General features: G+C 41.8%; 2 protein-coding genes and 1 long non-coding RNA gene across 8 annotated transcripts in view; 2 read left to right on the top strand and 1 right to left on the bottom strand.

Moving 5' to 3' along the window:
• Positions 1-29173: 29173 nt before the first annotated feature.
• Positions 29174-83546, top strand: SH3BP5 (SH3 domain binding protein 5). The gene is made up of 9 exons (XM_074860297.1): positions 29174-29333; positions 31423-31485; positions 41628-41756; positions 63342-63506; positions 71255-71385; positions 75266-75308; positions 77254-77473; positions 81144-81401; positions 82105-83546. The coding sequence occupies exons 1-9, from the start codon at positions 29253-29255 to the stop codon at positions 82284-82286; spliced, it is 1272 nt and encodes a 423-aa protein (XP_074716398.1). The 5' UTR covers positions 29174-29252; the 3' UTR covers positions 82287-83546.
• A 1116-nt stretch (positions 83547-84662) lies between these two features.
• On the bottom strand, positions 84663-120244 carry CAPN7 (calpain 7). 6 transcript variants are annotated; one of them, XM_074860237.1, is made up of 21 exons: positions 120052-120244; positions 115695-115803; positions 113861-114018; positions 111567-111634; positions 110362-110562; positions 108768-108854; positions 107786-107912; positions 107002-107087; positions 106017-106110; positions 104304-104450; positions 102503-102609; positions 100849-100969; positions 100465-100609; positions 98524-98623; positions 96736-96871; positions 96212-96287; positions 93726-93871; positions 92971-93033; positions 90210-90340; positions 88911-89003; positions 84663-88834 (listed from the first exon to the last, which is right to left on the bottom strand). In XM_074860237.1, exons 1-21 carry the CDS (start codon positions 120151-120153, stop codon positions 88690-88692), a joined length of 2442 nt encoding a protein of 813 aa, XP_074716338.1. In that variant the 5' UTR covers positions 120154-120244; the 3' UTR covers positions 84663-88689. The 6 variants fall into 6 exon arrangements, with proteins under 6 accessions (XP_074716338.1, XP_074716357.1, XP_074716347.1 ...); XM_074860256.1 differs by lacking the exon at positions 120052-120244 and adding an exon at positions 119355-119635; XM_074860246.1 differs by lacking the exon at positions 120052-120244 and adding an exon at positions 119205-119336.
• Positions 120245-130473: 10229 nt separating this feature from the next.
• LOC141939813 (uncharacterized) overlaps positions 130474-131084 on the top strand; it is a 5405-nt gene continuing 4794 nt past the window's right edge. The window contains exons 1-2 of the long non-coding RNA XR_012627733.1: positions 130474-130522; positions 130743-130846. This is a non-coding gene — a long non-coding RNA (uncharacterized LOC141939813). The remainder of the gene's footprint in view (positions 130523-130742; positions 130847-131084) is intronic.

Genomic DNA, 131084 nt, shown 5'->3' with positions numbered 1-131084 from the left:
GTTTCCCTTAAGCTGAGCTAGCTGCTCTATCTGGCAAGCGTAAGTATTAAGTTACTTCAGGCCATAACCCTGTTCTGAGCAATATTTAGAATAGAAGCAAGTAATTATTGAGGTAGTGGGACTAAGAAACCCCATATTATTTATTTATTTTAAATTTTTTATATGGTTTGGTGTGCTGTGATTACATTCTCTGATGTTTAATAAAGTAAGAACTCTGGTTAAAACTTTTCCTTGCGTTTAGGGAATCCTAAATGTCACTTTCCAGTATGGGATTCTCTGATATCTCCTACTGGAATTAGACAACATATATTAAGGGATCATGTTAATGGAGCATTGCCTCAGTGAGGACATGAGTAAGGTCTGTCTGTTGGTTACTTTTCATCAGGTTTACAGAAATATAATGTCTTTGAGCCTTCTGACTTTTTCGTGTCCTTTACTGTTCTGTCAGATTTGGTCGATATTGTCCAATGTGTTTGACAACAGGCTAAGACTAGAGAGAAATCCACACATGTATTGTGCATATACTGTATGCATGGGTAAGCTTTCTTTCCTTAGAAATACGGGCTACTGAAAAAAATCCATTTGAACTTTAAAGCAGCAGTATCACAGCAGGGTTTTTGTGGTTCATTTGATAGTTAAAAGGCTATTTCTATGCATCTTTCAGGTATCTGAAGGTTCCTTGGGTTCCAAAGGCAGAATATTTAAGCAGTTAATACAACACTATCCCCATGGTTGATTGTGCATCATTTCTGTGAAAGTGCTATAAAAGTGGGACCTGAAACTCTAGCATCTATAAGCATCAGCAGTCAACTGTAAAACATACAGCCTTGGTCTCATAGGAGAAAACTGGTATATGAAATCTGAAAGGTCATTTATAGACCTAACTGATGTTCTTTCTTTTTTTTCTTGATCTGGTGTACAGTTTATGCATCTGAATATACTGAGATACAAATTACCAGTTAGGAAGTGTTTTACTAGAAGAGTTATTTGAAAGATACGTATATACTTGGAGAGGATATCATTGTTGAGAATCAGTATGTGAAGGAAAAAAGGTAAGTTTATGTTTAATCTTGTGGGGAAAGAAATAGTTTTTGAGTTTCACAGGCCAGGGATGACACATAATTAAATAAGTTGTTCATCTAAAAGGTGGAATTTTGGGAATGAAACCCTGCAGCTTCCAAAACTAGACTAATGTTACAGGCTGGCAGAAGGGCAACATCTAATTGTGTGAGATATTAGTAATACATGCAAAACTATCTGGGAAGCAGAATTTTATATTGGAAAAGTAGTGTTAAGATACAGTTAGCGAAAATAGGGCTTTGTTTATGGATTTTTACCCCCCATAGTGTAACTATGATGAATTTTTCACTGGTTATGCTTGTTGTTATTAGGAGAGATTGTGAGCCATTTCAAACATTTGGGAGCAAACATTTACTAGTTACACATTCTGCAAAAACATCTGGCCCTTGGGTGCAGTAGGTTCAGGATATGAGTATGTTTGCGCTCTGTATTTGTAACGCGAGTTCATTTATTAGAACAAAGGCAGATGGTGAGCCTACACTGTGGGGAGGCACACAGAGGCATTGCTTGCAAAGATAAAAGCTATTAGCCAGGTAAGATGTTCCATTAGAGAACCTTTTTCATTCCCCCTTCCCAGGCTGCTCTGCACCATTCATTGTGTTTGCAGCAGGGAGAAAATACTGCTGCTGTGAAATCAGGGAAGACAAGGGCACAAGAAAAAGACTACGTGATTCTTCCAAATGACTATTGATTTTGTATACCTCTACTTAAATTATTCTGTTTGGGAACATTTACCCCCTTTTCCAGCAAGTCTTAGGTCTCACTCATCCTTGGAAAATTTGGTTTCTTTTGAAGGTCTTTGTCTAAGACACAGGTATAACTGATGCACGCTTGTAGAATATATGAAGTGAAAGATTTGGAAAGGCAGCTGTGTGACTGAAAATACAAATCCAGGTTTGTTTTTCTCCCTTGACTTGTAAAAACCTTTATACTTCACTGTCACTTCAGTGCTTTTTCAGAGTTCTCACTCTGGGGTGTCCGTGCTGTCTTAGCCTTGTTTGAGCTAGATGTACCATATCAACTCCAGCTCAGGTTTCTGATACCGGTAGTATCCAGAGAACTTAGAACGGGAATAACTGAGGATAGTTGTAGGGAAAAGTCAGAGAGTAGACAAGTCACAGCCTACCTACTGTCTAGGCTCCACTCAGTATTTTTTTATAGTCAGCTCTGGACCCTTGGACTTCTGTGGTAGATTTTGAATAGCAGAGAAGCTGCTTTTCAATGGGGTAATGGATTGCATATGCAATCCCGTGCATATGGAATTGTTGTGCATCTGAAATTTAAGGGGTTTGATGTGCTTTTTTTGTTGGCTTTTTTCCTAATTTCAGCTTGAAGCTTTTGTGTGAAAGATGACATTTAATTGGAATTTTTATCATTTAATAGAAGCCTTTATCTTTGAAGTGTAACAGACCTGTTGCTGTTTTGTTAAAACCAGAGTATTCAAAAGCAGGATGGAAGATGATGGGGGGGGGGGGGGGAAGGAAAAGAGAGTTGTTTTCTGCACAAATACAATAAATGTTCTGTTCTACTTAGATCTATTAGCAAAGCAAATTTCACAGGAACATAAAAATACTTTGAAGAAGCCACAAAACTGTTACCACTATTTTTTTCCTGAACTCCCTTCAGAAAGATAGTTCTGAAATCCTGTACAACTTCTTAGACTTAGCTGTGACCAGCTGGCTGAAGTGTCTAAACACATATTTCACATTCAGCAGTTGAGGATGCTCTGCGTGTCCTTTAGGGCCTGGCCCCAGGGAACGTCACATTTGTAACCTCTTGTCTGGATGAATGTGAGTCACTTACTGGAAGCTGGATATGCAGATGTTCTGGCCTCTCCACATGATACAGTAGCATACCCTACAGTAGCATACCCTCTTTGCTCCAGCATCTATGCCACTAAAGATTTTTGCTGGCTTTGGATCAGCTTCCAGTAACAGTTTCAGGCTTCATTTTTGATTTTGAAAGCAGCTAATTAAGGATCAGCAGCCATCTGTATATTCTTGATCCGTACTTGGCTGGGACATGATGGCCAAGAGAAAGCCTGTTAGAAATAAGAATAAAACTCAGAAGAGAGAAGAACCCACTTCGAAGTAAATGGAAACAATCAAGCTGATGCAGAGCCAGAACATATTTTAGAAATACTGAAAAATCTTCCCCTTATGGACTTCCCTCCATACAAAATGTTAGCCTGCCCTTTTACTCAAGGGATCCCTTCCAAGCCATTAAATAAAGGCTTTAAAAAAAGAACATAACTGGACCTTAAAGGAAAAGAAAATAGTACAACCAGACTCTACAACATGAACCACATGTGTCTCAAAGTAGGGCGGTGTCATTCTCAAAAGCCCACTGAAGAGAAGGTAAGCTTGTCAACCGGTACTGGTACTGAGAGCTTTTACCTTGATTCCATAATGCCCAGTTTATACTTCATTTGTACAGACTTCTTATGGGAGCTCTTTGTCTGGTTTGGTCACCAATGGTAGATCAGTGAGATAGAATTATTTTGCAGTTATAACAGATCTTAAGATGTGTTAGTACTTCTGTAAAAGAAAGGCTTCTTCTGAATGACTGGTGAAGGAACAAGACTCTTTTGTCAATGTTAGCAGCAACATGGTTTGTTCATGTGCCAGGCTAGCCTATCATTTGGCAGGAAATGCAATGTCGGGCAGCGTTTTGTAGTACTGCAATAAAAATCCAAAGATGAATGCCCTTTAAATTTTTTTTCTTTTTTTTTAAAAAGGCGCCCTTCAGAAATTTAAAGAGGGGGGCTACAGTGTGCCTGGCATGCTCAAAAAGCATGCAAGTAAATGTGTAGCTGCAACAGTAGCATTATTCATATATAAATACCAAACAAAGCTAAAGATGTGTAGTGCCAGACTTTGCTCCAGGGACACCCAAATGGTTTTGCAGCACAAGTAGCAGTAGTGTAACTGTCTGTTACTGTGATGATACAGTTTTGCTTCATTTAGCCTTGTAGAAAGTTGGGAATATGTTACTGTTGACTACGTTCATAAATATGAGTAAAGTATGAGTCATAAGTATGAGTAAAGTATGAGAAATTTGCTTTTGTGGCTTGATTTGACATTTTCTGGAGCCTTTTACATCATATATCCTCACTTTAGCTAAGTCTTTATTGCTGTTGATTTTTATGGTGCATGTGTTGAATATTACAGGAGGTGGAAAGTAATATAACGTGCTGAAATGGTAGGTTGTACAGGACTACAGGGGAGTCTCTGAAGGGAGTGAGGGTGAATGGAGCCCAAATGTAAAGTTTAACATATGGTGTCTTCTGAAGAGCATTCTTTTGAACAAACCCCTTAAAAAATGTATATATACAGATATCTGGAAACCCATGAATGGGACAGCATTGTTCTGGATGCTGTAGACACAGAGAGTAAGAGACAATCCCCGTCCTAAAAATTGTAACCATTCAGTTATGCAAGATGTTTAAGAAGAGGAAAGAAGGGCAGCCCGTTTGTGATAGGACAGAGAGATGAATATTTTCCCTACTTCAAGTTTAAATTACTCTGAAAATGGGACTGAAGAAATTTATTGCCCAGATCTTGGTTCAGTGTCTAAATAGCAAGCTATCTTGCTGCAGAGCAGATCCTCTGTTAATGAAAGATGCTAGCTTTGATGAAGGAAAACATGGTTCCTGAATGTCTTGTCACTGCAATTTGAAAGGCAAAAGAACCATTCCCAACCCTGCTGTTGTTTTCCTGGGTGATTTCAAGCCTTGCCTCTCACTTTCTGCCCTGTAGGGAAGAGGGAAGGATCTTGGAGTGAAAAATGGTACGTAAGAAACCAGTAACTACGTTTGGTGTAAGTCCTAAGTCATCTTATTTTCCTACTGCTACAGCCATCAAGTTTTTCAAAGTCAAGGAGATGAAGAGGTAACCACAATGCATCCTTGAAAAGGAAGGGATTGGGTAAAAGTGCAACACTGGAAAGTACTTTCCCAGATTGGAAATGGACATTGTAAAAGGCTCCTTCTGTCAAAGTTAATGGAAAAACTTCATCTGACTTCCTTGAGAGCTGTTGCAACTCCAAGATGGCAAAGGGAATTGCACTTCAGGATGAGACATCTAATGCATCCCTCCCCTTGCTGACCCTTGATGTTTGGAAAAGAGGATCCACGGATACAGTTAAAGCTGATCATAAAAACTGATGAAGTAGGCACTCAAAATCCATGAGATGGCAGGGTAGGGAGTGTGTGGGCAGGGGAGAGAAGAAGATAGAAAAGTGCCTTGATGAGGGATACAAAATAAATTTTTTTGTTTTAAGTAGAAGTGTTTCAGTTACAATTGCGTGGTGCCAGGAGCAGACTAACATAATAAAAAAGTTAGTATGTTATGAGGAGTGGCAGTGCTGCTCTTCACCTGAACTCTCCTGTCTTTCCAGTCTGTTCCTGGTCAGAACACAGCAAATCCAACCCTCATGGAGTCCATAGGGAGGTTGGAGAGTTGGTGATCCCTGTGTTTGGCAGCCTGGTGGATTTATAGCATAAAACCTTTTATATTTGACAGTTTTAGTGCAACCTTGTCTTCCACTGCTGTTTGAAGCCCAGGTGCAGAAGAAACATAAGTTTTAAAAAGGAAACTGACCTAAAAAAGGAAGGAAATTTTGTCTGTCAGTGTTGGTTAGCAAAGTCTGTGGCTGACATGATGTGTATTTCTTGAGTAAGGGTAACATTAGGTGTTGTTTGCAATGCAGTGAAAAAGGAATAGCTTCTCTTACCATCAGCTGTTCTTCTCTCTAGACTGTCTCTACTTTGTCAGGCTCTTATCTGGCCTGGATGGAGGCTTAGACACATGTTTTATGCCTAAATATGGAGCTCTTATCATGAAGTTGCTTAGTTGTTCAAAAGTTGGATTTTTTTCCTCTACTTTGCTGCATACGTACAGTTTGACTAAAAAGGGTGAAGGAAGGGTGTTTGGAATTTTGTTCACAAGATGGCACTAGCCACTAACCAGCGCTACCTTCCTTTTAACCCTAGCACTGAATTGCCTAAATCTTTTAACAGGGTAGTAGGGAGAACTGGTAATGATTAACTATAGACAAGACAGCTAGAGTCTTTTCTTATATGCAGTTAAGTCATCTTTTTGTCTACTTATATAGCTCTTGGATTTTGAAGAAAGAAAACAACAAGGTTTTTAATGAGAATATAGTTGCATCTCAGATATACTTGTTATTTAGAGGGAATGCTCTTAGCACAATGTGAGGGAGAGTAAGGTGAAATACTATTACTGTTAATGGCAGCTGGGATCCTAATTGCTTCTACCCATGAGGCAATAATTTGTTGCATTGACAGCTTGCAGTTTGTTTCTGTTTGAGTCCCACTAAACTGTTACCTTAGAAACTGCAGTGAATTAAGATACAGATTTCAAAATGCAGTGCCTTAATACGATATTTTTTTAACTCCTCAAAAATATTAGACAGATTTCTGTTTATATGAACTGTTTCTGTTTTCTCCCCACTTCTTTTGTTTTCTAGATGAGCTGTTTTCCAGTTAAGCAGCTGCATTCAAGCAGAACTGCATAAGATGCACATGACCAGAGAGGTTGTGTCTCTCTCATTAATTACTATGTGAAGCTGGCTGTAGTTTAGCTTGCCATTTTACCATTTCCCCTACTTTACTAATCACCATTTTGTCTCCAGCAAGCCCTTCTCATTTCAAGGGAAAGAGGAAGAATAGAATAAAATTACATTTACATCTTGCTGGCTTTATATCTCACTTTAACCATTGTGTGTTTAGTATAATCTGTTACCAGGCAGTGCTAATAAGCTACATGTAAAATTGCCTTAACTGCATTTTATGCAACAGTAATTCTTTTCAATATTAAATATTTGAATTAGCGTAAATGCTAATTATCTGCCAGTGCAGAAACCGATTTGTAAAAATGCAGCTCCTCTCCTTGCCTTTCTTACACTTTCCCTTCTCTTTATTTGGGATTGGCTTATCCTTGCTTTTTGCGTGAGTGGGACCTGCCAACCCCAAAATAAGGATTTTCATGGAAAGGCCTTTTGGAATGAAACCTATCACCAAGCAAAGCGCAGAAGCTGTATCCTAGATGGTTCCTTCCCAGCAACTGGATGATAGGCAGAAATGGAACAGACTGAGAGCTGCTTTTTCCTACTTCCCAGGACAGTGGTGAGTGGGACTAACAGGTATGTTCAGCCCAGGAGGAGTGTTGCAAAGGACTCTTCCCGCAGGCAGCCTCTTCAGGCAGTTTTTTCCTGGCTGCTTTCTAAGCAGTATGTCTGTCTACTAGGTCGTCTTATGGGCTTTCTTGCTCAGAGCCTTCTTATTTATTACCAACGTTCTGATCCTACAAAATGCTGAGTTGTGTCATCAATTTCTACTGACTTCCACACAGGGACCACAGCATCCCAGAGGTTTGGGCCTTGAGACATTTCAAGAAAAGGTTACTTTGATGTTTTACTTTGATGTTTTACGAGTGACTATTAATAGTGCGGTACTGGAGTCCCAGCACATTGTATTATTCTTCCTTTCCAGTCCACCAAACTTGTCCTGATTTCCAAGGTGTAGAAGTAGTATTTGGCCTACCACTTCCTCTCTAAATAGCCAGTGATCAAAAAGAAAACATGTCATTCTCATGTCAACATTCATGTGTCTGTACAGGCTGAGAGACCAGCAGACCCAGAGACGGCACCAGCTGAGTGTACTGGTGTAGCTGGGCAGGATAAGAAGTCTTCCCTTTCTGGTTAACGCAGGCTGCTGGGGTGTCACAGAGCATGGGACTGTTAAGTTTCCCCATTTTGGTCAGGATCGTGTTCAGCCTTGGCATCTCTTTTTGGTAGACACTGAAACAGCAGTGGAGCAGGGATGTTGAGCGGTACCCTGGGCTGTGGTGTTTCTGTTGACAGGTTAGTCCGTGTCACTGCTTGGGGCTCCGAGGAGCCATGGCCAGCTCCAAGAAGGATGGGACTGGATGTTTCCATTCTGCAGTGCTTGTGCCAAGGCAGGTGCTCAGAGCCAACAGCCATACAGCCTGCAAGAGGGGTACTAAAACTGTCATCTGCCCTTTGTTCAACAGGTTGGATGATCCTGGCACGTACTTACTGAGGCTGCATCCAGTATGTATATACACCATAACCCCAGCCTTCCAGCTCCCCACTCCTCCAGCACTCTCTAGCACCAGGCAGGACAGTAGAATCACTCGAGACAATTTGTATCCAGGATGTGCAGTTCTTTGCTCAGCTCCCAGCTTCATGGCCTCTTCCCTCATGCTACGTTCTCAGCGTGAAACTGGAAACAAAAGGCATCCAGAGGCCTACAGAGTGGTCGCTCCCTCCTCTCTTCAGAGAAGTTGAATGGAAGCATGACTGCTCTGTGTTGGAACTAATCAGTGGTCACAGCTGCCTCTGAGGTGGTGCTGGAGCATGGTACCCCCGAGGAACAAGCAGTTGGAATTGGATGCCATGCTATGCAGTGGCTCACGTTGTGCCAGGCTAACCAATTAGAGCTCGGCCACTGAATAAAGCAGACTGTGGCCAGGCTTCTTGGCAGTGTATGACTATTGTACAGCAGATGGTACAGGGAGTATAATGGACTAAGAAAATATTCTGAGTGGGGAAAATGTCACAGCTAAAAATGCCACCACAGCTGACGTTCTCTGGAAGAGCAGAGGCCAACTGAAAAAGCCTTTTATGCAAACAGTGGGTACCAGCAAAAATGAAGACAGTCATGAGATTTTTTTTTCCTCACATTCTGAATCAGTCGATGTCTCTCAGACTTTTGAGGCGTGCTTCACCCTCTGTGACCTTAACCAAACAAAGATGAGAGAGTGGGATTTTTTGTTTTGTTTTTAACATAGGAATACAAAATGCAAACTGAGGCACCAGATTTTTCCATCAGGAGAGTTAACATAGTCCCTGATGAATTGCCATATGCTGACTGGGATCTGAGACAAAGCAATCGGAGAAGGATTATTACTAGAGAACACAAAACTGACCAGTTATATTGATCAATTGTAATTTACAAAGCAGAGGAAAACACCAGACCAGTTTATGAAATTGATGAAGGCTGAACAACTGGCCAATACTGTGGAAGTACTAGAAAATTAAAACTACAGACTAGAAAAGGAGATTTAATGCAGAAGGGCATTGTGGAGCTTAAAACTGGATTCTCAAGAAACAAAAGGTGATGATGCAGAGGCTGGTGAACATTGTGAGCCAAGACAGTGCAGCATTTGAAAGAAGGATACAAGAACACCTGTGGGTTGTGTTATTTGCTAGTGGCAGCAGTGAGTATAGATTGAACTGGAGGATGGTGAGCTTCAGGAAGGAGAGAAAAGTGGATAATGCTGCAGCTGAAGCAAATACGACGTGTTAATGAGTTAGCCAGTGGGACACAAACTGGTATAACATCAGAAGTGGGAATAGCAACACTGGAAGAGTGCCCAATAAGGCTGAAGAGAAACAGATAAAGCCTAAGTGATGATGGTAAGAGATGTGAATTGACTATCGTGATAATTTGTGAGTGGGCACTATTGCAGTTTGCTGGGGGGCAGGAAATGAGAAGGACAGTAATTGTTATGGGAAACTGGGACTTACCTAGTTGTTGACCTCCTCATGTGGATATACCCATTAGAGAGGCAGGAGATGGAAAAAAAATAATGTGAAAGAATTTGAGAGTGTGTTCACAGATCAGCAATATTTGTAACACAGCACCAAACAGAGATGGTCCAACTTACCCATAATTCACACCCTTAGTACAGTTCTCCTTGCCCTGAGGCTGAAGTCTGGGGAGAGACAGGCAAATTGATTACACTAGGAATCACAAAATCAATAGGGGAGCTAACTGAATGGATGCCCATTTGTTCATTACTGTGAGAGGGCAAAAACCCAGAATCATCCCCATCATGTATGAATCCAAAGAAATTTAATAAACGTTTAGAAAGGGAGCATTTTCCGTGACCTAGAAGAAAAATGCTTGAAGATGTCAAATGTTTTTCTTAAGCTTAGTGCACCAGCTAAGTTCGGAAAGATGCTCCTAGCCTAAAAAAACCCCACATTCATGTATTCAGACCTCCTGCATTCCTGTGACATTGCTTCCTCAGGTTGTAGCTAAACTGTGGGACTTGGACCTGTACACTGGCCCTCAAATGACTGGATGTTGGGATACGCTTATTTGTGCACCTTTTCCCCTCCTCTCTCCTGAAGTCCTAGTTTTCATTAAAAAGGATCATAGTTGTGCCGGCAGGGGGAGAGCCAGATAGGTCTCCCTGGGTACTCCTGTGTGGCTGTATTGTGGAGTATACTCATCCTGATAGCCTTAAGTTGCCATTTGGGGTTTCTTGGCACTTGTGGCGATTGCACTGGAAAATGCAAAGGACAGTAAATGGTTAGAGGAGCAAAGGTTTATACAGAGAGCTCCTTTGGCAGCTTGGATCACTGCATGGATCTCCTCCTCTCACAGACATTTCTGAGATATTTTATTAACTGACAGAAGCTCTGAGTGATCAGGCCCATGTAGTGTGTGGATGCTGGTGAGCACTGGCCGTGCAGGGTTGGGAAGGGAAGCAGTGCTGCACCTTTTGAGAGGGTCCTCTGCACAGTCCCATGTTGCACAGGGTGCGTGGTTGCAGCCCGCAGACTGCATGAGGCAGATCTCTGTGCCTACTTGGCTCAGGGTGATTTCTGAACCACGAAATCAAGCCCATAAGCAAGTCACCTTCTATCCAGCCCTTTCCCCCATTTTCTATAACATCCTTCTTTCTAATTCTCCGTCTCTTCAGTAACTTGACTAGCCTGGCTTCTTTCTCCCTTCAGTGGTACAAGCTACCACACCACTAGCATTTGCCATTTGTATGTGATAAACATTTCCTTCCTCCTCTAGTTTTAGATTGCAAATGTTTGGGGGCAGGTTTGACTTCTTGTATATTTATGTGGTACTTAAAACAGTGGAACCTAAATTTGGGCTGAAACTACCAGGATTTAGTTACCCCTGCTCTTATTTGTCATTTATAAAGGAGAACTTCTACTGGTAAATGCTCTGGCAAAAGCACTGCTGCCTCTGTTGGTCCCAGTTCCTGCTGTGCCTCATTTGCAAAGAGGATGTGCTTGAGGAAATTGCTCTACACCCAACATGGGGTTAATTGCTCCTTATTATACCCTTATTCAACATCTCTTTGTTTTTTCTTTTAATTTCTCCTTTTTCTATTAAGTACTAACAAAAATGTTGACAATTCAGATTACTTTTCTGAGCAGTAACAGTCTTCTCTGGCTCCTTGTTAAACTGACTAGTGAGTTCAGTTTTGTGTCACTCTTCACATACAGCTATGCAGAGTATGTCATCCAACCTCTTCCCTTCAGCTGTTTATTCCCATCTCAGCAAGCTCTTAGGCTACTAAAGGTCCTAAATTGCATTAATTGGCCTGTGACCCTACATGTAATGCAGAGAAAAAAAGACAGAAAGAGAAGAAACCTCATTCATTGTAAGCTTATGCTCTAATTTCTTTCAGCCAAGTGGTGCTTGCAGACATTTGTGCAAAGAAAGCACCTGTTCTCTGTAGAGCCAGGACCAGTGCCTATTTCCCAATTTTGGGTTATGTTCCCTGCAGAAAGTAGGGGTGAGAGGAAGAGCAGCCCAGCTGAAGAGAAGTGAGAGACTTGAGGATGAGCTTCAGCTGTTTGGTAAAACAGAGGAGAAGCCTGATTGAATTATTAGCTCCAGCATGTATGAGAAAAAGCACACAAGCTGGTGGGCTTCTGCTTTGGTTCCAAAACCCAAAAGCTGTGGGAGAGCCACAGCCTGGGTGGAGCCAATTATTACCTAGAGAGTTGTTTCAGGTGAGGATCCTTACTATAACATAAACATAGACATAGACAAAAGTCAGCAGTGCTGCATGACAACATAAGTGCTACTGCTAGCTGTGCTCTAAGCAGTTTGTTTTGTTCCCGAAGAGTTACCTGGCCAGTGTAAATCCCACTGGCCAGGTAACTCTTGCCTAACTAATTTAAAGCTAGCTAGCAAATGGCTGGTACTGCCTTACACAAAATCTGTTTGGAGAAACTTAATGGCTGCCAACTGTGTTGCCTTGCAAGGATATGGACAAGGGAGAAAATGCTGGGTTAAGCAGCTCTGAATGTATTTTGGCCCCTCTCGCAGTCTGCTGAGGACTTAAGAAAAGGACCAGAGGGAGGTAGGCTCTGGTTTTCCTCAAGGCTGGATTTTCTTGGCTGTGTTTGCTTGTTTTCAGCTCTGTGGTTCTCTGTGCTCTTGGGCAGAAGTGTAGCCTGAGTGTCAGACTGGGCTGAGATCTGCAGGCAGGCAGAGATGACTCCCCTCTTCTTGTTTGCCCAAGTGTCTCTAGCTGGCTCAAGGCTCTTGGTATAACATACCATACCAGTAGCATGGGTCTCAAACTCTTAGACAGTGTAAATAGAGAGGGCGGCTCATGCAGCAAGACTTGGCTTTAGCTATCAAGAAAGCTTTTGTTATCTTGCCCTGAGTTCCTCAGGTCCTCAAAAAAAAAAAAAAAATGTTGTTCAGCTGGCCTTAAAGTAGAAAATAAATGTAGTACAAGAAAGACAAAAAGCCACTTTGCACACCATTAAAAAAGAAAATAAGCAAGGGGTGTGGAGATGAAATTTCATGTGCAACCTCAGCTCTCTATACTGTCTTCCCAATATGCAGCCCACTTTAATCATTTTCCTTTTTCTTTTTTTCTTGGAGTTCTGGTTCAGGCTGTTGTGTTACAAACTCGGTTCTCGTACCAGAAGTGCGATCTCAACTCCTAGTCTTCTGAGTTACAGGGCTTGTAACAATAGCAGAAATAAGATAGTAAGACCCCCAAAATGAGGCTGTACTTTAAATCTATTTTAAGCCATTTTGTGGGTAGGAGGAGGATATCTGGCTATACTATGCAGAAGCTGCAGAATTCCCTTCCCCTACCCACAGTTCTTGTAGATGAAGAGGTGGAGAATGTACCGTGTTAACTGGAGTTGATGGAGGAAACCTATTTATGATTTCTTGATTTAAAAGTTGCTGGACATTTTGTATTTTAACAGAAATATTTCATGAAACTGCTGTATTTCATGTGTGTCCCTCTTCAGTGCTTGTAGTTTTTAAAGGTGTTCTAAGTATAATGCACATAAAATATATTCTGGATACTGCAGACAAGAATACATACATGCATTTAATGACTGTTAGTATTTGCAGGATAGGAATCTGAGTCAGCAGGCGTGTTAGAAACACCTAGAAGAGAGATCTGCTCATCTGAGAAACCACATAGAACTGCAGACTCGAAAGCAGTCTGTGTGACAGATAAAAGCAACCAGTGTCTTTTGAACGTCTTGCTGACTTTTTATTGCTTGTCAGTCTATGTGTAAAACAGCTATGAGACCCTTTTAATACATCTTTTGGAAGGAAGAGTAGTTTTAAAACTCAAATTTTATTTCTTTCTTTGCATTTATTTTTCCCCTTCAGGGCATACAGGTGTTTCTTTGCTGCCTCTGTGCATGGTCATATTGCAATCTTCCATTTCAGTGCTTGAGGCAGGGGTGGCAGCAGCAGCCTGGCTCTGGATCAGGCTGTGGCAAGCACAGGAGGAGGTGTCTGGCAGAACATACACTTGTTCTCCACCTCTGTTTTGAAACAGGCAGTGGGATGTCTCTAGCCAACAGCCCTCCAGTTAGACCAAGTGGATTTGTGAAAATACCAATTTAAAGTGCCTGACTGAAACACATGATTTAGTAGAAAAGTATTTAAGTGCGCTTACTAAATGTGTGAGCCGAAACAGGCAGGACACAGGAACAACCACAAAACCAGGGATGAAACACAAAAGGTAAAATTATTTACATTACCACATGACCTGGGGGATCTCCGCAGCAACACTTGGACAGAGGCACACAAGCAGGACACAGGCACTGCAGAGCTCAGTCCTCGCTAGCCAGGAAAAGGAGAAGAAAGAAAAGATCTCGGGCCTGCTTCTTTTGCCTGTGTATGTCCAGGATTTTCACAGGCGTGCTTTTCCACTGTGCTTTGATCTCTCCCACAGCAGGGCAGGAATCTCAAGATGTTCGATAGGGTACCTCTGAGTCTATCACAGGCCTGTGTTATCTAAGCGCAGACATTCTACCCGTCAAGCACACAGAGCTAAGCAACAATTAGTGAGATAGATGTGTTTTTCAGCACCCCAGCTGCAAGTCACTTGAGCATGTTTAGAATCCTTCTTGTCAATCTTCCCTTGTATTCCCACACTAAATTATTCCAATGTAAAGAATTCTTGTGATTCTAAGAATAACCTTTCTTTACATAGCTTAATAAAACCTCTACTGTTCCTTTTCTACTTTTTTCAAGCAGTTTCTCATTGTAAACTGTAGAATAAAACTTTCTTACAGAGAGTGTTTCTGTTTTCCTACTGAATGGAAGAATTGATGCTCTTTGTTGTGAAATCAGACTGTAAATATGTAACTCCTGAAAGCTTAAAGTTTATCTCTTGTATGAGAAAGCAAATTCAGGTCAGGAGTCCAAATTTCAGAGTTTTCTTTATGTACATTTATCTTAAGTTTTAAAGATTAGGATTGTAGAGAAGTAGGAGGATATGGACTAATAACATTCCAGAAAATACTTCAGAGCTTTGAATTTGGCATTCATCACCAGTGTCCAGGTTCCTAAAGTTTTGCTTATCTTTAAGCCATTTATTTACTTTGCCTGTAGTCAAATTATCATAAAATTAGGAAACACATTAGCCACACATCTGTTATCAGGGTGGTTCCATCAAAGCCTGATTACAGTAATTTTTAAAATCAGATCCTGTAAGTGAAGTCTGTAGTATCTGTTTTCATCAGGATAAAAAGTAGCACTCTTTTTTTGAAGAGGAATTGATCTGACTCTGCACACTTGGATACCAATTAGGAGCAAATTCTCACTGTAAAAGCACAAGGAAGAGTGGGTGGAAGGTTGTACATCTCTAAAAAAGAACAGAAAAGAACCTTTTTACAGTCATGTTAATCTTACCATATGAATCCCAGAATATACAGTATTGTGAACATGGGCTTTTGGGTGTGGGGAAGGTACACCTGAAAGCAAGTCATAATCGATGGAAGGGTGCTGTGCTGCTCTGCTCCAGCAATGAGATACTATTAAATATCAATGCAATGCATTTCTTATAGGTGAAGGCGTGATATGCAGAATTTATGTACCCATTTATGTATTTTTGGTAGAGAACCTGTTTCCTCCCAAAACAGCTGCAGTGACTGTAACCCTGTGTAAACCGTGTCATTAGCTTAAAAGCACCTTCGAGTGATGTTGCTGTTCCCTGTATGGGTGTAAGATCAGATCCATTTTGTATATCGTGCATGAGACTTGCATATTTGAGTCTCAGTCGTGCTCTGCTCTGTTGCCTTCATTTCCAACCTTGTGTGTGACTGGGATGGAGGAGAGGCTGCAGTGTTATGGTGCAGCTGGGGCAGGTTTTGGGGTCAAGGGGTCTCTTGCTAGAAGGTGGTTTTCTATCAGTAGCTTCATACCATGGCCCTTCCTCCATCCTGCAGTTGGGAGCCAACCTTGTGCCCGGCCATGTGATGCAACTGGTGAAGCCTTGCATGTTGGACTGAAGGCAGGTGGGAAAGGTCTTCACCTTTGTGCCCACAGGCTCAGACAGGCAAGCAAGCTATAGCACGTGGGTGGCTCTGCAGCAATTGTCTGTGTACTTACTCCTGCCCTTGGGGAAACATGGGGGAATTTGAGCTAACTTCACCCATCTTCCAGATGTCTTCCTGTACAAAGAGGGTTTTACTATATTATAGCATGGTTTTTGCATGTAGGCAAGTTATGACTAAACCCCTTGCTTCTGTATCATAACATTGTCCCAGCTGCTGACAAGGCTGTGGGCAATTCTTATCTGTAAGTGATTTGAAGGAGGTTACCCTGCACCCTCACCCTTGGGGGCTCTTCTGGCCTCTGTCCCCCCCAGCTCTGGTGTGTTGGACAGGCTCTTCAGCTAGGGAAGGGGCACAGCTCCCTTGAACTTGGTGGAGCTCTGCTAACGTATGTGAGTGGCGGATATGATCCATTAGTGTTAGTGTTCCCAGGGGCGATACGAGCCCAGATGCTGTTACTGTAGGCAGGGGATAAGAAGCCATAGTTTTGTTCTTAATCTGTATCTTTGTAACACTGTGGTGGGGGGAAAAGGTGAAGAAGCATCTTGCCTCCTCTAATTTCTGCTAGTATTTACTCATGGATGTGACAAGCTGTCATCTTCTAGTTTGTGTGAAAAGTGACACTTAATTTCCCTTCCCCCCATTGCAGCCTTGCCAATATATTTGCTGCATGCAGATATAGATTTGTGTTCATTTCCCTAGCAGATGTCACAGTGATTCAGTGCAAAATCTGCTTGGGGACATGATTATAATTGAACTGTTCTCCAGGAAGGGGAGATGAATGCATTGGTATTTTCTGCTTCTGTTACAATACTAGAGTTTTGTATTTCAGATCCTTGATTCAGAGTTTTAACTTTGTTTTGCACAAGAAGGAGGCAATGTGTGCAACTGTTTTAAACACTTCAGAAACTCTGTACGACCGAATGTAAATAACAAAAGTATCTGATCACCAAGAATAACTTAGAGCTATGCTGATTTGTACAACGAGGTTATGAACATCCAGGCAGTGGCATACAGTGCAAGCTGCTATTTCTAAGGTGTTTTAGGCAAGGCTGGGTGAGATGTACTGACACACCAATGCGAATTCCAGATGATATTTCTTGCACGTTACCTAACGCTGTTTAGGAACTGACTTTATTTTCAGTGCCATTGTGAAATGACAGTTGTTTGATATTTAAATGCAAGAAAAGTGTTTATGAGTAGAATGTGAGTACTACTGTTATTTAAAGTAAGGTTTAATTAAATGCAGGCTCCTATTACTCAGAATTTTACTGAGAATGCTTATCTCCTTTCTTTCACTTCTGCATCCAGTTTACATGGAAAAGTCATTCTCTGCTGAGGAAGTGGCTCAAGAAGCTTTGGCATTCTAACAACAACTCAGGGGCACCGCTTCCCCCTTCAGAATATGAGTTAATTGTATAGCTGAAACAAAATAATACAGGAGCCAAATTTAAAAATAATAAAAGGCAATTATTAGCTGCTCACATTGCTGCTGCTATGCTGCTGTTTGATAGCTGTGTAATTAATGTGTATGGCTGTGATATGCAATCTCTAGTTTGTGTGCACGCCTGATGCCTATATATTCTTTCAGGAGTTCCCAACTGCCTGCTATTTTCTGTTGTTACGACTAGATGCTTACATAGCAATGTGTCTCCAGCTGGCTCTTGAGTAAGCCTTCTCAGGGGTTGTGGAAATACCCCTCCTTTAATAGAGCTAATGTCAGTGGAGATTGCTACCTTCAACCATTTTGATATCCTTGGCACAAAAGAAATGCTGTTTCCTCCTTCTGGAGGATTAGACAGCATTAAAGCTGCTCTGTCTGTGAAGATCAGCACACTGCTGGGTGGTTCTTTTTTCTCCCCTTCCCTGCCTTGAAGGAATTATTGCTCCAAAGGGGTGACTGCAAGGGGAGAGCTGTACTGCAGACCACCTGACATCTGCTTTGTTCCTTTCACTCACTCTGTAAAATGCCTACATCTGAAAATCAGTTTCATCTGCTGCTGTTTGGAGAGGGTGTTCCTGTGCTTGCATCCCACCGTGCATCCCTGCTGCTGTGCAACGGCAGGTGGAGGACTGATTGCGCTGCTGCAGCTATTGTTGTACTGGGACTCCCTCCCAGTCCTGCTTGCTGGGACTGGGAAGTGGTGTGAATGCCAGACTGAGTTAGAGCAACTTTTGTCCCCGTGTGTCAGGACTGCATTTGCACTGTTGACACTTTTCCCAATTCACTTGGGAAATCTCAAAGTCAAGCCTTCTGGGTCCCCAGGGTGTGAGCACACTGAATCATTTCTTGTGCTGGTGACTAAGGAGGCAGACTTATCTGCTTTCTGGTAGGCTTGCTCTTGAGAGGTCTGTGTGTCAAGCACATTCTCAGAATAATTTGCAATATGTGGATCCTTCTCCAAACAAGGGCTGGATTATCCTCACACACCTGTCAAACACAAACCCCTTCAACTACCTTCCTCCTTATCCACATTTTGGCTGGTGACCATCCTGATTTCCTGAGCCATTCGGTCCATTCGCTGTAATGGTCCTGGCAACAAATCACCTAGGCATCCTTTCCTTTCCTAGACGCAGTGCCTGAACACCTCTTTTCTACAAAAAAAGGCAATGTGAAGAGTTTAGATAAATGAAGGTACCCTTTCAGATCAAATTTTGGACATGTAAAATCCCACTATCCTACCCAGAACCTGCCCCAGGTATTCATCGTGCCTACCATTTCCAGGGAATTCAGATACTTTGCATCACGGGAGGGTTGCTTGTGCCTTGGCAGCTCATCAGACGTGTGGGTGCAGGGGTGTATGTCTGGCTTCTGGTGCTAACAGCTCACTTGCAAGGAGTTACCCTGTGGGAGGGTAGGAAATTAAAAGATGGGAGGAAATTGGAGGAAAGGCCAGAGGAGCTAAAAGGGAGGCTCAGGGGTCATATTTTAGATCAGCGGAACATAGTCCCCAGTGTGGAGTGGTTTGTGTTTATGTTAGTGAAGGACTATCTGTCAGGCCTGTCATGGTCCTCTTGGGCAGGATTTTCCGAAGGGCTGAAGCGTGCTCCCTTATCTCTTCCTGCTGTTGTGGCACTTGCTCCTGGGGTAGGCACTGCCTGTTGTAGCTGGGAAATGGCCTGCCTGCACGTTTGAGCTGGGAAAGTGCTGTTCCGATATAGTCACTGGCTGAGAATAAAGGAATTGTCACCTTGCCTCCTTGTGTCAACAGCATGAGGAAAACAGAACAATGAAGGGTCTTTGGGGGTGAAAAGGAGCAGTTTTTTAATCCAGTTACCTGGCACATAGCAGTCCTATGTACCCCCTACTCTGGAGGTCTAGAGGGCATCTTTTTAAAAAAAAAAAAAAAAAAAAAAGTGAGTTTCCTGACTGGTGGGAGGATTGCAAGGACTCCCAAGGTGAAATGCTTCACTTCTGCCCCTATGACCTCTTATTCAGTGGGAAGTGAGTGCCCTCATATTGGAGAGATTTCAGTGGAGGAGTTTGCAGCACCATATGTTAATCTTTCCTAGGGTTAAGAATGTTTTCTGTGGCAAAAGAGACTTGTCTGCTCTGGGGAGGATCAACATACTCCAGACAGTACTGCAAAAATTCTCCAGTCTCTGCAACAGGCAAGCAGACACGATCCCAAAGTGGGAGTTGAAATGATGTAGCTCTATCATTTGGACAAACACTGGTGTTGAACCATAGCTAATGGCAAGTGCTATGCAATAGTTTATATATGAACAAAAGAAATATGTTTTTGAAAGAATTTATTACCATAGCAAGAATTACTTTTTTTAGTTTTGTGACTTGTACTATGGAAATCTTAGTGAGGTTTTTTTAAAGGACTATGCAGTAGGGCATGGCTCCTAAATAGGTTATTCTAGTTCAAAACGAGAAAAGGCCTTTTGCAGAACTAGAGGAATAGAGCAAAGATGAAGTGCCAAAAAGGGGAGTCCAGAAGAGAGGTTAAATTAAAAAAGCGACTCTTGGGGTCTGCTTTTGAATTTTGCTATAAGATTCTTATGTACCTTTTTGCAGTCATTTGGCCTCTTTATATTTTCATGGCTTTGCCTGTAAAGCAGATATAGCAATAATACAGGTCTTCTCTCAGTCTCTTACCCAAAGCTGCTTCTGTTGGCATTCTTTGGTACAGCACTTGCTTTTACCATCCAGGAATGACCATAGCTAGTCTGGCCTTGGCAATAGATTTTTGCTGGTATATTGAATTAATATTTTTAAGCTTAGGTCTGGAACCTGTCTGCACCTGCAGGTGAAAGAGAAAAATCAGAACCAGTTCAGCTAATAGTGAGACAAGAAGCATGATGTGCAGGTATCTGTAATCTGGTAGCTTTAAAGGTTTGGTCTTGTGCCTTCAGAGCTCTTCAGCTGGTTGGAGGTCTGAACCATTCAGTGTCACGAAACTCTGAGGACCCTTTCCCCCGCCTGCTGCTGCATATCTATGCTGTACTTTCCAGACATAATGTCAATTTGTAGAAGCTCTAAGGATATCCCCTAATCCTCAGAAGTCCCCAAAGCAGTGGGCAGTTTTGCTTTCGTTTTTTGGTTTGGTTTTTTTTTTCAGAACTTACTCTGTGTCTTTGCTGCTGCCCCTGTTCCTCTCTAGGTCCCTCAGGCAGCCCCAGCAGCCTCCGCTTTGTGCCTGCCTTGTCTGCGTTGCTGAGGGACCTGTGGGGAAGAGCTGATGAAGGGTGGGGTGGGTGAAGGTCAGCCTGAGAATTGGTGTCTAGTCTGGGCTGCAATGCTGAGACTGTGTTTTGGTGGTGGAAAGTAGGGGTGTGGGGAAGTGAATGAGAGATGGGGTGAAACAGAGAAATGAGAGAGAAATTTTCAGCTGGGGAGAGTGAACAGCAAATTCTGCTTCTAGGAGAGGGATTTCCAGGACATAAAGTTGGCGAGATTGGAAGAAGGGGAAAAGAGAAATGAAGGACAAAGACAAATTAGGGAAGGAGGGAACCAATGGGTTGAATGATACTTGAGATGGTAGAAAGAAGGGGAAGGTATTAAGACTGTGGGAAAAGAGAGGCTGAGTGTGGATGGTGAGGGAGAAGTAGAGATGACAGAGTTCAGGAGTGGGGAGCAGAGGTGAGAGGGAGAGCCTGTTATCTGCATTGCAAACCAAAATGTTTATTTGACTCTTGGTGGTGTGGTGGTTGGTCAGATACTGCTGGCAGCATGGTGGTGGCAGCGAGGCTTCAAAACCTGCTCTGTGTGACTGACTTTGGATCGGGGCAGGTTTCACAGCCTTGGTGCTGCTCTGGGCTGCTGTTGGGCACCAAGGTGGAAATGCAGGGATGTGGCTCTGCAGCAGCATGCCCCTGCGGGTTGTGGCATGGAGGAAGGCAGGAGAGGGAATGCAGATAATCACTACTTCTTCTCCTGATTTATAAAGTTGGGTGCTAAAACAGACTCTACTTCACTCCTACACACAATGTGCTCAGTCACTCCATTTTTATGTAACAGGAACCGCTGAAGAGTACGATTCTGCCAGGCAGTGGAGGGCAGAAAATCTTGCTATTAATGGTAGGAGAGAGGGGAAAGGGGCTTTGTACAGAGGAAGCATTTCACTTTTACAAAGCTGAGGCAGATTTCTTTTATTTGAATATTTTAAAGGCTTGTGGATTTCCATACATATCTGGAAGGACTCACCTGATGTGTGGACTTGATCTTACAGGCATCAAACTCAGATTTGTTAAACTGACATTTTTTTTCTGTGTCCAGATACTTGATAAGCTCATATTTTCCAGCACAAGGTAAATTAGGCTGTAATGGGCCTGGAAAGGAAACTAAAGGGGAGGGTAGAAAAAACATTTCCTATTTCTCTTGTCACTGCTTATGGGTCAGCCAGATGTGGTTAGGAAGCAAAGAGCCGTGCAAAGACCTTTCTTAATACCTGGCTAATGAGGCTTGGCTGTGGAAGGGCCTGTCCCCATCTCTGGGCTGCCCAGCTGTTTCCCTCCTGGCTGCCAGTCTGCCTTCACAACTCAGAGACAGGAGTTCCCCTTTGGTTGCCAGCCCCCGTCTGTTGTTTCTCTAGAGAACAGGGTTCTGCCTTTTCTGTTTGTACTTCAGCTGGTAATGATGACAATGATGGTAATGGTCCCAAATCTTTCTGTACCTACCTGGTCTACTTAGCCCCCTGTTTGAAAGTTCATTTTGAATAGGTGTCTGTTTCCCTGATCCTCTGGGCCATCCTTGTCTGTGCTGTTTCCCTCTATTTAATCAACCAGCACCTGTAAGAAATGGGATTTGTGCAGGAAACCAAAGGGAAGACTTCCCTGAAGAGCTGATGCTTGAAGAAATGCTCTGAGATCCTCTGATGAAAGGTGTTTTGGAGGTTCAAGGAGTTAATGTTGTGCGCTCAGCAGCTTAAAATATGGGTGAATTTTCTGTCTGATAGCAAGATTACAAAGAAGTGAAGTCTGTAGTCAGAGAACTTTCAGCAGTCACCAGGTTGCTTTTGCACAGCACTGCACTCCAGCCTGCACACACAGACTTTCCTCTGTAGGAGGTGTGTCGCTGGCAGCGGGAAGGTGCCTGCAAACAGTGTCACATAGCACCTCTCGGGAGCATTGCCCGTGAATGAGAGGCATAAGGAGACCTGTTGCATTTAGGGTGAGAATAAATTTGGTAAGAGATAAATCCCCTCGTGTTCTAGCTGGTCCTCAGAGATTAGAAGGGCTAGGGGCGACTGGACTTATCTCTTAATAGGTATGCCAGTTGGGGCTGTAACTATAGGTCTGACCCAGCCCAAACAGCCCATATACTGTAAGTCTGGTTGCATTCAAGAGAAGCAGTCAGATTCACAAATAGTACAGTTTATTTTTATGCAACATCTACAGATTCTTTAAGATTGCCTACGATAAATGCAAAAACTGCAGGTTGGCTCTATCTATAGCACTACACAAAAGAAAAATGATTGCAATCACACACACTAAGTTCCCGGGTAAACACTCGACGTAGCCGAGGAAATCTTACCAAAAGGCGTCCCTTCTGGAGGGGGACGAGAGCACAAACCCACCGATCTGTCCCTCCGATTTGGTGTCAGATTATCGTCCCTCCAAGTGAGGTACAACCTTGGGGTAGTATTTATCCTAGTCTGTATGTGTGAGTGGGTGGGACTGTAGTCAAGCCGTTATCTTTTGAGTAACAACACAGTACATTCTCTGGTGCCAGGGATACAGCTGGTTTTTGTGGGAAAAAAGGGAGAAACAAGGTTGGCTCGATGAGAGGGGTGCAGCTGGGTTTTTGTGAGGGGAAAAAAAAAGGGAGGATGAGGAACAAGGCCGGCAGGCTACTGCAAAGAGCAGGAGATAAATCTGTACTTGAAATGAAAGAATGGGATCGTGCGGCCTACACCCCACTTCGCATTCCTCCTTGGCGCCACGACAAACACAAATCACTGGACCTCCATCCTGTCCTGTGCTTGCTCTGGGCACCCTGTGTCAAGGAAATGTGTGTTTTACAGATTTCTCACTGTTTTGCTTTTCACACGCTTCCAACACCTAACAAGACCCTTTCCTGGTAAGCTGGAAAATGACTCTGTGCTGAGTGCACAGAGTAGCCGTGCTGTGTGAAGGAAGGGCTGTGGCAACTCCCACCTTTGAGCAACCGTTCATGGCTCTCACTGAAGTACACTGGACACATGAATACCCTAAGCCAGACCCACAGGAGCTTCATTACCTGGAGATTCTTGTTTGTTGTTATATTTTCATAGTGCTGTGTTGCAGGGACTCCTGCCTTCATCTGTCAGTGTTGTGTTTGGTGTCATGAGCAGTGTGGGCCGGTGGCAAGAAACCAGTGAGGGGGTTTTATCCTTTAAATCTACCAGTGAGAAACCTACCAATGAATAGCCACAAATAAGGACTCAGTCTGAACATTAAGCAAACAAAGGACTGGAAAAATGAGATGTATTCTGGCACATTGCTGATGTTATTTGGGAATTAGAGGTGGTTCTTTAAATAAATGTTTTAAATGTGGTTTGCATAGATGTCTAAGTATAAAGAATAAAAGACGAGGGTGGGTGTTTTTGTACTGAATAGCAATGATGTATCTGCACCTCTGCAGAAGCATTACTGAATTGTCAGGCTGGGCAGAAGAGAATGGCACTTGCATCTCATTTTGGCTCTTAACACCTCTTGTCTAAGGCCTTATTTTGAGTACAGACTAACACCTTTGCATTTGATCCTACTCCTGTTGAAACTGATGGGAGACTACTTATCAAGGAAAGCAGACAGCAGGACTGGGAACTTCGGTGGATATATTCAATTTAAAAGGGTGCAGTATAGGGTTTTTCCCTGTTCAAGTGTCAGGCACAGTAAAAGGGATCTTCCTTATCGTTCAGCAGCAGATCTGAGGAAGAGTCTCATGTTACTCTATTATTTTCTAAATCTGCAAGAGTAGTGCATGCTGTATTTTGGCCAGATGAGCAGTGGGACTGCTCTGCTCTTCTGCAGATGTAGTGTCGTACTGATGGTTTCCAGTGGGAAATTCCACCCGCCTTGCCAAAAGACAGCTTGGAGGAGGAGAAGATAAGTCCTGTGATGATGGTGGTTCTTTCCCAATGAAACAACAACAAGCAGGGAAATCCATCAAGCTGTTAGTCATGCATTTTTTATGTATATATAAAAATATTTATATAGCATAGTATATGTGAGTGTATATATAAAAAATATATTGCACTCACACTGTCCATATAAAACATCATCAATATCAGGCTTCAGAATAATAAGAGAAGTAGCTCATGGGATATACATGCATATCCAGTAGAAACTGGCCCAGCAGCTAATAATCCTTGTATTTAGTTTTTATGAAAGATACTAAGATTAGTGTGGCTAGAAAACAGATTGTACCTCTTTAAATGAGCCTCCTTTCTTTGTAGCCCTGTGAAGCCTAGAGGGTATTTTTAATAATCCTTAAATGGTGCTTGTTAAAAAGAAGTGAAATTAAAGGGTATTTTGGGATGTAGCTTTTTCTTTAAATACATTCCTTGTAGGTGGGGAAATTTACAATTGTTTGTACCATAGATTCTCAAGCTCCATTAATGTGTCTTTGTGTGCATCGTTTGCATGCAAGTTCATAAGGCGATAGCATCTTACAAAGTGGTGTAAAAAAGATAATTGATTTTTAGCGCTTTCTAAAATGCAGAGCACATGCATGCCACAACCATTGTGAGTATGGAAGAGTGAAAATTTTCTTCAGAAATAAGCCAGTTTTGATTCTGACCACTTCTTAAATGTTTAATACCCTGCATGAGTATCCTGGGAATTTAAAATCTTCCATAAATATAGCACATATCTTCAGAAAATGCATGTGCTTAGCCTCTTATCAAAGATTAAGATATGGAGGACCAGATCTTCAAATGTACTGTGACTGTGGGTGAGATCCTACTTAATGTTTAAAAATGTTTTGAACATGTGCAATATACTTCTGAAAACCGGGAAAGCATATGGGGTTTGAATGTTGGCAGAGCTATGTCTTTGCTGCAGTTTGGAAGAAGGAGATGGTGGTTTTGTTTTTAAATGAGATGTTTCCTGAGCTACACTAATTTCTGGTGTAACATTGCAAAAGCCAGTGTGGTAAAGTGGTCTTCAGGATTAATTCAGTTAAGAAATTACATGGAGGATTTTAATAAGTGTATTTTGGGGACCAGGTTTTATATACTTTTTTTCCTCCATAGAATTGGACTGTTTATACTTCCTCTGTGTTTGTTTGATGGTAAGTTATTTAAAACCAAATTGCAACAGTGCAATATTCAAGGCCAATTGGAAGTTAGCCTCTAGCATCATAATTGACAAAAGTAGAAGAATTTTTCAGAGCAAAACTATTTCTCCAGTCCCCTTGAGGAGAGAAGCAGGATTCTGTAAGCAAGGCTCTGTCTCTCAGGCTGTTTTCTCTACAAAGGTTTCCATGAACTGCAAATGCATCTTCAGTCATCAAATGTGCGTTAATTAGTCCTGCACTCTGCTTAATATGCTGTTGGTGTTCAAAAAGAGGAGATACTTGTTTCTGAGGAAGGAAATCCAACTTTGATTTGTATTTTAGGTCCTTGCCTCTAGTGCTTGGGCAGAAGCAAGCTTTGAGGGCACGTATGAGCTGAAATTTGAATGTAAGATGAGATTTGGAAAAAACCCCAACCCTTTCTTAAAATCCTTTCAGAATCTACAATTATCAAATATATGTAAAATTACGCTATCCATTCACTTTGATTTTTCCCCCATAAATTAACTGCAGTCATTAGTATGTTTCCCCAAGCGGTTCTTCACTGATGCATACTTCTTCCTAGCTGATTTTCTTTAAAATGCAACTTCTAGTCCCCCAACATGTATTTATTCGGAGGTATAATACCTGATCTGCAAACCATCCTCCAGAACAGGGGAGAGAATTCCTCTCTGCACTCCTCCCTCAAAGTGCAGACGTTTTCCCTCTCCCCTGCCAAATGCTGCCTGTATAGCGAGGATTTCTGTGGGACCAAAAAATGAGGTTATCGAGCAACTTCCCCCCAAAGTAAGACTGTAGCAATGCTCTTGGCCAGAGCACCACCCTTGCCCAGGATTTTCCGTGCTCCAGGATCTGGTGATAATGATAAGGCTTGTATCCCAAATGCCTGCTGTAATGTGGCAACACAGAGGTGTGTGGCGCGATTAAATTGGTTGTTGATGTAACTTGGATCACGGCTCTTCCTGCAGCGGTACCTCTCCTTGTGCTTTTTAGGTGAGCTGTACCATCTCCAGCCTGACTTGTGTTGAGCTGCAGCCCAGCCCAGCGGGTCTGGGCTCATTCTCTGCAGCAGCCACTCTGGAATCCCATTAGTGAAAGAGCAAGATGTTTCTTCCCACGTTAACTTCACAGTGCTTTGTTCAAATATTGAATGCTTGGGACCAGGGTTTTGAAATATTGATACAGGAGAAAGCACAGGCTGTCTCAGTCAAGCCTCGTGCAGGCTTTACTCAGCCGCCTTGGTGCGTGTGGGACCTGTGGGGGAAGCGAAAAGGTCAGTATGACTGGCTTTCTGGGAGTGGGGAGGGCTTGGGGAGGTATCTGGCTTTTAACAGATCATGGAGGAGAAATTCGCTGGGATGAGATCACTCATGACTTGGCAAAAGTAATACCAAACTCCATCATCCGCAGCTGACTTCTTGCATAGTATTGACTTAGGCTGAGCATGAAGCCTGCCTACGTGCTGTGCAGGATTGTTCCTCGGATACTCCCGGGGCTCTGCTGCCCTTTGCATGTAACAGTGGTTTCAGCCAAAACTCTTTCATGGGGAAGAGAAAAAACTGAGCATGCAAATAATGTTCTGGAGTCTTTTATTGATCTTCGTGTGTACTGAATAGTCTACCTGTCCCTTTTCTATCAAATCTTTCCCTTAAGGTCACTTTTCTGTTTATGCCTTAGTGATGTCTGCAGTGATGACAGACATATGATCTGTGCATTCTTCAGTGATTTTTTTAATATATAAATCTTTCAATGTATTGGTTTGATAGAAAATGATCTCAGTGGCCTTGGGGCTCTGTGAGATTTTAGAGCTGTGGGGAAAGGGGCCTGTGTGTTCATACTGTCTCTTGCACAGCGCTAAGCTCTGCAGGCAGCTCTCCCAACATGCTAATTCCACGACTGAGGAAAGAAACAGCTTGCTCTGCCTCGATTGGTAGCAGATTGATGAATTTGGCTGGAGGTTTTTTGAGCTGTGGCAATCACAGGGACTATCATAGTGGCAATGGAAGAACAGGGTCCTCGTGCAAACATTACAAATCACTCGGGGAGAGCACGTCTGTGCGGGGGCATTTCTGTACCCCACGCTGCAGGCAGTGCTTTGCGTGACATTGCCATGGGTCAGGCTGCGTAGGTTTTGGAGAAACGTGTCATAGCCACGATAGCTGTTTTATGTAGCCTTGTTTTCTAGAAATGTAAGCGATAACAGCGGGATTGCCAGCACTAACTCTTCTGTATGCTGCTTTGTGTTTTCTGTGCTCTTTTAGGACAATGAGAACTTTGGATGTTTGACCACCATGATCTTGGCATGAGCCACAGCACACCGGGGATAAGGGATGCTGGGGCCTGGGGAACCTCTGGCTGTGTGTACACATTGAATTCCCTTAATGGACAGCAGTAAAACACTTGGCTTTGGCTGCTTGGGTTTATTTTCCCCTTTACATGATTTCTTGTGCTCTGAGAAATGAAGATGTTGCAAACAACCCATCTGCGTTTCTGCAACACCTCCTCTGTTCCTCGATTATTTTAGTTTGTTGGTGTCACTTGGCATGTTTATACTATTTTCAAATGTTTGTGTCACTCTCCTCTTCCTCGCATCTTTTTTTTTTTTTTTTTCCCCAGTTGCTTTACAGGTTTAGAAGAGCTTAACTGCTTTTCTTTCGTCTCCTTTTTTACCTTAGGAACATGATTTTTGTATCTTCTTGTGCTTTGCTGAGATTTTTTTTTTTTCATCTTCAGTCTCACAAAGGAATCTTCTTTACCACATCTAAACTTTTGTTTTATTTTTTTTTAAATCTTTTTAGGAGTTTTCTAACAAAAATGGAGTTAAATCAAAAGTGCTATTTTTAAGGTGGCGATATATCCCACGTCCGTTTGAAATGACTTGTTATCCACCCAGAGGGAGTAAGGAAGCAGTTCAGTGTGGTTGGTGTGATTTGAGGAAGGGCCTTGGCTCAGCCAGTTGCCAATTCTTGTCTTGTTTTTCAAACCTGGGTAGCCCGGCCCACGTGCTTTGGTGGGACTGTCTTCTCTGTGTCCTGAGGAGGGAAAAGACAAAGCATCATATTTTTCCTTTTCAAGGATGAGGGAATGCGCTGTTAGTCTCTCTCTGGGATTGCTGTGAGAAGGGAAGAGAAAATAATTGTTTAAAATTTTATTTCTTCGCTGCAACCCACAGAAGGAGTTTCAGCCGTGCCCGAGGCCAGTGAGATGAAGAGGGGCTGGAGCTCATTCCTGCTGGCACACTGCTCGTCAGAAGGGTCACCCGCTCTTTTCCTATTAGTGTTTGGGTGCCAGTCTGGGTGCTGCCCCCAGGATTAAGGAGGCCCTAATCTGAAGTGCTCTGCTAGCCAGGGGCCATGCACGTATCAGTGCTTCTTGCAAGACGTTCCTTCTCACTGACAAGAGAAGCACATGTCTTTAGTATGTCTTTTTCTGCCGCATCCAGTAGGTACCGTAGTTGCTTGCCCAGCTGCCACACAATAGAAGTGTGGGGTTTATTTGAATTTTCAAGGTTGTTGAAAGTGCCTTTTTTATTTTTCTTTCCTCCCTTTCTCTCCCCTTTTCTTCTCTCTCTCTCTCTCACACACACACACACACGTTTAAAAATAAATAAATAAAAAAGGAAACTCCGCAATTTTGCGCTCATTTCCTCCTTGCAGTGCGAATGCACAAAGAGGGGGGGGGCGCTGTGGGGAAGGAGGGAGGGAGGGGTTCCCCCCGGAGGCGGGGCGGGGGCCGGACCGGGGCGCCAGAGCCGGCAGCGGCGAAGCGGGAGGTACCGGCAGCGTACCGGCAGCGGGAGGCGCCGGCAGCCGCCGCCGCCATGGAGCCGGGGGGCAGGCGCGGCCGCGCCGCCGAAGAGGGCCCGCGCCCCGAGGAGGAGGAGGTGGACCCCCGCATCCAGGTGAGGGCCGCCGCGCCTCGCCTGCCTCTCCCGAGGGGCTTCATTTTTTAATTGATTCTGATATGTGTAAAGTGTACATTATAGCTGCTCTAACGATTGCCTGTTTTTCCCCTTACCGTTGCTGTTTAATGTGTATGTGCATACATGCACACGCAGGCATATGTACACCCGTATATGTGCCGGGCGGCGGTGCGGAGCGGCGGCGGGTGTCTGGGCCCCCGCCGAGTGCGGGGGAAGCGCCCCCGGGGCGCCCCAGCCCTTTGTTACCCCGCGGCCCCGGGCAGCGCTCTGCGCCGGGCTCCGTCGGGCGTCCGTCCGGCTGCTGCTGATGCTGAACTCCCCCTCCCCTTTTATTTTTGCCCGTGACAGCGTGACCTTGCTCGTGAAACAGAGCTGACGCTCAGAAATCCGTAAATGGGCGAAAACATAGGGGTTTTAAAATTATTTTTAGTTGGTTAAAAAAGGAGCTTTAGTGGAAGATGGTGTCTCCTCTCTCCGAATGCCTTCTGAAATGCCTTTTATTCTTACGTGGTTTCTAAACAAAGCTTTTCTCCCCAAAATCACATCCAAAATCATGACCAATTGCCTGATGCAAACTTCAGCACGCTGTGGTCCCTGAAATGAATTGTATTTTTAGATCTCTGCAGATTTATGGCTTTTGCCTCTGGCGTTGCTGGGACCGTTTGTCATGAGTGAATATAAGCATGTGCGTACATTGCTGAGAGGATGGATCTTTGGCATAGGGCCCTCCTTGCTGTAATTGTCATTCTTTTCTCCATCCTGAGCATTTCTTTTCCAGGGCTGAGCAGAGCAATCACAAAATTCACAAAACATGGTTACACAGAGCCAAAAGATAGGCTCTTGCTGCCCTGATTTTGAGAAGCTGAGCTCCCTTCGTGCCTATTGATCTAATTTTGGCCTTGGGTTCTTCAGCTTGCAACATGTTTCCACATACCTGGTTTGCACATTGTTGGTGAAACAGTGTTTTTGTCGAGTTTTCTGTTTGGTTGAAAAAGCAGGATACAGTGTCTGACTGTGAGAGCCGCAGCACTCTGAGCCCTATAGTAAAAGGCAATTAGATGATTTCTATGGGAGTGTCTGTTTCAGAAAACATGGATATGCAAATATGTATCTCCCAAATCCTAGGAGCTGGAAATGAAATCTGACCTCTGAGGATAAGAGAACTAAACTGTTGCATTAATTCCTTCCTGATTGTAACCAGAGTCATTCTGTAATCTAGTGGGAAATCACTCAAGTGACAATCAATTTACAGTGTTTGGTTTACACAGCTAAACGTTTCAAGGCGGATTCTGTTACACTGGTTGAAAATTAAATAACATTTGAGTTAGAGAACACTCCTGCTGAAATCATAAGATCTCACATGGAGTAACATGTTGCTCAAAGAAAGAAGGCTATTGGTGTCTGCTCCTGAGGGTTGCTTTTTGTGGTAAGAAAGTCATTAAGAACAAGCTTTGTTTTTACAGTAACTTCATTCATGCCAACACCACCTCTAGTAAATATTTATTCAAGGGATTTAACACCTTTGGTTTTGCTGTTGAGAGATCAAAATGTTGGCACGAAGGCGGACTAAGTAAACGTAATCATATGTCCTATCGACTGGTTGTGTTCTGAAATGGTTTGCCAAAATCCAGAGTAAAATGCTGCAAGACATGTTTCTTATCAATGCTGTGCTTTCACTGCCTCTCTCCTGTGATAGTACTAACTTTATGCTAATCCTTGGGGGGGGGGAGGGGGTGTGTGTATCTCACTGGAAACTAGCAGATAGTGATATACTGATTAACAAGACAGAGCTCACTGTACCTTCTGTTTATTTTTAATAGCAAGGAATAAGCCAGAACAGGAAATCTACTGCCTTAAAATAAAACTATAGAGCTTCCCTGATTGTTTTTCTTGTAAGCAGCAAAACAGAAGACCAGTGGCAAAGTTATTCTAAATGTCTCAGGGTTTCCTCTTTTCACTGAATTTGTAAGTTACAGCCCTTGTGAGCTTTCAGTGGGCATGGTGAATGAGCCTTCTCAGACACTTTTTTCCCCTGATTTCTTAATATCTGTTTGACTTTTCTTTCTAGGGGGAGCTGGAAAAACTAAATCAATCTACAGATGATATCAATCGGAGAGAGACGGAGCTCGAGGTACAATATTCATCCTTGCATTTTCCTTTTGTGCATGTTGGATTTTGTGAGCAACAGAACAGTATTTTTGAGTAGGTTCCCATCTGAATTGTGCTATCCTGAATGGTAATTTGGCAGCAAGAGTCTGGTGATGATTTCTTAAAGGTATGAACTGAGCTAACAGCTGGAACAGAAAGGGAGAAGGTAGAGGGATGCTGATAGTGTGAAGACCGAATGTGGAGAACCCCACCCTCCCACTGCCAAACCCTATTTTTAGGTTTTGAAACTAAACTTAGACAAGTTCTGTTTTTACAAGTCCCTGTTTTGGGTTTGTGTTCTTGTGATTATAGACAGTGAAAGTTTATTTGGTTAAGAGGTCTTTGCCATACCTGCCAGGATCTCCTCCTTGGTGGCTGGTTTGGGTTTTTTTTTTAGCTCGTTAGTTTTGCCTCTTTTGCCATTGCTTTCAGAGTAAGGAAAGTAATGAAGGAGAGTTGAAGGAAAAGACTTCCTACTTGGAGAAAGAGGTTTTCTTGGACACTTAAAAATCTAATGGAAAGTTCTGAAGAAATTGCTTCTAATGCCCCAAATCTGAGCTTCAGCTACTTGGTAGTTATTCTGGAAGGCTCAGCATTATTCATCTAATAACAAATCAAAACAAACTGTCCTACTTGTGTGTCTAAATTTTCTTTTGTTAACTGCAAAACAAAGAGCGTAAAGCCAGCGGAAGTGTAAGATGAATATGCTGCTAAGGGAAAACTGGCATAAAATGCTAATTTATATGCTAAATAATTTTGATAACTTGACAATATTTTGAATATTGTATCAAAACATGCTGACATTGCAGACATGAACATACTCTAAAAATACATCTATAGATTTCTGTTCTGCATCTTCAAAACGTCAAAGTCTGTGGTTCCCGCCCCATATGTCTGTTTTCATGAGATAGGTACCTGGAGCATGGGGTGGTTCCTGGTAGTATTTTAAAATATTGGAGTATCCACTGTATGCACCAGACAGAATACAGGGTTATGAACTTCTTTGGAAACAAAGCAGCCTTGTCACATGGCTATTTTCTTCTCCCTACTTGTTTGCATTTTCTGTGCTTTGTGGCATGTAGATCATGAATTTATTGGCAAATAAACTTAGTGGAATGGGGGACTACTTTTTATGCAAAATTAAACTATATTTCAGCTGTGAAAACTGTTAAGTGTCACTAGCTTGATTTAAATTTTACGCTGGAACTTCAAAAATCAGTATGCTAGTCTGCAACAGTACCAATTAAATGGACTTCAGGACTCTTTATATATGTATATTAGAAAAACCCCATTATATATATGTGTCTTTTCAGTCTCCTTATTTCATGCTGAGGTACTGAAATTGAAAGATGGTGCTATGGATAGTTGCCTGGTTTTCATTAATCTTGTCATAACCTTGCACTGAGGACATATTATGAAGCAGATAGAATAGTAATAATAATGCAAATGCATACTCATGAAATAAGTCCCAATGACTTAAGATGGGATTTTACTGCTTGATTAAAATTATTCATGTGTTCAAGTGTTTGTAGAGCCTGGAGATTTGTAGCTACTGTGTGTGTGACACATGCTGAGCTGTAAAAGCTGAAAGGCTCCTGGATATATCATTGTAAATAAAAGAGCAGTGTTTCCACATTAGCTTGGTCTTATATTGTTGCTTACTTTACTTAGTCTAAGAAATACTAGGTGTTAGATACTGCAGGGAATGATTATATGATGCTTCCTACCTCTATGTCATTAAATGTTTACTGCAGATCATTCTGGAGTACTTACTGTAAGCAGTGTTTGATGGAATTAAATGGAAATATCATCAACAGTATGCTTTCATGAATGTTTCCTCTTCACTCTTCATGTGAAAATCTTACTGGATTGAAGCCAGTTTGTGGTATTGTGCAACTGCATAATTTTTAATCCAGAAAGATTTTCATTACTTTTGATCTGCTTAAATTTCGAGGACAAATGCAGTTGGATGATGTAAGCAAGGATTAATTTATATACATGTTGATAAATGCATTTTAAATGGACTTGTGACCTTTCTAGAGGAAAGATATTAAAAAAACAACACCATTTGTGGTTAGAAGAAAATCCCTGCATTCATACTCTGGACAAGAAAAGAGAGCTTTGCCAGGCAGCCTTATAGCATGAATCCAGACTTTGGAAGGGGGAGTTTAGAACTGGCATCATTCTGCTTCAAAGAATTCCGAAATCCTTGAATGCTGCTGAAAACATGGGCTTCTGGGAGGGTCATGCTGAGTTTGCCTTTGAAGATTTGCTATTTTGACTGTTGTTAGGTACTTTGGGTCCCACTTGCTACCCCCTCCTAGTCTGTGGTGTTGCTGCTATTGCACAGTATTTCATTAGAAGAAAGATGTAGGGGTTTTTAACCAGACAATGGAGTTATATTTATCCTATTCTTCTATTATTACTATTATTATTTTCTTAATCTTTTCAATATCTGGCCATAGTTGACTTTAATGGGAACATAGTATCATTAGGCTATTTGCAGCATAAGATGCTGATTGCCAGCTTCCTGTAACATTACTTTGTGGTCCATACATTCCCACTGTTGAATTTTTTCCAAGAATAATCTGGAAAAGCAATGGGAGTGTTTGAGTAGAAGGTATATTTCTTTGAAGGAAGTTCAGAAAAAGACACCCATGTTTTTGTGACTTGATGTACTCTCTGATAAACAGGAAGAGTAACCTTGTAGCATCTAAGTACTACCAGTGTGTTCTGGACTTCCTGTAGCTTTGCACAAATTGCTCTAAAGGGGACTGCTGACTCTCTCCAGTTCCCATTAACTGGGAAAAGGGGCTGTAGGTGTTAAATGCTTCTAAACCTCATGCTTTTGTTCTCACTGTGCTTCAGGTCTACATCTGCAAAATGGAAGTGAAAATGCTGGTTTACCTGATGGAAATGTTATGGGGCTGAAATCACTAGAGGCTTCTAGGATTTTGAGACTAGGCTTCTCTCGGTGTGGCCACAGACATGTCTGTGTTTCAACAATGTAGAAAATATTGGCGTTTACTGCTCACAGAGGTGACAAAATGGGGAATTCTGTTTTAAGTTGATCAGCCTGACTTTTTTGTATCTTTTAAAAAAAGTTCTGCACCCAAACCACATGTGAGAGGGGTGGATTTACATACATGGCATGACTTGAACAGATACGTTGAAGTTGGCTACATCTATTCTTTTACTTGATATAATTACTCATTTTTTGCTCTTCTGACCTATCCTATTAAACCCTGGAGAAATATGCTGACCTGATGATGCTCACAGCCTGTTCAGGAGTTGTGGAGCTGCTAAAGGGCACTGAGTGGCTGGTAGTTATATGTTGCGTTAATGTATTGCCTGTTAATGAATCTTTGATTAGGCTTGATTTAAAATCCATAATGCTGCTCATACTAAGTGCAACACTGAGCATTACTGACACAGCAAAAAGATGATGAGGGTCCTCTGAGGGATTTAACACTTGGCTTCGCTAACATCCCTGTTTATGTTGGAAGTGTCTGTGAAGAGGTGGGGGAAACATCTTGCAGTGAAGATACAAGTATGTTTTGGCCAAATGCAAGTTAGAGCGGCGCCTTGCTATTTGAGCTTTTTTCCTGTTTATTGGAAAAGCATCTCTATCTGAACTCACATCAGGAGTTGCAAATGTACTTAGCAAATGTGCATGACTTGCCTGTTCAGCTAACTCATACACGTCTTTCACTGGCTCCTGAAAGTACAATTCAGATGTAACAAATTCGCTTGGGGACCCTCTGGCAGCATTGCAGGGAGGGGAAATACAGCACATACCATTAAAATTACCACTGGAATCCCAGCTATCCCAAATGTGGTTTTTGTTAGAGAGAGTTTTTGTGTTGCTGGAGCTACGAGCTTGCCAATGTTTAAGGGGAGGCAACTGCACATGAAAACTGGAGCTGAAGAGTGCTGCTTTCAGCCATGCTTGTTGTAAGTAGGGCCTGGTTAGGATCCTTCTTGTATGCTTTCCTAGGTCCTCTAGTCCTGATCTGCAAGACTTTGTGTTACTTTTAGTCCTGGATTTATCCTAAAGGGCATCCTGGGTTGGTGTTGGGTAGAATCAAAGGAAAAGGGTATATCAGCTGTGATGCTCTTTCACTTGTGAGCCTTCTCGGCATTTGAATCCCTCTCAGAAGGGGAAGAGCTGTTTTATTTAGAGCTGCTCTTCTTACTTCCTCACTAAAATATTTGGTTTAAAAAAAAATTCTCAATCTTTCAAGTTAAGTAGGCTTTTTTAAAAAAATCCTCAATCTTTCAAGTTTTAGATAAACGGCCTGTCAGTGGCAGGAATCTCATTCTGAGCATGCCTGCTTGGCCTGGGGAAACGCCTATCCATAGAAACATCTGCCACCTTATCAGCACCCCTGTGTAGCACTTTCCAGTGTCCATAAAAGAGTACACAGGACGAAGCAGCTCACTGGCTGGTGTTCCAGATGTTTTTTGGAGTGTGATATACATGCATGATGGATTTGTCCAGCACTGGCGGGACAAATCTTTCCGTATCTCTTTATAATCTACTTGTTTCCATAGGAAACGGCTCCTGCATGTGGACTGCTTGTTGTTTGCCTTGTGCTTTCATCCATGGATGAGTAAGGAAAGGCTCCTTCCTCTGCTATGGCTGTGGAAAGATTTTGTTGTCTGAGTCAAAGGGCTTTACTTCATTCATGTTCTTGAAGCAGAGATGGGTTTCTAGCCTAAGGGAAGAGGAAGGGTTAGGCAGAGAAATCTTGTTTTGGAAGGAGCACCCAGTGCCTTCCCCTGCCTGCTTTCCTCTCCCTGCTTCTAAGAGGACTAAAAATACCAGTGTATTTGTAGTCTCAGTCTGTAACTGTCTGCAAGCAGGAGGTTAGAGCAACTTCCAAATACCATTTTTTATTGTTATTAGATAACAAATTAGTACCTGTGTGGAAGAAAAGACTTTTCCTTATGCTTAAAAATTAAGCGAGATGTTACTTAAGCCCTTCCTTGCCCATTGTTTTTAAGGTTTGGTAGTCAGTTTGGTTTACTTGAATTGCTCAGGCACCAAATAGATGTTAAAAATGTCATTAACCTGTTCGATGCTCTGAGGTAGATTTCTGAGCACATGCATGTGCATCTATCTGGTGTGTATGTAATTGGGAAGCCTACCTGCTTTCACACTTGGACGTTGTTGATACTGATGCTATTTTAACTTGGAAATGAGCTTTTGCAGCTGGTAGGTCTCTGCAGCAGAGGAAGGCAGTTACGGATACTGCCTACCTCTTGAAAATAGATGAAGCTTGTCTCTCAGTCAGCAATTTAATTTCCCATGCACCTCCCAGGTTGGTTTAATGGGTTGTCAGAGGTTCTGCATACCAGATTGTCAGAAAGGTCATAGGACAACCTTTGTAAATGAAATTTAGATGTGCTTGGTACTAAGATGTTTCATACCGAGTTGATGTGTTAAGTTCATTTTAGAAAGAAAATTGTTTGAAAATACACACTTCATTTGATGGGCAGAAATAGTTATTTGCCTGTCATCTGGCATCTAACACCACCTCATCACCATCACTTGTGGGAAAGGAAAATGAGCATGCTTTATTCTCCAACATGTGCAGTGTAAGTGTAAAATTATATTTTAGTTTCTTTCCACACTTAAGGGTGGATCTCCAAAATGCTGCTGTATGGATGGCCTGTCATTAAGCGTGGTCCATCTTTTGGTGCAGTAGCAGATAGCTGCCCAGCACGAAGTTACTGGAAACAAAGCCTGCTTTTTGCAATGAAATATTGCAGCAAAAGCATATATGGGGTAGAAGTCTGGCAGGCTCCCTAAAACTGTGCTTGTGAAACCTATCATTTGGGAGAAACGTGCTAAGGATTTCCAGGGAGAAAGTTAATGAGCGTGGAGCTCTTGCAGCTGTAGAACAAGATGTTGGAAAGTAAACTGCAGATGTTCACGTGATGCACTAAGTGCTATGCCTGCTAGTGCATCTGTATGACAAACACCTAGGTAGTGAGAGTCTAGTTACTAAGAATATAACTTAAGTGAGAAGTTTCAACTGCTACTTCTTTTTCTTCCTCACCTTGCGACATGCACTGAGGCTGAAGTGCTCTAATTGGCTTTTGCAGAGCTTTAAAAAGGTTTATCATCTCATTTGAGCTAATAGAAGGGAGAAGACATTGGAAATGTTAGCCAGTCAGCTTTCAGTATCTCCTTTCTGTTTGCAAAATCGGTAACAAGGTGTTCTCAAAAATGATCATGGAAGATTGTGAGTGAATAGAGGGGAAAACATGCTTTTGAAATGTTGTCTGGGTGTTTTGTCAGTTGCATTGCTTCTGTTAGTTTATCTGGTCTGTGTATATATTCAGTGCAGTGATGAAAAACAACCCCATGTGGTTTTTTTCAAAAAAAACCCCCCCCAGAAATGGTGAGTGTGACTCACAGAGTTTGTACCTAAGGCTGCATACTTGCTTTTATTAATAACTAGTGTTTCTGCTGGGAAAGCGTCATCTTTCAAGGAACTGAAATACAGAAACCAGGAATTGAGGACTGTGCTAGAAAAATTGTGTGGCACATGCTGCGCTGCCTTGGTTTTGCTCATGGCAGCAAGTTGCAGGAATTGTCATCTTTTGCTTTCTCTATTATCCATGTGTGCTAGGTAAAGGTCTGAATGAAGCAAGAATTTGGCAGTTACATAGTAACACTTGTAGGGAGGCACATCACACCAGAGGATTTGATAAGTAAGTTGAAGGCGATGTGCTTGTCTCCTAACACAGAGATGTAAGGCTTCCCTCGTGCTGGGGACCATGGATGAACTGCATTGCTGTGCTGTTCCTGAGCCTCTAAGTTTTTGACGTGAGTGTTCTTACAGAAAACACCATAAAGAGGATTTATAGCTTTGAACCACTTCACATGTGGGTTGAAATGTCTCACTGACAGTAACACAGGAAGCTGGATGTAGAGCAGGGAATTAAATTGATTCTCAAGTTATTGCCTTGCCCACAGACCCATCCTTTCCATGAACCACAGATGCACTTTTCATGTCACGTAAGTAGCAAGTGCACCAAGCCCAGCGCTCCTGGTGCAATTGCCTTGGTGCTTCTGTTCTCCCCACTTTCACATGAAGAGTAAAAATAGCTGCTGCACCTGTATTTCGTATTTAAACTTCCCCAGGGGCACTTGCCAGGGGAATTTTGCACTGTCCCAAGGGTGATGACTTTTGCAAATGCTCTGCCGGTGCGTGGCAGGGCCGACACGCTGAGCTGACCCGCTGATTGCGGCTGCGTGTCTGCAGGAGGGAGCTGTGCCCTTGCTCACGGGAGGTGTTGCCATAGCTCCTGGGTAGGAGCTGCGGTCACCAAGACCACGAGAGCTGAATTGGTTCAGATTGAGGAGGCTGGCTGGTGTGAATGCACTGGGTCGCCGCAGGAGCACACATGGTGGAGATGTACAATGTGGGATCATTTGCTTTTGTAGTGTAGTTGGGGCTAGTGGAGAGTAAAAGTGTCGTGTGTAGTACAGGAGAGGGCATGGGTTTAGCACCACACCTTCTCAGAGACCTCAGCATCTTGATGTGTCCAAAGGGGACGGCTGGAAACCTTTGGCTGGGGGGACTGATCCCAGCAGAGTATGAGCATCTGCTTATTCTCTCATGCAGAAGATGGCAGAGCCTGCAGGCTTGTGTGCCTGACAGTCAGGAGCCTGAGAATAAATGTCGTTTAAAACATCATGTGACGGATGACGTGGGTATGAAGTTCTGGGGTGTTTTGGTTTTTGTTATTGTTCTTCACTGGGAAAAAATGAGGATGGTCAGACTCAAATGAAGCGTCAAAATAGAAAGCAGACATCTTTTGGGGAAAATGATAAACTGGAAGTTTGCACCAGTCTATTCTTCAGCTGAAGCTCCCTATTCAGTGTAACTCTGTGAAGTGGGGCTGTGCTCATGGATAAGCACGTGCTTAACCATTTGTGAGACCTGTGCCTCAGGTGCCAGTTACAGGATTAGTTACAGTTTAGTAATTTGTATGTGCTTCATCTGTGTTGGTGGGAGATTAGTGGATACGGAAGTTGTTAGCTTGACCACTCTTGACCACTCTGTCCTTGGTGTTTTTTGGTTTGTTTTTTCTTTTCCTTTTTTTTTTTTTTTTTTTTTTTAAACTTCACGTGGAGACCAGTCCTCTTTTTCCTATTAGACAAGAGTGTACGTAATTATTACGTGAATGAATTTGGGGTAGGTCTCTAAGCACAGATTTGGTAGCGACGGTTTCTTTGTTCCAAGTGCTTATCTCACAAACATGGGAACTGAATTTTTTTGATGAATCAGTGCATAAGGCTTTTTTTACTTAATGCATATACATTTATGTTTTTCTTTTAAATATTTGCTTTCCACAACTAGTATCTTAATATGCAGCTTTCACAAAGTAAGTGAAAACAAGCCTTCAGGCTCATTTGGAAATTTTAATTTTGTACTTGTAGGAAATATTTTTTTTTTGTTAAATATAATTCAGTATTTAACATTTTTCTTGCAATATAGTCAGCATGCTTGCAGTCTTACTTCAGTTACTTGTGAAACTCATTTTAAGCAGCAAACCATATATTGTCCAGTACTTTAATTGGAAATATTCAAACTCTTCTCACTGAAAATCATTGACTCGATACATATCGCTTGAATGATACAATTCAGGCTTTCACTAAGAAATGACATTGACTGGATTGGAGTTGATAAAATAGTAAGTCCATATGCATTTGTTACCCATTTGAATACTTCCTTAGAGTAAATGGGAGTACCTTAGGAATCTAAAGCTATTTGCATTGGACTGAAATATTACCGATGCTGGTTAAGGTTTTAGATAGCACTAAAAAGGAAGCAAAGAAGCTTTTACTGAAGTATGTTGCTTTTTCTGGAAAAACGAATGTATTATTGCATTTTTTTTCCACTTCTGAGAGCGTAGTGGTAGATTCCAATGTATTTTAATTCTTCCAATGAATAAGCAGTTGTGCATTCTAGAAATCCTCAATAATAATGACAAAAAGCTCCTGAATTAGAGCGCTTCTTCGAGCCAGCTGCTTCCTGATAATCAACATGTCACTCCAACAGTCTGTGTAAATCCTGCTCTCTAATTAGAATTACAAGACTTGTTGAGAGCTCACATGGCCCTTGCTCTTGGTATCCTTAAATCCTGGGCCAGGTCCCAGACTGAATTTGCATCTCTCTGCAATAATTCCATTGATTTAGAGTCTGTGTTGGGTGCTGAGATGAAAATGAGAATCACTTTGCTTAAAGGTGTGGAAATTTCAGCAGAGCAGAGAAAATACTGTAATTTCTTCAGCTAATCATGTAAAGAGGGTAACTCATCCAGTTTGGAAGTAGCTGGAATTTATTTTTCTTAAATGTAGTAAATAATAAAAATCAAGTGGAAAGTAGGCATCTTACCCACTGATACAAGCCACAGCTGACAAGATGGGCTTTTATGGCAGGAAGTCTTGCCACAAAGACCTGGAATTGCTGCTATTGAAGTAAGCAGGGTGTGTTTATAAAAGGAAAGAGGAGCTGACTTGAAAATATATCATGTGGGAAGTGTCCAGATTTTTCCTGCTGAAAGCAGATCCTGTCCATCCTCGTTTGCATTGTGAAATGGTGTCTCTGGGGGGAACAGTACTGGGGGTGTGACTTGCTAAGGTTTAGGAGATGCTGATTCCAGCTGATTTGCCAGCCTGATGTGGGGATTTGCCCTGCCTGCTAGCCCCGTTCTAGCGTTGTCTAGATGAGATGTCTTTGCCATTGAACTCCCTCTCAGAACCTGTTATGTTGCTGTTTGCCTCCTCACCGAGCGAGTAATTTACAAGCTGTTTCTCTCTGAGAAACCCTGCCAGAGGTGACATCTAACACAGGCTATTGCAGGCTTCATATAAAAGCTGTCTCTGAAAGACAAAGGATGCAAGCTTTCAGGTGCAGTTCTGGGTTCTTGTTATTACCTCTACTGAAGAATTCTGGCTTAGTCCAAATGCCAGTAACTGTTTTGAATGTGTCGCCCTTGTGTGAATCTAAAGAGCAACCTGAAGGTAGGAACAAACAAGTAGAAATAAATTCTAAAGCTCTAATCTGTCTTTGTCCTTTCTTTCCTTTCTGCAATGTTTTGAAGGATGCACGCCAGAAGTTCCGCTCCGTGCTGGTTGAAGCAACGGTAAAACTGGATGAACTGGTGAAGAAGATTGGAAAAGCTGTAGAAGACTCTAAACCTTACTGGGAAGCTCGGAGGGTGGCCAAGCAGGTGAGAACTTTCTGCCTTATAAACTTGTGCTGGTAGTTGGAAAGCACATACTGATTTGCATTGCTTTCCTGCTATTAATAGCATCTTAAGCACATGCACTTGGCTGACACTGGCCTATGTCTTGAGTTGCATGTCAGCCGTGTGAATCAATGACAAAAATGTGTTTCTTCAGAGCCACAGCTGCACATGTTCTTCAGTTCTAGGAACAGCTACAGTAGACAAACTATCAATAGTTCTGTTCTCCCCCTCATTATCAATGGCCTTTCAGAGTTGTAATTGTTTGAAAATATAGTGTAGGCTTCATGTATCTTCTTCTTCCTCTTAAAGCAAAATGCTCAGCAGCTAAGCAGCTGTAAGTGGCAGCTGCTGGGCAAGAGACTGGAGTGGGGCAGACCTGGGGAAGCCTGCAGGGTTTCGTGTTGATTAGGTTGTACTGAAACAGGAATGTGCTAAAAGTGGCTCTAAAGTGTGTTGATTTTGGGAGAAACAGCCCTACTGTCATCAGGACCTTACCTCCCTTGCCCCAACTACTACTTGATTACTGATAGTCACCTAAAATTTTTTTTTTTGGCTTGGAAGGGGCCTGTGTGACTGAGGCAGAGAAGGATGAGGAGTGGAAGTAAGGGTGTGATCTACTGACTGCAGGGAAAATGAGAAAGCTTACGAGATGTCAGGCAGCTTCTCACCTTAGGGAAAATGTAGCTGACAGCTGAGTGTGTGGTGGCTTAGGCAGTGCTTCTGCTTGGTGTCTGTGATGGGTTCTTCTGGTGTCTGAGGCTTTTCATTTTTTCCCCAGTGGGAAGGCTGTTCCTGGGTGCTACTTCTATTTTCTCTCAAGGCAGGAAGAGGCAGAAGCAGGGGAAGGGTTGCCTAGAGCTGCTGCTTCTGTGCTTGGCTGGAAGGATGTATGGGGTGACATCTGTGGCTGAGTAACCAGGATGTGACTGTGTTCAAGGGGAGAGTGAAAGAGAGATGGAATAGCATGTGTGAAACACAGAAAAATTACAGGAGAAGGATTTTGTTTGTAAAAATGGGTAGGGGATGAGGTTGAGGGATGAGAAAAGTAGTGTAGGTATGTGCCAGAAGGCAGAAAGTAAACTTGCAGGGTAAGAGAAGGGAAGAGAATACATCCTCAGAGCAGGGCATAGGAAAGGGAGGCATGAATTGCTTTGAAAGCTGATGAAGCAGGAACTGGATTGATGGGATGTGGCGTGCAAGATAATATGTGACCACGCTGATCCTTTAAATTGCGTGACATTGTTTTGGAGCCATTGTCTTAGGCAGTGGGCATGATGTGTGGGGGTTATTAGGCTTAATCCTTCAGACTAGTAGTGGCATGGCAAATAGGTAAACTCTGCTTCAAAGCACAGTAAGCACAGTATCTACTACTCATCTGTAACTGCTCGGAAAGCAATCCCTGCTCATGGGGCCTATGCTATGTGCTAGAGATGAAGTAGTGAGCTAGAGAAAGGCAGGCAGTTAGTAAAATAAGACCAAAGAATTGTTTATGTTGTGTTAATTAGTAAATATTTTTTTCATTTTTTTAAATTGAACAGTCTCCCAAATCCAGCCTCAAGTATGATCTTATACTTCTATCACTATAAATAGCTATGTAAGGCACAGAATGCATAGGACTTCTAGAATTATACTTGGAAAAGTCAATGGTAGAAATGCATACTCTGCAGTACAAAAAAAATCAGATGACTGAGGATTGTAACATCAGGCACTGACAGCAGTGAACTTTGTCCTCTGTCCTGAAGTTGGCAGCTGCCATGTCCCGCTCAAACGAGGGAGACAAGTGACTTAGATTTGTAAACCCCCAATGGAGTGGACAACAGTGAGACGAGTCTCAAAGTCCAAACATTTATTAATTTTCCATGATGTACTAATTGGTTACATGATAATTGACTAAGTGTATAATGAATTATGCCTTGTGTTACCTAATGATAATAAGGAAAAAGGGAAAAAACAACAGAAGAGAGAGAGGTAGAAATAGAGATCACTGGCCCCGGGGTTGGTCCTGTCAATGAGGGTTCAAGGATGCATCTGTTGTCTTCTCTTCATTTCACTCCTTTTTTTTTTTTTTTTTTCTCCACTCCTCGCCCCCCCCAGTTTATACACACTTTCCTTGGGTCCCTTCCCTAGGTTGACCTACCCTGTCTATGTATCCCATGTATGGGGAGGGGCAAGGTGTTTCATGGGATGATGTAATTAGCATGATCTTGTTAATCTTCATTAGCATATGCAGGGCTGTCAACTTTAATATGCATTTCATAAATAATGGAGCAAAGGTCATTCATGGGACAGATGGCCCTTGAAACTTTAGAGGATGCACCAGAGCAGAACTGTCCTGCCTCCACAGGGCTCCCTCCTCCACCTGCACCCTGTGCTATCCAGACAGCCTGATCAGCTTCAAACTCCACACTATCCACCCCGTGACTGTAGTTTTGTTACTTGCGAGTGTTTGAGACATTCCTTGGCTTGGAGGGCCTCCACTTCCCCCCATCATCCTCTCTTTCTCAGGCTGTTTTTCTCAGTCCTTGTTCCTCGCATGCCTGTTTCTTTCAGGCCCTATTTTGGGGAGGTACAAGTCGTCTCTCACAGCAGCTTATTATGTCCTGAAAATGGATTTTTTTATTCCTGCGTCTTTGCTGCTACTGAAATCCATTCAGTCATGCTGCTTCAAAGGTGCTTTGCAAGAGCATAAAAAACCCCAAATCGCTTAAGGTCCTATTCTGGTATTGGGCTTGTTAGACAGAACCATATTTTTCTCTCAATCCATTCTGTCATTAGCTGAGTTTAAATGCTTCTTATCCCAGATCTGCTAATTTGCTACACACTCAATTTTCTTTTAATTCCTTGATAGCCTTTTTTTGGGGGAGGGTATGGTTGTGTTTGGTTTTTGTTTGTTTGTTTAAGCAGGGATTCCCCTTCTAACTGTTCACTTTTTTCCATTTTGTGTTATGGAGCTGGTCATGGAACAGAGCTCCCTCTTTGTATCTGCTCAGCAGACAAAGCTGGAAGATGGTCTCCTGTTTCCCTTTGGCTCTCTGTCTAATAAAACCTTGAAACAGAAAATGTGAGGGCCAAGAAAGACATTGAAGGAAGCAAATCTATTTGGAAACCAGGGGATTGGAAGCATGGTACCAATCATTAGTAAAGCATCTGCCTAAAGAGTTTTTCTAGTCTTAATTTAGTCTAGAAAATTTCCATTTAACTGGGACCAAATTTGCTGTATTAAAGCAGGGAGAAGGGGTAAGTGGGTAGGGAAATATGAAACTGGAGGAATGTACCAGAATATTAATATGTTTAGGTGCTAGTCTGCATCATTCTTTTTGCTTTGATTTGTAAACTTGTAGAGAAATCATGGGAACAGCTTGATAATAACATCTAGCCTTTGAAGGCTGTCTTCCTCCTTCTGTCCTTACAGTTATTTTAGAGCCATTAGGCTGCCTCTGAAAACATAGGCACAAGGTTCTCAGTGATTGAAAAAGCTTTAATTAAACAATAAGGGAAAAATGCAAGACAGTACTTAGAAGGGGAAGTGTAAATTCTTGTTTGTTGTTCTCAGTAAAGGGAAGTAAAAATTTGACCCTTAAATTGAAGTCTTCCGGGAGCAGAGACCTGCATAATTAATGACATCTAGTTTGGCAGAAATGCAGGAGTTGTCCAGAGTTACTTGCATTTAAGATGTCAGCTGTAGGGTGATTTGCATGATGCAAGCTGTATTTAGTCATATCGAGGAGCTTACTTTCACTTGGCACCAGCATGATCATCTTCTGGAAATACTTGTTTCATTTATTAAGATAAATGCCATTAAAAAGGTATGAGGGCACTGATGTGGGGTCAGCAAAAATCAGGTCCACAACTCAAGTTACTTCCCTGGAGAAGCGTTAGGACCTTGAGCCCTTTTGTTTACTCACCCTTATCCCCATCTTGTGCAATCCTGTGTTGCCAGAAGCTGGTGAATTCAAAACAAATTAACTCTCCCATGCAAAAGTCCTGTAGCTTCTTGTTGTAGAGAGGTTGGTGCTGGTCTTTTCTCACAGGTAATTAGTGATAGAACAAGAGGGAATGGCTTTAAACTGCAACAGGGGAGGTTCAGACTGGACATTAGGAAAAATTTCACAGAAAGAGTGGTCAGACAGTGGAACAGGCTGCTCGGGGAGGTGGTGGAGTCACCATCCCTGGATGTGTTTAAGGGTCGTTTAGATGAGATGTTGGGGGATATGGTGTAGGGGAGAACTTTGTAGAGTCAGGCTGATGGTTGGACTCCATGATCCCAAGGGTCTTTTCCAACCTGAATGATTCTGTGATTCTGTTTGTCTAACGTATGCTAAGAGAGCTTCAGCTTGGCCTATCTCGGGGTGAAACTTTGCTTTAATAGAACAATGGTCCCTTAACGTTAGGATTTGAGTGCTTTGTCCTCTGAAGTGATGGCGCAGGGAATCAGGATGCTGTCTGTTGGCACCAAAGCAGTAATATTCGGCTTTTGCTGAGACTGAATTGAGAGCTGGCTAATATTCTTGCCCCTGTAGATTTCATGCAACTTCTGCCAAGGCAACTTTGTTGTGATTCCTCATTTGGTAGACTAGTGGGCCTTTTGTGTTGATCGCAGGCACACCTTACTGGTTTGGAGCATTTTGATACAAATCTGTTGTTTGATCAAATCTTAAGGTATTTCTGCTGCAAGAGCTTTTTTGTGTTTGGCATATTGTCTTTTCGTGTTCTTTAAGTTATGCCATAATGCACACGTTCGATGTAAGAACCTTGGCATAAAGTGAAGGATTGTACACAAGCAATGACCGTGTTGCAGCAATATGAAATTCCTATAATCCAGAAGGTGATCCAGGTTCTAAGTGTTGGGAAGATCAATCTTCTGATGTCTATTTGTTTTTGTGGTGGTAGTGGCTTGGTTTTTTTGCTAGTTATCTACTTCCCTGGTTGACTAGTTAAAGAATTAGACTTTTCTTGCCCAAAGGTAATGGGGAAGAAGGGCGAAGTTGCCAGGAAACATTAATAATGTAAACAACAGTTTAGGTCTTGAGCTTCTGAGGTAAGGAGTGTCTTAAGCCACTGTTGACTTAGCATTTTGCAGGGCTGGGGCTGGAAAGCAGCTACGCAATAGTGTCCGCAGTAGTGTCTGAGCAGGTGACAGAGTCTGAGAAGTGTGTTACCTCCCTAATGACAGCATGCTCTGGGACAGGATGCTGTGCAAAACCAAGCATGGTCTGTTGCGTAAATCACAGGGCTGGTAGGAGCTGATTTTGTGCCGCTGCATGGTGTAGCTAAATTACCTCATCTCTCTCTTAGTTGCCATGTAAAATAGAGCTGTCAAGCTGCTGTGAAGCTGAGCTTACTAAGAGAAGTAAAAGCACCTTGGGGTCATTGGGTGAGAGGTGCCATTAAAACACTGTTATCGTATGTCATCACTTGTGAACCCAGGGACAAACTGAACAGAGGACTTGCCTGTCTGATTTCCTTCTACCAGAAAAAAAAAAATCTGATAAAAATGTGTTTCCACCCACCCCCACAAATAAAACAATCCATGCATTTGTAATAACCCCAAGCTGAATAAAAACCCTGGGAGTGTTGCTTTTAATTAAGCTTTAGCTCCTATCATTGACCATTTTTTTTTTTTGCAGAGTGAGGAGTTATGTTTTAGTCCCCAGTACTGGCTCAGATTGAGAGTAGGTGCAGATGCTTTGCTCAGCTTTAGTACTGAGCTTATTTGGGAGGAACATAGTTCTGCTTTGTGATATTCCTCTTGCCCCCCCCCCCCCCCCCCCCCCCCCCCCCCGGCTTCCTTTAGCTTTTACCAAAGAGTGTCAGAAAACTTACTTCAGGCAAAAATAGATGAAAGATCTATGCTAGGTCATATCTATATGTATCTCTCACTAAGGGACCCATCTGTAGCAAGCATTCAGAGCGCAATATGTTGAAGGGTATGCATGTTCTGCTTCCTCTTGGGTCTCTCTTCCTGGTTCAGCTTTATAACTAATTCTTCTTTTCATGTTGTTGGCATACTTTCTTAAGCAGCACCCTTTTATCTCAGACGGCTTGGAAAAACAAGCTGGAATCAGTACGTACAACGGTTCTTCCCTGCTGAAGTCTAGGCGTACCAGAGAGGAAATGCAGTTGATGGACAAGTAGATTGTGTTCAGCAAGGACAGCTAACCTGTCCCATTCACTGCAACTTTTTCTGTAGTAGAGCTCCTTCCTCTCACCTCACTGATAATCTTTCTCTTATGTAATATACTGGATTGCCACATCTGTTAGAAGAAATCAGCTGACAGGGTAAAGAATTTTTAGGGGTAAGCTTTCAGATATTCAGACCCTGGGTCTCCATTCTGCCTGTCTTCACAAAACTTAGGGCCCTTAGTCACTGACTGTAGTCAGTGGTGAGAGGTAGGTGCATTTGAAAAGCCTTCTGAGGTAGGTACAGTCTCCTGAAATGCAGAGGGAGTTAAGACATCTTCTCTTGGGTTGTTTAGCCATTTGAAAGTTGTCGGGTGAATCCTGCATCAAGTGGTTCAATGAATCTTATATCCAAAGTGAATCAGGATGAGAAGTAGCCACTGTAATCTTGCAGAACAGGAACTGAGCCACTTGATGATGAAGGTGGGAGGGGTGTAAGCAGATAAAAGCATGCTTACCTAGTTGGAAGACTCTTCCTCGGCAGATGAGACCGATACCATTCTTTGCAGAAGTCGGGATTGTAGTGCCTATAAATGAACAAAACTTTCCAAAGTGGCCGTTGCATCTCAGTTTCTAGGTGTTCAGCTTGAGATGTCTGAAAGTAGCGTGACAAGTGTGGGAAGTTACAGATGGTAACTTTCTTAGCTCAGGAGACAAAAGCTTTTTAAATTCACATAACTTGGAGGTTCAAAACTGCCAATCACCCTTAAAAATTAATTAGGAACTAGAAACTGTGGTCTTGCCAGTGTCGCTTCCTGCAGCACCCAAGTTTCCCATCCAAATTCGCTCAGTGAGTGAAAGCTAATTAGATCATAGCACCAGCTGGCTCTGCTGTGGACAGGAGGGCAGCATTGAGTGTGGGTGACAGTTCCTGGGTCCAGATCCAACAGTGGTGGATATCCAGGTCTTCCCCTCTGGTTCCTAGGCACTAGATGTGTTTATCCACCAGGATATCGGAGGTAGCCATGCCATAAGGAATCTCCTTTTTGATCCTACTTTTATGAGCTGAAGTCCTCATGCTCATGTTTAAGACAACAAGGAGTTAAGGCTGGTTTGTATTATCTGGTAAGCTTATCTTGGCAAAAAAGGTGGAGGGAGAGGGAACTTGAGAAGCAAAATTTAAATGTCAGCAGAACTGTGACAGACTTGCATTCTTCTTTGGCAACTTGCCATGGAGCTAGTAAAAAGCAAAATTATTGGAACAGTTACAGTGGAACAACCAACTGACCTTCCTGGCTGAAGGAGTGTTTCTGATTAACTGTTTAGAAACCCAAAAACTATCTGGTGGATTCACATTTTCAAAGCAAGGATATAGAAACTTGAAAACTGAATTTGACAAAGCTTCTACAAATCTTTCCAACTGTTTAAGAAAAAACCCAAACACCCAGAACCCTTGACTGCTTTCCATGGCTTTATTTCAGTGCTGTGTTTTCGTTGGTAATGATCATCTGTGCAGCACTGCTGCTAATGGATTGTTAATTCCGGTCTCTCTTACAGTTTGTTCATCTTGCACATGGAAAAAGCAGTAGAAAACACCGCGTGCAGAAGTGTCCCTTTTATCAAATGAGAACAGCTCCTGTCAACGTGGGGTCAGTAACTGCCATAGGCTCCTAAGAGCATTTCCACCCATGTTTGTGGTGGTGGAGCCAGCAGAAGGTTTTATATATGGATGTTGCTCCTCCAGCCATTTGCAATGATCAGTCTAGGCTGTAATAGAGGTTATGTTATTTGCTGATAGTTTGCCCTTCTAACTGAAGATGCTGTGTTGCAGCTGCCCTGGTGGCTCTTGGGGAGCCTCACAGTAGTGTGAGAATAGAGGAGGTAACGATTTCTGGTTTAGGAAGGTGGGGTGAACGGTGTGAGAAGTGGCTTGCTCTCCAGGTGTGTAAATTAACCATGTAGAATGGCTGTGATTTGGTTTTGGATTACTTAAGCTGGTGGAGTGGAGAGGCTGCTCAGTGGCAGGGGAGCAGCTCCCTTACTGAACTGGGACTTACCTGTTGGTGGCTGAGAGACTTGTCTGTGGCGTGGAGGCTGATGTGATGGCCTTGGTTAGTGCTGAGGACAGCCAGGCGCAGGACAGAGGCAGGGAGGCAGCACAAGCCTTGCCTGGAAAGAGATGGCTGGCATGCTCTGAAGGGAAGGAGACATGGAATTTGCCATGTGGGCAATTGGGGAGACCAGCACTATAAAGAAATGGTAAGTCAAGAAGTGGTGCTTGCCAGGATGAAGAGGCTGTGGGTTGTACCTGATGGCCTGAGAAGTTTTGTGTGTCCCCTTTCCCTTTCTGCTCCCTGTGGACATGCTCTAGACCTGAACCCCTTCTTCCCACCAACTCTTTCATTTTTTTGTTACGAAACACATTATTAAACCTTGGGGAAACCATGCCAATGTGACGTCAGTCCTCTTGTGAAATGCGTAGTTCCCATTGCTGTGATCGCAGGGGCGTTCTCAGTATATTTATCTCCTTTTCTACATAATGCATGGCTGACTGTGGGGCCAGGCACCCAACTGAAAGGGAAATAAACCAAGCAAGTGAATCTGACATCAGCAATTTTATTACTGAGGGTGAGGAGTCACTTCCTGGATTTCCACCAGAGAATACACTGAGTTTTGTAAGCTTTATTTCTAAAGTAGGATGCACTTTGGGTTAAGTAAAGAAAAATGTTTTGCCACACTCAAAATTTGATAGAGTGCCTCTTGTGTACTCTTGTCATGTTTGTACAGTTGTGATTGAAAACTGTGAGTAGTGTGCAGGAGTTGCTACCCTGCGTTCAGGTACGCGTGGCTCAGTGTTTCACTGCTGCCAGGTGGAGCTTGTGCTTGGTGTGTTCTGTTTGCTCCACCTGAATGCTTAAAACCTGAAAACTGTATTTTAAGTCTTGCATTATGATTCTGTTGCATTTTCCTTCAGGCCAAAGTTGTGATGAAGTCTAGGAAGCAGGGAGTTCAGGGAGACTTACTTGGGTCAACCAGCTGGGTTTTGCCTGCCTGATTTATTAGTATTGTTATTTATTTACTTAAAGTTTAAGACCTCAATTTTACATTTGTGTTCTGGCTCTGTCATCTGGTTGAGCAGTGTGATATTAGAGTATCTCAAACTAGCTGTCCTTAAACTGCTGAGAAGATCTGGTCAGATTTGGAAAGTTACACCAAAGATCTGATCTGTGAAGGAAAGCTCCTGAACATGTTTGTCTTCCCATCAACCCTGCTAATGCAGGATAGTAGGTCAGTGTGACTGGCAGGTTTCTACCCTCTTAATCCTGAGCAGCTGGAAATCTGCCCTGTGTTTGGGAACACCAGCAGCTGCTACTTCACAGATGATGAACTGAAAAAAATCCTTACCTGATTCATATTTAGTGCTCTGTTACTTCCTGCAGACTAGGTGGCATCTGTAGCAACACCATCTGCAAATACTGTGTTCTTGGCACCTTTGAATAGTAGGAACAAAATTTTAGCCACTTGGTTGTTGAAACACCGGTAGCAATAAATTCTGCACATATATGTGCCCCCTCTAAACGTTAGACCACCTGTGTCTATCTGTGCTCTCTATGCCTCAGGGAATGAGCCTGGTTATTTTGGGTTGGTATTTGTACATCCTACATTTTCGTTTTATGTGAGGACTATTCTGTTGATGGATGATTAGTGTGTATAAGCTATTGATGCTAAAAGTGTAATTGGTCTTCACATCATTAGTAGAAGACGTGCCTTGGAGGGCTCCGTTATTTAAATTTGTTAGCTGTGCACTGTAAAATAGAGGTTCTTCCCTCTTCTGCTTTTCTTTTCAGAAGTAGAAGAAAATATTCTTTTCATCTAAGTGTTTTGAAGAATTTATCTAGAAGAGATGAAAAAAATTACTCTCTTTTTTTTTTTTTTTTTTTTTTTGGTGTCTCTTTCTCCTGCTTTCTCCAACCTTACAAAGCATCCATTAGTTCTTTGCTATTCTGGATGGCAGCAATACAAAGCCAGCTAGCTGTTCACCTCCTCTCCATTAATTGTCAAGAATGCAATGATGTAATTATTTTCCATACCCTTCAAGAATGTTTTTTCCTGTTCTTTTTCTGTTGTGAAATACTAGAACTGTTGTGCAAGTAAGTCTGAAATACTGGAATACTGGGATAAGTTGGTGTAGAAATGCCCTCCATTCTTTGGAGGAACAAGGAGAGGGCTATGGCAAGAAAGTTTGGGGTTTTTTGTTAGATGTCAGCTGATTTAGGCAGAAAGAAGTGATACAGGTGTCTGGCTTAGCCACAGATGCAATGGCAGATGCTGGAACTGGCGGGAAGTTGTAAGCAGTTCTCAAAGGGTGCTGGGATGTGAAAATAGAGGTTAATTCCTTTTTCCTCTGCTGTTGTCTGAAGATTTGATTAACATAATTTTGCATCCTCTTCAATTTGGAAAAGCCCAAGAGATTTAGATTGTGGGTTCCTTTGCACAGCTATTGCCAAAAGGCAAATCTACAGCATTTGAAAAAACAATAATTTAAAGGCAGGATTGCCTTGCTTTGTTCTCTTTTACCGTTTCCGCTCCCAATATTTTCTGGACACTAGTAAAGGCTATTTCAAGAGATTGTAAGCCACAGACAGGATCATCTGTTAAAAATAGTAGCTGGCACTTGAGCCTGGGTAACTTGAGGTCAGGGAGATATCCTATGTACCTGTTTTGCATGGTAATTGCTCAGGGATGACTGCGGAAGGTAGCACAAGTCTTGCAACTTTGGGAAGTTGTTTAGCCACCCCAATCTTTATTGTGTACAGTGGTCTAAATAGGTGGGAGTTCATTATGAAGTGATAAATGCTCATGCTGCTGCCAAAACAGATCTGATGTGGAGGTTGGCTACTGCATTCTGGGTGTGTTTCGTTATGACTTCTAGTAAAACAGTATGAATTTATGAGCTCTTGTCTGTTCTTGCTGGAAAAGAAGCAAGACTAAAAGAGTTTAATTCCTCTGTAGCATGTGTGGAAACGACTCTGCACTGACTCAGTTTCTGTAAGAAAAATCTCTCTTAATTGCTGCAAACTTGTAGTTAGAAAATAAATTTTGCTGTCAGGATGTGGAAGAAATGTCCACCATTTTAGCTGTGTCTGCTTCTGATGTTTGGGTTTTTTCACTTGGTAAAGGGTGCTAATGGTTTTTTCTTAAAGGAGGATTTTATTGCTGTGAAGTGGAATTGAAGTTCTGTCTGTTCCTACCTAAACTTTTTCCTTCAAGGAATGGACTTAGCCCTTCATTTGTCCAGGACACCACCCCCAACTTTTTCCTTTAAGTGAAGTAAGCCTGTTATTCATGAGTCCTGTGGAATTACACAACTCCATTAGAAAAAATTTTGAAGGGTCAATAGATTAATTATCTTCAACAGGTCACTTAGGAAAATGACTGGCTGAAAAGTAGCTGTGAGCATGCAGTCAAAGATGTACAAGGTCAGCCTGGGCCTTTCCTCCAGAGCATGTCCCTGCTATTGAAGCTGGGCAGTTGCTGGTGGGTGTGAGGCTTTTTGGGACAGGGAGAATGTGTCCAGACCCATCACCCAAGTGAAACTTCTACCTGCATGCCTTGTCTTTGCTTATGTTGGTATGCATGTATGCACAAAATGTGCTTTCAGAACCAGGCTGCCAATCCCTTGCCAACTCTCTGGAAACTTCTACTTACAAGCATTTGCTGCTTTGGTGGCAATTGGGTGAGGCAACGATCCGGTGTTTCTCCTGAATGTTATCTGTTGCATCTGTGTGTGCTGAATGTTTATTATCTTGGATAATTAGCAAAATCCACTAAGGCAGGCGTATATGTATCTTGCAGTGTATATTTGTGGGAGTTTGTTCTTTGCTTCTATATTTGATTTCAGCAAAGGAGGTTGCTGTCAGGTGCAGATGAGCATGTAGAGCCTCTGTAAACCTAGCAACCAGCTGTAAACTCTAGACTCGCTGAGTCACTTCTTAAGCTCTCAGAATGCAGGTGCATATTGGGGGGAGGATTATCTTGATATCTTTCTCTTAATAAGATATTTTACCTTGGAGAGAAAAACCTGGACATATTCTATGATGCCCTCTTCCAGAAAGCAGCAGCTTTATAATTTTGGCCAGTAACAAGTGCACAACTAACAAGCAGATGGCAGTGAGTGCCCAAGAAGGCTGTGTCTGGATGGTATTAGGATGAACAATTTGTCATATTCTGGTGCCATAGACTTGCTAATTAGTGTGAATAACTCCAAGCAGACCAACATCTCACAATCACCTCATGAAAAATGAGGGAAGGCTAAAAGGCTTGGTGTAGTATCTTCTATACAATCTCTGTGCCCAAATGAGCATCACCTCCCTACTCCTGTGAAGCAAGGAGCTAGATCAGATAAAACCTGCAAGGAGTCCAGTAGGTTTCAAATGACTAAGTGCACAGTGGAGATGATCTGCTCAGAGATTATATTCTTGCCCTAGTTTCACAAGATCCTAGTGTACAGCCTAGATGGGAGCCACCAGAGAACAGAGAAGGGCCGGCAGCTGACTTTCAGTCCAGTCCAGGATTGGTTTTAACAGCGTTTAAGGAAATTGTATGTTTAGATATTTTCTTTCTCATTTCCTTCCATAGTTCCTAAAGAAGGGAGGTGGGATTCTGTCTTTGAGGAGACTGACTGTCTGTATGCTGGTAACAGAAGTAGCTAATGAAGTGAGCTGCTGGTTGTGCCCTGAACTTTCTGTCTCTTGGAATATGGCTTGTGATCCTGTCTTAAGGGAGTTACACATACTGCCTAACTTTAGCACAGAGCTAGATGTCTCTCAGAACGTGCTTTGTAGGTCTGCTCTTATTTCCCGGTCCTTTTTATAGAGTACAGATTTACCAGGAAAATAAAACAGAGCCAGGAGTCAGGTCAGTTCTATAACAAGCTGTTAGAAGAGGAGGGGTGGATGCATGGATGAGACCAAAAAGCCCAGCACACGAATAAGACACTTAATCAAAAGCAGAGACTAAGGGACATCTGTTGTATTCCACAGGCGTTTGATTAGTTATGCAGCAGGGAAGAAATGGTTTGTGCTCCAAAAATCTCTAGCAAGGCTTATTTTCACCTTCTCCTCCCCTTTGCCTTCTCCACCCAAATAAAAGTCTTCAAATCTGCTTTTGAAAAAGCAAATTTTAACCCATGTACAATTTTATGGCTTTTCAATAAACAGCTTAAAGAATACAAGGGTGTTTCAGACTCTTGAGAGACTGTATTTTCTGTCAGTAATGCAAACAGTCATCACAGATTAATATATAGCTCACAAAGCCTCATAGATCTGCCAAAATGAGGTCACTCCCAAGGCTTTGGATTTTATAAGTTGTTTATAAGCATCTGTACATGACCTGTAGCAGGAAAGGATTTCTGTTTTTTTTTACTACATCTCAGTTCTGGTTTGGCTTGGAGTTTTTAGTCTGTGGGGAGAGGGGAAAGGAAGGTCATGGTCCTTAAAGGCAAACAAAACCCCCCACTCCCCAACTGCACCACTAGTCTGATTATTCAAGAAATTAAATGTGTGGGTCTGAGAATCTAGGAGAATATTCAGTATCACTGCAAATTTTTTGCAACTACGTTCTTTGTTTTTTTGAGAAACTGAGAAATAAATGTGGTATTTGATAGAAATGCTAGTTGTGCAGGACCTCTGAAGGTCATTTTGATCCCAACCTCCTGATCAAAGCAGAACTGTCACTGTTGCTGGATTGCATCAACAATGGCTTTGCCAAGTCTTGAAAACCTCCAGAGATTGAAATTTGTGACCTGTCTGTGGGTCACACTGCCTTCCTGGTAAGAAAGACTTTTTTTTTAATGTGCAACCTGAACTTCCAAGCTGCTGTCTGTGGCTGTTGCTCCATGTTGCATCATCCAATACTGCTGAGAAGCATTTGTTTGTCATTTTTGCAGTTTCCCTTCAGACTTTAGCAGGCAGCTAATTAGATTACTCCTTAGTCTCCTCCTTGCTAGATTAAAAAAGCCCGTATTCCTCAGCACTCCTTGTAGGCCTCTGGACTCTGTCTTGACATCCCTCTTGAACTGGGAAGGCCTGGATGTAGTATTCGGTGTGCAACCTCACCAGCACTGAGTTGGGAGGAATGATAATTTCCCATGACTGGCCAGCTGTGGCCCTCTTAATGTAGCCTAGGACATGGTTTACCTCACTCGCTCGCAATGAGTGCACCTTTTCAGATTTTTCAGCCTGGCACCCGTTGTAATGCACAGGTCCTTTTTGGCAGAGCTGATCTTCCCATCTGTGCTGATCATCAGATTATTCCACCCCAGGTGCAGGACTCCACAATTCTCCTTGTTGAACCTTGTGGGGTTTCTCTTGGCCCAGTGGAGTTTCACAAGATCCATCTGGGTTGAGGTTCTGCCATTTGCCTTTTCAACCACCTCCTCTACCTTAGTATCATCTGCAGATTTGCCGGGGGTGCAGCTGTGCCAGTATCATGATTGTTATTAGGATATTGAGCATTATGGACCCTTGTGTTGACATCTGGGATGCTCTTCTTGTTACTGGCTGCCAGCTGCATTGAAACAGGTTGAGGAAAACTGGAGCCAAAATAGCAGCGCTCAATGGCTAGTTACTGTGAATGCTGCAGTGAGCACTTAACTGCTTTTACCTTGTAGGCTTCTGAATTATTGAATCCACTGCAGTCGTGGGCAAGACACGTATGCTGCGGTCAATGGGTGGTGATCCTGTTGTCCTCATCTCTGCCAGAAGCTTGTGCCAGGATGCTGTGGTGCAGTCACTGCGATCGGAGCGATCCCTGAAGACAGGCAGTGCTACAGCAACTCTGGTGGGCGACTGATGGAGGAAAGTTCCTATTTTAAAACATGTTCCCTGTTGTACTTTGCACGGCAAATTAACCGTGGGATGTTGTTAAAAGAATGAGAGGGGGCCTGAATGAAAACATCTGAAACTTGCTTCCTTCTGAAGAGTGTGCCTGGAACACAGTTAATCATTATCTATTTGGTAGTAAGCAAGTACGTGTTTGCTGGTAGCAATTCAACTATTGTTTTAAAGATTAATGAGTGGGAGAGACATTGGTTTCACAGTAACAAACAAGCATCTTTTAGAGCAAAGGCCTTGGGCCAGCACGTGGTGTGCTGGTGCCTTGTTCTGAGCAGCAGCTGTGCGTTCCCTTCACGCTCCAGCTTACAGGGATTTTGACAAATGGGGATTGTTCATGCCTTCTACTGGCAATAATGCAGAGATGCTGAAGTAAAGTGGGTGTCAAGACCTTGTCAGAGCAAGATGAGATAGGTTCACCTGGATAAATGAGAAGCCAGTTTTGTAAATACTTGAAAATTAACTGATCTTTGACTGCCATTTCTAATGGGAAATTTGCTGGTTGTGTTAGTGATGACCTTTTCATGAATTTATCAACAATTGTGGGCTGGTCCTCTGGTAAAGGAGGCTGGCCGAGGGGAGAAATTCTGTAGCCCCACAAAATGTACCCTCTGCATCTATTTCTGGCAGCCTGGCTTAGCTGTTAGCTGTGTGCTCATGGGTCAGAGGCTGAGCAGTGACTACCATGGTATATTAGATGTCAGCTAACCTTGGAGGAATGCTATAGCTGTGTTGCACCGTGTTTCGGCGTCAGTGATATTGTGCAAATATCACTATAACTAGGTAGGCAAAAACAAAAATTGGAGATTAGATGAAACAAGGAAGAGGAGTATATGTCTTGGTTGATGTTAAGGCAGAAGATTCAAGGGTAGGTAGGGTGGGAAAAATTCTCTGTTAGGTCAGCTGGGCAAGGGCTCTGGCTACAAAGGGGGATTGGGGCAGTAAAAGCTACATGGACTAAACAGAAAATTGTATGGTCTAATTAAAGAGTACAGGGTTTTCTGCTTTGAAAGTGGACAAGCAGATGTGTCTGTGCTAGCCTGAAAATCTGCCTGTATGCTGCTGCCAATTCCAGAAGAATGACTGCATTTTAAAAAGTGCCTGGTTTTGTTTTCTTCTATTAGCTTGCCGTGGCCCAGCTTTTTTGTTTTCATCACTATCTTTAGCTAACAACATAATCCAGCTGTCGTGTGTGATTCCCTTCTGTGCAAGGCTCTGTGTAGGCTAAGCAGAGGATTGCCCATGAGGGTGCAGCTTTTATCCCCCCCCAAAAGGGATTTGTCAGGCCTGAGCTCCTTTCAGCAATACATTAATAGCTTGCAATTATGAACCTTGTCAGTACCCCTTTAACTTTACATCATTCTTTATTTTAAAAGTTGACATATTTTATGTCGCATAGCTCCATTTGCTTCTGCAAGCGTTGCTACTGTGTGTCACCTCTGGGTCTTTGGGAGCTGGCTGGGAAGTTCGGGGCTGTGCGTATCGGAGCCAGGGAGGTCAGCGGTGGATGAACCTGGTGAGGAGATCACCTGTGCAGAGGAGCACAGGGTGGATGGATAGTGGCAAAGAGGAAGCTCTCAGCCACGGGGAGAGGTAGAGAGGAGGGAGCTGAGTGGGCAGAGCAGGACTCTTGGGCGTGCTGCTGCTTGTTGTAGGGAAGGGTTTTACTGTTGTGGGAGACTTGTTTGTAGCAGGGTGCTTGCAGAGTACTGAGTTGCAGAGGAGGGATGAATGCAGCGGCAGAAAGAGTTGGTGCTCTGTGCGTATGGAGTGTGACAGACACTGCTGTGATGGTGGGATTCTCCTTAGCTGAGATTCCTGTGGCTGCTTAATTGCATTTCTCATGGGGTCCCATTTTACATGTTATGCTAATAGGGGAAGGGTCTGCAGCGGTGAGGACATTCGGTTGAATTTCCTGGCAGAAAGTACCGATGATGAGGAACAACAAGCTCCTGGTCACTGGCAGTGGGCCACAGGTTCCACAGTTCCCAAGGTCTCAACGCTTTCTCGTTTTGTTTTTAGTAAGAGGTTTTACTGGCCTAGCTCCTTCTGACTCTTTTGAAAGAGATGCTCACTATAATGTCGGGTAGACTCCAACTAGCTCCAGCAATATGGGTGACAGGCAGAAAGTTGACATCCCGTTCGTCCCCAGCCTCCCTTGGAGATTTTTGTCCTCATCCCTAGTACACTTCTCCTCATGCTACCCCAGAGCTAAACCTCTCTCAACTCAAACACCATTTTGTGCTTAAAAGCAAAATAACCTAGTTTTCAGCCATTCATTTGAATTTTGAATTCTGGTCTCTTGAGAGAAACAACCACTGTCTAAAATGAAGACATTCATACGCTGTGTCAGGAGCTTGGATGGAGACATGAGCTTCTGTTGTTCTCTATGGTTTTAAAAGTACATAAAGAACATGGCTACTCTCTGTTCCATCAAACTGAATGACCTGCAGGCTTGAGACTGAGTGCGTGAGAGCAATCTGTCGGTGATGGTGCAGAACACCTCCTACTTGCTGCAGGGAGTTTTAAATGAAGGCTAATTATTGCGTAACTATACTAACTAAAAAGTGTTTGAGTATCCTTTTTCACATTGGCAAAACCACAAACCTGTTGATGTTTCTGTAATGACGAATGTATCATTCTTTACCTTAGCATTTGGCTTTTTTCTTTCCCAGGCTTTCAGTAAGTTGCTTAAAATAAAAGACTGTAGACTGACTTCAGATAACTGTGGAAGCTAAATTGCTATTTGGACTAACTCTTTTGCTTAAACCAAAAAACATTTTGTGTTCCAAAACAGTGTTTCCAAACTGCTGTTGCAGAGTAGCATTCAACAAATGGATCTGGGAGAGAGTATTTACAGTTTTGTTTCAGTTTTCCATTTGCCCCTCGGTCCTGGGGCAGGAAGCTGAATGTGGCCAGAGTTATGGGCCTGCTTGGTAACAGTTTCAGCTCTCAGTGTCCTACAGGTCCAGGTGCAAGCAGAAATTTAGCTGAATTGTAAACTTAGCTTCTGGTTTTCTTATCATAACATTTTCCTGCTGTGCAGCCAGTTGTGCTTTAGAGGCTTCATCAGAAGAGCTACTAGTACTGCAAGCTACCACTAAATGTTGTTTTCCATGGGGATTTAGTAACTCCGCTCCTAATGCTCTGCAGACATTTTGCTGGCTTAGTTGTGTTGATCCCTGACCAGGGTATCTGTGCCAACAGAAACTTTCAAGTGCTGATGCAGTTACAGTGAGAAATCTGTACTTCTCCTGTGCTCGCACTGCCCCTGGGATCTGGTTTTACTAGAGTTTCGAAAGCAGTTACTTGCTGGTGCGGTTCTGCCTGTGCTAGGAATGGGTCACCACTCCGTTTTCCCGTGTTTCTAAGTTGTTTCTTGTGCAGGCAGGCCCGCTCCTGCAGCGGGGCAGCCATGGAGCTGAAGCCTTTGCTGGGGCTAGGCTTTGATGGCCTTATTGCCTGGAAGTTACTGGGACCCGGTTCCCTCTCGGAGGGTCTCCCATGAAAATCAGCCCTGCTCCTCTTCCCAACATCCTCAGCTCTGTTCTACAGTACTTAGTGCAGGCTCTTACTGGAGTCTTCCATTCTATTTCACTTTTAAAAATTCCATCTCAAACTATTTTTATGGAAAACTGTTGGCCTTTATTTGCATTTGATCCCTTTACTAGCATAGCTGAAACTCAGTGAAAGAAAAAAGTTGTGACTTTTCAGAGAATTCAGCAGAGGATATTTTGGGGACTAAGATTCGAGCTTCTTGTTGTATCCTTTGTTGGAAGCTTTGGTTGAGCCTTGTTTAAAGATCCTCAGATGGACTTCCTGTGCTTGGTGGTTACCATGGTTTAGGTTAGTGGCTAAATTAAAGTATTCTTTAGTCAGGTTTCTTCTGAATTTATAAAATGTTGTTAAGGCAGCTGATGACTGGGGTCGTGAGGAGATGTAATGTGTGGGATTTTTTTTTCTTAAACTTTCTAAGAGACCATATTAATGATGAATTTACACCAGAATGATGTTTATCCACTAATATTGGCCCAAAGCTCTGTGCTGCTTTGGGATGTGCAGCCCTGCATGGAAATTAACACTGTAGTGCCCTGGCTCTTCACAAAGGCTTTAGGCAGAGTCGTGTGGTGCAAGCTGCCTGAAAGCACTAAAGGGCATGGTTAGATGAATTTCTCTTCTGTGGAAAACACCAGCAGCCACTTCAGAAGGAAGTGCATCAAAGACCTTGGTTGGAAGGAAATCACTGCACTGACTGTGATGAGTTTGATTTCCCTCCCCAGCTTGAAGCTGAAGGACCTCTGACACGTAACTCCTGTTTTTCCATGATCGCTGTGGGGTGAAGTACCTCTGTGTGGTAGTGGGAAGGAAGTAAGAAGAGCTTGCTGCTATTTCAGGACATTGAGGGAAACTTGGTGTGCTTTATTTCCTTTTGAGACTTGTGTTTAAATTAGGAGTCCATCTCCCCTGCCACAGGGCAGGGAGAGAAGGGTTTTTTCCATTATTGTTACAAATAGCTGTGGTGTCTTAAGTGTGAAGGTATTTGATGCAGCTGGTGTTGAGGAGGTGTAGCCAGCTGTTTGCTGGAGAAATGTACCATTGTTCTACTTAGTTCCCATCTTGTATCAGGGATTTTTAGCCACTTCCCAAGTGACCACCATTTCTTCACACTAAAACCTCTTCCTTTATTCATAAGACTTCATCTTCCTCAATTTAGTATTCTGTATATCAGAGCCCTTTCCCCTGTTTCAGCCTTGGACTCCTTCTCTGTATATCATAACATGTAAATCTTTTCTCATTATTCTTTTCTGTCAGTCATGTCTGGTCAAAGACATTTCCCATACATATAAACTGGGTAATTCCAGTTTATTTTTACAAAAATCATCGAAGTGTAAACAAAAACTGTCTGCACAGTTCAATTAATTGAATGTGAAGCTTACATTTGAAGGGTGCTGTTTCAGTGTGAAACAACTCAAAAATACTACTTTAAATAGAAATTTATGAAATATGTAATGTAGAAAAGTTCAGGTAAAGATTTTACTTTTGAGCTAAACAAGGTATTTGTGCATCAACCTTGAAAGGGCTCTGGGGCAGTAAAGTGCTGATATAGTTAAGAGACAGCAAATGAACACAAAAGCTTCGGAAATTAAAAATTAAAAATTTCTGATGAGGGAAAACAATGGGAAACCTGCATATTTGAAAGTCTGAATGTTAAAATTGCTAGTCATTCCATGATAACTATAAAACAAGAGGATACCTCTATTTTCTTAAAAAACCACCAAACCAACCAACCAAAACTGAGCCAACACCAGTAACTTGCTTATGGATATTCTTTGTTCATTGCAGAGTCACTTCTTTTGAACATTTAAGACTTGTCACTGGTACTAAAGTGAACCACTGCAGACTGCTGAACTCTGTGATGACTTTTGTCACCATGGTACTACTGAAACCTGCAGCATGATTGTCATTATTTCTGCTTTATTGGCTGCTCTCCCTGTTTTGGCTGAATAGGCAAGGGCTTGCTGCTGTGTTAGGAGATCTGGAGAGCTGATGCTCAGCTGTGAAAAATGGAGGTGGTTCCAGCCTGCAAGGTGGGATGTGAGCATTTTACTTGAGGACTATTCAGAGTGGGATTTGGATATCATGAGGGCCTTGTTAAAACCTTTAGGAGAGTTGAAGGTCTGTAAATGCGATGTCTTGAGAACTTTTCTTGGTCCAGAATGAAAGAGATCACAGTTCATTGATTAGATGGCTTCTAAGATGTGCTTGCTTTGGGAAGGTTGTATGTTGTTTTGGAGGAGTTTTTGCTCTCGCAGCAAGAACCATATAGTTCACCAGAAGACTCTGTTCTCTGCTTCCATGCAGACACTTGAAAGTGCCTCCTTCAAGCTTAAACTTTGTGTTATTTTCCTGAAAAGAAGCAGCAGTTTCCAAAGGACATAGCAAGGCCTTTATTTGTGTTTTATATGCATTGCAAATGCCCTTGGGTACCTTTGTGTCTGTGTACTGGGGACTTGCTGCACCAGTTGTGTCCCAGTGATAGCAAAGTAGAAGACCCAGAGAATTAGCAGCCACCTTCTCAGAAAATTTGTTTATGTTTTATAGCAATGTATTACTTCCAAAACATTTCCTCAGTGTGATTAATGGTGCACCAGATAAAAATACACCCTGACTAAACTCAGGGAGCGCCGTTCTCAATGTATTCTTGACATGCTACAAGTTTGCTATTGCATTTTCTCTTTTTTGTTTCTCAGTGATTAAACCTGTATCATAAGATATTTATCTCTTCATCAGGTGCTTATTTGTAGGCCATCAGCTGTGTGTTTTTTGACTACCAACACTGTGAGACAGTTCTTTGCAAATTACCTGTTTGAGTGGGAATTGCTGTCTTAGCAGTACTTAACTCCAGTGAGGAAATATGTGTCACTTCCAAGTAAAAGGTTGGGAAACAGTGAGGCTGGTGTGGTGTTTTTAAAGTCCTGGGATTAGTGTGGTAGATCTTCTAAACGAGACTGTGAGGGTTCCTTTGTCTCTGATCCCAACTTCTCTTTTTTAGGCACAGCTGGAAGCTCAGAGGGCGACTCAGGATTTTCAGAGGGCCACTGAAGTGCTGCGTGCTGCAAAAGAGACCATTTCACTTGCTGAGCAGAGGCTACTGGAAGATGACAAACGTCAGTTTGACTCTGCCTGGCAAGAGATGCTCAATCATGCTACTCAGAGGGTAATACAGACTTGCTCCAGCATCTGTCTTTTCCATATTTTGTGTTCTCCTGTGGTGTATGACGCTTAGTTTCTGAAAGGCCAAATTTTTGTATGGGTCCAGATACATGATGAGTAGGATGAAATGAAGCTACCAAAAATTGTGAAGCTTAAGGTTAAAAGATTTGGGCCTTGGGCTGCTACTGGGACAACTCTAGTTCTCCATCTGGCTGTGCCAGTAGCTACTGAAGTAGCTCTCTAAAGAAAAAAACCAAAACATCTATATAATAGGATAAACAATGTCTTAAGGCACATCTGCATTTGGAGTTATGCCAAAATAATTGCATAGGGATGGCTATTGCTGAATACACGTGTTGTGGAAACTCTTAGTCTGAAAAAACAGGGACATGTTCCAATTTTAAGTATAACCTGTTCTTAGTACTTAGTAGAAGTAAGTTGAACAAGGCACTTTGCTTCGGAAACATGTGTTTGAAAGCAGAATTACTCAAAAATGTGTGTTGCATTTTAAGCCAGCACACTGCTCTATCTTGAATTAACTTTCAAATTTAGACAAGGTCTTACCTCCTTTGTAAAGTTTTTTTAAATCTACAAAAGGGGTGCACCATCTAACAATGAAAGGCGGTATTCATTTTAGCAACTGTCAAGAAGAATTTTCCTGTCATTTGCTGTGTCTCTCTTTTCCTGTCTGTTAAAAAAAAAAAAGGCAGAAAAGATCTTTTTTTAACATGAAAGAATCAAAAATTGAAAAACCTTTGTTCTGAGTTCCCTTAATATGCCAGTGAAGCTGAACTTGCTATTCCGAATATGCTAGCATGCCATATAATGTTCATATTGTCTTGCAGTCCTCCATGCAGTAGCTCTCTTCTGCTGCAGAAGCTTCTCAGTTACAAGAAAGCCTCTATTTCTGAGTGAATTGTGAAAACCAGCTGTCTGATGAAGAAACAGGGAACAAAAAGGATGTTGGCTGTGTGTAGGGGAGAGATGGAAAACCTGGTATATATTAAAAAAGAGAAAACAAACTCCAGGGTATTGTTTGTGTTATTGTCCCTGTTATCATTAGGTATTTGCAGCTCTAGTAGCCTCAGTGTGTTTCTGAAGGGAGTCCCACCTTTGCAGGGTATGTGCACCAGGACACCAGCAGCTTTTATTTTCCCTAGTTGTTGTAATCCCTGTTCAATATGAGCAAAGTCCAGAAATGCATACACAATTTTTGATTCTCAGAACAGATAGATGAGAAAACTCAAGCATCTAGGGAGTCGCTTAGAGCTCCTGACTGCTAAACTGCTGAGATCTGGTGGAGAGTGATAGCAACCACGTATCAGCCACTTGCCTCTAGCAGGCATCGCGAAAATTTGTGTTGGTGTAGGTAAGAAAAGAAATGCTAGCAATTTTAAGAGTTCAAATGGATTCCTCTTTTCCTTGGATATTTCAAGGGGATCTCTGTATCCTTCTACAACCCTTAATCCTTCCCTGACTGTCTGTGAGAGGAGTACACCTCAGATGGGCAAACCCAGTGATTTAGAGCAGAAGATGGCTACTGACAGTGCTTGGTGGAGTCATGCTGGTGGCGTTGATATGTAACATCACTGAATGCAGAATATCTGCTTGTCAGGGAACTGATTCAAACCATAATGTCTCTGATGGTTACAGCTGAACAGCAAATAGGAACCTTCGATTTATTTGCTGCACTTATAAAATCTCCTAGGCCCAGACTGGATTGTATAGAGCAGCTGATGGCTCCTCGAATGGAAAGTGTATTACCCAACTCTTCCTGGTGCTTAAAATAGTCTGCGTAAACTCAGTTCCCAGAAAGCACCAATCTGCAGCTTTCTAGGGTACCGGAGATTTTGGAAGACTGACATGGAAGTTTGTCTCATGATTTTCATTGGCCATACTGGATTAGGCTAGGACCAGAGCCAAGAAGGGTGAAAATGCTGTTGGAAGTCCTGATTGAACAGACCCAGCATTAGTTTGTTTGGAGTGCTTGACTGAGTTTTATAACTTCTTCAGAAGGAGAGTGAATACTTCCTTGGTTTCAGTGCATGCAATTAGTGAAGTGCTTGGAGTTCAGTGAAGTAAACAGAATAACTGGGGTCTCGAGGAGCAGAAAACATCACAATTCCCTACCAATCTATGAATGAAAACAGCTTGGAGGATGAGATCTACTGGAACAAAAGTCGTCCTTGACTGCCACAGTGTTGCTGTTCACTCAGATTGTTAACTATTAATTACATTAGAAATTACTAATGGAAAAAACTGTTTCTGAGGGTGAAGTCTGAGGGTTAAGCAATAGAATTCCTCTACTTCCATGTATAAAATCACTCTTAGAGATAGTTTTTGTACTCTAGTTGTTTGGATTTGCTAGCTTTTTTGCATGCATTTATAAATGACAGTTGTACTGGGCAGAGATTAATCTTGCACTGAGCCTTGTACAGCAATGAATCAAGTGCAGAAAAGCACCTCTATGCCAAATGTTAGAGGTGGGCCACTAATTAATTTGTTTCTTTATTGACAGAAATGTCAGGCAAGAATAGTGTTTTTATTTGCTATTCTTAGGCAGAGGTAGCAGGCTCTGTTGAATTAATCTGGAATTTGGAACAAACCCCAAGCCCTGTAGCAACTTGGTAGCTGACAAACAATACAAACAGAGAGCATAAAGGAAAAGGGTAGTCAAGAGAACAAACGAGATGCTTATTTTTTATACAGGCATGTATGGAAATACTGCCAGGTTACTTTTGCACTTGGCCCAATGGATGTGGACAAAGACTTGGGTGCAGAGTACCAAACAGGAAATGCTCTTTGCAGACCCTCACTGGAAGGAAATGGAGATAAAGGTTGCATGTTGTAATTGATTTTTGTTTTCTTCATAAACTGAAAAGCTATTAACGCTATTTTTAATGTGACAGTCTGACCGGTTACTGTAAACAAGGCTGTTGTGGCCACTGATATAGAAAATGATATAATTAAACTGATAAGAAATGGGAAAGTTACTGAAATTTTGCTTATCCTGGGTGGGCTGGAAGCATAACATGTGGAAGATGTTTTTATTTGCGGAGCAGACAGGACCAGCATGAATAGGTACAGGGAGTACAGGCTGTCGCTCAGCAATTTTTTCACCTTGCAGTTTGAGCTGTGTTTCCAAAGGAAGCTGGGTGCCTAAATAGGAGCTGGATGCCTGCCTGCCTGCCTGCCTGTACTGCAGATATGCATCTCATCTCTGTAAATGTCTGTACTTGAGCCTGTGTCTGTGCTTCCGCTCTGTGTTGACCACAGTGAAGCACAGGACCGTGGTGCAATCCTGCAAGTCAGGCAGTTGCTTCACCTGCTTCTACTCTTAACTTGATGTGTATTTTTGGGTAAATTCCTGTGTTTTTTTTTCTAGATGTTCATTTCTCCACAGATCCGAGATAAGTGTAATGACACTTAGGCTGGGATTTAGCTCATCAGTTTCATGTGTCTAGAACGTTATTTTGTATGTCCCAGTTACTTGCCTAAACTTCCATTATAGTCAAAGGACGTCTGATCAATAAGTAGATGGTGTCTGGAGAACAGTTCATATGACCAGAGGGGCAAGTTCACTGTAAGATGAATCCTCTGTTTATTATAATGGAAGTGTAGTCACCTAGCTCGTGTGTAAACAGGTTTGATGAGCTCTTAAGCTGCCTGGAGAAGAAAAGTACTGTTCACTGTTAGCCATTGGCTTACCTGGATTTTGGTAACTGTGGTTTGTCTTTAAAATTTGGAGAAAATGTTTTTGGGAAGAGGAAGTGTGTTGCCTATCTGCTGGTACCTTGAATTATAATGCTGCAGTTTGGGGTGCAGAGAGCAGGGCTATAAAAGGGCCAAGGGATGGAGGAGAGAGATCTTTGCATTTATACTCCTGTTGAAAATCATTCATAAATGTGTACAAAAAGAGAGTGCTGACAGATGTGTTACCTCAAGTTTGAGACAAGCTGGAGCAGAAAGGAGGATCCGTCATGAATTTCAAGAGAAATTGCTAATTTCTAATTGCCGATGCAATCTGCAATCTTAGAAAGGTTCTGCTTTTACAGTCTTTCCTGAGATATGTTCAGTTCATAAATTCTGGCAAGGAGAAGAAATGTTTTGGCTCTTGATCATGAGACATTTTAAAAAGGAAGGGATAAGGGGAGAGTGAAGAGGGAGGAGGCATGCTCTCTCTTGGTTTAATCTGGCTTGTGAAGCTCCCTTTGATATTACACCGTGAAGTACCATCTGTCAGTGTAAAATGCGTGGGTGCTTTCATGATGTAGAGAGAAGAGATACTTCTTGTAGATGGAAATACTTGGAGAAAAGGAGGGGGGGGGAAAGAAAAGTCTGTGAAGGAAACAACAAAATATCCACATCCTTGCGTGCCCTAATCTCTCTGTCGCTTCACCCTGGAAATGCAGGGGTTAAATGTGATCCCTTGAATTGTTGATTCTGCCCTCCTGGTTTACTGAGCTTGCATCATCTCTTATCTCTTTTATTTCTAATTCTTTCCCTAGAAGAGCCATCGGTTTAAGATTTTGAGAAAGAAACAGTAGTATTTAATTGATGTAGTAATTAAGGATAGCTGTGGGCTACAGAAATGTCCAGTGAATGTGTGGACATCCTAGAAGTTCACCCACTCTGGATGTTTTTGTGTGAGAGTATGTCCCCCGCTCAACCCAAGGGTATGAATGGCAGGTACAATGTAAGGAGAGGTGTGTCTTGAGCAGTCTTAATTTGAAGAGGTGTCATCCTCACTTTTATCTCTGCCTTTTTCTAAGTGATGCTGTTGCATCTGTGATGGTTTAGGAGCATCAGCAAGTCAAGGTTGGTGGTAGAAGCACAGTGACTTTTACTAGACAAACAGCTTATTTGGTAACTGTGACCAAAAGCTTGTTTACAAGCCCATATAAGATTGCTTTCTCCCCAGCCGTATTATTAGGTCTGATAAAAAGTACTTCTTTCCCACACAAGCCTTATCGGTCGTCTTCTAAGAGCTTTTTAAAAGGTGAGGGGTTTCCCTAGTTGGTCTTACATTGAACCTGTCAGATGTAGAGGTGGCAGCATGGTTTGCAGTCTGTTTCTGTCCACCTGCCCTGATGAACAGCTTCTCTATTTAAAGGCCATTTGGCTTTTGCAGAGGGGTGGATGATCTTTTTGTTTCTTCTTGTCTGAATGAAAAGCTTAAATGCATCTTGGCAGGTGATGGATCTCCACAGAGACACCTCACAGTCTTCCAGGTATTGTTCTCAGCCTCAGTGTACCTTCAGGCTGTCTCTGGCCTCTCTGCAGACTTGTGGGGATAATGTGAACATGATAACAGAATGCTCATAGGAAAACAAGGGGGTGGGGGGAAATGGTTTTCCTTACATCACTGATTTCTCAAAAGGATGAAGTATATAACCTTTTTTTTTTTTTTCTTTCTAGAAAGGGTAATGAACATGGGTATATATGGCTGGCAGCAAATTCCATATTTTGTCAGATATTTTGAGGTGTTTACAATCTGTCATCCTCAAATCCTAGTTCTGCAGGGCTCAGCATTTCTGTGCTGTTTGGTATGAAAGATGTACAAAATCAACACGATACTGGACACCGAACCTGCTTTATGACCCTGATGCTGGTAGTACTTATCATGTGGTTCATCTCAGATATCAAAGTTGACGCTAATTTTGCCCAAGAATGGATGTGAGGGATTGACATTTAATTGAGCATTGGCAAATTCCAGCCACTCCATTATTTTGTAGCTCCCAGCATTTTTAAATTGCAGTTTCCTTGCCACGCTACAAAGAAGGCGAACTAGCTTCTGTGCAGTCTTTGGAGACCGCATTCTAATTTAAGAGACTTCCACGCTAAAACCAGCCTTGTCTGACATATTTCACTAGGGAAAGTCATTGCATCAACCTAGCTTTCGAACAGTAGTTCAAGATAAGAAGCTGCAGCTTGTTTTCAGGATGCAGGCGAGAGCCTGTTAAGAATCTGATAGATTATTTTTTTGACCTTTCTTTGAAAGTGGATGCTTATTTATATATAAAATAGTTGAAGAGTGTTGGAGATGAGTATATTATTTTATATCTAACCTAAAGAGCCTTTGGAAATCTTTCTTTCTTGTAGTGTAAAGTTCTGTAGCAACTTCTTTGTTTAATAATAAGCAGTGTGTGCAGATGAGCAAAATGTGGCCTTCAGCTGTGGCAGCAAGAGCTTCTAGTTGATGCTGATGGTAGTTCAGCTTTGGCACGTAGCAGTTTCTCACTTTCATTTAGGCATCAGAAAGGACACCATGACATTTTTCTGAGAGGAGCAGCACTCTAAGCAAGTCAAAGTTGACTGTGCTCTTTTCCCTATTCAGTTCAGCCCGAGGGCGAGGACACTTTCAAGAAATTAGACCTTGGTGGATGAGGTTATTTAAAATCAAGATATCTTGAATATTCTGTCTTTCTGGATCGGACAGCTCAGATGCACGTTCTGGTGGTTGGAGCCAGTTGGAGCAAATTTGTTTGAAGTTGTGGAGTAGTTGGTTTCACAGCTGAGACATTTCAAAGTCCAGTACTGGAGATCGAGTCCTGCCACTTTCTGTATGGATACCTTCATAGCTGCAAGAGAGGGAGCCTGAAAACTGTCTGCTTTCTTCTCATTGCCAGGCCAATGGAGAGGTGACACCACTCTTCCTGCTTTAAACAAATCAGTTACCTCCCTGGCTGGATCTTGACTGCTAGTGCATTAAAGATGACAGATTTTATGAGTTACAGCTCTGACATTTCAAATTTGCATGATAGAAGTACCCTGGATAGGATTACTGGCAAAGCATGATTATGGGATACCAGCAGAGCAGCTAATAGAGGGACATTTACTTTTCCTCTTGCTTTTGTAGACTCCTAATTGCTGCAAAATGCCATGGCAGTGAGCATTTGTTTATAGAGCTTTGAAGAAATGATACCTTATAGAATTTGTTAGCTTGTGTGCAGGGCTGCAGCCCGACTGGCTAGGGAAGGCCCAGACTGGCCGTGGAGGGCAGCGGATGTGTTGGGGCTGGGACTGCTGCGCGTTAAGCATCTGCCTGCCCGGATAGCGGGCTGGTCGCCAGCATAGCTCCCCTTGTCTGCGTGACAGGGGTGTCAGCTCAGGGCTTGAGCCGTTGTGCATTTTCAGTGTTAAAACCGTGATTTGAGGCTGGTCTGCTGTTCTAAGAGAAAAGCCGGCTTCCTGGCCTTCTGCAAACTGGCAGTCACTGGACACTCCATTTTTTGGTGACTGGTGATTCAGGCTGAACTTCATTTCAGTCCTCCCACTGCTGTGGTTGGTTTTCAGCTCTTTGCAGAGTGGTGGGACTGCAGCCGGGGGCTGAGCAGCCTGCCGGCTCTCTGCTGGGGAAGGCAGGCTCCCATGAGAGAAGCAGGAGGGAACACAAACAGCACTGTTAAATGTAACTGGGTGACTTCTGCTAGTGCTGCTCTGCTCCTGTATGTCTAACTGGGTTAAAAAATGGATGATCCCGAAATTTGAGGCTCTTCTGAACTTCCAGTAAGGGCTGTTATGCAAGAAGCTGCAATGCCTCTGTCATAATTAGCACAGCATTCGCAAATTTGACATATTGCTGCTCCTTTCAGGAAAGACTTTTTAGTAGGTTCATTGAAAGTAATTTTTTTTACACCCTCACTTTCCTGCCGTGAGCTGACTGGAGAGATTATGAAGATGCTGTTAATTAAAATAATAAGAAATGAATCATTGTGCCTTGCCACTCAACCTGTATTTTTCCTCTTGAAGGTCATGGAGGCGGAACAGACCAAAACAAGAAGTGAGTTGGTTCACAAGGAGACTGCAGCCAAATACAATGCTGCTATGGGAAGGATGAAACAGCTGGAGAAGAAGCTGAAAAGAGCCATCAATAAATCAAAGTATGTTTTATGTTTGGAGATCAGTTTAGAGGTGAAGTCTGTTTGTGGGAGATACCGATTCTGTGGGGTTTTTTCAAACTTGTGAAAGCGTGTTGCCTGGGGCTCCTGTCTGCCTGTGACAGCCTCACAGCACAACAGGTACTGGTATTAGTACTTGCATTTGTTGTCCTTCTAAGTGTCTTCTGAAGCACCTGACTTGATAGACAGATGAACTAAATGGGGATAAGAAACCTTTTCTGGGCATATCCTTAGTCTTGTTCTAGCACACCCTTTGGTGCTGTGTGACTTGAGAAACAGGCTCATGGGATTCCCATAGATGCTGCCTACAGAACTACAGAGTTCTGTGTGGATGTTTTGCAGCGTAGGACTGTTTGCAGTTTAGCTCTTATTTTTAGTTAGGAGAGCAACAAAGCAAGTGACAGAAACCTGAAAGGTGCGAGACTGCATTGGAGTAGAATGCTGTACATCAGACTTGTTTACTTCCTAACGCTGCTATAGCAAAGCTGTCCAAGAGCTGTTCTTGGGGAAGGAAACGCACTTCAGAGAGCATAGCTAAGCAGCAAGTGTCATTAATAAATGTGTCTGCATTTGATGTGCAGTTTTGCTCTATTGCGGAGAAGTGAAACAGCTTTTTGCTCAGAACCTGTTTAAAATTTTGGCCCTGTTTACAACCAATTCTTAATCCTCTTTATGTTTCACAGTTGCTTTCTTTATATTTCCAGACTGTAGCTTGTCTAAACAATCTGCTTGCTGTATTTGGCTTTTAATCCCTCCATCTAAAAATGACTTTTTGGTGAAATCGGTCAACTAAAAATCTATTTTGATTGGTGGTTGCTCAATTCAAGAAAGGATTAGCACTTCTCAAGGAAGATTCAAGCATGTTTGCTGAAACAGTGTAGCAGTGTGGCTTCCTAGAATGAGCTGCATGCTGTTTGTCTAGCACTGCACAGGGACTGTGAAAAACATCATCAGATCACTAAATGACAGATTCCTCTGGATAAGAGCAATATCTGAGAAGTGGTTTGGCTGCTAGGAGTTCCTTCCTGACAATAAGATTTAAAATAAAGACCCTGGTAAGTTGTCAGTGGGGTCCTACATACCTTTTTATAACAATGATGGTGCTGAGCCTGATGCCCCAGCTGCCTCTCATGTGATTTGCCTTCTGAGTCTTCATTTCCTGGCTGAAACTACCCTCATGGGGGTGTTGTCTTGTGTCATTCTCCTTGGGACAAGCTGGTTTTCACTTGCATGGAAGGACCCCAGCATATTCCTTTGTCTCACAGCAGGGCTGGCTGCAGCATAAACCACCTAGGTAGGGTAGCTTGGAGATCTTTTAATAAGGGGTGTACAGAAACACGAGTTCTAACCTAGTATTAAAGTGGAAGATGCCTGATGGCACAACCAGGCTTATCGTGGATGTATTTGAAGTCATGCGACAGGGATGTTAGAAAGGTCAGTTGTCTCTCAGCATTGCAGTCTTCGCGTAAAAGAAAATTGAAACAGCTGTCAACATCAGTGCTGTCAAGTGGCTGCATAAAACTGGGAAATGAGGGTGCTGAATTTGTGTCTGCTTGTATTGTAGGGTGTAACTGGCTATTAGCTGCTGTTTGGGAGGGATTTAACCCCAGCAAACTGCTCTAGCTTTCTCCCTGGGTGGTGTGGGAGTGTTGGCTGTAATATCTGGGCCTTTCAGGCCCATGTTGTCCATCCTCTCTCCATAAACCCGTGGGTAGACATGCTGAATGAGTTGCTTTTCCATGCAAAAAATGATTCGCATTTGCTCCTCGCTTCAGTCTGGATTGAGATGCTTAAAGCATTGCTATTTGAAAGTAAGACTGGGATAGCCTGGAGGAAAGTAATTTAGATGATTTGTGATGTAAAGTTGATGAGTGGATGATTATTGGATTGTTTTGTTTTGGTTTTTGCTCTTAATTTTGTTTCTGGGTGGTTACTTGCTTGTAAGCTATGAACGTGCATATGGCTGCATATTCTTAACAGTTGCCAGATCTTCTGGCTTAGTGCCTCTGGGTAATGAACTCACCTGTGTTAGCTGGTTTTTGGAAGTCACTTTCTGCTCCAGTGACTTGGGCAAAGTGCCCTTCGCTTTTCCTGTCATCTACTTAAAAAGCAGTTTTCTTGACTGTGCACTGTCATGGACTTAGACAACTGATGACGTAGGATACTGATTTCATCAGTGAATGATTCCCCAGCCCTGCTGTGTCATGGACCAGGTTTCAATAATTACAGGGTCGTGGATGTAAGAGAATGAAGTGACCTGAGGAGATGCAAGTCCCTCCCCTGCCAGTGCATTGCCTTCTGCTGGCATCAGATGCCCGGCTGTGTGTTAGCAATGAGGGAGGAAGAGTGCTTGCATTTGAGCTCCTACATGTCAGGCTGTTGGTATCCTTTTTCTGGCTTAGGTGACATCTTGCTTGTCTGTTACCTGTAAACATGCCTACTCGTGTGTGTGTGTGTCTGTGTATATTTGTGTATACCTACATGTCTATACACACACACATCCATGCATATGTATTCATATTATTTTTTTCACACCACACAAACAAACGTGCTTGTTTGCTGATAGAAAGAGGACTTCTCCCCCAGGCTTGTGGAAGCTGATGGGAGGTTAGGACTCAAGCCTGGTTATTCCCTCCCAGTTGGCACCAGGGTAAGGAAGGGAGAGAATCAGGTCATCTGAGGTGGGTGTGTTTCACTGTTTTCCCTGCACATGTTTCCCTGCAACACCGTTTTGTCTGTGTCTTTGCCCTCCCGGTGCTTTGGGGTACAGCTGTAAGAGTCCTTCAGCTGTTGGATCCAGACTCCCAACTGTGATGTTTTACTATGCCTGGCAGGTCCATCTGTGTAGACTCTGGCAGGATTATGTCCCAGTGAGAGAAGGCAGAGGTGCAGTTTGAGTGGATCAGAGTCCCTGGAAACATCACAGGCTTGGCTGTGTGCTCCTAGTGGCGATAGGGGCATTGATTAAAAATATAGAAGCTACGGAATAACCTAATCACAGGGAAATGCGACTCTGTTGTTTTGTGTATGACTGTGTAGTGAATTTAACCCTTCAAAGCATACAGGATCAGAAAGCCACAGTTCTATACTCCTGAGTTCTGGTGCACAGTCCAAAATGTAGCTGCAGTAGGACTTGCCACTCAGAAGCTTGCTGTCAGGGTAGAAATCAGATGATATTGGCTTGTGGGCTTCAAAACTCTGAAGCTGGAATGTGTTTTCTAGGCTTTGTACTCTACCTCTTGTTCCCCTGTCCTCCTGCAATCGTTTTGTTGTCTGTAGTGGGAAACAGACTGGGTGTGACACTGTCCTCCATGTCCAAGCAAACTGTTGGAGAGCGGGAAGGAAGCTCCTGGTGGGCCACTAGTGGGAAGTGCCGTGCCCTTGCACGTGGTGCTCTGACCTCCCTCCATCCCCTCTCCTTCACTGAAAAACCTAAGACCTGTCCCTCCACACCCACATCTGCACATGGGGAAGTCTAAGGTTCACCTTCAGCGGGGAATTTACAAGTGCTGTGGGCTCAGAAATTAGATGGGTACAGGGAGGGTGCCTATGCCTGAAGCTGAACATTACATTTAAATATCTTGCAGAATCTAGGCCTGAAGGAATTACGCTGTCAACTCCAAAAGCTGGAATTTTGCAATTTGTATTTAGGTCAAAAGACCCATGAGAAATAGATATATTAGAGGGGAAAAGCGAGACATTGAGAGAACATGTAGGTGTTCTATCATCTAGATAGTAGTCTCTTGGGATTGCAGCAAAACACAGAATAGCTATGTTAATGCTACGAAGAAAGCAACTCCCACTCCAGTACTCTGCATTCAATCTCAGTGATTGTAAACAATTGTTCTTTATTTTTCCACAGACCTTATTTTGAACTGAAGGCAAAGTACTATGTCCAACTAGAGGTACGTATGTAATTCAGATCCATCTGAAACACTACTGCTTACGGTAAATATGAAATTACATCTGAAGTGCTCCAACAACTGTGTTTTATTTCTGTACAAAACCAATTCAAAACCTCTTGAGCAATTTGCTAAGCACATTTTAAAGATAAAAGACTAAGAGAGGCTTTGTTTCCTCGTGTGAACTAAGAGTGTTCAAACCCTGCTGCTTACTGCGAGAACTGAACAAATACAGTCTGACTGTCTTTACTTCTTGTAGTTTGAAATCTCTGGGGTTGGTTGGTCGATTTGTTTGTTTTCCTATATTTTATGCATCAGGCTATTTAACTGTGCTTGGGGGGCTCTTTTCTGTTCACTGGTTGGGTCAATTAACAGAACAAGTGACCTGCTTGTAGTACCCAAACATCATGCAGATGTGAATTTCTGATTTTGGGCTTGGCAGAAGTGGGATTTTAGGTTTGGCTGGATAGGCCGCCAGGGCTTTTTTTGGCATCTCTGCACTGCAGTTTGTGTGGTGAGACGATGTCTAGCCAGTGCTTGGGCACAGCACGCACCTTGCAGGGCACAGTGGCCCCAGGGTGGGCATGGTAGTTGTGCACGGGATGGTAAGCCCTTCTATTGCAGCCCTTAGTCTTGGAGCTGCCAGGGGTGGGAGAGAAAAGTTACACTAAAAATTCAAATGCAGGAATCACTCTCTTTCTATTTGAGTGACTTTTGCTGCATGTGGCCCTCAGAAAGTGGGAGCCTGGCTCCGAGGCAAAGGGTAGTGGCTGGTGCTGTAGGTGTGTAGGACGTGCACAGGGTCTGAGTGGAGCACGTTGCCTTGCTCTGCTGGCCACTGTTGGGTGCAGGAAGGCTCCAGCAGGGTGCTAGGTCAGCAGAAGCCTAGCTAGAAGATTCCCATTCCTTGCCTGGGGTGCAAGGTATGTCCCACACCACCTCTGTGAGCCCTTCTCTGGGCTGCTTGAGATGCAACAGCTCTTTATAAGCCACAGAGACTCAGGCGTGCACCTTTTCCTTGCCAGGGTCCAGGCTTGGGCTGCCCCCTGCTCCTCTGTCTTGCCTGCCTGCGCAGCCGCGGTCAGCAGCCACTGCGTGGAGCCAAACCCTCGCCTGTCCTGGGCTGGGTGCCAACCCGATTGTCCCTTCTGGCTATAGCCACCTTCTGAGAAATCTATTTTTCTCCACGGGCGAAGGCCTGCTGTTTGGGGGCCTGTTGCTTCTCCATGACAGCTGCTTGGTCCCTTCCTGAAGAATGGCTGTGTAAAATTTAATACAAAAAACAGCACAGATTGCTTTTAGCATACAACATAAAACAGAGTTGAGACAGCTATGGATACTGAAGCGGTGTTTTACCTTTGGGGGATAGGGTGTACAACACTTTGGCCCTTGCTTTAGAGTGGGGTTTGTGTCTGGGGATACAGGATTTGCTGTATTTGCTGTCAGGGTTTGAGGTTTGCTGCTTTCTGGTTTGCAGGTTTAGTGACCAAGAAGTGCTGGGTTTGGTGCCCAGAGGAGAGTGAGGCTTAGTTCCTTTAGGGATGACCCGCAGCCGTGCTGTGCCCTGCAGGCAGGGGCTGCCAGCAAGTCCTTTGGGGTGGTTGTAGGATAAGCAGCGACATACTGTTGAGAGCTGCACTCATGTTAACAAGAGATCCTGCATGTTAATGGGGGGACCCCTGCTCTGTGCTTAGTTGGGGTGTTACCACACCCCAGAGGCAGTCCCAGCCCCTGTCTGCCATGATTTGCCTTGCTGCTGTCTCCTGGACAAGTGCCACTGCTTGTACAGGGGTGCTCTTGAATTATGAACTCTCCCATCACGTTGATATGAACCCTGGTTCATGCTTGCTTGCTGGTGCACAGCCAGGTCAGGTGGACATGTAATGAGAACCGCATACTGTGTGTCGTTCATAATGAAAGCACATCTAATACCTGTCTCCCTTGTTAGCAACTGAAGAAGATGGTGGATGACCTGCAGGCAAAACTGGCCCTGGCAAAGGGAGAGTATAAGACTGCCCTGAAAAACCTGGAGATGATCTCAGATGAGATTCATGAGAGGAGACGGTCCACTGCCATGGGGCCGCGAGGATGTGGCGTGGGTGCTGAAGGGAGCAATACCTCTGTGGAAGACCTGTCAGCAAATAAATCGGAGTCAGACACCATCTCCAGTGAGTACAGAGCACTCCCGTGCCTGCGAGTATCCCATGGGCATTGTAAGAAATGCTGAGATGAAGGTTGCTCTGCGTATTCTGCAGTTTGAAATTTGCTGGCTGTTGTGGGACTGTGGCTAACTTGTTATGCTTCTTGTTATTACAGCAGCTGATAGTATTTTTTAGTAGCCAGTTTTCAAGGGGAAGGAATATGAGTTGAAGAGCATCAGCTGTTCTCTTAGCATTGCTGTTGGTTTTTGTAGTTTTGTATGAAAGGAACAAAATGAATGCACTTCACAGCATGCTTCTAGTTTCTAAGCCAGTGATGCTGCTGTTGGTGTTGTCCTGGCTCCAGATGAAAGTGGATAGATGGCCATTGCATGTGGCCTACTTTTTCCTCCCTCCTGGACACTTTCTCCCCTTCTTGATGCAGAAAGTCTTTTTTTTGCTGCTCAGTCTCACAAATCCCAGTTTAATTTCTATTGCAGCTCTGTTTCTGCAGGGAAAAGTCTAGGTCAGGATTGCAGGAGTTCATAATGACACGACCTGAAGGCTGAATGTGCAGTGCCCTTGTGTGTACCAGTGCCGAGGCCCTGTAGGTCTGCGGTACAGCCCGGCTGTGCTGTGGGAACTGAGAGGCAGCCCCGGGCTGGCCTCCGTCCTCCGCAGTGGCAGGAGTTTTCACCTGGTGTGCTGGAGCTCCCTCGTTCAGTACTGTGCCGCTGGGGCCTGAGTTGCCACAGCAAGTGATTGTGGTGTCTGGGCCCGCTGATACAGTGGGGTTTTGTATCCTCTGGCTCCCTAAAGTCCCAAGGTTGAGTCTTTCTGAGTTAGACAGGAATTATCTCTTTGGATACCCAAAGTGCCCCCTCCTCATGCCAAAGGCCTCCCAGGAGCCCGAGGTATAACTGTGGTGAGGGTTTTCTTGTGCTGAAGGAGTTCAAGGGACTGGTATGTAGGGGCAGAAAGAGCCAGGAAAGTTAATTCAGAGCAATGACTTGCTGGATCTCCTGGCCGCTGCTGAGGCTGCAGGCAAGGACGGGCTCATCCCTCTCTTTGCATTGCACAGTCTGACATATGTGGAAGCACTCCAGGTTGTAGCTAGTGCCAGCACAGAACTGGGTTACAACAGGGCAGGACTAGCAGCCTGCCAGACATAATAACCAAAATAGCCTCGACAGGTTAAGCTCTCATGCATTGTAACATGGTGGGGGGTTCCACCAAGGCCTCTTTACATCTTGATTTCTGTCTGCTGGAGTTGAATAAAACACCTCATCATCAGCAAGAGTTTTCTGGCCCTAGCAGATGCTCCTGGGTGGTACGTGTCACATGCTGCTCAAACGAGGGAGACAAGTGACTTAGATTCATAAATCCCCAATGGAGTGGACAATGGTGAGATGAGTCTTAACGTCCAGATATTTTTTTAATTTCCCACAATGCACTAATTAGATACACGATAACTGACTAATTATATAACGACTTATGGCAAGCAATATAGTATGCCTTGCGTTACCTAATGATACTATGGATAAAGGGAAAAAAAGAAGAGAAGAGAGATAGAGAGAGGTAGAAATAGAGATCACCAGCCTGGATTCCTATGTCAGTCCCGCCAACAAGGGTTCAAGGATGCATCCATCTTCTTTCACTCCTTTTGTGTTTTTTTTTTTTCCACTCCTCACCCCCCCCAGTTTATACACACTTTCCTTGGGTCCCTTCCCTAGGTTGACCTACCCGGTCTACGTATCCCATGTATGGGGAGGGGCAAGGTGTTTCATGGGATGATGTAATTAGCACGATCTTGTTAATCTTCATTAGCATATGCAGGGCTGTCAACTTTAATATGCATTTCATAAATAATGGAGCAAAGGTCATTTATGGGACAGATGGCCCTTGAAACTTTAGAGGATGCACCAGAGCAGAACTGTCCTGCCTCCACAGGGCTCCCTCCTCCACCTGCACCCTGTGCAGCCCCATCAGCTCCAAACTCCACACTATCCACCCTGTGACTGTGGTTTTGTTACTTGCGAGTGTTTGAGACATTCCTTGGCTTGGAGGGCCTCTGTTTCCCCCCATCATCCTCTCTCAGGCTGTTTTTCTCAGTCCTTGTTTCAAGGAGTTATAAATCGTGTCTCACAGTATAGTAAGTATAGATTGTGATAAATAAGCTACGGTTTAAGTCGTGCTTGTTGTAGACTAGCTGGTGTCAGTGCTTCTTGCCAAGCAGAGGTCTCCTGTAACTGGAAACATCTTGTTTTGCCCAACCATTTTTTGCTTTCACCCTCTGCAAAGTTATCTGTATTGCTCACCATATATTGATAAAACACAGTGTGTGAGGAGAAAGGCCACTCTGCAGTCTTGGGTTTGACATCATTAAAAACAAAACAACAAAACCCAAACCCTAACAAGCTGAGAGACTCTGAGAAAAAAAGCGCCCGGGAGGGGGCTCAGGAAGGTGGATGATGCTGTTATCCATTTTCTGTTTGAAGCCTTTTAGGTCAATTCTGCAATGTGTAGGTACTGTTCTGCAATCTGCAAATACAGCAGGAAGAGGCTGAACGTCTCTGCAGTAACTGTGCCTGTAGCTGCCTCTGTTGGCACCCTTCGTGTCCGAGTGGTGCACGTGAGCCCCAGGCTGCCAGGGTAACGGAAGAACTACTTTGAAACTTCTCCTTTGAGCCATTTCATTAACGTTGCTGCTTGGCTCCTGCTGCTCTTTCAAGGCGGTTCTGAGCCTCTCTAACAATGGCAGGAATCGCAAGGAGGCGTAAGTGAAGATAACCTCAGGTCACTGTAAATGTCTTGCTATTTGTGGGACTTCTTCAGACTAGTGTGGCTCCAGCACACACTTTTGTTGTGCAGAGGCTGATGCATGTAAAAAGCTTTCTGATCCCAGTGGGCCTACTTGTCTGCAGAAGTCTTTGGTTCATAGGTTCCCATCCTGCAATGAGCCAAGATTGAAAAATGTTGAATTTTAGCAAAATCTACACCCCTGTGTTGCACAAAATGGAACCTTCTTTGATCGATTCCTCTTCCTGTTGCTAACAAAGAGCCTGCTACTAAATGTAGCCAGACAGTTTGGAGTTGGTTTGCTTTAATTAGAATTCAGATCTGAGCAAACATGAGCAGGGAAAATGATACATGTGGGTGGGGCTTTTTTTAATTTGGTGTTGCTTAGTGATCCTCACCCAAAAATGGATCTTAGGAGTTCATGCTGGATTTTAACTGCAAAAGTGGGAAGATAAGGTGAAAGCAATCTGCCTTCTAACTAGAGCCTTAAATGACCAGGAGTCTGTGCTGGGATCAAGATGCTGCTGGCTAAAGTGGGCACAGGGGACTAGGCCCTGGCCCAAGTTATGTGCTGAAGTCAAGTGAACAAGGCCAGCTGGGCAGGGGGCAGCAGTAAAAATCCAAGAGTGTCTTGGCATGAGGAGCAGTAGCTAGTGTAGAGCTGGTCTTGCAGGGCACGGCTGGCAGGTGTGCTGGTCCTCAAAGCAGAATCAGGCCTTCATGATCCACCTATGAAATGCTGGGTTCAGGCTTTGCAAAGGGGGCAGAGTATGAGAAGAGGCAGCCCATGGGTTGGCAGGACATGCACGTACAGGAGATGCAAACCTGAGACACTGCCGTTGCCCGGGAAGGTGCACGAGGGGGGTAGGTTTGCTAATGGGATGTTCTTCAAACATTGCAGTGGCTTCAGAAGTGTTTGAGGATGACAACGGCAGCAGCTTCGTATCCGAAGATTCGGAAACTCAGTCGGTGTCCAGCTTCAGCTCCGGCCCTACGAGCCCCTGTGAGGTGTCTACTCAGTTTCCTCCTGCGACGCGACCCGGAAGCCTGGATCTGCCCAGCTCTGTATCCCTCTCTGAGTTTGGGATGATCTTTCCTGTCCTCGGCCCCCGAAGCGAATGCAGCGGGGCATCCTCCCCCGAGTGCGAAGTGGAAAGAGGTACGCACGGCTGGATACGCCCCGGGCCAATGATTTTCAGCTTTATAAAGGGAGCGGGAAAACCTTCGCAGCTGCCCTAGGCGTATTGCCAGCTCACTGAGCTCTGACCCGCGGGCCGCTTCCCTGGGGAAGAAAGTTCTTGAAGGCCCTGCGTCCCACGGTTAACGATGACAGCTAAAATGTTTTAATTGTTCCTCTCCTGGCTGGGAAGGTTCCCCAGTTCTGGCTCAGTGGACGGGTTCAAGATTTCTCATGAAATAAGTGATCAGTGGGATTCTGATGGTATGTTAATTTTAAGGAAAATCTGAGGTTTTGTGGTTTTTTTGGTTTTGTTTTTAAATTACTGTCCTGCTTGCTGAAAATCCTGCTTTGCAGGAAAAAATAGTGAACCAAAAGGAACCTCTTACAGGCTCTGCCAGTCCTTGCTGACAAATTCAGATTAGAGGATTACCACCGCTCTTGTGTACTCCAACCTAAGGCTGCTTACACTGTAATTTGCTGATGCAGTGCACAAGATGAGCGTGGCTTGGAAGGCCAACTTCAGTTTCATTAAAACATCTTGCTCCTGCTCCTATATATATATACATATATGGTTTTTTTTTTTTGCACGCTTTGGCAAAGGAAGCTGCAGAGGCACACGCTTGAAGCTTAAGTTGCAGAGTGAAATTTGGGTTTAACATCTAGTTTAATCCTTTCTTTGCAGGGGATAGGGCAGAAGGGGCTGAGAACAAGACAAGCGACAGAGTGAACAAGAATAGGAGCAGCAACAGGAGCAGCTCCACTGAAGGGCTGGCTTTGGATAACCGGCTGAAGCAGCTCTCCCTTCAGTGCATGAAAATCAAAGAGGGAATATGCGCAGGCAGAAAAGCTGCCCAGATTGGCTGAGTCCTCCTTGTGCCCTGTCCTGATTAATGGGAGTATAAATATTTATACACGAACTTCTAAGTGTTTGAAGAACATTGTGCCAATAATATATGCCAAATCTTAAGCGTTTAAGAATTTAAAACTGCACTAAGAAGTCTAATTGATGTGGAGGGCTGAAGTTTTTATTCAGTAAATCCTTTGTAGGCCGGACAAGTTATCAAATGTTTAAGCTGTGCTCCTATTTCACAGACTTGTAAATTGTTTTGTAGCAGCCTGGCTGAAGCAATAACTTGTTATGTTCCTGTGTAAATTCACGCCAGAAGGGGGTCTGAAATTCAAGCCAGACATTTGCAGAGGGCGGTTTGGCTTCAGTTTTGTAGAATGAAATGCTCTTTAGATACAGTGGATCTCTTGAGTATAAGTGGCATATTCTTTAAACATCCGTATTTGTCTGTATTATGCTGAAACTGTAGAAATATTTTGTATACAGGAAAGCTGTTGCATGTGTGGGGTCTAAAAGCCTTCACTCTTCCCTTGGTGCTCACAGAAAGGGTAAAAATGAGTCATGCCTATAAAAATGGGTGGCAAGAGACAGACAGAGAGGGGTTGCTAACGCTCAGCGGTGGTAGGCCCTTTGTAGCCACCTTCTTGAGTCTGTCTTGGACTCTGAGGGTGATGCCGGTGACCAAAAAGAGTTGGTTGGCCCCTTGCCCTTCCCCTCCCCTGAGAAGTGAAGTATTATTTTTCAGCACTTTAAGTGTTTTTTCGCTCAAAAATGGGAGTCATAGATGTTTTCAGGACCGTTATGATAAGGGATTCGCCCTTGAAATATGCATGAAGAAAAGGAATTGCCAGTGTAGATTGACGATGTGTTCTTAAGTTTCCCCGTAGGTTGTACTGTGTGGGGTTTTATAACTGTTAAAGGGACTTGGGATTTTAGTATGCACTAGAGAAAGTGTTCAATAAAACTAGAAAGGGCACAGGCATGTTTTGCCAGCAGCTGTTAGGCAGTAGTAGTGTCTGGTAATTATGCTAATAAGTGGTAGTAAAAATCCTAGGACTCTTCAGTTTCGGTGGCTAAGCATTTCTGAAAGCACCATTTTATCTAAGATATCAGTTTATATTGTTAATTTGATGGGAATTTTAGTATTGCCCCCAAAGTATTTTCTATTCTATGCTTTTGCAGTCCTGTTGTATTTTGTCCCTGCCACAGCTTGTGTATCTATTCTCAAAGTTAATGTAAAATTCTTCACACTACAGTAAACATTTTTGTTTTCCACATTTTGACTCTGTGCAAGCTAAGTGTATCTCAAGCGCTAAGAACCAAATCTTCTGCAGCAAGTTTAGTCTTTAAATACCCACTTCCAGTCAAAGACTGCAGCCTGCTGTTGCTCTTTGGCATTAGATTCCTTTGCAGTACGTGGTACCTCCTTCCAGCTTCCTGAATCCCTGCATCCATGGTTCACTTTTTTTATTCTGAACTGCGTGAGACCAGAGCGTTGGTCAAGTTTTCCAAAATCCCTTAGTATGCAGAAGAGAGGAAGGCATTTCATTACCGAACACCTCTGTACTTAATGCTGCTGAAATCTGCTGTAAGGCCATGCAGAACTGGAGGTAAAGAAACCCGTTTTCATAAACATTAGATTCAACACACTGTAGCTTTTGAGCTCTAATAGCTTTAAATATTTATATATTTACATCTTCTGAAGGCTGAACTCTGCCACTGCTAGCATTCCCCAGCCCAATAAATGCTTAGGAAAGAAGTCAGCGGTTCCAGCTCCTGGTGTGACCATTACTTGGAGAAAAGCTGGGATTGACAGTATTAAATATGAAATGAAAAGCAGTACAGTAGTACCACATTGTATTAAATGCTTTACTTAAACTTTTGTAGTTAAGCTATTGTCTGTGCTGTATACAGTTAGAGAAATTAGGAGATGTATGTGTGGCTGAATATCTTATTTTTGCAGACTTGCCAGTCAACCCCTATCACATTGTTCTGGGTTGTTTGGATGTTTTTTTGATGGGGTTTGCTGTGTGTGGGGTTGGTTGTTCTTTTTAATCTCTTTTGCTATCAAATTTCCTCTCATCTTGCCAGTTCTGACTGGAAACCCAAACTCCCTGCACTTAAGCAGTGAATTAATTTTATATTCAGCAGGATATAAAACCAGCTGTGTGCGCTGCCTAGCACACGTCCTGATTGGGTCCAGCTCCCAGCAGGGCAAACCCAGTGATCAGGAAGTACGAAGAGTGTGGAACCCACCACACCCTTACTTTTACACCACGCTTCTGCAAGATTTGTTTGAAGATCTTGCTGCAGCCTTCTTCCTTTGACAACCCCCAGGCTTAGCAGGTAAGTCACCCTTCAAACATGCAAGCAAATAGGCATGACTGCGTGTCTAATAAACTAATGGAAAACTCATTTTATTTTAAACTTCATAAAAGCCATAATTATAAATATGACAAATGAACATACAGTGCTAGGGAGTACAGGCAAACGAACAAGCTTTCTCCAGTTACTTTTCTGTTGGAGCTCTTTATGCAATCTGAAGTGTAACACAACAGTAGCTGCCTTCATGGGTATAAAAATAAGCCTCTGGTGTATCAAAGTACACGTGATCATTTCAGCTGCCCTGAAGTGAGAATGTACGAAGCAAATGTTAACCTAGGAATTCTGCTTCTCTTTGGTATTATCAAACAATTTAAATGTCCTTTTTGCCTAAGCGATGAGAACCTCTACTGTATGTGCACAAACTTAATTCCAAATAGCTGGCTCTTCAAACACCGCAGAGATGGTGTGGTCAGGTGTGTAATTATTGTACAAAACAGTTACAGAAAACTTGCATCAGGAAACTAGGGCTGAATGTCAGACTCAGGTGGATAGAAGCTGTTGATACCATTCACCTATGATACCACCTCTGACGAAGGTTTTGGGAACGGATGGGTGGGATGAGCCAGGGGCTGACCTGTGTCATCCTAACAAACCAAACTGAGGGGGGGGCAGTGTCTGGGTGGGGTCTCACCCTGAGCTATAAACAGCAGCATTATGGGGTCTTGTATGGAGCTTTAAAGTACGATTAAAAAAAAAATACAGAGGAAAGGTTTTGCAGTGCCTAAGTAAGGAGAATGTCAAAACTTCTGAAGAGGCGATCATCTCAGTTATCCCTCTGCACCACTGATCAAGAATTAAAAATAATTTCTTCGTAGTAGTCTTCCCTTAGTGAATCAAAGAAAATGTAAATCCTCTTAAAGCCCGTTACAGCAACTGGCTTTCATGTTGTCACTTATCCCCCTGGGTCTGTAGCTCAGAACTGTGCAGTGCGTGACAACAACTTTAGGAGCGCAGGATGCCCAGTGGTGTATTTTATGAGGCTTTGTATTTTAACGTTTAAAAGCTTGAATTGCTTGTTTACAGGCAGAGAAGACTTAAGGGTCAAGAGGTGCATGACTGTCTGTCTGGAAGTAACATGACTGCTGTACCTGTGGTACAGGCTGAGCTGTTGTACAGCTACTTCAATTTTTGCACACACAGGCCTTGTAAAAGTCTTGCTGCATAACACTTCCATGCTTACATCAGCATCTAATATTCTGTCATAGGGATCAAAAATGCTAAATAGTGTAGGGGAGAAAAAAGTTTACCTACCTCTTGGTCTGAGGCTGTGTTATAATCTAAGGATCAGTTCAGTCTTCAATAATTTTTCCAGATTTATTTGTTGAAAAAATATAAAGTATTCATTTGACAGAAAATATCAAAGCAAATATTAAGTGCTTACATGAACAATTTTTTCTAAGAAAAAGAGGGCAAGAAAATTTTGTTGTAAAATTACTTTGCCGCAACCAGAATCTGCAGACTTCTTTTTAAGAATGTTTTGCATTTCCTTTTAAATACTCCACCTGCATGTTCTGTCTTATATCTGAAGGGTGAGGCACAGTGATGGTATTCAGGTAGCTTGTGTAGCTGCAATGTTTGAACAGAACTTGCCTTATAAAGGACACTGAGCAGTTATCCTGTGCAGTTACAGGGATGAGCCCAATCCCCTGACTGTACTGTACGTGTGTAGGAAGTGTGAGAGTATCCTGGTGGGGACAGGATCCTTTGTCCTTAATGCCTTTCTCTGGCACTGAGTACATTCCTTGCTTTTAGTTCAGTACAGTATAGAAGCTGAGCCTTATGCTCCTTTCACCCAGCATAAGCTTTTGGCACAAACTTGTGCTTGGGGGAGGAAAAAAAAAAAAAAAGAAAGAAAAAACCCTTCCTGAAGAGTAGAAATCAACTACAGACAACCAACAACAGATTGTACTGTAGGCAAGTCTACCAGCTTGATCTCAAACAGCTGAGGATGTGCAAGAACTCAGTACTGAAAGCTGGCAGTTCTGGCATCTGCCTTTTGTACTGTCAAAAACACACTTAGCTGAGATTTCCTAACTACCTCTCACTTCATAGGTGATAAAATAGATGCAAGACTCCAATGCCACTCTGCTTTAGCCTGAGCTAAAAACTTAACACAAATTTGTAGGGAAAATGTAAGTTAAATGAAATTTTAATTCTGTAGGGATGAAGCAGTCCTGGGCACATATTCCCACAAGTCAAGGATAACTACAAAGAACCCAATTTGGTTTTTGCTCAGTTTGTGCCCATGCTGCTCCCCCTGTTGATCTGTTGCAATAATCATCAGAAACTTCCCTGCAAAAGAAGGTAAGTCAAGTCATACTGACAAACCTATCACAATCTCCTAGCCCAGATGGTCTTGGAGAGAACTGCACTCAGGAATGCGTGTGTTTTCAGTGCCCTTTGAAAGTGGACCTTTGTTAAGCAGCTGGCTGATGAAGGAAATGAAACAAAAGGATTTTGTACTTTCTGGAGAGGCCTAATAGCAGATTTCTGTGGGAAGAATTTTAGCCCACAAATAATATTTCTGGTGCTCCTGTAGCACACGTGTTCATTTCCCAATGACCAAATGGCACCTGGGCTCTAAAATAAGATTTAAATGCTACCTTTTTGCTTGGAAAACTGCCAAACCAACCTGAATGGCAAAGAACTTCCTACAACTGTTTTAAAAACACCCTCTTCCCCCAACTGTCAAATATAGTGGAATTTTAAGGCTGCTCTTTGTAAAAAGACAAAAAAAAATGCATTTTAGGATCAGTGAGGCAGTATTTAAATTAAAAACTCAGTTATCTTTAAACCTCTTCAGATACAAAGTATATAGATCTAGAGGAAGAGCACACACAGCAGGCTTCTAAAAAGACTCTTGTTCTGCAGTAATCCCACTTTCACTATTTTCTTAAGAACTCTGACTCTTAATGACACTGGCCAAATGCTCAACTCATTCACTGGTTTCAACTTACATGAAAAAAGGTACCTTTGCAAAGATGTCTTGCATAATGGGATCAGCAAGTGCATTTCTTGCAACTGTGGTTTATTAGGGGGAGAGGTTTAAATGATCCTTGCCCTACAGGCTGAATACTTATGAAAATGACAAGAATAAAACATTTCTTTGCTGGGATGCTGGTGATGGGTGGTTCCCTACCTCCTTGCACCAGCAAATGAGGCTACCTCGGTAGATACAGGGAATCTTACAGTGCAGCTTCAGATGAAAACCTTCCACACCTGCTAAACGCAGGGTGTGCTGCACTGTCTGTACGCTACTGCTGGCTAATCTCCTCTTCTTGCTGCTCATCTGCATCAAGTAGGTCTTGCAGCTAGTAGGAAGAAAGCCACAGTGCCTTGTGCTGTAATGTTATGTGCTAAAGTCATACAGACATGAAATAACAGCTCTCAGAGTACATGTAACATGAGTGAAGCCATTTTTTAGAAACAGCTAAAGCTGGAATCTTCCTTTTCCTTTACTCCTATATACATATTCTAGATAAGCTGAACATGTTAGTCTGGAATACTACATGCTCAGCAGTAGTAAATTTACATTTAGATGTGAGAACTAGTTCAATGCTGAAAACATTCAAGATAGCAGCACAAATATGTAGTAAAAGCTATTTGGTCCTGAGGCTGAATAAGCAGAATACACAAGAATATTTCTTTCTTACATGTTTACTTTTAAGAATAAAAATCTTAAACCCATATACCCTGTGTTCTGGGAGAATTTCAATGCTAGTTTTTCTCTTAACTCACTAGACTTTGATTTGAAGTGTGGAAAAATTGCAATAAATTGAGTTCTGCCAGTTCATTTGAATAGAAGGATTTTAGCCCATTCACAAGCCTGTTGAGCAGCACTCACTCCAGTACCATAGCAGCAAAACTCACAACTGTCTACCACAATTAACTGGCCCATTGGTGATTCCATGCTTTTGGCTATAACTTACAATGTCATTTTTTATTATGCATATGTGTAGTAAGAGTTATTCACCTGGTCTCAGGCTCTAGGACAGATCAAACCCACCTCAAACAGTAATGCATAGACCTGGCTCCTCACTGCAGCTGTGATACCTTAAGAGGAGTAGCACTGTTAAAGTCTAAGAAAAAAGGACCCTCTTGTTGTGGCAAGAATGTGGTGGGGATAATGTTGTAAACTCCAGCAAATATGTTCTCCACTTCCAAGTAGCAAAATCCACACCTATGACAAAAGAAACTATTAGAACTAAGATCTGAAATCCATTTCAAACCTCTAAGACTTCATTAGTGAGTATTACCTGTAGTCACCACTGCTCTTTTTCTGAAAGCCACAGGAACCGGGATCTCCTACTGTCGAGACCGTGACGAGTTCAAAACCAACGCTGTATTGCCTGCAAGTGACATGACAGACTTAGTTATTTGGGTCATCAGGATTAGTAGGAAGAGGGCCATTTATTAAAAACTAACCAGTATAACTGGAAAACATCTAAAAGTTTTGTTACATTTGTGACAGAAACATTACGTCAAACTTACCATGCCATAAATGTAGAATTTGGAGGAAGACAGAACACATTTCAGGTTTGAAACTAGACTATGTAGAAAATGCCTGCTCGAAGTCTGCCTCTGCATTTGAGCAGACTGAAGTAGTTAAACTTGTGGTGACACACTCCTGTGCCACATGGCACAGATCCTGGGGTGCAATCTGATCGCTGTCAGATGAATCTGTGTCGGTGATCTCAGCAGAATTTCTCATGTTGCACTATAACTTAGGACAGTTTGCACACTACCTGTTAAAGCATGTGACAGGCACCACTGCCCCTGACATTCAAACTACCTAAATATGACCTGCAAGTGCAGAAGAAGTTGCATATAAAAACCCACTCAATTAGTGGAACAGTATAGTCACACCTTTGCCATCATCTCCATTTCATGAGAAAGGCTTTCCTGAAAGAGGGGAGGATGGCTAGAGAAGTGCTGCCATTTTGTGGGCCCCACTGTGGAGCTTTGCAAAAGGTAAACACTTGACTGCATGTCAGGAGATGTTGCTATTTAGAAGTGCTGTATACTAGTATTTTGAGGTAGATCATTAATTTTGCCAAAGGAATTTGACCTGTGTAGGTCTGCTGACATCCAATACTTCTCCTGGCCTGCTGGTGGCAGAGCAAATGCACTTTCAGAGCTGAAGGTGCTGCATAGGCCATCGCCGGAGAGGCTGTCAGGGTTTAGTATCCTGCAGCTTAGCTCTACTACAAAAGAAAAGGAATTATGATCGTCATTAGTTTTAAGGGGAGGAGAATCCTTTGTACCTTCTTCCCTCCTGTGCAAGGCCTAGCTCTGCTCAGACCCCAAAACTAAAGAGAAAGAAGGCTGCTGCTTTCCTTGTAGGCCAAGGATTTCCTCAGCAGCAAATGCAGAGGTTTAAATCACTATTGATGGTGAAGTTTGAAATGTAAGCAGTACTAAAGCTGAACCACCTCCCCTATCTTGTCGTGGATTTTCAGGGAGCTTCCCACCCTCCCCATGGACGATACTGACAAAGCTTTATCTTTAGCACATCACGCTCTCGCTGTATTGATGCACACTTATGCTCTACAAACCTTGGTCCCCGTAGTTCAATTAGTAAGGGGCCATTCTTGTCCAGCTGGAACTGATAAATGGGGTTATTTTTGTAGGTGTCTCTGAAATTTCCACATCCTCCAGCACTGTGACCTTTCCACTGTCCATTAACCTGAAAAGTCAAAATGCAGAAAATACTTTATAGCCTGAGGGTTTGTATTGCTTATTTATACACACAAACAAGATCAGAGGCTCCTCTTACTTCAGAAGTCACTGACCTGAGTAATCTCTCCTAATTTTTAAAATGCAAGTGAAAGACTGTGTTCAGTGAAGTTTCAGTATTTCAGTATTCAGTAAAGTGTTCAGAAAGTTTCACTGCACTCCTCTATCCACCTTGATCAAAGCCTTAGATCCCTTAGAAGCGTACTGTATTCTTGCAGCTTATAATAACTAACAAGTGACTGTTTCTGACTCTTGACAAACTGCATCTAACAAAAGATCAGTATTCCCATCTATCCCATGACTACTGGACTATTCAGGTTATTTTTTTTTCGTTCAGATGTTCCTCTGTTGCACTAAATGAGAAATAACAGTGGTATAGGAAGTACAACACTACTTGTGTTGTAACCTTTGCTTTTGGAATCGCTGCCTCCAGGCCTGTCCATTCACCTCTAGGCACTCTGAGAACCAGCAGTACAGGGATGAATTACACATAAGAACAGATTCTGCAAGGACAAAGACATACAAGAGCAAAAATGCTGCTCAGACTTTGAGAAACAGGCCATCTGTTTGCAAGTTCCTCCTGCTAGTCATTAAACTGAAAGGTTAGACTTGTAAGACATGCCAGGCATTCACACACATTTATAGCTGAGATCCATTTCTCCTGTTACCTCCCTCCCCTTTCAAATCAGCAAGGAGCATGTTTTTTTCTTGTGATTTAATTTCTTTACTCAGTGTCCAAAAACCTCAAACATGGCAAGTTTGGAAACAAGGGGGAATTCTCCCCCCACCGTGCTACTTCCCATGAACCTAAAACTGCTGTTAGCTTTCCAGGCCTTTTTGACCTCTGCTGCACTTTGTTCCAGGAATCCCCCTGGGGCGCAGCAAGCTCCAGAGGTGACCACTCAACTTAGTATAAGACATCTAACAGAACTTGCTTTTACTGGTTAACTGTGAATTCTGCTTGGTTTTAAGTGTGATGACAGGTAAACAAGCACCAAATAAGCATTAAGCACAGGCAACTAACTTTTAGTATTTAATCATGAAGATAGAGTTTGCCTTGGATAGATAGAACATGCCTTTGAATACTAGACAGGCATCTTCAAATAATTAACAGGAGATTTCCACATAATTTTCTTTTGAAACATAATACAACAAAAAACTGCCTCAAACAGGCTGGTCACCTTTCATGAGTTTTTGATCTCTTAAAGCATTCCCCCAAACTAAGCCCAGTTTTTAAGAGCTAAGAAGGAAGAACCAAGCGCATCATCTCACTGTTCCCAGGAATCTCTCTAGGCTCTCACTGTTCTCCAGAACAGGCTGGCCTCAAGGGGCTGTTCCAGAAATAACAGCTGGTATGAAACACCGTCTGACCTCACGAGCCTAGCTGCAAGCCAGCGTGTCCCCCTGACCACACAAAGTAACATAATCCTTGGCGTCAGCCATGAGCGTCCTAGAAAGTGGAGTGTCCCACTGTGGCTCCAAGCAGAGCCCTGTTTCTCTCTTCCCAAAGAAGTTACTGTTTGGACAGAAGACTTCTGCCTATAGTAGGATTCCCCAGGGTAAACATGGTAGGTACAGAGCTTAAAGTTAACAGCTGCTGGTTTATTCTTTCTTGAGGATAAAATTGCTAATAGATGAAAATACATGCAAGTCACTTTATCCTGTGAGCTCCTGGCTATATTTATACTTCAGCTGAAGGTGTAACTGCAGCTCACGTTGACAGCTGAAATACAAACAGCAGCTGGCCCCAAAACTGCCTGGGCTTCTGACTTAATTTCAGGCAAGTTTTTTGCTCTTGCCCCTGCTGCTGTACTCTCAGGGAGCATTTCTACATCAACTGTACCATGAGTATGTTGCCCTGATCCTGTTTGGCAATATGAGTGCTCATCCCAATGGATACAGACTTTTGAGATGTCTTCACAAAATTTAGGAACAGTAATGTATTGTGATATTGCCATCCTAAGGCCATTTGTCAGTCATGCTACTGGTGCCTTTAGTTTGTTATTGCTGATTTTGTCCCATCATGCCAAGAGTTTTTTTCCAAGAAAATCACGCCATTCTCTCAAGGGAAAATGAGCAACACTTTTGCAGGGTTTTTACCCTGCAGTAGCACTGGCACAATCTGATCTCTGCAGAGTAATTACATATTAGGGTACAAGTTGTTACGCCAGTCTATTCTACAAAGGCTTTACAGTGTATCTGCCATGGCAGAGCTGTAACGACACCCTCTGTAATGAAGGTGGAACTTACACACCAAATGGCGGTGGAAGTTAAGGCACCATCCATACAGAGTGGTGTGAACAGTCAGCCAGCCCAAGGACTTCTGTGTTGGTATGAATTACGTTAACACTGCAGCTAATTGTGGGGCAAATTATACGCGACTTGAGTACAGGATTGGTCTTGTGCTAAGATGCTTAGAATAAACTTTAGTTAAGAAGTTTCATTTGTTAGAATATGGCCTAAGCTGGCATTTTTGGGCAGTAGTATAAAAATATATTTAAAAACCTTGTACATCTCAAATACAGAAAAGCCAAACCAGAATTATTATCCAGTGACCCATAAAAGAAAGTATTTCTTTACCCGTTTGGAAATGGTGTAAGGTGTAGGAATCTTGGAAAAGGTGAACTTGCACAAGGAATACACCTGTGTTGTAAAATAGGAAGCTGGTCACACATTCATGTTGCACTTTTCATAGAAAATCACGACATGTTATAAAAAAAAAAAAAGCAGAATTGCCTACACATCATTTTTAGATACTTGTTCACTACATGCCTATATTACTCATCTGATGACCCCATCTGAAACTCAAAATCCAGAATAGTGCTGGGACTAACAAGACTTAGTTCTACTTAGTTTTTCTTTAAAAAAGCAAAACAATCTGCATTTTACTTTTTTCAGTGTCAAAGACAGACATCTGGCATTGATCATCACGTGACTCAGCAGTTACAGAGAAACCCAAATACTGAGTCCAAGAACATAGAGAAGTCAACAAACCTTAAATCTTAACTGCGATCTAAACCAGGCTTAATTTGGATACATAGAGTGTCAATGCTCTTCCTGTACACAGATACTAATTTTTTATTCTAGGAAATAAAATTATTTTTTAGCTGATTTCATTACTAAAATTTTGTTACTAAAAACCACACACACTACATTGTCTTAGCTACAAATGGAGAACGTTATCAGACACTTCATCCAGTGGTTCTGCTCCATCATTCATAGCCTCCCTCCCCAAAATAACAATATCAGTCCAGAAGTACACTTGTCAAACTTACAAAAAAAGAACACTTTATAGTTTAATTGTTTACATTCATTATGAAACCAACAGTACATACCCTGATGGTGTAATGAATAGTGTTTTGTTTCTCATACTGGGATACCACTAAGGTAAATGTATGGGGCCCTGGAGAGGTCAGCTTTATCTTGGTCAGATAATGAGGACTGTTGATCCGAATACCATCAATATACGGAGGAGGATCAGCTGAAAAAGAAAAGGATGAATGCTTTTCCCCATCAAAAAATCCCCCAGCTTGGTAAGCAACTTAGCCATTTTATATCAGTGAATTTTGCCAGGGAAGTCAGATTGTTGGTACTAAGGTTAGACTCTAAGCAGACCTGAATGCTCTCAGAAGAATAGAGTCTCAGGATTTGCTCATAAAAAGGACAGATAATCTTAAGAGCAAGTATCACTTTCAGGCAAGGTACATCACACATGACAGGACACAAATTCTGCACTTGAAAGTACAGCTTAAATCCCATGACTTGCAAGAACTGCTTATCCATCTCCCACCAATGTCTCTACTCAAAGATGACCTATTATGATTGTGTTGAAATTTAAAGAGGAAGATAAGGAATGTTTGAGCACCGTTTAAAAAAAAAAATCTCCGAGGAGTCTGTTCCTTCCTTGTTGGCTGGACAGTTCTGGAATACAAGCTAACAAAACCTTTGGCCACTGGGTAAACAAGACTTTAAAACACATTAATTTCTTTAACTAAATCACACACACTTTCTCTCTCTCCAACTCTGTGATCATTACCCAGATGTAGTTGCATCCTAGTACCAACGCACATGTGGTACTTATTAGAAACATTCCAAATATTTGCTTTTACAAATAAACAATGTAATTTGTTATTTGGTCTCTAGTTGGTTCTTTCCAGACTTCTTTTCATTTCAGTGAAGCAGGAACGAATCTAGCCAATTATTTCAATAGACCCAGGATCAGGTCCTTTTATTTTCTTCTACAGAGCAACATGGGAGTGGGGAGAGGCTTAATGTAAAACAATGAGAAGCTTAGGAATAGGAAATCTTGGCCACACTGCCAAAGGATTAACCCGCTTTATTCTCATCTCATTTTAACAGATGGTAAAAATAATACTGCAGCTTGACCAATCTATTTCCATGGAAAAAGGTTTTAAACAAGTTTGAGCTCGTGAGATTAAAAGTTTATAAAAGAGTTTGAGTAGCAAGACAAAACATGTGAATCATCCAGTTCTTGCTAGTGTCCTTGCTGGAAGACTCAAGCACAACTGAACAATTCCCTCCACTATACAAATGTGTTTGGTTTGCCCACTTAATGTTTTCAGTAAGACATGTGTAAAATAAGCAGTGCTACAACTACCAGTGACACCAGAAGCAAGACTTAGGCTATAAGGAGAAGCAGATGCTTTAACAAGATCAGCTCTTACAAAACCAGATGATGATTTGGTCAGGTGTCAACAACTGCTTTCTGCAGAAAGACAGCTTGGATTCTAGGGGAGTTGGTCGGCAGAGTTCATTGAACAAGACCAGAGATAAACAATGCAAATCCTTACCAGCCATTCCAACAGGAAAACACCCACAAATTCCACTCTGGTGAAAAGAGCTTTGAAAGCTACTCTCTAACTGTTGCTATTGCCTGTTGCGTGAGCAGCTACAAGAATGCGACCCTGGTTCTAAAGAGGTTCCCCATCTGTAAAAGCAACAGGCCAAATCCTACCTGTCTTAGGATGCACCTTCACTGAATTACTCCAAGTGATATTTTTACAAAGATCTCTAAATTGATGTAAATATTATTATTTACATAATAAAAATATGGTATTATTAGCTCTACCTTAAAGTTGCAGCCTACCCTATCCATTCAACCTGGGCATTACTTTTACTTCCTGTGTCTCAACCTGTGTTTCAGATCTGCTATATCTTGAAATAAAACATACATGGCTTTTTTGCAGCTACAACAAAGCTCCAAAAACCAAGCCCCTTCTTCTCAAGGTGAGTAGAATCTGACCTATAATGACCAAGAGTAATACTTTGATAAAATTTGAACATCTAAATATTTTTCTTAAACATTTCATACCTGATACTTTGAAATATGTTGAAGTGTTCAGCTGTATCTCACGAGCTTGCTTAGGTACTTTACTAAGCTAAGTTCATAGAAAAATTAACCTTGATTATTTTCATTTAGTGGAAGCCGTAAACCTTGAAATAATTTCACAAATGTGGGAAATAATTGTGCTTCTGTTTACTTGACAGCATAACATCTGTTCCCTCTAAGCATTAACTACTACCACTGCAAAATAAACAGAATAATAAAGAAAATGCTGTAGCAAAAGTGTCAGCAGGACTATGCAGACCTCTTAGCATGCTTCCAGCACGTACAGCTTGGTTTAGTCCTTCAGCACAGACTGTTGAATGTGGTCAAACAGAGCCAACCAACTATTTCAGAAGACTGACTTCTTAGAGTGAGGCATCTAGTTTTAAAGCAAGTGCCTTTTCTCTCCACAAAATCTTCTGCAATTCTTCATTATTTCTAGCATAATGTTCTTGACAATTAAGGTACACTAACCTGGATAATAAACTTTTTTGCCATCAGTCTTGTATACAACCATTGTAATGAATTCCCGGTTGTGTGCAAAGTCATCCTATGAAAAACACAAATTGAGTTGTACACTTCTGTGGAATGTAACTAATGCTTAATCAGAATCAAGTACACGTTCTGTCATCCCCTCTGATCACCACATGGCATGATCTGATATTTGTATTTATTGAGATACCCAATCCAATTCTTTTCAAAATACCTGAAGTAAATAAACTGCCACTAATTTCAATTATAACAGTTCAGGCCCCGGGATTCAAAGTTACTTCAGAACCTTTTTGGCGGAATATAATCACTTAGTTCCATTTTTACTCTGGGTCTATTTCAACAATCTTGTCTGTAGGTACATGCTGAATTTAAAATGCATGCATATACACAGGCAGGCATAACTGAACATGAAAACATAAGCAGTAATATACTAATAACAGAAAGCTATAGAGAGAGATTTCAGGAAGATGCTGCAGAACTTGTAACATGGAAAAAGGACCCGGCACCTTATCTGTGATGTGGCGGCTGAGCAGAACCCAGACAGCAGCACCGCCCTGCGGACACTGGACCTCTAGCTTGTACTGAGGGTTGTTGGCCAGGCTGTAGGCATCCTTCACCGGACCTTGCTTTGCGTCCCAAGTACTGCAAGTAATACGGACATGTTATTAGATGAGAGATACTATTTCGTGCTTTGAAAACTAACCCCAAACCCTACATCCGTACAGAGCTGTCTATTATCAGTAACAAAGTCACCGAGGGCTGATTTTCTACTGGAATCTATGACAGTGGTTACATAATACAATTGTGTCAGAAGTATTATTTACAACTTTATAAAATGACTTCACTACAAGTGTGATAATAAAATATGCCAAATACAAACAGCTTGGGTTTGTTTTTTTGGTTTTGGGTTGTTTTTTTTTTTTTTTTTATGGTGACTGCAACCACACAGCACAGAAAAACATGAACCATTTGAGGAGCCCAGGCTACCCCATTATAGTCATTGCATACACAAATAGCAAGTGAAATACACCTATGCTTCTGTAACTATAGAAATCCATATATAAGCTATGGTTGGTTTCAAAAGCTTGCTAAATTTTTTTCCTCTACTGTTTTATTGAGGCAATTTTTTTTTTTTTTTTATTTGATCTGTTCCATGTTTGGAACGTTAAAGATCTTTGGGGTACCCTATTGCAAAATCTGCTGTCTGCCTCATGAACTGTCTAGACAAGGAAAATACAGTGTGAAAAAATAAGAATTGCTGATGACTGAATGCAAAGCGTGCCGCACTGGAAACAGAAGTGGGTAACACTATTGGTAAGTCCCACTGACCCTCCCACACTTTTAAAGCTGAACAGTGTATGTTGAAGGCTGCGTTATCAACTAACCTTCACATTACCACCTTCATTACTCCACTTTTTATGGCAATTGCCACTGTGCTAGGCATTTCCTTACACAGAGGTATGACAACTACTAATAATATAAGGGAAGACAGACTAATAGATGAGCTTTGAGATTAGCATACACATTACCTCATCTTGCTACATCACCACTGTGTATTTTAGAATTAATTTGAACACAAAGATGGAAGGAGCCTTTACAGATAAGCTCAACAGTTGCACTATGGATGAAGGAGCCTGTACAGAGCTAACGTTCCACAGCGTGGAAGCAGTGGCAAAGGGCAGCATAGTGGAGTAGAAAAATAGAGAAACCCTTGCTTTTGAAACCCAGACATGCACTTATCCTCAAACTGGGTGACAAAAAGACTGAATGTGATGGATACTAGGTAGGAGACAAGTATTGTGTTCAGAAAAAAATCAGCAGGCAAGGAAGATTACTTATGATAACTACAACTGGTAAAAACCAGAATTAAACTACTCTGACATCAGTGAATACACCCTGTAAAGACAACACACACTGCACAAACGACTTGCAGCTGGCTAGGAAAATGAATTCCAAATAAAAACTAGGTCACTCAAGCGCTGTCTGGTCACTGCTTAAAGACGGACTGCACAAAAATCTGATTTCTAATCCAATAGAGAGATGTGGAACTGAGGTCAGAATCTGGTTCCTCAACCCTAGGTCCACAGCAGCACCACAAAGGTCACTGGAGTTTCAACAATGTTACAGAAGTAGTCAAAAACAAAGCCTGGGCTGAGAATTTATTGGTGCAAAGTCAGGCTCAAGAGAGCGTGGCTGGAGTTCAACCTCTAGCTGTAACTAGGAGGAATGGAAGGAAGGAAACATCAGAACATTTAGTGAGATACTGACACAAAAGTTTTATCTCTTGGACCAACCTGTGAATACACGTAGATTCTTTAAAAAGACTTGGGTTCCAACTCAAATAAATAACATCATAGTACTGGCACAGGTCCTCCCAGGAAATCCAGAAAATGCCTAAAAAGGAAATGTTGTTATTGTTTCCTTACCAGACACCTTGATTTTACTTGTTTTTCAAAAGTCTCTTTCCAGGCAAATGATATAGCTTATATAAACCAACATTTCTGTAAAACTTAGTAGTAATGTCTGCATTGCCCAAATATCTAAATTTAAACTTAACCCCTGAAATAAACACATTAAACCAAGAAAAACAAGTTAGTGTCTGCTCATCATCAAGAACTTTCTGAAGCTGTCAGAATGTTTTTCATTTTCAAGCACTAAGCAGAAGGTATGAGAGAATCTGTTGTTTTGAAGGACACAACATTAGGTGATTCTGACCTGCATTCCCCTTTCCTAGGTTTCTGACAAAAGAAATTCCATAGTCCCCAGTTCAACAACCTACTTCAGTAGTCATCCAGAACAATCAAGTATTCAATCAACATGCAAGTACATTTGAATGTATTTCTAAGACACTTCTTCATCTCACACCTGTGTGACTTGCTTTGGCACCCTGAATCTGCTTCATCTTTACAACATTCTCATGCATTTATTCTAATTCTCCATAGCTCCCTTAATTGCAACTCCATCCAACAACAATGCCTGCAAGCTGAGAGATTCCTGATGAAATGAACTCTCAAAAAGGTAATGGCCTTATAACTCAAGTCTCTGACATAGGCAGTTGCAGATCTTACAGCACTAAAAAAAAACCAGCAGTCATAATAGCTACACACTAGCTATTAGATAACAACTAGCTATTAGGCAACAAGACCAGATTGTAAATCCAGTCAGAAGAAACAACTCCCTTAAAATTACTGATGTAATTTTACATAAACTTTAACTACTAGATGTTACAGATATAAATTCCTTACTAAGTGAACCAGTAAATAAATAATGAGCTAATCTCTCCTAACCGTCACAAAGCCAGGGCTGCTATTCTTATATTTAAATCAAAAGTCTTCCTTATGCACTTGCATGAGGCTTATCATTCAATGCTATAATTTAATGGGTTTGGATGCATACTGCTGTCAAAATAGAGTGGCACCGAACAAAAGGGCTCCCTCACAGAGATACACAGACAGCAATTAGGATACCATAAAAAGAGCAGACATCTCTTTCTGAATGTAAAACGCAGCTTCTGCAGAATTTCTAAACTGTCAGCAACCTGCCCTTCCACCAGCAAACCCACACCAACTTTCCAAATGCTACACTCTGCTGCTCCCTAGGGAAGACGGGACAGAAGAACACTGGGCACCATTCCAAGGGGTTTCTCTGGACAGTAACATAGTAGTACCACTGTCTCAAAGACGGATCTCAATCTACCCTTACAGCTGGAAATAGAGTGTATGCAAAGATTTGTTTATATTTGTTTATTAACGTAATGCAAGGGGAAAAAACCCCACTGCCTCCAGCGCATAACCTCAAATACAGGCAAGACTAATTTAAATACTGATTGCAGTAAGCACGTTGCTAGATATTTGCAAATTTTGGAGGAAAAAAATCCACAAAAAGTCTACTCACATATTAAAAAGCAGCATTACACAGCTTATGGTCAGAATGTTATCTTTGCACTACACTCCCCCATGCCCAGAGACTGAGATAGCAACACTTAAGTAAGGAGGTAATTTCTTGTCAATGAATTTGAGATATATTAAACCGTCCAATTACTTAAACCCCAGACAAAAATGAAGTGACAGACTTGAATACACAAACATTTCCTAAACTTTTGTGCTGTTTAGTTTCTAGCATTTGTTTTACTCTCCCTCTCCTTGTGCTTAAGCATTTCTTTCCACCTTTCTGCAGGGATACACCTCAAATATCTGTGTTATCTGAAAAGATAATGACTTTTTAAACCTTATTACCATTGTCTATTTTCTGAGCTGTTCTTGGATCAAAGTTCAAGTATTTTTGTAAATCTGGGGTCCAATTCCTTGTGTCATTTTCACTGTATCGTCCTTTCCAACGCAAGTGGCTCCAGGGATTTTTCAACTGAAGAAATCGAAGTCCCTACAGAAACACAAAATCAAATTGCTGGATTCATCTTGTCAAGGTAATTTTTATATTTACATTAACACGGAATATGGATCAATAGCTAAAAAAAAATACAGTATCATTAAGCTTTCTGGGATTTCCCATGGAGCTCAAGACAAAATAAACTATAGTAGCGATTAGATCAAAAAAATAGCTGCCCATCGCAGACAGCTTTCAAACAGGCATCTGAAAACATCTTCAGTCTTACTTGATACCTTATATTCTCTTATATCCAAGACTGCATACGCATGGGTCGGAACTAAACCCCATTTTTCTCCTTCCTCTTCAGACATCACCCCTGTTGCTGTTGTGATAAGGACATCTCCCTTGTGAAATCTGTTCAAAAAGAGGTGAAAAATGAGCTTAATTAAAATCTTGCAAGTTGCAAGCTAATATTTCCCAGACACTGTAACAGTATGTCTTTACACTGTCCGTTAGCTGCTTGCTAACTGACCCTGCTTTATAAAAACTGGAATACAGATTCTTTTTGTCAGCAGAAATCACTCCTGAAAAAGCTTGAAAAAGTAGAACTAATTTCTTTCAGTATGTAAGTATAGGCTTTTAGTAAAAAAATATTCTTACATAATTTCATATTTGTTATAAACAAAAACCGGCATTTATCAACCCGATGTTCAATGTGGTTTCATCAACATGTATCCAATCACTGCATATAGCAAATTAACAATTCTATCACACCCCCAGGATTCTGAAGGAGCTTCCCAAAACTTGAAGAATGAGAAGTTCATGCTTCTACATTTTTGCAGGTGTTTACACTAAAGTCTTGTGTCCCCCAGCATAGGCCTTACAGGGTCTGAGTTGTCAACTCACAACAACTGAGTTCTGCAATTGCTCTGAATTGCAATTGTTGATTTTGTAACAATTATTGTTGTAAAAACACACCAGCGTGTTTCCCAGCCCATGCTAAAATCCAAGTACATACTCAGCATCCCTAGATAGCTTACAGGGTCACTGGACTATGGATCAACACATTTTCAGTGTAGCACAGGTGAACGGTAGTGATGCCATAATGGCTAGATCCCATCCTGATTGCAGTCACACTTCCAAACTGCAGTGCCAGAATATCTGAAAAGTTGCTGACAATCAACTGAGAGCTCCTAACCAACTGCAAAAGCACTGTAGAAAAAAGCCACACTCTTTCATCATGAATGCAGATGTTTCTGTCAACAGAATATCCCCCTTCTACTACATTGAAATGCGTAAGAAACTGGTTGCACAAAACCATTTTGAAAGAAATCAAAGTACTTGCTAGCTGACATTTATAATTCAGCTATATCTTTCACCATGAATAGAATTGTTATGGTAAGCCTGAAGATCAGTTCAGACTACTGCAGTTTTGATAGACTTTTGCTGCTCCTCTAGGAGATTTACTAATGGGGCATACATAATATCCAAGATCTTGTGATATGATTAAAAATACTATATTATATCTGCTTGCTAAGGACGGCAGATCAATGCCAAAGTTCTGGTGAACTGTATGGGAACACAGAACACATTTCCTTCTACTTTTTAAACACTTCTGACTTGTATATTGGTTCCAAGCTGCTCTTCTCTGACTCTGTATTTTGTTTTCTTCATCAAGAAATGGGCTACTGTTTTTTTTCTTCATACATAAAGAAGAAATATCACCTCAAACAAAATTCCACAATATTTTACTCTTCTGTTCTATCAAAGCCACCAATACCTCAATATTTCTTCCTCCAGAGAGCGTATGGAGGTTTTCTAAAGCATAATACGTAATAGTACCAAAATGCTATCGAAAGATCTGTGGTGACTGTACTGCTTTTACAGTGGTAACGCAGCTACTACTCCACAAGCATTTTAATTACTCAGGAAAGAATAAAATTCTACCTCTGATAAAGCATTCTGAAAGTACTATCTTTATTGAAAGCTTGATTGTCAGAGTGCATAGCAATTCTTTCAGGTATCCAACCAGTCAGTGCATGGAGATCAATATTCTGAAATGCAAGCATTCAAAAGAAATCAGAATAGATAATCCATCTATAAGCATATGATGTCTGTACACAAATTATAAAAGCGCCTTGAAAGAAATCAAGTACACAGGTTACAATATAGCTCTACACATAAAAGGTTCAAGATTAAGACTATATTAAAAAAACAAACAAACAAAAATTTATTTGATTAGTTTAGGACATTTCCAAATAGCCTCAAAAAAAAAAAAAAAAGCAGCTGGAAAGTGAACTGATGAAACAAACTGGAATTTCAGAGCAATGGAAGCATAAAAGAATGATCAATCGTGCTCAATTCTACGGTGTGTTCTATTTATTTAATGGATTCACAGACTTTTAAAGCAGTCTCAGAAGCACTGTTTGGAACCTTGCTATTATATATGAATTATAAATAATTTAAATTTTACTTCTAAGGCTCAGGGTTTGGGTTTTTTATTCTTTTTGGTAAAGCTGACACTGACATGTATTTCCAAAAAAAGACACTTTAATCTCCCCATCTCATCTCCTTGAAATACTGCTTATTCCCTTTTCTTTTGCTTTGTACTCCTCAAAGCAAAAGCAGAGACTATAAACACTTGAAGTGTCAATAACCACCCACTAGTGGGTGGGAACTTGAGGAATTACAAGTACAACACTGCCAGTAAGGAACCCTGATTATAGAAGGGAAGTATAATACAGTTGAAAGCAGACAGGGCAGGAAGGGTGGAGATTAAATGTCACAAGTCAAGCTGTTTTTCCAGACAGCAAGTTCGAGTACGACAACGGGAATAAAACACAGCTATTCTCAACAGCTTTTGCCCTCCAAAACAAAGCAGCCCAACACTGACATAAACATACATAAAACAAATGCTACATTTACCCCTTATACAAAACCACATTTGTCTCCATAATCATTTTTTAAAAGGTGATGATTACCTAGTATACCCTCCAAGAATGCGATTATCAAGACATCAACTAGAATGCGAACAGCACCATGAAATAAAAAATATACTGTTAAAATTTTAAGGAATTTTAAATTAAAATCAGAAATGCTTCCTAAGTAATGAACGAAGATTATGCGGGCTACTCATTTCAGTAAGCTGTCTCTCTCTGAAAGAATAATTGCACATCAGTTTAGCTGCAATACAATGACTGTTTCTTTAGTAACCACATTATAGGAATCCGATACGTATTTATGTAAATGAGTGGAACAATCTGATAAACCAGCTTGCACAGATCAAAGTACTTGCTCCTCCTATTGACATGTACTAAATGACTAGCCTGTTCCTTTCCCAGCTGACTCCCCTACCCAATGAGGGAGAACTGCCCTATTTATTGAACGGCAGTTAGAAACCAAAATCAGCAGTATTGTTATGGGCAAAAAAAATATGACTTTACCTAACACTTTCACTTAGAGTCTATATAACACTACACTTCCCAACTGTAAGGGCCAATCCTGCAGCCAGAGAACTAAGATTAACTCTGCTCATCAAGATGTCTTGCTCATTCTATTTTGATGGAATAAATCTCATCAAGTACAACTAAGCATATTTGTGAAAGAAAGAAATAGAAAAAAATTTAAGAAAATGTCAAACCCAATACTTGTCTCCCCAAGCAATTTATTTATTCACTAGCAGGAAAGCTATTTGACCTAAGATTATCTAAGTGGAATTTTTGCTTCTTAGAAATAATTTAGTACTTACAGAATTTGATCCAGGAAAATCATATCCTCCCATGACCTTCATATAAGCCTTTTCTATTAGTGATACCCATAATTCATTCTTATTGTTAGAATAAGAGCAGAGAAGCTCCCCACTATGATCAACAGGTAACTGGTCATCTATGATTACCTGTGTGAAATAAACAAGTGAAAAATCATCATAAAGCTAATAAAGTATTTTGGAATTATTTAAAAAATAAAGCCAAACTCTCATAAATATACCGCTTCTCAGACAGCCAGATGTGACCATTGCTCTTAGATGTGGACACCTCTGTCACTCCTGCAGTGGTTTGCCCAAGCGAACAAGAAATTCTATCACTGGTTCTTACTTGCACTGGTCCACTGGGCGACCTGTGATCACCTGCCTTGCTTTCCTTTATGTAAAATGGGGATGATGACCGGACACTCTTGTAATTGAAAAAGGTAGCCACAGAGAAGTTCAGTGTAATTACCAGCATTAGAAAAACGAGAGAAAAGCCTAACAATATCCCTCACCTAATTAGGAAACAGAGTACAGACTGTGCTTGGTAGCCAGCATAAAAACAAACAGTTATTTATCTATAAGGAAATCAATTATGTATCACATCACTTTCATAGTCTCTACTTCAGATTTAAATGGCTTCTCTCTGGAAAGGAAAAAAAACCCCAAAGCAGCAGTTGTGAAAATATTAACATTTCTTCGTTAAATTAGATAGAATATATTTAGCATTATTACAGATTGTTACTGCAGTATTTGTTAAGTGGTCTCAAACAGTTCCCCAGAACAGATGTTTCAGTTTCACGTTGACATTAGTCCGTTACCAATACAGGCTACCAAGACAGTACATTTTCTAGTCAAACCCTACCCTCACTGAAGAGCAAATGGCCATTCATCCTAAAAAAGGCAGCCATTAGGAGATATTTTGGAAGGAGTATTAAGAGCAAGGCAAGCACATAAATGATACTTCCCTGAAACACTCATTCAGATGCTGGAATTTTGCAACTCAAGGACTTCCCGACCCAGAGGTCATATATTAGCCATGAATAGCCTCTGAGGACTTTCCCCTCACTCCCCCGCTCTGGGAATATGACCACTCAACTTTTGAACTCCCATAAACATTCATCAGTCACTATGATCTCCAATAATCAGTGCTACAGTTAAGTATTATATGAAGAAATACATTATTTCATGCCCTCATTCACTGCACTGAAAAGAAAATGAAGCTGTTTTCATACATCTTCAGGCATCTCCTCCGCTTACTAAAAATCCGTGGTCATTTTAGTTATTCCTCTGCGGTCATTCCATTCCATGTTTATACTCTTCCTGGACACCCCTCTCTGTACTTTTTAGTTCTGTAACTTCCTTTCTAAGATGGAGTGGAAAGTGGATTACTTGCACCCCCTATTCATAAATATGGGATGCACAATTTTGTTCCTGTGTGGTTTTCATAATTCTTTTAAGCAATATAAAGATATCTTTTTTTTAGGCATTTAATGTAAGGCTACTCTCATGAATGCCTATAGAAGAAATACTTACATTCTTTTACATACTTCACAACCAAAATTAATCTCAAAAGGTTTAACAATTAAAAAACACTTTCCAATTAAACTTATCTAAAGTTTTTACTATGCAAGCGTAGCTTCAGTGAAGCAGATCAAGCTTTTAAAATATATGACTTAAACAGTAACAGTATTGAGTCTCCCCAAAACCATTTACCTTTCTAGGTACACCATTGATATGAAGCTTCACCATGTATTTGCCACATGGGTTATATTCTGGTTCTCCTTTCTTATTCTGAGGGTAAATTATACTGTTAAGAAAAAAACAAAACCAATGAAATTGCGACATAAATGACTTGGCTATACATACACTGATCACAATAAATGTGGGATTAACATAGTCTGTTTCTGAAAATTTACACTGAACATAAATATGGGATTTTTAATGAAAGAGCAACTCAAATTTAGTAAAAATGATAGTGATGTTTAAATAGCGTTTAGTTTTCAGTCCTGGCTCTTGCTGCAGTTCTCTGCTTAATATAGTAACGAAAAGAACATAAGCAACCTAATTGTTTCTCCAACAGAAGCAAGGCAAACAAATTTATCTTACCATTAAACAAACGGTATTTACATATCTGTAATATAAATACAGTATTTGTCTGAATAACAAGTCAAACATTTGAAGGAGAAGACAGTGCAGAACTCACTGCTATTGAAAAGAATACAAGTTCAGTCCTAACGAGCATAGATTAAAACAAAAACGTTAACACTGGTCTGGCAACGGGCTCCCAGCAGTCTGCCAAACACATGCCAAATTTATCACAGGGCACCAGTCGACTGCAACTGAGATAGTGTTGTTAACATTAATTCTGCAATGAGATGCAAGATGGACCACCTGTTGCACAGCAGCTGGCATAGCAAAGTAGGAAAATAAACATATAAAGCATTATAAGTAAAATTTCAATTAAAAACCAAACAAAACCTTCCAAACTATTTATTCCTACTCAAAGCACATGTCAAGTTAGACTCCAGTGTCTGTATACAGCTGGCTTCCCTCTCAGAAGTGCTAAAGACACCTGAGTCCCAGAGAGATGAAGGTGAAACAAATGCTAGTTTTTACTGTGTCCAACTGTCAGAGAACATACTGCAAAAGCTTGGCAGTATTAAATCTGAAGAGATCTTAGAAAGCAACAGCTACTTACCTTGTGATCAATTTTTTGTTATATCTTCTTTCATATGCTGCACTGATAGCAAGTGATGCCACAAAAGAACAATCTGACACTATTGTCTGTAAAGAAAAAGAGGACATTTACTAATAACTCAGATACTGAAAGACAAATGGGGTGTGTGACGGGAAGGAAAACAGTAATTCCCTTCAAAAGGGAAAGGATTTGAATCAAGAGAAGCAAAGTTACTACTAAAGAGTCAGGAAACGTAAGCTTGCCCAATATTAGGCCCCTACATAGCAAACCAGAGTTAGAATTATTAATGACAATCAGAGGCAAGTGCAGATACCTCAGCATCCACTCACACTTACTCCCTCCTCCCCAAAGCATGCTGTGTAATATAAACCATATCCAGTGGCATAATCTATCGCCGATTTCAGAATAGCTTGGGCCATCTGCAACTTAACACTAAACAAGACACTTCCACTATTCTCAATGGGCCACTCAGCTTCCTGTCAAATAAAAATTTGAAAAACTTAAAATCTTTGCCACAGAGTACAACTTGCCTTATTTCATATTAACCTCACCACTATTTCTGGAAAACAGGATTTTCAGCTGGAATTCAAATTCTGATTTTCACTTCCACTGCGAACATGCCTGTTTATTCTGCATGGAATCTGAAGCAATACTATTTTCATTTAATCTCATGAAAGCCAGGGAAAGCACTCTCACATTTGGGGATTCCTTTTTGAACAAGAATGTATTATATCCCCTGCAATAAACTGCTAACAGCACACGTTTCTCTTTAGGAACAATTTACCTGCTTTATGCTGAAACTTGATACAGTATAAATCATCGTAGGGTTATTTGTTATGTCATCTGGTCGCACCCACTTGGCAAACATCGCTTTCTGTTTGGGGGATAATGGTAACTTCCCACATTTATCACTAGATTTAAGAGAGAAAAAAGTAGAAGTAAATCAATCGCAGTTTAGAAAAAGCTTTTCATGGTATGTCCAGTCTTACACATATCTGATAGATGGTGCAAAATATGCGCAGAACAATTACACAGCTTTGTTTACGGAGCTGTAAAACTATTTCAAAGAACGCTACTGCTAAGTTTGTGATTTTTAGTGAAAAAAAGCCAAAATATTAAAAACATGAAATAAAACCTAAGAGCATCCTTCATACAGGACTGAACAGGTGAAGGAGACTCCAAAAAGCCATCTACACCAATAGAAACTCAAATTCTTCACTTTATTTCAATACGATGAACTAATAATAGAAAGTTTCTTTAGTTCTGAAAATATTGAGGCTTGATTTGACAAGCCTTCAGTAGAAAACTGAAAAAAAACACCTTACACATTATTATTGTTCATGAACAAAGGTCTAGCAGCTACATATCACTCTTTCTTGGAATAGTCCTTTACAGAGGAAACAGCTATCACCTTAATTTTACAGGTAGCTGAGGCAGAGGGAGCTCAACTTGTTAGCATCCAGCAGAATCAGGAAATGGACCCAAGTTGCCAGCCCAGCCCAAATACTCCAAAAAGCCAAATATAGTTTTGTCCTTATAGGCCTGAAGACATAAATGCAAAAGCACTGCAGAGCAGGATCAGCTTACATTAAACAGCTTTAAGATCAGACTAGAAGAAGAAAGTGGTAGTATTTAAATATCTCTGCCGGAATTACACTTAAAAGCCTACTTAAACCACTTTAAACTCTGAAGGCGACAACAGAAATACTAGATATGAGAAAGCTTTGGAAACAGAACCAAAAATTCAGTATTTGAATCACACTTACGAAAATGGCATAGGGAAGGCAAAACGTTCCCTCAGATCAACACTCATGAAAGGTACATATTCAATGCCATTAATTTTTGAAGTTTTCCTGCAAGTCGAAAAATATAGTTACAAACTTATCATCTTTCAAAGATTAAGTTCCAGAAGGTAACAACAAAATTAATTTTTAAAAACTAACAAGACACAGTGCTTCCAAAACCAATGCGTTTTCATTTTTTGAAAATGAAACAACCACTTTATTTATTTGGATTTGAAATATGCAGTACTTGATGGCTCAGTCACTAATCCTGCAAGTACATACCTGTGGACGAGTCACCATGCCAGGATAGAAATGGTTATCAGCCACAAACCTTTTCATAGTTCTAGAAGTCACATTTAAAACTACTTCTGTCTAAACAGACTTTCTCAAGACCCTTAAGCCCCCCATTACAGAGATTCTTATCCTAAGTTGACAGCAATTAACAATTAGCAACACTTAGATTTCATCTAATTGGGGCAGTATTTTGGAACACTTTGTCAAACAACAATAATAAAAATACTGCATGTGTTTATTAGTAGATTTTTGACTAAAATGCCCAGCACACTTTCTAAAAAATGGGAATTATATTTAAATGTGAATGTAATTTAAGTTTCGAACAAGGACTTAACTGAAAAAGGTATGCAAAATATTTTAAAATCAAATGATGATTAAAGATGTGAAACAACTTGAAGTTCTCTTGCAAGACTTAAAGAAAACCAAACAAAAAAAACCCCAAAACACACCCAAACCATCCACAAAACCAGAAACATTCACTGCACAGGCACTACAAGAGGAAAAAGTGAAATTTTAATAAGGCAATTTCTAATGCTCTGCAACTTTTCAGACACATGTACATTTCTATCTTTGTGACCATATGCTCAGTCCATTTAAGTCCCCCAATGTCAACAAGCAGACTAAATGTTTTATGATCAAATCCTGAACAGTGTTGAGCATCACCTCTGTCACAATCTTTTTTATTGCATGGGGAGGAGGAGGAAGGTTGAAACACCTATCAAACAATGCATTTATTTTTTTTAAGATATATTCGATAGTTTTCAAAATTCATGATTTAGGCTAAAGGGTTTATAGATTATTTGTAGCCCATTCCACCTATAATAAAAATCAAAGCAAGAGCAAATGGATGTAACAGAAATCACAGTCCTACAAAATATTATGCTTCCTCAATTTCCAGTGAAGTTGTAGTTGTGTAATCTATAAAAACATCTTTGTACCTTGGCATCTCAGAGACAAATCCTTCATGAACTTAGTCAGGTAGGCTATGTGTAACACACAAAAATAAGGCTATGAAAAATAATCCTGGCAGTCAGGAAGAAATTGTCTTCTAAATACACACTAGAAAGTATGCTCTGTGAATAAAAGCCACTAATTATATTATGGTAGGGAATATAAAAATTTATTAATGTGTAGGTAATACCAGCAATGGGGCTTGTAAGAGGTGTTTTTCCGATCTCTGTTTATACACTCCATGCTTCAGCTATTTCAATCTACCGTGTAAGATGCACAAAGGATGTGAGCACAAACAACAACATTTTGGAAACACTTGTCTTCAACTTACCTGAGTACTTCAATCTCCTCCGCAGTGTACCTCTGACCTTGAGGTTCACTAGCTTGTACTGCTCTGATTGTCTGTGGTTTATCATTTAAAGAAAAATCAGGTCCCAATGGAAAGAATGTTCTGACTGGCTGATTTGGTTTGGCTGAAGTTGACTTCTCCTTCTGAGATGACTTTGACACAGATTCCTTCAGTGCTTCTGCTCTAAAGCAAATAAAAATGCATTTTGTTTAAAACAATGATAAAAATATAGTTATGGTTCAACTTTTTATTTGCTTGGTTCATATTCCCACATAGGTTAAACTGCATGAACAAATGCCCAAGTTGACAATACCACTTTTCCTAAGAAAAATCAATATCTGATGCCAATATTTCTTTATTTTCCTGTTATATAATCAATTAAAATATAGCATTTCCAATTCATACATAAGCTACTTCTGGCAGAACTCATCATTTTTGTTGCTTTTAAGTTATGCTAATAGGAGAATTTGTGTAAGTGTTCATTATCTGGAACCTCAGAACAAGACCACTAAAACACAGAGAGAGAAAACTGATTTGCCTCCATTCAGGAGCCATATTTTGTTGTCATTGCATAAAGCTGCTGGATAGTTACACATATGCAAAATATGGAGGTTTTTTTGAACACAGACTGAGAAGTACTGAAAACCAGCTTATACTGAAACTTAGCCCAACATAGTCCATTAGTCGCCATTGTACAGCTAATTAAAAAAGTTACATTGAACTTACACTCGTGCAACTTGTTTCAGATACAGACTCCACTCCACGAGATCTACCCATACGACTGGATTACTACTGTCAAGAGAAGTATTTCCCAGTTTCCAAACTGTCTTCCTTATGAAGGGATGCTGACACCCTGGCTTCGTGCTGGCCTGAATTCAGCATTTTTACAGAAGCCAAAAATTGTAGTAGAGTACTCCAATTTACATCCCTGAAGACTAAAGTAGTGCATTGGTACTAACAAATACACATTCCCTTCCTAATTCTGCATGTCCCAAGATTCCCAGAGGGTTGGCAGAACAGCTGCTGTATTCAGTGGTATAGCAGCTGGCAGCTATCTCCAAGGAGGAGGACTCTGCCCAGAATTCATACTCTTTGCAGTACAGAACAGACACACTAGATTGAGAATCCAACTCAGAGTGCACTTATCCCTGACAGCAAGTATGTTTACTAACATTGGCAATACTCACCTATCCAGTGCTTGTCGAGCCAGCTGTTTCAGTTTTGATTGGAGGCCTGCTTCTGAAGTTTCAGTAGCCTTAAGCGCAAAACAAAAGAAAAAGCTACACACCCAAAAAACCCCGCAGGTTTTATAGGCTCAGTTTGTCAAATTTCACACTTACAGATTACAGTTAACAGCAATTAGCTATTCTTTCCAATTGTCTTTTGAAATGAGCAAATATGTTTTTTTAAAATCTCAGCATAAAAAGCATACTAAGTAAGCAAATACCACTTTGCTGTTCTAGTGAATGTTCATGGAACAAAAGTGATATTTAAAATTCTCCAGCGTGGGCAATATTGTATACACAAAAAATTTGCCAGAAGAATTAACCATATTAAAACACTATGGGAAGAAGACAAAAACAAATGTTAGGTATACTACTGAGCTTAGATGTGGTCCCAATTCTTTTCCCCAAATGAGTCAAAAATAATCACGGTAACTTAGCAAAAAAATAATTTTGAATGTTTACTTTCATAAAATACAAACAAACAAGATTGTTGGCAAGTTAATAATCTTGCTCTTGCACATCTAAGGCAAAAAATAATCTATAACAGGACACCAAAACAGATTACCAAGAGTGCCAACTTCAGTTCCCAGTTGGGAGGTCAGCTATAATAGTTTACTCATACAACCAGTTCATGCTTTTGTTTTCCTTACAGATGAAGCATGGCTACTGCAGCTAAGCGATATGCAAGAGGCACAATATGAAGTATGACTTCTCCTGCAACACCCATAAGCAAGTTTCAAGTTCTAGCTTTGTACCTTGACCAATTCTCCCAGATCAGCTAGGTCAACTGAGGAAACAAAAGGCAAGCTACTTTCACCCCAAGAAACAGAACTAGAAGCACCCTCTATAAACAACTATTTTCATTTGCGAATAAATTACACTCCAGAGTTCCTGGTTGGAAAAGACTTTGAAAGATGTGTGAAAGTAAGCAGTTGAGATGAAACGCCAGCAGACCCATCTAGGAGTCAGCCACAGAAAAGGAGGAATGGCTGCTCTGAGTACTTCAAGGGCAAGGAAGAAACAGATCTCTCCACCTGAACATACTGAGGAGAAAGACAGAAGCAAAGCTTCAAGATAGCAGAGTTCCTTCAATCTTCCTTCACCCTGGGAAGAAGGTACTTTTTGATCACCCTGAGGGATAAAGCCTACAGTCATCTTAAAATAATATGCTAGTCAAGATTAAAAGAAACTTCAGCAGTATCTGCACCTGATGAAATACCCAATAAAAGCAGTTGTTAATATGAGATAATTTCAGACTAACTTCAACATATGTAATATTTGCATGCACTGACACAACAGAAGGAGGAACATAGCAGAGGAAAAACAGTATGCTGCTGCAGTATATTTTTTGTAATAGACTGAAAATGTTCTGCTCCAACAGCTCAAGTGGAAAAACTAGAGCAGTTCTACCAGCTCTTGATCTGGTTACACTGTATCACCACGTTTTTTTAGCCTACATAAAACCAGTTTACAGAATTCAGAGAAAACGAGATTTTACTCTAGCATGTAGCAAAAGTAACATTACCCTCCCAACAACCCACATATATTTACAATACAAAAAGGGAAAAGAAGGGAAAAACAGACTTGGTGGAGTTACATTATGATGGTGAGCTCTTCCTGTAAGAAGTTAGTTAAGGCAACTGGACTTAAGGGAAAAAAAGCAGTACCTGTAATTATATTCTCCATCATTTATGTAATGGCCAATTCACCCTTAGCACTAATTTCAGTGTGAACTGAATTCACTTGTAACAGCTTTAATATTGAGCACTGAGTAATCAAGTCATATTTTTACTAGTTTTGGCATCAGTAGACCGTTGTTTTCAGAAAGTGTTACATACAAAAATTTCCCTTAAATTACTTCTTTTAATGTAGTCAGAAAGTAATATAGCTGACACATTAGCAAGTCATCTTCAGTTTTAACTGTTTTTAATTTCTGTTTTAGTGTTGCATTCACTCCAGGGCAAAAATTAACAATGAAAAAAGTTCCAGAATATTTCTAGTTTTGAGTATAATCCACATTATACAGGGAAAACACATAAATCACAAGTCCCCATAAATTTACAGTGCTGAACAGCAACATAACATAAAGACTAGGAGAAACACTAAAAAAAACAGTGGAAAAAAAGATTAAAAAAAGCTTTTAGAAACACAGGTACTCTATTTTTAAGTCAGCCTTTAAGGGTCAGTCACTGTGTAAGTGGAAGAATTTCTTACCATCACGTAATTCCACCAAGTTAACCTGTAGCTTAACATACTGTTTTCAAACAGAGTTCCACCGCTTCTGTGTACAACTCTACAGCTTCTTCTGCATTGCCTTTATCATCTTCATCAAAAGCTTGTGTAACTAGGAAGTGAGCACGCTCCAAGTCCAACTGTTGTTTTGACTTCAGAGGGTCTGTGTTCTGTGACTGAACTAAATGAAAAAGGAAGAATTCAGCTTTCTACAGTAGCAGACATGTAAAAACATCCCTAACATGGTACTGAAGCACTAGCAGTTCTAGTCAGATGGGTAATACCTATTTTTCTTGGCTGGAAACTAAATGTTTCTAAACTTTGCTAAAAACATCTTTGCAGGTACAAGAACACACCACCCCCACCCCCCCGAAGCAGAGATACACTCTCAGCATATTTCACACGTCAAATAATGTAAATAAATTCTCTTCCATACTACACTAAGGACAAGGATGTTTAATTATGTAAAATATTGCATCATTTGTGAAAAAACATGACCTATGGTAATATACAAGTTCCTTCGGTGTCTCTCTTATTTAATACCTTTGTTAATGATCTGAAGGAGAAGATGGAGCGCACCTTCGTCAAGGCTGCAGAGCCCACCAAACTGATTCACTCAAGGACACAGCTGCTATTCAAAGGGACACAGACAAGCTAAAGTAACGGGCTAACAGGAACCACAGAAAATTCAACCAGGACAAATGCTCTGCATCTAGGGCAGACCAACACCCTGCAGGGTACAGCTCTGCGGAGCAGGGCCTGGGGTCCTGGGGACAGCTGGGTAAGCCCAAGCCAGCAGGCTCCTGGCAGCGATGAAGGCTGACAGTGCCCTGGGCTGTGTCAGCAGAACCACAGCCAGGAGATGGAGGAAGTGATTACCACTCTCTACTCGGCACTCAGTAGGCTATCTGGAATACTGCATCCAATCTCAGGTCCCTAATGATGGCTGGGGCTGGAGGACTTGGCCTTTTGAGAAGCTGAGGGAGCACAGCTTGTCCAGCCAGGAAGAGAGATGGCGTTGGGGGGGACCTAATAGCAACCTGCCAGTAACTGTGAGGTTATGAAAAATTTTTATTCAGGCTCTTCACTGCAGTGCAAAGAAAGGGAATGAGAGCCGGTGGCTATGAACTGAAACAGGGGAGAATCCAACTAGATATATATAAAAAAAAAATTACTAGAAAGACAGTTGCACCCTGGAACAGGGGCCCAGAGGCACTGGGGAACCTCTGTCCTTAGGCATTTTCAGGACCTGAGCAAACTGGTCCAAAAATCAATGTCTACCCTGCTTTGAGCAGGTGATTGGTCTATAGACCTCCCAAGGTCCCTTTTTGGACAAATGATTCTATGATTCTAACTGAAAATTGCAGGTGTGCAAAAATTTGAGATTTTGGTCTAAGCACAGACACTGAAACTGGATCAAACAAGGAAACCCTTATGAGAGCAAAGAGATCTTTTACCCTCTCAAAGTTGGTAATTCTACATAAATACCAGAACCCACTTGCTTCAAATCCATCATGCAGCTGAGGCTTAGATGCAAGTGCTGATTTGTTGCTGATCAATTTCTGTTGCTGTATTTAATTACCTTCTCAGGTTTGCTTTGCAGATGTGGTTCCTAACATTATTTAAAAGGAAAGAATACCCACACCCAAGTGCTTAGGCAGTAAGTCTCCGCTTCATTTCTGATGTATCAGAATTCACAGCACTGATGCGCTCACTGTATTTGTGGTCCTTCACAAAGGACAAGAAAATTAGAATGAAGAAAACCAGAGCAAATATCATTGACACATATCTCAACACCGAAAGGCTTTCCGCTCAATTAATTTAAGCAGAGGTTTAATTAGAAAGCTCCTTACCCACCTGCTGAATGGAGAGCTTGAACTCTCTCCAAGTACTCATTTATTTTTTCTTGAATATTTTCCAAGTTGGACCCTGCCATTCCAGCATAAATCAAGGCCTGTGCAGCTTCCTGCAGGGAGAATTTGAAACAAAGTTAATGTTTGCTGCATAGAAAATTACTTTCCGTAAACAGAAGGCCTATAGCAGCCATGAGTTGCATGAGAGCAAGTCCCTACAGCTGCAGACTCAGTGGCTGCAGGGAAATTCTGCTGGAAAGAACAAGTTTCAAGTTATAAATGAGATCATGTTCAATTTCTCACACATGGGACAACCTATAAGACTATAAAAAAACCTTCGGAGGTTCTGTAAGGTCAGATCTTAGGCCTGTCTGTATAGTAATGTGTGGAATTAGGAGATTTTTCAAGCATGCACTGAAATCAGTTAAATAAAGCTCACAAGCCACAAACTGCCTTTTATTTTTAAAGCTGCAGATTTAAGGTTGGGGGAAAAAAAAAACCCACTTAAGGTATTTGCATTTACTCTGATAATAATGAAAGTAAACCAGAATAAAAGCTTTTCAAAATCAAATGCACAGAATTTTGGTTTAGTAAGTTTTTTCTTTTAGTATTACTCAAATAAAGCTATCAAATCTGTAAAGTCTATAAATTTGAAGTTTCCTGCCTCTTCAAACTTTGTTTTTTAAATGTTTCTATGTACACCACACATTGGATATTGCTGAAAGTCTACTTCCAGAAGGGAGTGTAGGCCTCCTGCTCAGAAGCACAATACATTATCCGCATTAAGACTTTTGTCATGCTGCACAAATCTATTAAGAAAAACCTCCTTAAGTTGCATAAGCTGTCTATCCATTCACTAAATTTATGAAAAACATGTAAGGTTTGGCAGGGCTGTAATAAACACTTGGAGCTGACACAGTCTCAGAAGTGTGTGGAGAATTGAAATTTGTCACTCACAAAAATGAGGATAAAAACCTTATTTTGTCCTCATTATTGGCATGGAAAACACCCCACATCTTTGTGACAGTGCTTGTCTTCCCAGAAGCAGTAGAAGAGAGGAGGTGGTCGTGTAGCAGGCTGAGTATGTAGGAAGCAGAACAGTAACTAGAGAGCTGCCCCACAAAGATGGTGCTGTGAGAGGCTGTTCTGCGTAGGGCAAGCACAGAGCCATGGCCAGAGGCTCTCTTGTGTGCTTTATGGCCATGATTTTTGTCCAGCCTCGCAGTTTTTCCTGTACACATCTGCTAGTTTGCCCAAGCTTAAAATTGATCCTGATACCACCTGTACTTGTTATCAGGACAAATTTTCACTGCCAAGCATCACAGAACTAAGTACCACATACTCTCTGTCAACATTCATCACCATATTACACCACATAAAATATTCACAGCACAGAAAAGTAAATAGAAGTACCCGTCCATTTATATGTATCAATTAACTACCGTTAAGGTCTAGCACACAACTATTTTTTGCGGGGGAAAAAAGTGCACTACAGATACTTGCTCAAAGGATGTATATATTTGTCTGTGACACACCATGAATACAGACTGACAAAACAGGTGCTGTATCAATGTTGTCTACATCCGAAGCAAAGAACAAATGTGGGTTTTCAAACCAGTGCTGCAAAACCAATGCATAATTGATGTTGCTTCTGTGATTTCAAACACTACTGTTTTGCCTGCTTTTAAGACATAAACATAACGAAAACAGTTTTTTATAAATTAAGCCTCTAAAGGACTGAAGCAGTTGACCAATTGCCTGCAGAACCAGCACGCCAAAGACAGATGTGCAATTCAGAGTTAGTATTTATGATCTCTTCAATACTACTACTGTTCTTTGGCATGAGTAGTGTGCCACAGCCACACTAAGTAACTACTGATCATCAGCTTGCAAGTGCTTAACTGCTGGTCAATACCCAAAGTTAGCAACAGTTTTCAGCAGTTTTGCTGAAGTCATCAGGTGCCCAAATAAGTTTCTGACATTTCTGTAGAGCACCATTAACAAGTTACCCTAAGCCAGTTCACACGCAGACCTCCTCTAGGGATCTATCAAAGTTACACCATAGTAGGAAGCAAACAGCACTTGCTAGCCACAGAACTCCATTCAGACAGGTCCGTTTGTTGTCTGTCAGCAACAAACTGTCACATTTCCCGTGTTTCATCCTTAAGGTCAAGTTCTTGCAGAATCCAGTTCAGCACTCAAGCTTTCCTATGTGCTTAGTAATTGCACCAGTGAGCTCTGCACTGCTTAGAGCAGTTGATAAGAAAGTTGGTGATGGGCCAGAGCCTATTTGCACTGTCCAAAACAATGCATAAAGTACTGCCAAAATACTAGATGATATTTTGTAACTACTCTTGTTTAATCTAACATTGATTAGGCAACATCTGGAAAGCCAAACCTCTCTAGGCTAAATCATACCTAAAGAATTCTGCTTTAACAACATCTGCTGAGTTTGCTCTCACTCCTCCTGATCACAATAGGTTTGAACACCAACACCTTCACGTATAATCTGACATGAGTCAATACCTAATCTTGGACTGCCAAGTCACCTGTCTGAATACCAAAAATGTCAGCTGCGGTTGTGATGCAAAGCTTTCCTATTATGTATCGGTGTCCATAAATGTGCTGCTCCATGGTCCAACTCCTGCATACCAGAAAACATTATCTAGAGTACACTCTTCATCATGTGTAGCCAGAATGTGTGGCAAGAATGCCAGGCATGCATTTTCGCACTTAGCAAGAACATCACCCCTATGCAGCAAGCGAGAAAGATTTTTCATACACTGTACAAAAGCGTACAGGAGTGATTATTTGCATAAAAAGATGGTTCTCTTCTGAAAAGTCTTCGACAATTTCTTCCAGATATACTGAGAAATGCGCTGTAATAAAGTAGTACTGCGCATCGCTGTCAGACCCTGCACACACACTGCTGCCAAGAAGCACAGAGCCTATCAGCATTATTATGGGCAACTAGAACTTTTGCATGTACTTTACATATACAAACATAGCTCACCCCGCATTAACAGCCAGGTTTAAAAAAAAGATACTCCTCTTCCTATCCTTTCACACTTACATGCATAGGCCACCATGATAACAACACTATGCTTTTTATATATTTCAAAGACACCCTGTACTCATGAAGTAAAAGGCTGACTACAGAGCTTGTAGCAAGTTAACAGAACAGAATTACTTTGGCAGGATAATGGAATATGTGGAATAATTACTGCAACAAGGATTAACATAGGCTTCAAAAAAAAAAAATCCCTTCTCACAGGTAAGAAGTAAAGCCAGTGGGATACAGAACTTTAATGTAACTTTGCGAAACATAAATCCAGCAAAAAGAGACAATTTACACAGGTGAAAAATGCATAATGGTTGCACAGAAGGCACTAATTACCAGTGGTAGATCTACAGATACTGGGCAAGACACTGAGTCAACCTCACCACACCCTTGGTTACACCAATCTGAAGCTGTACTGAAATAATAAAATTGGATCGCTAATAGAATATTCACCTGTGGTTAAAAGCGAATCACCGGTAGCTTGTGATCTGAAGCTAGCTTGCTGCTGAGCACCTTGTACTTCACCGTGTATTTCTCTACTTATTTGATGACCGATTACACAACAGTTTCCAGCTGCACCCTCCAGAGCTGCAGTATGCCCACCTGCGGTTCTCCAAAACGCTCAGCGGTTACATCTCCAACATAAAACTGAACAGTCTGTCAGGCCTGGCGGGGGTAGGGGAGAGGCCAGGAATGGAAGCGGAGCACTAGCGGGGCAGAGACGTTTTTAGTCAGGTTACAACGCAGCTTCCTGAGAAGCACCGAAGCGGCTGCGTCTCCTGCAGCTGGAAGAAATGCCCGCACCCACTTCCCGGGTACCGCAGCTGCGGGCTACCCCTACGCCCGCCGGTAAACAGCAGCGCACGGGCACTGCTTGTTCCCACCTAAAAATAAAACGCAGGGAAAACGCCTTTCGCAACCCGCCCTGAAGGACGCGGCTCCTCCGGAGACATCACAAACTTTCGAGGCGCACGCCCGGCCTTCCGCTTCCTTCTCGGCAGGATCCGCCACGTCTTCCCCGAGGCCAAGCAGCGCTCCCGTCCCCAGGCTGTACCGGCCAAGGGCGGGCAGCGGCGGGGGCAGCGCCCACCGGCCGCCGCCGGCAGGGCCGGGCCGGGCCGTCTGGGCCGCGGGGGCGCGGCGGGGCACCCCTCCCTCCCTCCCTCCCTCGCTCCCTCCCTCGGCCCGCGGAGGGGAGCAGCGCAAGCCTACAGGTAGCTCAGGGGCCTGAGGGCGGCGAGCGGAAAGGGGACACCGGCGCTCTGAGGGAACCGGCAGCCGCCAGCCCCCCGCCCCATACCTTGTAGTAGAAGACCGCTTCCTGGTAGCGCCCGCTGTGGTCCCGCTGCACCGCCAGCTGCGCGAACTTCACCGCGTCCAACTCCAGCGTGGCGGCATCCATGGCCGGTTCCCTCCCGGTGCCGCCGACACCGGCCGCAGCAGCAGCAGCACCCCACCGGCGGCTCCGCGCGCGCCCGGCCGCTCCCCCCGCCTCCCCGACCCCGCCGCGGCCGCAGGCCCCGCCCCCATCCCGGCCGCCTTCCCCCTTGGCCCCGCCCACCTGTCCTGACAGCGGCTGCCCCGGCACCCAGGGCCGGCCGCGCCCCGTTCAGCGCCGTGGGGGCGGAGTGCGCATGCGCACAGAGGGGCGAGGCCTTTTCACGCTGCGGAGGGCTGTACTGCGCATGCTCGGGCGCGCGGCGGGGGTGGCCGGGGCGGGGTTCTCGGGTTTTGCGGGAGCGCGTGCGTGCAGCGGGCTGGCTGGGGGCGGTGAGGGGTGGTGAGGGGTGGTGGCGCGCGGCGGCGCGCGGCGGCTGAGGGCGGAGCGCGCGCAGAGCCGTGAGCTTTTTTTTTTTTCCTTCTTCTTTCCTCACGTTTTAATGGAGGTGCTTGAAATACGTAGTAGCGTCTTTGAAGTCTTAAACTGTAGCGGTGGGTGTTAGTCCTGGTTCACCGTTAATGTTTTGCTCTTGAGGCTAGTTTTTCTGTCCTTAAAGAGAGCGTTTTTGGCATATACCTGTATGTCATACAAGTGTAAAATAGCAAACAAATAAGAAAATATGTATTGTACTGACCCTCTTAAATTAACACCTCTGGTGTGCTTCAGGTTGGTAGTTTTGTAACCTAGATCTCTTTATCTAGGATGTTCAGGATTTTTTCTTTCTTCTTTATGAGTAGTTCAGGGGAAAACCGCCCTCACTGGGAGTCGGCCACCAGTGCTTTATTTCTTGTTTGCATGATAGTACCTGCTTTTCCCTCCTCCCAGCTTGTGTTGCAGGATGAGTTCCTGAGGCTGAGCTGCTCTGAGCCCTGGGCTGGGAAGCCTTGTTCTGTAGGCCTCTGGAAGCAGTGTTGGCAGGTGCCCTAGGAGGGCTGTGTCTGTGAACTTACAAATTGCACCTCAGTGTGAAAACCCCTTCAGGCGTGTGTTCATGCTTTCAGAGTTTCTACTTAGTTTGAGGGGTAGGGTCTCTCCACAAGGAGCCATGTGGCAAAGACATGGGGCAATGGGAACAAGCTGTATCAGGAGAGGTTTCATCTTGATGTCAGAAAAATTTTTTATAGTAAGAATGACCATTCATTGGGACAGCCTCCCCAGGGACATGGTAGAGGTTTTCAAGATGGTATTTGGACAGAGTGCTAGATAATCTCATCTATGCTCTTTTTATCATGAAAGGTTGGACTGGATGATCTTTCAGGGTCCCTTCGAACCTGGGCAATTCTGTGATTCTACAGGCTTTTATTTCTGCCTGAAAATACAGCTTATTGCAAGGGATTGTTTTTGTGAGATGTAAAAATACTGCCTAGCAATTTATTCTAAAGCTCTCCTTTATGAGCGTGGGACTTCTCAACTTCTTTTCTAAGGATAGATTTAATAAGAGGTGCAGCTAAATGCGGAAATACTAGGTACAGAAATACTAAAGTTATTATTTTTCCTCTCTGATTTTCTTATGTACAGAGTTAGTGTTTCCATTCTATCTTCTTTTCCTCATCCCTTTTGTGCTTTACAGACTGCATTGATGTAAAATGCAGTAATATTCTGTGTAAGAGATGACTTGGTTTTTGTGATCTGCTATGTAAGAGGCAGTTCTTGTACTCTTCATAGCTTTGCTTGTGGTTGTGCTACTGATAAGGTTGTTTGGTTTTTTTTCCCCTTTTGAAGTATGTTTTATGCTATTTATCCGAGCACAGGAAACATTCAGATTACACTAAAGGATTTTTCTGAATAAAGACATATTGATTCAATGTTAATGACACCATGTAAATGAACAAGGAATTTCAGTCAAGGTCTGCTTCAATTTGATGTTCAGACATAGTGGCGTAACTCTTCTAGCCTAAAATTAATTTATGTATCATGGCTTCAGACTAAACCATTTATAGATCAAATGCAACTGTGAAGTATCCAGAGTGACATGGAAGATGAAAAGGAGACTGAACTGGGCAGAACAATGAATAATGTTATTCCTTATTTAAATCTGCATGTCAAAAACATTTATTCTGTAACCTAAACTAAGATCTCTTCTAGCTAATTGGGATTGAGAAATGTCACTTGGGAGAATTAATTTTTCACTAATTAATGGCCACTGGTAATTGGCCCTCTTCAGATAATAAATGGTTTGTGTGTTTCTGTTTCTTATTAATCTGCTGTAAAATTCTGCAAGAAGCTTTTAAATGTACAAAAAGTAGAGTAAGTTAGTGAGGTCTTGACTGTGGCTGAGACTTCATATGTATCAATTTTTGCCTTTTGCTTGTAGTAGCATTTTAGTTTTGGAGCCAGGTATTAAAATTGGCTCCTTTTGTTTGTAGCTGAAGAAGCACTAGTTCTTTCCATTGATGTTGATGGATCCCAGAGATTTAAATTTTTATATCTATGGTTAGCTCTTGTCTTCCAAGATACTGTGCAGAAAATCACTTCCAGTTACTAATGCTGTTAAGTATCCCATGGTGTTGTTATTTGTGCAGGAATAGGAAGTAGACAAATAGTATTAGGGCTGATGATGATGGGTAGAAGCTTCATTGCTTCAGTTACTCAGATGTTGGCTGGAAAAAGTACATGCACCTGTGGTAAGAACTCAGTCATAAGTAAGGGCACCCTCTGGAGAAGCAAATTCTGGTTGTTGCCTGTGATACTGCTTGCTGTCCTCCATTTCTCGCTGCAAGGGTAGGATTCCACCTGCCTGGTAAGGGCTTGCTCTACAGATACTGGGGAACCCTATTTTTCTTTGAGCTTGTATGCATTTAAATTTGCTAATCCTTCTCCACCCTGTACTTTTGCATTATAGTGTTATACACACCCCCCAGCCCCCAATTTGTTCCATTTCCCTATTATAATTCCTATTCCAACATCCCTACAGGTCTCCTGGCATCCTTTCCTGTTATATCACTTTCTCTGCTGCCGCAAATCCAGATTCCACATCCAGATCCTCCTCTGCCTCGGTTTTTCTTACATTTGGTGATATTTCCCTTGAGTATCCCTTGCTTCCCACCATCTACTTTTTTATGTGCCTTCCTCCCTAACCTCATCTAATGCTTGCTTTCTTATCTCTCCTTCCTGCCTGCTGTTTGCAGTCAATATGCTCTGAGAAGATCATAGCTGTATATATTGTCTTTATCTTACTCCCTCCAGCTCTTGCCTTTTTGCAGAGGTAGTATCAGATGAAGAAATTCAGGTGTTTGTTTCTCTTTCATGCTTCTTTGCTGTTAATTAGACAGGATCAGCTCATTCTTATTTGTCCTTCCTCTTTGAGATGTTTTCATCCCATTTTTCCTTTTGTCTCCCATAATGCTATAACTTGCTGTCTCCAGCTCCTGTTCCTGCCTTCTGATTTTGATTCTTGCTTCTCTGCCTCTTCCTCTCCTCAGTTTTCCAAACATAAGCTGTAGGGGTAGACATTTTGTGTTGGTGATGGTTCTTACCCGAGTTTTTCATATTGCCTTACCTATTTTCATTTGACTACAGCCACAGCTTTTAATGCTCCTGGGCATTAAAAAACAAAGCCCCAGAACTTTGATATAATTTGGTCTTCCACATGTATTGCTATCAGGTTTCTGTGTATGAATTCCTCCATGGTTACTTTGACTCTGTCTATCATGGCAATACAGAGTCAGAACATGGGCCATCCTAGGCCTGTATTTCTCTGTAGTTGCTGCTTGTGGAGAGAGTACAGGAACAGGGCAAATTCAGAGTAGAATTTTGTCTCGGCTTCCTGCAGCCTGTGGGTTGAACGCACATCATTGCTTCCATTACCTCTTGCTGGGCTTGTTTTCAGTGAATTAGTCTAATTGTTGCTTTAGCACATCTTGATTTTGACATCCAAAACATTTTGTGGGAATGTGCTCTATATATGTTATATGCGATAACATTCCCTTAAAAAAAACCAAACCCAAAACCCTCTTGTTGCTCAGTTTAATTTTTTGTCCCTTCTCCCTTGCTTATAAGAAATTATAATCGCATCTCTCACATCTTTTAGGTTGCCTGTAAGTTTGTGTTCTTTGACATCTCTTTCTTCAGTTATTTCTTTCTTCATACATTCTTGTTTGAACAGAATCCTCTCAATACCTTTGATTTATCCTTGAGGCTCTTCTCAATCTCCCCTATGTTTTCTTTGAGATGGGGTGACCAGAATGGTGCACACTATTAGGGTTGTATCATTAATTTTGTATCCTGGTGTACTGTTTTGTTCTTTCTTTCATAATGACTCATAATGCTCTGTTCGCTTTTGTAACCACTGCTGAGCATTGACTGAAGTTTTGAGAACTCTCCACAATGACTCACCTTTCCTGAGAAAGGATAGTTTAGCATCTGCCGTTATGTATTAATGTGGTGTTTTCTCCCCTGTGATTTAACAGTATTTAATTTCGCAGGCTGTTTATTACATACACAGTGATATGAGATCCTTGTGCAACTTTCTGTAGTAGGCTTTCACAACCCAAAGTATTTGTATTGCTGGCATACCTCTTCACCTTATTATTTCCTGCCATTTCCAGATAACTTCTTAGTTTTTACAGTAGTTGACCACTTTGGAAACAGAAGTTGGATATGCTGTGTTCAGGTTCCATGGAGACCTTCTTCATTGCCATTTCAAGAACTGGCATCCCATATATTGATGATTAAATTTTCCTCTGTCATCTTATTAAAGAAAGACACTGTGTGGGAACCTTTAAGTCCCCATGTATTTAACTGCCTTCCAAATTCTTACTCTCTTATGCTCTTCTTTCACAAGGTGCTTTCAAAACCTTCTACATGAAATGCTGTTCGTATGCTGGCCCTCTTGGATAGCCAGGACAGTGTTACCTCATTGCTTCAGTGGGTGGTACTGTTTTATGTCTAGTCGGACTATAGGTAGTTTCCTTCTGTTTTTACAGTTCCAAATACAGCAAGACTATGATAGAAGTTGTCACTACTATAAAATAAATAATAAAATTAATCACTGTATTGGACCCCTCCCCTTTTGTGTCATTTGCATTATTTTAGTCAAGTATGTTGAATAATCTCGTTATTCTACATTAAAAGATTGTAGGTTTGTGTTATCCAGTTTGATTCAGTACAGTAAGCACCAGGTAAAATTATTTTAGTCATGTGATGGTTAATATTTTAAAGACCTGAGCAGACCTTGGACTTAGAGACATGCACCAAAGTGACAAGAAGTTAAGGAGGGTAAAATAGCTCACTAAACAGTAACTGCTGTTTGTTCAGAACATCGTTGAAAATACCTGTTTCATCAGTAAGTTGTTGAATAATTGTTAAATGGATTCTGCAATAATTTAGAGAAATGTTACTTATATTTTTATCAGCTATGTAGGAGCAACTCCTTATATCTATATTTGTGGGCTTGCTTTGGTTGGGCTGTTCCAGAGCAAGTCTGTTTTAACAGATGATTGGAGTTTGTGTATATTCTCTAATGCATAAAATGTTTTCTTAGACAAGCTATCTGATCTTGACCTATTTTTATGGTAAATATCACCAATTTATTGTTACATAGAGTTCCCAAGTATTGTGTTTTCAGGGCTGAACCTTCACCTGTTGATTATGTTAAACTCTCTTTTCACTCCAGAATCCTTCAATCAAAGAAAATTTCATTTTGAATATGAACGCTGAACCCTGATTTCTACTGATGGTATTTTTGTGAAATTAAGAAGGCAGGTAAAGCACAGCTTAAGATAAAGCCTTTAAGTGTGTATGTGATATTGTAATTATTAATATGCTAGAAAGCACTTCTGTTGATAGGGCTTTGAATCTATGAAGCTACTTGAAAAAAAAAAGTAAATTATATTATACCACTAGATGTCCATCTACTGTTAGATTGAAGCTGGAATTTTTTGTGTGGTTAAAAGAACAGAAATTGAACAAGTATGTTTTTACTCTGGCTCTGGTTTAGTTACAAGTGTGGCTGAAGTAGCTTTGGTTCATTTTGGTTTTGAAGTTTTCTTGAATTGGTCACAGAGATTTAGATTTGTTTTTTGCAGTCAATCCAGACTGGCCACAAGTTTTGGGTCCTGCTGCTCCCTGAAGACTAGAGAAATAGAAGTAGGAAATATAAAATCATGTTACTGTAATTCTGTAGATAATTTTTTTTTTATTGAGTAGCACTGTTTCAGCAGATATTATTGAAGTCCTCCAAAATTTATTAGATTAGTTTCTTACAAAAAGTAATGTGATTTTCTAGAAGCAAAGAGTTCCTCCTTACACAGTTAAAACACTGGCTCTCAGTGGCTGTAATTTGTGGCACCTGTTTGGAGGCAAATGGTTGCTATGATAGGAACTGTGATCCTAACTATGGAAAGAGAGAATAAAAGTGAGAAATGTATGTTGATAGCAATAATATTCTTCACCTTTGTAGTTAGTAAGCACACTTCTTCTGGGAATTGCATCTCCACATTCTTTCTTCTGGCTGTGTTGACTGGGAAAAGAAGCTTAATACTCAAATTTATTTCATATAAAGTTTTAATGAAAGGCACCAATGACACCATGAACTATTGCATTAACTAAGAGATCTCCATGTGCTACTTATGCATATATATATATAAAATTAATCACATACATCACAGTCTGATGTAATCTTGTATAAAAAGTAAGAAAAACTTCTGCAGTGAGTTATGGCAGGGTGGCATTTTTCAATTTACTCAGAATCTTCTTGGATTGATGACTCTGAATTTAATCATCAGAGAATTGTAGAAAATGTTAAGTCCTGAAACTATTTCAGTGCTCTCCCCTCTACTTAAATTTCAAAGATGAATTTATGTGGGTTTAGGAGTCTACAAAATTTGGGTTTGGTTTGCATGAAATTTGGTAACATTTTAAGAAGAAGCACAGACTATTGACCAAGCAGAGCCAGAACCTTTGTTGTGCTTTCTAAAGGAAGCTAATATAAAAATATTATGGATTGCAATAGGGAGAGGAATACAAGTTTTGTTCAAGTGAGCTGTGATGTGTTAACACTTCATGAGTGTATTGAACTGAGGTGAAATTTTGAGTCTGCTGAATGACTTTGTCAGGGACAAGTTTTTCCTTTTTAGGGACTGGTGAGAGAGGCTAATGTAACTGTGTTTGATAATCAAAAGTCTAGCTGGAATCATTAGTGCCAAAATAAATTGTTAAATGCTATTTTCTCTCTTAAGTGTGACATGGCGGGTGTGGTAACAATAGAGTTAGTACAATATAAAGGTGAAATGTAGTTCCTGTGTTGTCTTTCACTTATTTATGCTGACGTGAGACCAGAAGAGTTACTCTGTTGTGCACCAAAGGTATCTAGCATGCTGGTCAGTATGTTTTTTGTAATTTAGTTCAGTTTCTTGCCATGAGCTATCTCCCCTAACTTTTATCACAATCACTGTCTACTTTTCAATGCTAGTTTTCTCCATTCAGTAAATGAATTGCAATAGATATGTATATGCAGCAGTGTCTTCATAAAAGCTAGGTTGTCACTTAGCAGCCTTCTTTCCTTCCTGTGTGCTGTGTTATACACTAAGGAAGCACGCTGAAGCACACTTAACACCTGAGCACTGATAGTTTCTTGCTGTTAATATCCATATTACTCCTCAAAATTGCCAGAAGTAATCAAAATAATGATCATAGCCCCAGTTAATTTTCTCAGTTTCAAGGACAAAAAGGTTCTAAAATAGATGTTCAAATGTATCTCTCATCTGTTGAAAAACATTTCTGTAAAGAAAGCAGTATTCATTACAGGATAGCAAATTTTTACCAGAAGCAACACCTTAAGGGTTTATATGGGCTGGTTTTTTTAATTTTGAAGAAAAATAATAAATAATTCAGACTATGCGCTGGGTGGTAGGGGGAGCTTTTTAAGGTGTTCTTTTGGCGCTATTTATTTTCTCATTTCTGCTGAGGGTTTTTAATTAGCATGAATAATGTTATTTGCAAGAGACTTAAATTTAATCAAGTCCTTTACTGAAGCAGCTTGTTATCCTGTAAGATTTGTGATCTCAAGGAATTATAAATTTAAAGCTTTATACACATTTCTCATTGTGATGGGTTGGCTTCAGCTAGCAGCCAAGCTCGCGCACTTCCACCCCCACAGTAGGACACGCTTGGGAGAGGAACAAAGAAAACAGGAAGAACAGGAGTGAGAAAACTTATGGGTCAAAATAAAGACAAGAAAATAATTCACCAGATGCTGTTGGCAAAACAGACTCCAGTTGGGGAGTTTAATTTATTGCCCATTAACGTAAATGTTTAATTACTGATTTGGACATTGGAAAACAAAGATAAACTTTTAAACACTTTGGGAAAACACTTTTCTTCCCCCTTTTCCAGGCTTAACTTCACTCCAGACACCTCTCTTCCCCCCTTGTTACTGACGCGAGTTACACTTAGTACATTTGGTGGGGTGATGGGTGACACAGGAGTTAGAGGTCAGTATGTAGCGGTTTCTCTTTGCTGCTCCTTGTTTCTCTTCTTCTACTGCTCCTTTGTGCTTACTTGTTTGCTATGCTCTGGTGTGGGTCCTCCACTGACTGCAGTCCCCTTGAAGGTGTACCTGCTCCAGCACGGAGCACCTCCTACTCTGACCTTGTTGCTTCTTTGGTACCCTGTGTTGGTCCTCTCAGCCTTGGCTTTTTCTACCCTTTCTTAAAACTGTTTTCATAGAGGTGCAACAAACTTTGACTGGTTCAGCTTTGGCCTGCAGTGAGTCCATTGCTGAGCCAGCTGTGTCCGACATGGGGTAGACCCATACCTCTTCTCATAGAGGCCACCCCTGCAGCCGCACCACCACTACCAAAACCTTGTTCTTTTATACTCAGTACACTCATAAAAGGATTAGCATGAAGGCAGGCAAGAGTTAGGTTATTATAAGTAAGGATTTATTTTTTTCCTCAGGTTTGTAAGCAGGCAGCTCAGTAAACCTAAGGCAGTCGGTTGGACTGGATTAGTTGATATTTGATATTACATATGTAAGGCACGATGGAAGACCTGTTGGAGGGTAACAAGACCCGTAGAGCGGTTACGTGGAATTCAGGTTCCCATTCCAGGGTTACCCTGTACTGTTTGCAACGGGTGTACCCTGAAGTGAAGGTTATGGGCAAAACTAAATCCACAGCTGCAGAAGGAACAAGTCCCTGCTGCCTAAACTGATGTTGCTGAATCCCACAGGGGGGACCTTGTTGAAGACCCAGTTGAAACATGTTGATGATCAAGGGGACGTAAGTTAGAACCACCGATACCTCCTGTGCTTTGTCCCTCATGTTAGGCGGTATGGTGCTGTGGCCGCTGGTCTTATGAGGTCGGGGTATTAAAAGTGTTGGCTCTTGCTGTTGGAGGGATGTTCATGTAAGAATGTGTTTTAACCAGCAAAGCTATGGTGTGAACTTGATGAGTATCTGTTGCACTGTGACAAGTACCATGTAAATGCTTTCAGCCTGCAATACTAAATAGTGTGAGAGCAGTGAGAAGGAAAAACTACTTTGTGCATACTGTCTTTGAGAGTGTAATGTGCTTGAGCAACTGCTGGTCAAGTTTACACTTGACCTTCCCAAACAGTAATTTTGTTTGCATATCATACACTTAATTGAGAGTGACTCCTTCAGATGCATGATTGGTCTCTCTTGACTGTCTTTGTTTTTTTTTCCCTTCCTCTGAAGCTTACATCTTATATAACATGCTAGGTTCATCTGAACCGAACTCACTTTCAATTCCAAGCCGTTTGGAGAAGCTTGGCTTTCCTGTAGGATATCACATCCCAGATGTCATATTATCTAGGTAGAAGTTCAGGGTGCAGTATGATGTACTATAATGTCCAAAGTAGATTGGTTTTTTTAGTGCCTGCTTCCTGTAAACTGTGGTACAAAGAAATTCTATCAAACATCAATTTCTGAACTGCATCTGTAATTGTCCATAGAAGCGTGAGTATTGATGGTTGTTTCAGAGAGACTGCATACACTTTCTAAAAGAGGCTCCAGAACCTGGAAAAGGTGCTTCCTAATCTTGTAGCTGAATCTGGGCAGGTGGAATTCATTGGTTTGTTTTATATACATCCAGTTGCAAGACTGGTATTGTATCCCTTTAGGAAGAGACTAATCTCACATTGTAATCAAGCTCTGATCACTCTCTCTGATTTGATAGCATGTTTAATGCTTCTAATAGATTACATATATCAAAATGGGTTAAATTTCAACTTTCACTAGCAATGTGGAAAGTTTGAAGAAAATTCACAAAATTTGGATTTCATTAAAAAGGACAGCTCAGTGGACTGTGGGGAGACTGATTTTCTTGGGAAATCCTTGGGATCACAGTGATGGTCTCTGGATCACAAGTAAGCTGGTGTTTGATGGAAGACAGGGTAGTTTATCCTCCTGCCAATACTGATGATAAAGTTGATCCATAAACATTGCCTTGTAAACATCCTGATTCTTTTGTTTGATATTCTTACTCTAAGAAACAAATTTTTGCTTTAATTAAAAGGATGATTCTTCAGTAAATAAATTCTTGCAGGATTTCATAAAATACCCATACTATTCATTGCTGTCTTCCAGGGTGAGCAAGACATTGGACGATTGAGGATCTTTTTCCTTCAGGAATGAACATCATTACTGTGCTAATGACATTGGACTTAATTAATTTTGGAGATACCTTTCTGGTAAAAACATTTTCATGTCCTCATGCTATAAAATCTAGATGGAAAGAACATGATCTAGATGAAAGAACAAATGTGTATATCGAGGAATGAGGAAGTGTATATGAGGGAATGAGGAAAAACTGCTCAGAATGACTGTAATGGGAGGATGCCTAGGAGTTGCTCCGAGACCATTTTGACCCGTCTTAGTAATTGTCACTCTACTGAGAAAGTTCACTGTCCTCGTGAATCAGTGCAGAGA

Source organism: Strix uralensis, chromosome 1, assembly GCF_047716275.1.
Source record: "Strix uralensis isolate ZFMK-TIS-50842 chromosome 1, bStrUra1, whole genome shotgun sequence".
NCBI lineage: Eukaryota > Metazoa > Chordata > Aves > Strigiformes > Strigidae > Strix > Strix uralensis.
Note: the sequence above shows the minus strand (reverse complement) of the source record. Positions and strands in the feature narration are given on the sequence as shown.

Coding starts and splice junctions, on each gene's coding strand:
- SH3BP5 (XM_074860297.1), top strand. CDS start 29,253: ATGGAGCCGGGGGGCAGGCGCGGCCGCGCCGCCGAAGAGGGCCCGCGC. Junction 29,334..31,422: donor AGGTGGACCCCCGCATCCAG/GTGAGGGCCGCC, acceptor TTTTCTTTCTAG/GGGGAGCTGGAAAAACTAAA. Junction 81,402..82,104: donor CGAGTGCGAAGTGGAAAGAG/GTACGCACGGCT, acceptor CTTTCTTTGCAG/GGGATAGGGCAGAAGGGGCT.
- CAPN7 (XM_074860237.1), bottom strand. CDS start 120,153: ATGGATGCCGCCACGCTGGAGTTGGACGCGGTGAAGTTCGCGCAGCTG. Junction 114,019..115,694: donor TCAAGCTCTCCATTCAGCAG/GTGGGTAAGGAG, acceptor TTTTTCATTTAG/TTCAGTCACAGAACACAGAC. Junction 98,624..100,464: donor AGCTCAGAAAATAGACAATG/GTAATAAGGTTT, acceptor TTTCCTTTTTAG/GCATTTTCTGGATTTCCTGG.